This window comes from Calonectris borealis, chromosome 13 (genome assembly GCF_964195595.1).
Source record: "Calonectris borealis chromosome 13, bCalBor7.hap1.2, whole genome shotgun sequence".
In the NCBI taxonomy this organism is placed as follows: Eukaryota; Metazoa; Chordata; class Aves; order Procellariiformes; family Procellariidae; genus Calonectris; species Calonectris borealis.
In genome coordinates, this window is record NC_134324.1 from 10,303,577 (window position 1) to 10,447,755 (window position 144,179).

A 144,179-nucleotide genomic window follows, 5' to 3' on the forward strand; every position below is an offset into this window, starting at 1 on the left:
GTAGAGAAAGGTAAGGGACTGACTACAGTCCTGATGTGAGGTCTCAGTATAGATGTGCACCTGAAAGGAATTTCTCAGAAGACACTTTGCTATTAATTATACAGAGTAAAAATTCATCTTTCCTGGCAGCTCAACTCATTTACATCCCATTTCAGCATTTCAGTGTCCATGATTTATGTGGGATCAGGGCTCCAGATGGAACAGAGTTTTATCTCTTCTCCCTCCATGGCAAACATCACTGCACAACGAACAGAGAAAACTTTTTTGTCTTTTTTACTTCAGTTATAAGAAGAGATTGAAAGATATAGTTCTGCTACAATTAGCAGAAAAAATGTACATCTACCATTCCTAAATTTTGAGAAAAGTTTACAAGACTGCTGTCGCTTTCTGCTCTGCTGAATTGCTAAAAGTATTAGTATACCCAATGTTAACAACCTGTTTCCACCAGGTTACAGCTGCTATGCAATGTAAAGGATTCTACAAATGTTTTACTCTATAGGATAAAAAAAACACACTCCACTTTCCTCAAAGATGAAGAGGTTTATTTTCTTCATAATGTGCTGAGTTTTACACCGTTATTTTTTTTATTCTCAAAGAACCTGCATTTTCTGTAGCTGGTTTTAATGTTCAAGTGAAAAAAGCGTTATGAAGGAACATTTTTGCCTTCAAGCTGGGACAATTACCAGCATCTGGTGGCACTCATCCAGGTACTTATGGATTGTGAAGCTTTGCAAACTTTTCTTCAGTCATGAGTTTCTTTGCATAATCTTGGTCTGGCAATCCTGTAACTTCCTGCACTCCTCATTTCAAACCTCTCCTTGACTGGCAAGCAAGGGAGTAAAGATTGCACAGGAGCGCAGGAATGCAAAGTAAGAAACTGCGCTGACGTCCTTTCCATGCAATGAAGCAAGACACAAGAACCTGCACTTATGCACCTGGCAGGGAACACCAGGACACGTCACAGCAGCAGCGACTACTGAAAAAAGGGGATTGAGCAGCCCCTGGAAAGTCAACATGTAATCTGTGATGGATAGCAAATACTGACCCGTAGAAGAATAGCCATGAGAAATGCTCCGGTTTATAGTGAAAATCTGGTTGTGATGGCTGTACAATGTTCAGTTTCTTATCGCCAAAGGCTCATCCTCTCTCTGTTTTTTACAAACAGTTGTAAAAGCTGAAGGAGAGAACCAGATTTTCTGTCTGTCATGGGAAAGTCTCCAGGACTGTTCCATGCAGCACTGAGTATATGAAACTGCTTTTAGGACCATGTAAAGAGGCTGTACAGATTTATTGCTGAGTCCTGATAGCCAGTAAGAAGTGAAAAATAGTAGCAAGCCCCGGAATTTATAGAACGGCTACTTCAAAAGGGGATGTATTCGTTTGCGTATTCAGATACATGCTTTGCAGCCATACCTCCCACACCAGCTTAAGTAGGTTGATGGTGTTGCGAAAGAAACATTTTCCCATCAAAGACTAAAAGACAATTGGTGATACCAATTCAATCCGAAATTGACTGTTTCCTAAGGCTTTTCAGGGTTTACTGGCTCACTTGACAACGAATATGCTGATAAAGTGGGTGTGGATGGTGGAGAGGAAACTGAACCCTAGAGAAGAGTTCAATCTGCCACTCTGCCATACAGATTTACTGCTGTGCTGCTGGCTGTTTATATAAAGATCGAGGTCCGGTCCTTCCTTATCTGCCTAAATCAAGGCCAGATAACATCTCCACTAGTTTCAATATTTCAAGCACAATATTTAATGACATGGACACCTGTTTTAGGCCTTTCACTTAGAAAGATAAAGGTTGCAAACACAAGAATACAATCACCACGTGACACTCTGAACAAGGTCGGGGTTTCACAGGCATGCTAAGGTCACAAATGATAAAACAGACTCCAAATGGCTAACTTGCTAGCTAACTTTGCTCCAAAAATAGTATGGATATTTACCAACTTGGCACTTGGATCTTCTTCTCTACCGAAAGAAGGTATCAAGCATTCTTATTACAGGGTCAGAAAAAAGCAGTAAACATTTCTATAAAGATTTGTTAGAATGGATGATCTGGAAGGGTTTGTCCTAGTCAGCTTCTTTAATACGAAGGGTCACTGTGGTGTCAGAAGACACAAAGCAGGAGTTTCGAGAAGGGCAGATCTGGGTCGTGCAATCCAATATGCTATGGACAGTAGTGACGTTCCCCTCTCAAAATGTTCAAACCTCAATTTAACCAGTTAAGGTTTTCCCCCTGCTACTCCAGATAGAGCATTGTTCCACAATCTGACACCTCTGAAGATCAAAAGTACTTTTTTTAACAACTGTACTTGTGCTTAATTAGCTTTCTTTTCCTCCTTTGCTGCTGTCCCCCCCTTCCCCTTCTTTCCTCCTGTCTTTCCTTTTGCCCTTTGTCTATTGACACCTATCATATCTCCTCGGTATTTCTAAGGTAAATAAACCAAATGCCTTTAGGCACATCTCAGTTCCTCTGGTCATTCTGACATCCCTTCTCTGCACCCCTTCCAGTCTGGATTAAGCTTCTTTGAACATGGGTAGCCACAGGCAGGGACAAAGAGCAGGGAGGACAAGGATGCAACCTTTGAAGACAATCTAAGCATCATGTTTACATGAGGGCCCAAACAGAGGAGGCACATTCTCCAGCCATTTGAAAAGCTGTTGATTCTGGCAGGGTGATAAAGCAGAACCAGTAAGTCTAAAGTTTTTATCACTTTAATACATTTATTTATTAAGGTGTTTCTTTGGTTAATGTTTGAAGGTAGTTTCCCACTGAAGACAAAACAAACTAAACCATATTTGCAGAAGATTAGACCATATTAGTCTGTTTTATAATGAGAAAAGTGTCTGGGAGGAAAGTCACTGGAGGTGGGACACATGTCTGTTAAATAGCAAATTCATCAGAACTGATTTTCCAAAGAACTAAATAGTCTCAAATTCAGCAAAAATCTTGAGCATTTAAAAAAAAAAGTGGGAAAATGTTGGAACATAATTTTTTAACTTTTCAAAACATTTTTAAAATTTTGTTGCAATGGCCATTTTTTTCTTTCAGTGTAACCTGAGCATTTGCATTAGTTCTGCCACAGAACTGAGAAATACACTATTTAGAATCATAGAACAACTCAGGCTGGTACCTCTAGTACAGCCTCCTGCCTATGAGGTGTACGGGCTTTTGCTTTTTTCATATGAAATGAAATAAACCTCTGCAGTTGGAATATTGTTATGCCACTGAAGAGGATGGAGATCTAGGCTGAAGCAAGGACTCAGGTCTTGCTTTATCTGGCCCTTCTGTTGAAACTGTTTTTTCCTTTAAAAGCTAGCCAAGAGAAATAGCTTATCCTCCTCTCAGACTGAACAGAGGCAGTTAGAGGTGTCCTGTTTTAATACTGTTACCACAAACATTTCTGCTGAAAGTCCTGAGATGTACTTTAATGAACACCAGTAGTAATACAAGGGAGACTCCTGAAAAAGAGAAATGCAGAAAAATTCTCAGCGCTTAAAAAATCAACACCAAAGCAAAAGCCTGCTGGAGATGAGAGAAAGAAACAGCAGTGAAATAGAACAACTAAAAACTTGTAACACCCTAAAATAATTTAAAGTTATGGAAAAAATTTAAAACAAAGCTTGGACAGCCACAGAGAAACAATTAAACAGGAAAAGGCAGATAAAAGGTACTAATGTTTCTGAAGCCTGGAAATGCAGTTTGGATGTAGTATGGCACTTCACAGGCTCAGCAGGTAGAAAGCAGCACATAGGTCATCTCCTCAGGCCTGTGAAACACAAATTCTTGCTAGACTTAATGCCAGGAAAATAGAAGATACTTTTCTTCTGGGAAAAAAACCAAACCCAATAAAGAACCCAAACATTTTCCCCCCTCAATTCTTCTGCTGAGATGGCATTTGAGATGACACAGGAAACTGAAGACTTGACAGGAGCCATTGAAACAAGAAATGACAGCAACTATTAGCTCCAGAGTCACTGCTGTCTATCCCATGACAATATGGTGGGTCCATCACATACACAAATGTTGTCCTGACACTATGAAACCTTACAATAATGAAATAATAAAGCTCTGTGATGTCATCTAAACCTTGCAGTTGTCCCTCTGCAACTATCTCTCTGCGAGTCAACCTGCTGTATCTATTCTCATTGGATTTAAATATATTTCAAAAGCTCTTTTGTGAGATCACAATATTGAATTTCTCACCTTTATTGAAATCTGCCACGCTCTGAGGTTTTTCACCACACTTATTTTGTATCATGAATGAAGGAGAATTTGCAGATGTAGTAGATAAGGTGTGTTTGTGTGTGTTGGCTATTTCCTTTTCTCTCTTCAACCAATTCTTTGTGCATCTGCTCCTGTTTCTTCCAGTTTGGACTGACTGATATGTAACCCAGACACCATTTAACCAACATACACAAAACCTAAGCCACATGCAATCACAACAGAAATTCCAATTTCACAGCAGGATGATGAGAAAGAGACAAAGTTCAAGCTTAACTGTGGAAGAAGGATAACAAGTGTAACTTGTTTGTTTAACTAACACTATCTCCATTCTCCACCCCTCTAATGAGATGCTAAGCTTAGCTTGTGTACATGCAAAGCTGAGATGAGCATGAGCCTTGGTGCCTGTGTCAGTCACATTGGTCAAAGACACTCAGATGACCTCCAAGCCATGTCTATAAATACCTACTTCTTCCTCTTCCAGAAGCTCCACGACAACTATTTTCTATAGAAGGCTTACTCGTGTTTACAATTGCTGAAGAAACCAAGCTGTGTTAACAGTACTGAAACCCATCGGGCTGGTTTTCCTGATAATGGGACAAGTCCTCCTCCTCCTTGGCCAAGTTTTCAAACCTCAGCAATGATCTGGACCTTCTTTCTTGGGCATCAGACTTGCAACACCTTGTGAGGGAGTGTGCTAAGTGTGCCCTCTGCCAAGGAGGCACCTGCACACGGGCAAGCCTTCAGTGTTGGGAACGATGGCTCTTTGCTCTAGCAAAGGGCTTTTTCAGAGGTAGTTGAGAATAAGGCTGTTTATTCAATAGCAACGTTCTGGTATTGGAACAAAGTCCCACGTACGCAGTTTGGCTGTGTCTATGAACAAAAGTCAGCATCTGGATAAAATGCCAGTACAGCCTAAAAACCATGTGGAGCAATCCACAGCAAAACACCTTTTTCTATATATTTTATTCTTCCTGTCCCCCTTCAGCTCTTTTTATGACAAAACAGTTGGATACAATCAGAGGTAATCTCACTCAGTGAAGAAAACCTTTCTAAATAAACTTTTCCCTCTCTCTTTTTAGAGGAAAGGTAGAAGTTGGGTAGCAATGGACTGAGAGTTGGCCTAAGTTGGCAGTCAAAGGTGTATATAGCTTTTGTAAGAGAATGTGATTATTTAATTCTTGCATTTGTTCAAAATGAGAAAGTATCTTCAATTTCTTTCTCTTAGTATTTTATTTTCTCCTATTAAATCCTATTCCTTAATTTCTGTTTTAAAAAAACTCAAATAATTTAATATTTCTGTGCCTACTATGCTTTCTGTGGATTAGACTATTTAGATCGGGAAGGAAATGTCAGACTTGTTCTAATTCTTTGTTAAATTACACCATCATCTGTCAGGTGCGATGCCTAACAGATATAACAGCCATTCATTTTTTTATTTGCAGCTACATTTAGATCAGAATATTTCTGTATGAGCAAAGAGAGCAGTAGGCCAGGTGGGGAATCAGATTCCAAAAGGCTACATAAAATTCCTTTTGTTTCCCAAATGGGACACAGTAGGTCCCCATGGAAGCTGCCAGAGAGTAGTTTAGGTTACATTTAATTATATATATTTTCACAGAACCTACTAAATGGACCTTATGAAGCTTTGCTAATTGCTTGAAAGATTGCAGTTACCTCCTGCCAAGCTAAGCCAAATCTTTCAGGTTGCAAATTGGGAGGCTAATGTCTTTTCCTTGTTTTTCCAAATAATTGTATTCCTGACTCTGTCAGCAAGTCCTGAAGACAGGGAAACTTAAAAGCCTCCTCCCCTGCAAGTCCATGCTGAGCTAAATGAATCATAGATTCATAGAATATCTCAAGTTGGAAAGGACTCCTAAGGATCATCGAGTCCAACTCCCTGCTCCTCGCAGGACTACCTGAAGTTAAACTATATGACTAAGAGCGTCGTCCAGACACTCCTTGAACTCTGACAGGCTTGGTGCCGTGACCACTTCCCTGGGGACCCTGTTGCAGTGACCGACCACCCTCTCAGTGAAGAACCTTTTCCTCATGTCCAATCTGAACTTCGCCTGATGCAGCTTCATTCCGTTTCCTTGTGTCCTATCGCTGGTCACCAGGGAGAGGAGATCAGCAGCTCTCCCTCCACTGCCCCCCTTGAGGAAGTTGTAGACTGCGATGAGGTCCCCCCCCCAGCCTTCTCTTCTCCAAGCTGAACAAACCAAGTGACCTCAGACACTCCTCCTAAGTCTTGCCCTCGAGGCCTTTCACCATCTTGGTCGCCCTCCTCTGGACACACTCTAATAGTTTGATGTCCTTCTTATAGTGAGGCACCCAAAACTGCACACAGTACTCGAAGTGGGGCCGCACCAGTGCAGTGTAGAGTGGGACAATCACCTCCCTCGACTGGCTGGCTAAGCTGTGCTTCATGCACCCCAGGATACCGTTGGCCCTTTTGGCAGCCAGGGCACACTGTTGACTCATATTCAACTTGCCATCAACCCAAACCCCCAGATCTCTTTCCGCAGGGCTGCTCTCCAGCCTCTCGTCCCCCAATTTGTGTGTATAACCAGGATTGCCCTGTCCCAAGTGGAGAATCCGGCTCTTGCTCTTGTTAAATTTCATACGGTTGGTGATTGCTCAGCTCTCCAGTCTATCCAGATCTTTCTGTAAGGCCTCTCTACCCTCAGGGGAGTCCACAGCTCCTCCTAGTTTAGTATCATCAGCAAACTTATTTAATGTACATTTGATTCCTGCGTCCAGATGATTTATAGAAACATTAAAGAGCACTGGCCCTAAAATTGAGCACTGGTGACTGGCCACCAGCCTGATGTAACCCCATTTACTATAACCCTTTGAGCCTGACCCGTCAGCCAGTTGCTCACCCAACATATTATGGACTTGTCTAGTGATGTGCTGGACAGTTTATCCAGAAGGATACTGTGAGAGACAGTATCAAAGATTGTGATCCTCCAAAGCTGTGGTTTTATTTGGGCATATCAGGCCTTAACACTGCTTCCAGCTTCGTGCTGTCAGGCAGGAGGAGATGGCAGGAGAATGGTGGCATCCAGCATCCCAAATGCACTCCCTGTCCTTGCTTGGCCATGCCTCTCCTCTGAAACTTAGTAGAGCCTCCTGTGCTCCTGTCCGCCCTCCAGCTATGGCTATCGCCTCCACACACACTGCAGTTCTCAGGAGTTCAAATACTCAGAAAATGAAGGGACTGGGCAGCAGGGATGCCTAGTTAGAAATGTGGATTGGACTATGCCACCAGCTCTACTTGTTCGCACTCACCGACCCAGGTAACAAGAGAGACCCCCCATAGCAAGGCGTTAAATGCATGCAGCACACCTCCTGCTGTGTCCTCACTTTGCTTTTCCCTGCTCACAATTTCCAGAACCGCATATCATGCTGCGAAGCCATGGCAGGTGGAAATGGAGGAGGTTTTAATACCTGTCACGGCGCTGTGTAAATAGGCAACTCCCAGATACTATCAATTGTTTGGCTCTGTTTTTATTTTCTGGCTGGTTTGTTTCAAAGGTGTGAGGTTTATTTTTTAAACTTTCCTTAAAGTCACTTGGCCTGGCATTAAGGAAGGTAATTTATTTACATGGAAGTGGCTGGAGTTTAGACACAAAGATAACCCAAGATACCCTTCTCTGTTTTACCCAAAAGGAGTTTACTCAAAGCCTTTGTCAAACTCTCCCCTCCCATAGACTTGTGGGCAGCAAGACGGCATAAATGGATTAGCGTGTAGTTCCACCTGCAGCAGCCACAGAGTAAAGGCCAACCAGTGAAAAGTTCAAGAAAGTAGGCAACATCTTTCTTTTGTGAGAAAAGAAAGGTCTGGGGATCAGGTCAACAGAGCCTTGTGAAACACACACGCACAGCAAGGGGCTGGCCCAGCCTTTGAAGGAAAAAGCTGAAAACAAGATTCAGTCTGACCCTGCAATGAGAGGAAATACGCAAGCTCGGTAAGGAGGAATGTGCTGTATCGCTAACCGCAAGTTTTTATCGTACATCTCTTGCCGTAAAAGCACAAGGGATTCAGGAGGGTTGGCTCTGTCCCCACCCTTGGCACAAGAGGCAGCTCTTGGCACTTCAGTTCTCTGCCTGTTTAAGCCTCTGCTTAGCTCTGGGTGACAGAGGCTGTGAAGAGGGCTGTACTCTACCGGGTTGTACCATTTTGTACTGTTGGTGACCTTGGACAGGTAAAGAATTTCCAAGTCTCTTTTCCTAAGGCAAAAGTATTGGACATCTGTTTAAAAAAAAAACAGTGAAAAACTTTAGCTTTGAATTAAAATTCCTTAATTTTTTTTAAGCTAAAAATCCTCATTACAGCAAACAGACAAAAGAAATCAAAAGCAGTGGCAATGTTAGTTCAACTGACAGTGAAAATTTTTTTCAGGTCTCCTGTGTGGAAAACAGAAAAATTAAATTCTCCATTGAATTTTGAGATTATGTTTTCCACCAGAAAACATCTTTGGCTATCTTGGATGCTGTCTGAGCAAGCCCATATCAACTATTCTTGTTTATTGGTCACTTCCGATGCTAAATAATTTCATGTTTCCTTCTAATGATGATGAAGTTAAAAAAACTACAACACCAAGCTTGCCTTTATTAGGCTTGGACTGATAACATCCTGTGGCAAGCTGGTATGAGCATCTGCTTCTAATTTGTAGCATGTCTTAAGTTATAGCTTCATCTGTCATATTCATTAATACTTCCACTACTCCAAAAGTATTAAGCTAGTGTAGTTAGTCTGTGTCTTGCTTGATCTAACTTTTTTTTTTCCTTAGCTGGCTTTCCATATAATTATATTTTCTAATGTCCAACAGATTTTTTTTGGTGCTCAGTTTCAGTTGTTTTTTATTAATGACATTTTCAAAATCATAAAATCATCATAGCCCCTTGTTCAAAGGCAGTATCCTGTTCTAATGGTGCATCTTTCTGCAACCAAAGGTACTCGGCAGGTGAAGAACAGTGTCATAACAACAATTACTGCAGAATGCCGTTATTTCATCCCGTTCAGAGACATAACCTCACCAGAGCTAGGCTGTAGTTGTAGTAACAAAGGTGAAAGTATATACGTCTCTCTCAGCTCATTCTGTGTGCATTTAGCACTTCAGTACAAACTTGCTTTGTACACTAACTTTCCACCAGCCTAGAAAACCCTGTGCGTTTATGGAAGCCACTCACACAGAGAGTAGGATACTCTTTTGACTTAAATAATGTGGGACTCACCTAGTGCTCGGGTCTGTCTTTCTTGCAACTTCCTTTTCTTCAGATAAGAGGAAGCTCCTGTGATTAACACAAGAATTATGTCCTACAGCTGCAAAGAAATCTCTCCTTGCGCTCCCTCCAGCAGCCTCCTTTTCCCACCCAGCACTGCCTTAAAGACCTGCAATGTTCCTCGTAAATGCCAGCAGCAGTGTTCAACCATTCTTCACTTTCATTTTGGTCTCTCCTTCTCTTACTGCCCGTGCTATGGCCACATCTGGCCCTAGGATTTACCACAATTAAAATCTGTTTCTTTTTGTAAGTAACTGGCCTACAATATTAGCTTAATTACTGCTGCTAGAGAAAGGCTGCATATTGAAAAATAACATGTTGAAAATCATACTGAACACAAAAGATCTTGGAAGTCACATGCTTTGGAATACAGACACCACTGAAGCTACCATTTTTCATTTACAGTCTGCCTTGAACTTGGACACCTTGGCAGTGGGTGCACAGAAGCTGGACTGGACAGCAGCTGCTGCCTGAGAGTGCTGAGAAGTTGGCATCTGGTAGAGAAAATTTAATATCTGGCACAAAACACTCCATTATCTTGGCCACGGAGCAGTCATTCCTTTCCCTGCAGATCCCTTTGTTTGCATAGATAAAAGCTTTCCATGCATGTATTTCTGCAGTGCCTACAACACTGATCTAAAAAACCCAATCATATCATGGTGACAACCAGAGTGTGTGAGCAGGTAGCGAAATGCTGTTCACATGAAACGGAGCACACAGCCACTGCTAGGATCCCTGGAAGGAAAAGGGACAGCAAGGTCATGATTAACTGAGGAGCAAGAACCTTTGAAGTATGAATCATCATCTTCCAAAGTATCCAAATCGGAACAATGCTAGTACCAGACATACACACTGAGATAAGAGATACAAGCCACACTTCCTTGCCGGAGCAACGCAAGACTCATTTATTACACTTTCATATGCAACAAACGTATAATACCTGGGGAAAAGTACACACAGGACCCTCTCCTGCAGTAGCTCCCTCCCTGTGACATCCTTCCCTCAGAAGCCTCCCCATGCTGTTCTTCATATATGCTATCCCCTACCCGTGTCTTTGTCACTAATTCATGCAGGTTACTTATATTTAGATAACTCCAGCTATAATGAAGCATGGGTAGGATTTCACCATTTTATTTTATTGCTATTTGATTGGTATGGTAATGGTGGTCAAAGAGACTCAGCCCATGTGCCAGATGTACTGAGGTCCTGGTCTCCAAGGGCTTGCTGGGCACGCTGATTAAAGGCAGACAGATGCTGAGAAACAGACCCACACAGGAAAACTGATTTGAGGAAGAGCAGACATTCAGTCAGAGGGGTGGTTCAGCTGGGAGAGGGGAAATAAAATCCGGGGGAAGGAGATACTTAGTATTGTAAAGCACTTTAACAAAGGAAGGTACTGTACAACTGCTAAAGTGCCTTACTCCCAGGTCCTGCTGGTTCTTAAACTAGCCAATAAAAGATAGTTTCCACTCAAAAAAAAAAGGTATCCTGAACTTCTCAGAAGAAAGCTTACTCTCACAAGAACTGCAGCCCATTATTATCTAAGGATGTAAGGACTTTGAAAGGACGTGAATGTTTTGGGGTGCTTATTGCCTATTTTTTAGAAAATGCTGATGCATATATTATGCACATCTATTCCTGCATTCTCTGACACTTCTGCAGTGACACTGCAGTTGATGAAACAAAAGGCATTCTTCTAAGGAAGAAAAATACCTTTGTGTTTGTGCTGCTAAAGAAATATGGACAGCAGGAGCAGATTCACCACAGAAATACAAAGAGGCTGCAGGACCATCTGGCAGTGTTCAGAGTCAGCTCATGTGGGAGCGGCACCCATTCTCGTACTGTCTCTCATCACCATCACTGTGGCATTCAGGTCAAGGTTGGTATGCATCTCGATCTTGTCTTACTAAATGTAGCAACATAAGTTACAGGAGTTTAATTGTTTGCTCTTTTAGTTCCATTTCTGCTTCTGACATTGATTTTTGTTTGTACTGTATGTACATATAGGAGGGAAAGCATTATATGAACTTAAATGAAACCAGTGCAATACAATCAAAGATAGCTTGTTTGAAGTACCATAAAAATCAAATGAGATAAAGGACAGACACACACTGTTGAGAGTAGAATATGTAAACAAAAAGAAATGTTTTGTATAAGCTGCTACAGCATTCTTAATCAGGAAGTTTTTATTGCCGTCAAGCTTAGTTAGCCATTAAGTTCACTGTTAATTATAACCCTCCCAAATTTTATTCCATAGGATTCTCAGGATATAGGCTTTCTGACTGGGACAATCTCTGACAGCAACACCATCGAAATAAACCTCTGAAGTAGAAGACCCTGACCATATCGTGAGGTACATGGAGGTCAGCCCCATTAGCCCAGTACGACTCACTATGGACCGGGAATCTAGCAGCACAAGCAACTTAATGGGTAAAGGCTCCAACTGCTCCTAGTAACTTCAATTTTAATATCTTGTTCTGATGCAAAGATACTGCTTCATATTATTTGTAAATCTTATTATTTGTAAGACAGATGAAAATTCTTAAGATTTAGTAAAAATTTAAAATTATATTTCACTTTTGCTGAGGGTACAGGGAGCTAAACTAGGAAATGGGACCGGGCATTCACATTACACAATGAACAATTCATTCAAGCAATCATTTACAATCTGTGAAAACTCATATATTGTGCAAAACACTAATGAAAAACCCTTCTTTCCTGTGATGCAATGTCCATGCTTCTGCCTAGGTCTTACATGTATATAGATCTTTTGGTTGCTGATTACAGTGAAGTCTGCTCTCAGACTGAAGTGTACTTTGCCACTCAGTACTTGCTCTTCATGTAAAGACAGTGTGATGATTTGTGAGTATGTTGTGAAGACATTTTGTAGTCATTATTAATACAGCAGTATTTCTGTACTTTGAACATCTTCTGAAAGGCTATCTGTATAGTTTTCTGAGTTAAATAATGTGTAAAAAAATAAATCCATCAGTGTTCCAAAGTTTACCGAGTACAGAATTTATGACTGCTTATGTACAAGGTTCCCTTTTGATCTTGAAAGCACTCCAATAAATGACCAAGATTCATTAGGATGGCTGTCAGAACTGTAAAGAAATTTAAGCTTTGGATTCAAAAGCTGTTCTTGAGACTGCACCTAGAGGAAAGACTATAAGTTCCCTTATTCTCTGAAGGGCTGAAATGTTATAGGAAGGCCAGTTTATCTGAACAGTAACTAGGAAACAAGGTCAAGTTCAGAACTAGAGCCACCAGACAAATTCAGAACCAGAGCTTTGAACTGCAACCCAGAGCTTGGGGCTGGGTTTCAATCTGTCTTGGGTAAAATACCATGTCCTTCCATAGAATATGTTGATTAGATTAGAAATCTGGTAGGGAATCATATTTTATCAAGAATAATCTGTGAAGCCGTGTGTCCTGGTTCCAGCTGGGACAGGGTTAACTTTCTTCCCAGTAGCTTGGGGGGTGTGCTGTGTTTTGGGTTCGGTGTGAAAGGAGCGTTGATGGCCCATTGATGCTTTGGCTGTTGCTGGGTGATGCTTGCACCGGGAGGGGGGAGCACAGCCGGGGTGGTGGACCCACCTGGCCAATGGGGTATTCTATACCATGTGACATCATGCTCAGTATAAAAACCGGGGGGGAGGGGGGGGGGGGGGCTCGCCCCCCGTTCGTGACACGCGGTCGGCGGTCTGTGAGCGGTTGTGTTGTGCATTGCTTGTTTTGTGTATTCTGTTATTGTTGTTGTTCTCATTGTTATTATTACTGTTCTACTTAGTTTTATTTCAATTATTAAACTGTTTTTATCTCAACCCGGGAGCTTTCCTACTTGTGCCCTCCCGATTCTCTCCCCCATCCCACCGCGGGGGGGATGATCGAGCGGCTGCGTGGGGTTTATTTTTGCTGGCTGGGGTTAAACCACGACACCATGTACACAGTTGTGGGCAGAAAGCAACTTAAAACAAAACTGATAATCACTACTGACTGTTTAAAGTGCTGCATTGACTGAAGAAATTGTTACTGAACCGGTAAGGGGAATTTAGTTTGGCTTTTGGCAAGAAAATACTTCTAAAGGTCACAGATAATCACAGAATGAATGCCAAAGTCAGGGAGAGAGCAAGGTGAGGGTTTCCAGGAAAGAAATGGGGAAAAGACTAGAAATAACTGTCAGGTCAGAACAATTTGTTCTCTTGAGAACTGGAATTCCCCAGTGTAGTAATAACCCGACCTGATTCAGTGGAAATGACTTAAAGGCCAGGGAATGGCAAACAAGAGCACACACCAGAAAGCTGCAAACAGAACTGGCACTGCAGGATCACGATTTCATCACCTCCAGGAAAAGACAGTCTGAGTGTTCCCACTGGGAATACCAAAACAGTCACTCTTGCCTTACAGGTGCATGACTGGATCCAAGGCAATTGCAGAGGACAAGTGCTGTAGAGAAACCAAACATCTGCCCTTCCCCTAAGGGGCACGGACAGCTCTCAGTAACGCCATGCCCATGGTAGTTTCAAGGGTGAATTCAGAAACTACTCTAAAAATAACTGGCAGTTGCCAAACTAAATCCTCCGAACTAGATGTTCTACTTGCTTCATAATTTTATGTTTGTATTTACCACATTGCTTTGAAAAGCTGTGGCACTTCTCATTAAAAGATGCCCCTAATTCTGTGTTCCTACAAAAATTATTTGCCTTAGAGACTTAGGAATGATGGAAAAAGCCCATCAGTTTCATTCTTGCAATTGCTGTTAGAACTGGCTGGAAATTTACCCACAGAACAATTCTCCAAAGGAGCAGTAACTTGGTAGGGTTTGGCAGCATTGATTTTGTACCTGTTCTCTACAGAAATATTTTGTTTCAACTTAAATGAATTCAATTTTAATGTTCCCTTCAGTCCAATAGAATTAAAAATCTTGGGCTTGACATTGCTGCAATGATAAAGTCATGAGCCTTGATCTAGTAAAAAATTTATTTTAATCAGGTTGTTTTGACCCTTTAGAAGTAAAATCTTTCAGGAAAATTTTATTATAGTAAAATAAAAAAATTCAGCTTTTCATAATCTTCTCATAATATCTTCATCAATGCCATAGACAGTGGGATCGAGTGCACCCTCAGCAAGTTTGCAGATGACACCCAGCTGAGTGGTGCGGTTGACACGCCTGAGGGACGGGATGCCATCCAGAGGGACCTGGACAAGCTCGAGAAGTGGGCCTGTGTGAACCTCATGAGGTTCAACAAGGCCAAGTGCAGGGTCCTGCACCTGGGTTGGGGGCAACCCCTGGTATTAATACAGGCTGGGGGATGAAGGGAGGGAGAGCAGCCCTGCCGAGAAGGACTTGGGGGTACTGGTAGACGAAAAGCTGGACATGAGCCGGCCATGTGCGCTCGCAGCCCAGAAGGCCAACCGTATCCTGGGCTGCATCACAAGCAACGTGGCCAGCAGGTCGAGGGAGGGGATTCTGCCCCTCTACTCCACTCTGGTGAGGCCCCCCCTGCAGTCCTGCGTCCAGCTCTGGAGCCCTCAGCACCAGATACACATGGACCTGCTGGAACGGGTCCAGAGGAGGCCACAAAAATGATCAGGGGTATGGAACGCCTCTCCTATGAAGAAAGACTGAGAGAGTTGGGGTTGTTCAGCCTGGAGAAGAGAAGGCTTCGGGGAGACCTTACTGCAGCCTTTCAGTACTTAAAGGGGGCTTATAAGAAAGATGGGGACAAACTTTTTAGCAGGGCCTGTTGGGACAGGACAAGGGGGAATGGTTTAAACTAAAAGAAGGTAGATTTAGACTAGGTATAAGGAAGAAATTTTTTACAATGAGGGTGGTGAAACACTGGCACAGGTTGCCCAGAGAGGTGGTAGATGCCCCATCCCTGGGAACATTCAAGGTCAGGTTGGACGGGGCTCTGAGCAACCTGATCTAGTTGAAGATGTCCCTGCTCATGGCAGGTGGGTTGGACTAGATGACCTTTAAAGGTCCCTTCCAACCCAAACTATTCTATGATACTATAATGATACCAAAGAAAAGAATTCTCAGGATTTCTAGACAGACAAATTTTCCTTTTTTATTACATTGTAAAAGCAGGTGAGATAAATGGAATTACTGGCAGCATTTCACTTTCTCATGGCTTACAGTACATTCTTACAAATTTTAAAGCAGAGGCCATATGGCTTGCCAGACATAACAGGGAACTTGAAACTGCAAACATCCATCCTGAGTCTGTCACAGACTCACTGCTGACCAGTTTCCATGTTCTTTCTCACCCACAGCTGTCAGGGAGCATGTGGGAGGCTGGGATATGCCTGGAATGCAGACACACGGCTTGAGAGGGCAATTTCAACTTTCTGTTTCCTCCTATATAAAACTGGGATAACTACTAAGCTACGTATCTAACCTAAGATTATCTTTGCGTAGCATTTTGTAGTGTAGAGCAACCCAAGACCTTGCACCTATTTCATTTATCAGCAGGACTAGTACAGTATTAAAGATTATGTGTGGTTATTCCAAAAAGCTCTATATATAGGGGGTGTGTTCCTCAGTCCTGATAGCTGATGTGCCTCAACACAGGCAGAGCCCAGAGCCCTTGCTACATCCCTTCCAGAATCTAAGTGCAGTGAGGAAACAGACAGATGTTCTCCATTGTACAACCAAAAGCCACATCTCCTTAACCTCCCTCGTCCCCTCACCCACCAGCCAATCTGCCTTGGAATTTGTAATTTCAGGCCCAGACTGGGAGCAGATACCCAGTCAGCTGTGGGATGCTGGCACACGTTTGCAGAACACTGTCTGAAGGCAAAGCTTGACCAGCTGCCAGCTTGCTCCCTGATGCCTGCTTGAGGATCACACTGGGGGTAAAAATATCAAGACCATGTACAAGGGGAATGTCCACGGACTCTGCAGCCCTGCAAGACAACAAAGCTGAACTTCTGGCAGCCTCTCAGAAGCTGATAGCAGACCCAGACTAGATTGGGGATGATTACTAGCAACAGAAGATACTGTTTAATCTTTCATTAAATTATCATGATACCAGCAGGTGACATGCTATTAAGTCTTAGGACAGTGTAGGCTCTAAGGGCTATATTTGGGTGTGGGAGAGGGGTGTTTTTCTCTCTCCTAAAACTCATGTACACATTCCTCAGCTACAGTGACCTCACTGAAAGGGTGGATGAAGGGGAGGAGGACTTCACCTCAAGATAAAGGTGTTTCTGCTGAAGCAGAAAGTAAAGGTGAGACTGAGAATTCCAGGGCCCCTATCCCACCATATTCGCCCCCTCTCAGGACTCCCCTCTGGCCCTGCCCTTCAGGAAAGTTAATACCCCACAGCCTGCCTCCACCAGACTGGAGCCCACCCACACAGGGTGTCATGTCATGTCATGTCTTACAACTGTGGTAGTTTGGCACGGCATGCACTGAGAGTGCCAAGGCAAAGTAACCTTCCCACTGTAATGCAACAGTGAGAAGAATGCGGACAACTTTCCTCCTACGTAGGAAAGTTCTTCCCTTAAAGCCTGGTCCCCTTAGACTGCTCAACAAATAAGCATCCTTGGGACCTTCGACTCACGCATAGCTGTAGTTGGGAAGAAGTGTTCCCACTCATCTGGGGCTGGTCTAGGGATCACATCCAGTCTGATCAGAATGGGCTCTACTTTCCCAGCACCAGGGCTGGTGAGCGCAGTTCTCCTTAACTGGTGTTGGAGACCTCCCAGCTGAGCACAGCGCAGCAGCCAAGCGTGGACCGCAGAATGTCATCCCCTCCAAACTGCTCCGAGCAGATCTCACCACCGAACAGCCTGAGGCAGATGTCGGATTTGCAGTCCCTTGCCCTGTGGTTACTCTGTGCTCCAGCTGGACCTTTCCAAGGTAGTTATGCTCCAGAGGAGGAACAAAACTGTTGCTCAATAGGGAGAGTTTTGTGTTTGTATGGGACAAAGCTTCCAAGAAATTGGCACAAAAACAGGAACCTGTTCGCTGCCAGATCAAAACCAAACACTGGCCAGTCCCTCTCCCTCCCTCCATCCAAAGGTAAATACAACAGCAGCCTTTTTTTTTTTCCCCCAGGGTGCTCCTAGCCACAGTTTCCCTCCCATCAAAAAACCAAGTTACAGTAAAACCTCTGACTTGCTGCCTGGTGGGAGAAAGAAAAGGAAGCACTGTCACTGACTGTGTTGGATGGTGTCCCAAAGTACATTACTGAGAATTAGAGAAATACCTGTTTAGAGGACTAAGGCCTACCGCAAAATGTTTAGAGGATTACACCGAAGCAACACTTGACCAGTTCTTCAGGAAGTACATCACAGATTTTTCATGGCATAATTTTGGGGGGTAGTTTTTCTGTGCAGTCTGTGCAGGGACCCAGAAGAATATTCACAGTTACACCTACACAAATAATTGCTTTTTATGACTCACACAAGAAGTTTAGAAGTCTGTGAAAAAAAGAGCTGACCCTTAGAAAGCTTTAGATCAAAAATCTTGGACAAACACCAACTAGGTTTCCTACATCAGGCAGTGATAAAAAAAAAAAACACACAGAAAGACAATTAGGAGGAACTAAAGAAAGATCCTCTGGGGAGGTGTCTTCTCCAGTATAGAGCCTGGGACAAATTCACATGCAGGCATAATTACTGGATGGTTGATTTAGGATTTTCCTTGGATTTATCTCAGTGCAGTATTTTAAAGAAATGTATTTGCTAAAAAGTAAGAAAATTCCCATTGAAGTCTTTTGGAGTGGATCCTCTTCCCTGGGGAAGCTCTGTTATAAGCCCTCTTTGTACATGTTGGAAGAGGGAGAAAGAGGGTTTGATGCTGGAGGTCGAAGGTGCCTTGACAGCCCACCCACACCCTTTCTTCTAAAAGAAGACTTACTGGCTTTACTGGTATTACTAAGCACTCCCAACAGCAAGAAACTTCAGTTTCTGAAGCTGAAATGAAGGAAGGAGCTGAAGGAAAGAAAGAAGACGTACCTTCCCACTTTGTGCATCAAGTAGCAAACTCCGACAGCCGAAGGAGGTGATGTGTTTGTTTATTTAATGGAGTACAAAGCAAGATTCCTGTATTAAGTTCTGTAACTGTTACATATGCCAGGAGCATCCCGGCACTATTCTGGTCATTTGTGTAATGGGATTTGAGGGAAGGAAGAGGGCAAGGTTAACAAATTCGGAAGAAACTCAATGTAAACAACCAACTCTTGGGTCTGACCATATGCAAATTGCTGCATTAAAAAATAAAATCACTCAGCAAAATGTGCTTTTATCAGAAGGAAAACAAAAATAAAGCCTAACCAGTTCTCCTGAAACCAAGGAAAGTCAGGAGAAGGAAAGTAACCATGGCACAGGAGACAAAAGGCAAGTAAAATCAGACACAAAATCTCACTTCAGCTCTGAGGAATGCAGTGCTAAAGCTCTGTAAGAGCTGTGAGCCAGATAGGAAGATACGTGAGCAGAGATGGTCAGAGATTTGCAAAACAGAAAAGGTAAGCTTAAAAAAAGAAAAGTAGAACCGACGAGATCATTACCAACAAGGATGACTGACTCCAGCCCTACTGAGGGCAAGGTCGGTCAGGTTCAGCTCTGAAACGCTGACCTGACAGCATTTAAAAGATGGCTTCAGTAGGCTTGCACAAAAGCAAGAGGGGAAAAGGGACAGCAAAGTGCAGCTTTGGGTGCTTCTCTCTTTCATCAGAAGTTATTGCAGTGAACGAGACTGCATCAGATTTCTCAATACTAGCTTTAGTTTTTGTTGGAAATGGCAAAAAATCTGGTAGTATCTTGTTAAAAAGAACCTTACAGAAGAATGTTCCCTCTTGGCTGAAACGTGGCATTTTTGTCTTGAGTGTGTTCATTCTGTATGCAATTTTTATCTGTATTATTTCTTCAGGTTTGGAAAGTTAAGACATTAATACCACCAGGGAATTTTGAAGCTTATCAGAAAAGCTCTGGAGCATTCCTTCAGTTCTTATATCTTTAGGGTTTATGAACATTTCCTCAATTGCACAAGACAGAAAACATTGGATGACTCTGCAGGCAGAAGTTAACACTCTGAAAGGAAAGAGAGCTGCTGATAAATCTACCAGGTGGTATTTATTTAGTCAAGTAACCATTTTGCTTCAGATAGAAGAGGGAACAGCTTTTGTTAAAGGTATTACAGAAATATGCAGCAAATTTGCTGCTTGTGACTGTACGTATTGAAAAGAAGACTCCACTATTTAGTTGCAGCCCAGAAGTTCACCAGAGGAGGGACTGCTCATTGCAATGAACACTGTCAAATACATCATTTGTAGACTCTAATTATAGTGCACTATTCCTGGACTGTGTTTTGGAAAGAGACATGAAGATACAGTCTGCTGCTGCCTTCAAAGTTAACAAACCACCAACAAAATTTCCTACCAGGTACATCAGCACCAGCAAAGAATGCCGTATTTACCTGACATATTTTCTGAGAGTTTTTGATGACCTCCATGCAGTGAGTGTTTTCCTTCTCCTTCTCAGCGTAACTGGTTTGTAAATAATACTGATATCAATGGCTCATGGGTGGAGGCACTAGTCTGTAGATGTAAAAGGATCAGCATTAGTGCCTGTGATACCTTCTGACTTAAGAGCATGTGAGTTTGCATGTGTACACCTTGGCACATGCACATTTGTTTTCCGCATGTTAAAATCATATTCAATCACATACGTCATGGTTTTGCAATCTGTTGGAAAACACAGCTCAGTGGTTTGCAGTCTCTTGTCCATGATCCCTGCACACCAGTGGACTACTTCTAAGAGTCTACAAAGAACAATTATAAAACAACAACCTGCTAGTATTCTCCTGGACTTGCACTTTCATAGGACTTTTTTTTTAGGATTCAATATACCCGAAGAGGTAGAAAACCACTGATTAAGTTCAATCACAAAGCCTGGCTGAAGCAAGATTTAATTCACTAGGCTCCTGTGCAGGAGATAAGAGTAGACAATTATTATAAACATCCCTCCTGTCTTAAAATCATGGAATTTCAGATATTAGACAGGGATAGAGAAAAACCTAAGCTCACACTAGCTTATGTGAACTGTCCTGTTCATGAACAGAGGACATATCTAACAGCACACCTGGGATAGACTTGATATGAGCCAAATAACTGGGAGGCATTAAAGCCAGGCACTGAGGACTTCTGTTCCTGTGAAGTTATAACTTAGATTACAGCAAATAGAAAACAAACTGCTTTGCTCTGAAGTTAATTTAATACCCACATAGGTGCTAGACGGAGTTAGAGCTTCTACTGAAATATGTAAAAGGGCTGGAATTGCCACATGAAACTGCAACAAGCATTTTCCAAACATATTAAATATTTCATTTAGGTATAAAGTAATATTCATATCTGTGGAGTTTGTCACATTGAGTCCTCTAAATGTGTTTTTTTCTCTGAAGTTATGCAACTTTTAAAAAATTATTATTTTTGCTATTCCCATCTCATCTGGAAAACAATTATGCCTGCAGCAAAATGCCTCCAACACAGAACAAAGCTGATTTCATCAATGTGTAATCTTAGATGGAATTTTACCTTGTCTTCTGTTTTACCCTTTACTTCTATGTAGAATTTTTTTGAGAAGTCATGTACACCACAACTCTATTCTTATTATAGTTACGTAAAAAATAAAACTGACCTTACTGGAATTCCATGCCACTGGAGACCATAATATGGGCAACATACGATGACTTGTGAAGTCCTGTGCTAGCATTCCCTGTGCTTGCAGACACTACTAAAATAAAGTCCTGATGTGCATAGTGAATATTTGTAGGGAGGAAGTATTTTCATGATACTGCTTGAATACAATAAAATGGGCACAAGTGCACAGAGGCATTAATTTTGGGCACCTCCGTTTCTGGGTGCTTCAAGGAAGATACTTAGCATCTAATTTGAGAAGGTTCCAGCTGCCAGTGACTAACAACAGAAACTAAGCACCAAAATATGATGAATCTAAAATTTAAGAACTTTCATTGTTTCAACTATCTTTTTGGACAACACCATGTTCGTGGAAAGGAACACGGAAAAGTGTTTTTTATTCTCCCAGTGAAATTGTTTCATGTTATATAGACAGACTCATTCCAGATGGATACAGGCATTTCCCTACAGCGGTTGTATGTATCCAGATTACCCTGCACTCTCTATACAGTAGATTCCCTTTGAAAGCAAGGGTGTCACTGGAAGCCTGGCTGAACACCTAAAACATGCAAGACCAATATGTAGCAGAGATGCTTGATACATGCCTTGGGGAGCTATTTGCATAATCTACTTTAGTCATCCAAGTGAGATTAAGCACAACCAGCTAGGAGCCCAGTTTCCTTGGGCAGACAATGCATGAAAAGCTAAGTATCTCCAGAGGACAACCAAGGGACGTTAGATCAAAAACCCATAAGTTTAGACCCTCCTCCAAACATACCAATAGCTCTAAGCTCCCTTAAAAGTCAATGCAGAAAGAGGAGCGATGCCAGCAGGCAATTCAGACATATAAGACATGAAACAAACTGCTGGGGTGTCTTTTTCACCACTGAATATAAAGGAAGCCAGAGGTCCTGCAGTGCCGGTGGTATCTCTGCTCACAGATGAGAGCAGCCCACAGGGATTTTCTGTAGTGCCCTACCAGCTGGTCTGGCACCACCAGTTACCTTTCATGAACATTCGTTTAATTACCCTTCACCTCTCACTCAGTTTTGATAGTATTCTGCGGGGTAGTGGGGTTTTCACAAGTATGTCAGTGTAGTTACCAACAGAGTGGAACTGGTCGTCTTCTGAGTGCTACACTGAACTCTCAGTAACTTAAAGACTGCCAAATCTCACTCTTTTTTATGATAAGCAGTAGATCCACCTGTAAAATAGATGTGCTGAACTTTTTAAAGTATGGCCGATTGCAATCTGATTTTCAATGTCTAACTCACTCTCTTTATTTTTTTAAAAAAAACACAAATAGTAGTATTATTACACTGAAGTTATGTTTTCATACCTTCCAAGCAGACAGTTTTCTGCAGCAGCCTATAATTCAGCACTAGGTGGCCTCTTTCTTCTTTCAGAGAAGGTCTGATATGTGATTATATCACCTAAAGACTTAACCAAAAGTAAAAAAATCGTTAAGCAAATCTACAGATCTTTGTTCACTAGGGTTTTAAGATGGATATTGCAAAACAGCTCATTGTTTCCTAACTGGAATGCATTCACTGTAACTCAGAATACAGAACTGAATATCTGTAACTTGGCTTGCAGCCTGAGCCTTGAACAATGTTTTATCCAAACAGCAACCTCCAAGGAGGTACACATAGTATTTTATTCCTGGGAAAAAAAAACCCACAGTGTCCCTTCATCCAACTCATAGATGCAAGAGTGTACAGAAGGGAAGAGGATGTGAAGACAGAATAGTTACTCTACTCTACTCTGCTTAGGTTTTCCCAGGTGAGATCCAAAAAAGCAATCAGAGCTTCACCTCCCCCTTTGAACGAAGCTCATGCACTCCAGTAGCGTGTCCTCTTGCTGCCAAGTGGGCTGCAAAAGCAGAAAACTGTGATGAATCATGAAGCATTTAAGAGACTTTCATGGATGGTGAAAAATCTAATGGGATTGAGGTTTCTAACACAGAGACCAGCATATAATAGTTTAATTGGAGCAGTTAGCTTTCTTGAAGAAGCTAATGAGGAAATGAGGCATTGCCTTCAGCAAGAGAGCACTCTGGCAAAATGGCTTCAGGACAGGGGTTCTTAATTTGCCTTTCAGTATTTCCCAACCACAGAAAGCACAATCACTTTATTGCAAAATCACTGGGCTTCTGCAGCATAAGCTTTGTGCTAAACAAATGCCTGCAAGCACGTTCAGCCTTTAGAGCGGTATGTGCTGTTATGTGAGATCACATGAGGAAATAAAGCATGTTTTGCCATGGTGTGGCTGAACAGCAACTTCCTCCATCAGTAGAAATGGGATGAATTTGTTTACAGAGCAGGTGAATGCTTCATGCCAGGCAGAGAACGAAGACTGGAGGCTGCAGAGCCACTAAATGAAGAGCCAGCACAAGGGCGATCTACGACAGGCTGCTTCTCTGGGGAGTCATATCACCCCCGTGAAGAGGAAAGTGGCTAGTGACTTCTTTTGGTCACCTCATGAAAGAGAACACATAGTTCTCCCTTCGCCCTGCTGTCCTCTGACTTAGCTCCACTGCTTCTTTGGAGCATTTTTCTTCTTGAACCAGTGACAGGGCGGGTTTAAGGTCCCAATGAAGCTGAAGACAGATTTCCTCTATGTGCTATCATTAAATATTGGGTCTGTAAAGAGCTTGGAGACACAAAGGGAGCAAGGGCAAAGGAAATGCTCTGTACGACAGCTGTAGATGTTAACTGCCAGCGTTACGCTACTTTATTATGAGCTGTTCAGGGAGGATGTTAAATGTAATTTATTGTTATATTTTCAGCTCGTCTAACATGCAGTAATGTTATGACAAAAATTATAGGACAGGCACAGGTGGCAACATGAACACAGCAAAGATTTATGACAGGATCCATAGCAGGAGGGAGCTCTGGGAGCAACCTCTCAATTCTTCATGTGTCTCCAACCGCGTCTATCTTGATTCACTGGGCCACGTGTTACCGGTGTCCCAACACACCAGAACAAGTCCTCAGAGCTGTCACCTGCTCTGCGACCCAAGGAAAACCTGTGAACATTCCTCAGTAATTATTCAGAGGCTTTCAACAGACCCTCATGCTGAATCCACCCTGTTCATTCCACATGAACCTCTGACATTTTTTCAAATGGCAGATTTTTTGTTTCGATGGTATGCCTTAACCCACGTGCTGTCTTAGCAATCAACAACGATGTAATTTCCCGCCCCGCTTGGGAATGGATAAAATCTGCTGCTGCCTTCAGCGTGAAGTCTGCTCTGGGTACTCTTGCAGCTGAATTAGCTACAGGGTAGCCCGACATTAAGAATTTTCCTATCTGTTTTCATTACTGCTTTGTGTTTCCAGTTCATGCTAGAGAGAATTACCTGCAAAGTATCAAATCTCAGCAGAAAAGTAGCTAGTAGCTAGAAAAGCGGCTAGTTGTCTTGTAGTTCAGATCCATGCTGAACTCAGAGCTGAAGGAATAAACATTCCTGACTCTTCTGGGTAATTTCTTTTTTGGATGTTCCAGTGGATGAAAGAAGGATCTCTTTGCATTCCTGCAGGGGATGAAGATGAAAATAAAATCAGATGAAAGACTGCCGGATCCCAGGCTGAGAGCCAGTGGTGTCCACAGGGCTCTCCCCAGCTAATATAGCACATTTAGTATCGTACTCTAAAGTCTTTTTTCCTAGACTTGTCCTTGAAAACAACTCCCTTGGGTTGTATTATTTCCCTAATAAAAGCCCACATGTTCCGAACTGCAGCAGTCTATTACCACAGATTTGAAAGAAAAACAAGTCTTTTTACTATTAAACATGTTGATTACATTACAAAGTCTATCTGGGTCTGAAAGTACATTCTTAAATAGAACTTTGTCAAACATATTTACTGCATACGGAATTGCACATGGAGGAATCCTCTTCCAAAGAAACACAAGCACTTTGAAGAACAAATTCTGCACACCATACTCATCTAAAAGGAGACAGTTAATACAGTAAAACAAGGGCATCCAGCACTTTATGATAAAAAGGGATTCATGATGCTTTAAAACCCTGGAGTTCACAACAGTAGAGATTTGTATAGAGAGCCAAATTGCGCTGTCCTTACTTTAGAAGCAGCCTTGCTGCGGTCAGTGAAGGTGTTTGCAGGGTAAGATGTTAGCGGCATGAGGGTCACAAGATCTATTTCATTATGTGTAAAACTCCTTAAAGCACTTACCAGAGCAAGTCAAACAGTAGAGTAATGCTGCTCAGCATCTGCAAAGAAAACCTACCATGTTCCCCTGCAAGTGAAGACCCTAAATAGTTGCATGCCACATAAACATCATCTCATCAAAGATTTTGGGAAGCAACAGATTTTAAGACTACAGATGAAGTGCTTCATTTTCTCCAGAGACAGTGGTAGTTGCTACATTTTTTCTACTCTGTCATGACACAGCTGTGTGCCTAGAACATGCTGTATTCATAATTTTCACTTTCCTGTCATTGCGAAAGAGCTGCATGTTTGGATGCTGTTCTAACGCTTAATGCAGATGTTTTGCTGTGCTTTTTGAAGGAGGCTGTGCGTTGGGTATGGCACTGCACCCCAGCTAGCGGGGCATCCCGGAGTGCCTGGGGCAGGGATGGTCATGGCTGATGGCTCCTCACTGCCCAGCCTCAGGGCTCACACGCCAGCTGCCCACATGCCATCTTGCAACAAAGCACAAAGGTGCAGGTTTAGGGCACAGGCAAGTTATTTCAGAGTTCAGCCCCATGCGTCCAGCACAGCAAACGCATTTACATGCATTTACTTCCTCCACAATGAATGAACTGCATTATGTGTGGGCAGATGGCTTCAGAGCACAACCTCAGAGGCATGCCTAGGGAATGCAGAAGACACTGTTAAACCAAAGTTTAAACAGCAATAATAATGTGCTGCTTCTGCTTCCTCATGGATATATTATATGAATGTGACATCTTTCCACTTCATTGCATTAAGTCTCTGCAAGCTCTCCCACTCATCATTCAACAGCAATTGTATCTTATATACCCAATAAATCTCTGTCTAAATGCATTTAATGGTTACACCATTTTCCTTCCTGCTAGAAAGGTTTCTTACATTTGTCACAAGATAAGTCTGATTTCTAGAGACAGCCTCGTCCTCTGTTTCATTTCAGCTGCCTGTCATGTTGACTTGACAGCTGTGTTGGATAAGTTGCGTTTGCAGTGTTGCAGCTCATTGGGTTGGGTATTGTCGATTTTCTTATTTGTTGTAAAAACAATAAAATATTTGAATTTACAACTCTTAAAGCCAAAGCTCACACTGGATCCTGGCTTCCCATAACTGCTGGTCTTACAGGGATTGAGCAGAGCTTCACAAACTTGTTTGCTTAAACTGAAGAGCTACCAGTTGTCAGTGGAGGAGAGGGGGTAAGTTCAGATGTATCTCACGGCAGGAAAATTAATGTCATGACCCTCATCCACTTCCATATTACTCTGTTTTGTCCCTGTTAAATGTTTTGGGGATTAAGAGAGTTCTATCTGGAGCTTATAGTGTCAAATTCAGATTCTATCTCAGCTGAAGAGGAAGTGAAAAGTAAACATTTAAAGAGGCAATGAGAGAGGCTGGCTTGCTCCCTGTCCCAGGGCTCTCCACTCCAAGACCAAGGTCCAGAAACATTTTAGCCAGATCTGTGCAATCGCCTGCTGGCTTCTTGCCCCACATCACTCCCAGTGGCAGACAGACAGCAAAGCCAAAAAAGCTGGTTTTGGAAGCTGAAGGAGTTACACCACCATCTATGGTCTTTGGCAGATGTAAGGGCTGACATTTGCAGCGGGCAGGATTACAGCTTGGGCACCGAGAGGGAAGGAGGGAAGTAGGGATGGATGGATGGATGGATGGATGGATGGATGGATGGATGGATGGATGGATGGGTGTCTTATGGGTTATCAAGTACAGGAGTGCTGTGGGGAGGTGCCTCTGAACTTCCCTTGCAGAAGAGGCGCAAGCCCCCTGGTTCCCACCCTTACTGCCCACGCTAGCGTGTGTGCCCCCATTGAAACATGGGCCCAGCACCCACAGCCCTGCTTCCCAGTGGCAGCAAAGCTGAGGGCACCACAATACTGCAAAGTGGTGATTACAGATGTGGGAATGCCAGTGTGGGAGAAGGTCTGCAAACATTCATAATGCAAACACATTAGGTGAGGTGAATGCACGCAGGCTTGCTGCTGGCAGCTGGGTATCCCAAGGGCTAGGCATTGCTTCCCTTTAAACACATGCAACGCACCCACCCCCCCATTGTTTTCCATAAATGAGTCTCAATTTTTACTCAGGTTTTTATTTCTTTCCTCTTTTGATTCTAATAAAACCTAGCAAACGGGGGAGCATTGGCTCTCAGCCAGGTACCTCACTGGATGCTCTGCCAAACAGCAAAGCTATGGGCTGACCACTGTACCCAGACCAGAGGATACGTGATGCTGAAGACAGCAGCCCTGGGTTCCTTCTGTAGACAGGTATCTGGTGAGACAAAGCCACAGGTTACTAACAAACCCTTCCCGGCAGAGCCCATGGGCCAGAGCAACAAGGCCCTCTCTGTGGCACCCAGCTGGATCCCGCAGCAGGCAGACGTGAGGAAGGCACATCCCAGGACCTTGCTGAACGGAGCAGCCCTTCCCAACATCAGCAGTCATTTTCCTCCAACGGAAGGAGATTTGAGACGAGAGCAGCAAGTCTGCCAGCATGGAGGAAAGGCTGCCAGACCACCTCAATCCACACGCTTCAGGTTTCCTGCATTCCTACCAGGACCACTCAAATAAAGTATCCAAAAGTCTTCATTTTCATGGGGAAATGTGAGCAGTTCACTCGCTCCATGGTATCCCCTCGCCCTTCAGCCAGGACAAGGGGATGCATTGTGAAAGCCAGCCAAGTTGTGGCAGTCGGCTGCAGGGTGGCAAGATGATATTCCTGCCCAAAATCTGGCCTGAGGAACGGGACAAGTGTGCTGAGTGAGTGCCAGCACAGGCCCAGGCTGTGTTGACTTCTCGGAGAGAACATGCTGTACCAAACATTTCTTATAGTATATCTTGCATAAACAAAGAATTTAGCTCACCACCCAGCACTAGCCCATGCTAATAAATGCCAGTGACTTTCTCTGCTTCATATACTGAAGTTCAGCTCAGGGACACACACAGGATGCTCAGTTTGGACTGGGACTCTTTCTGCAATTCATTTAAGCTGAGAGTAATCAACCACAGCTAGAAAAGGAAGCCGCAAACAGGATTTGCCGTGCAAATATGACAGAGACTGACCAACCCTTGTAGGAAACCATCCCTTCCATCCTTCTTTGGGGAAAGACCACTCACAGGCCCAGAAGTGCCCCAGGACATTCCCCTCACCAAAGAAACCCTGCTGCCACTCTCAGCTTTGACTCCAAACCCATCAGCATTTCCACCTGGTAGATCACAAAGCAACCCCTTCCACGGCGGGCTTTCCTCTCCACTGACGTGGACTGCACCATGGCAGGGCAGAGCGGGTGCAGCCCCAGCCAAAATCCAGCTGTTGCTCATAAATTCATCTCACCGTAATTGCAAAGTGAGCAAGACACTGAGCAACCACACACACTCCCAATGTCCCTGCCAAAATTGCGTGAATCGCTCTAGGGCACAATCTCAGGGCAGGCACCCCGGGCTGTGGGATGGCAAGGCTGGCCTGAGCGGGGCTCCCAGGCTTGCACGCTCTGCCAAAGGGCTGCAGGGCTCCTGCCTTGGCCAGGCTCTCTGCATTTTCTAGGAGCGGCTAAGGGAACACAAGGCTTGCAAAAGACCAGGGTGGGAGGGGGAATTGGAGTCTGACAGAGAAAGGCTGTAGCACTGCACAACCATTAGAATTGTTTGCAAATATCAGCAAAATGTTCTCTTGAAAGGAAAAAAGTAGCTTCTAAATTTGCAAGGAAAAAAACCTACTTAAATTTTTGTCTGCATTCTTTTGTGGAAAATCCTGAAAAAATAAACACAACACACTGAAACTGTGAAAAAACCCACATTTTCCATTAAAAATCCCATGAGAAACTTGAGCATGATGGAAGAAATTCATAGAGCTCAACATTATTCAATTTGCTCTAAAAAGTAAAGCAAAATCCTTGATACAGCATCTCCCCCACTTCCATCTCAGGTTCCTCTCCAGACAGAGCTTTTTGGATGTTTTTTTAACCACGCTACTCAAATTCATGACCTATTGAGGTACAAGACAGATCTGGCAAACAGAAATGTCACACTGCCGAGCTCATGGGGTCACTTGGTTTATCACTCTTGCAGAATATGACCTTCAGGGTAGACTTCCTCTTGAAATTGCATTTTGAAAGAAGGAATTTTCCTCCCCTCTCAGTTTTGCCTCTCATTTAATGCTCTTTTTTTTGTTTCCTTGTTTCTAGGAGAGTGCAGCTGCCTCAGCCCCAGCAAGCGGTCATTAATCCCTGCCCTCCAGCTGCAGCAGTGGGAGATGCTGCTTTGCTGCTCTCTCCTCAGGAAAGCTTTGTCCTCATTTTCTATAGCCTCTCACAGGTGTAAATGCAACTGAAGCTGGATTTCAGACTCCTGTAGTATTTCCCTATCTGCATAGGTCTGCGTATCAGGCAGAAGGCATGATACTTGTTAAAAACTCTTCTTTTTGAGCAGGTCCAAACTGACGTGTAGAAAACATGCAGTCTGTGCTTATGCTCAGGATGGGAACAGCTGAAGCACAGGGACCACTGGGGTCAGATGGTGTAGTTCAGCTTTTGTTTTGAGACTACTAAGTTGCAAATTAATGGCACAGTTGTGTTCATTACTGACCTGTATTGCAGCAAAGGTAAAAAGCCTCCACAATCTCCTATTACTCCTCTGAGCCTGCCACTTTGAACACCTGGTAATTTTCTTAGTATGATGATTTCTTTTGCTGTGGCATGACTGCATTGTTGTGCTCATTGCTAAGCAATTAACAGTTTGTCCTTCCAGAAATATCTGACGCCCCAGACACTATTAGCTCCTCGGAACATTTTCAACAAAAACATTCCAGGGGAGACGCATTAGCAGCTCTTCCATTTTCTGGGACAAGCATCTCTCCAGCTACATACCCCACTACAGAACACCAGACCAGGACAGGGAGAAGAGGTTATTTGTGGTCAAGTCCCTGTTTTGCCAAGTTCTGCATAAACTTTTCATCTCGCATCACTCTGAAACTGGCACATTTCTTGCATAATTCCATTTTCACAGGCACCAGTGAAGAAACTTACCCCCACCCTAACAGTGAAGGATGGCTCCTGCACCAGGTTCCCAGGGTTTCCAGGCACCAGGCAGTGTTGGGACCTCCCAGGAGGCCAGAGTCCTGGTTACCCAGCCAGCAGGTTTAATTTCTGACCCATGGACCCAAAACTGTTAATGCAAGCCTCAAGAGTAACTTGTCAGAGAGAACTCCCTGAAGCTGACAATCTTTTGGTCACCCTGGGTCACCCAGCCTGGGGACAATGTGCTGGCAAATGAGCAAGGTGCTAACAGATCCCTCTTTTAGATTGAGCCTATCAAACATGATCCTTTCTGAAGGGTCCAAAAGGACCAGTATCTCTCCAGCAAAAGAAAATTTCAAATAATCATCAAAAGCGACCTCAAAGTAGAATCAATATTTGCCAAATACATTTTTTCTCCTTTTTCTTTTATTTACAAATGAGTAAACTCCCATACTGAGATGTGCGTAAGTCTTAGGAGTCACACGATGGTTTTGCTTCTGGGTGTCAAGACAGAGTCACTTAGACTTTCTGTACACAGTACCCCAAAATTACAGTAGTAATCGACATTTAAAATGCAAAAAGTCTCGACAATCAGCAAGTCTTTTCCCCAAAGGCTGCTGGACAGTGCATGGGACTCAGCATGCCCACGTAGCAGTGGGACGCAGCGTGTTCGGTTCCAGGGGAATTACTGTCAAAAGTGGCCACGCTGAATCAAAGCAAAGGACCATCTGGCCTGCGAACCTGTTACCTGCTATGAGAAAGGTATAAAACATGCATGTGGTTGTACTTTCCCCCAAGAATACTCTCCTGCCTCCAGCAGTTTGCAGAACCGTGTCTCCACCTGTTCTCAGGATCCCAGGCCTAAGTAAGCGGGAGGTATATTGGATGCATTTTACATATGACATCTCTAGCCGTATATTTAAAAAAAAAAAAAAATATAAAATAGACATCAAAATGTTTTCTTACAGGTAGGTACAGGAGTATCTGCACTGCTTTATTTACACATTCTCTAGGGAGAATCTCTTTTAGAAAATCAGGGTATAATACTCAGCACCTACACAACTGTAGCTATCATTGTAGCAATGGTCCTTTGGTATATTTTGTCTTTTTGTGTTACACTAACATTCTCCTGATCTCAGCCACACACAAACTGATACTTAAAATGCCATCGTTATATTTATTTGCCAGAATCTTCCCTCTATGTAAAACTTGAGTGCTCATTGCGGAAAGGAAGGAAGAATAAATCCCCATGTGTGAGAAAAACAGATTCTCCTTCAAACAGCTGGTGAATGAATGGGCACAAAATGAAGGGAACAGGAGAGAGGAGTGTCACCACTGCAGGGACAGCCAGCTGCACTGACATTGCCCCACATCATGCCCCAGTGCTTACAGCAAGGACTCAGGCCCCTCTTCCCTGCCCACGGCAGTCTCAGCATCTCTGAAGCAGCTCCCTTTCCTCAAAGAAGAGCTCTCTTGATGGCTGTTGAACTGATAAACTCTTCTCTTAAACAAGCGATGGAGCTTCTCCTGGAACTGGTTCCCAATAAAGCAGTACAGCAAAGGGTTGATACAGCTGTTGGCGAATGCCATGCAGATGCCGAACGGCAGCGCTGTGTCGATGATCCCTGTCACATCACAGTTGTTAATGATGTTCATATGAGCCAAGGCATCCAAAAATGTTAAAATGTGGAATGGGAGCCAGCAAATTAAGAAGGCCACAACAACAGCAGCCACCAGCTTTAGGACTTTGTCCCTCTTCTGCTTGTTTTTCCCAAACTCCTGTGCTTTGAGCAAGTGCCTCCTGATCCAGATGTAGCACGTGGTGATCACTGTCAAGGGGATGAAGAAGCCGAGTGCATTTTTCAGGAAGGCTGTTGCCACAGACCATTTTGCATAATTCTCATGAGGAAAGGCCATAATGCAAGCATTGACCCCCAAGCTTTCAATGTAGTGAGTGTCACGGAAATAAAAAGTTGGGAGGGAGGACAAACAGGCAAGGCCCCACACAACCAATGCTATAAAATAAGCTTGTTGTGGAGTTCTTCTTTGAGAGCGAATAGGATGGACAATAGCGTGGTACCGATCCATGCTCATGCATGTAATGAAAAATATACTTGCAAACATGTTCAAGCACAGGACGGAACTGGAGATTTTGCACATGAGAGACCCAAAGAGCCAGTTGTACCCCTGCGCATAGTAGGTAGCCCAGAAGGGAAGGGTGGCGAGGCACAGCAAATCCGCCACGGCGAGGTTGAAAATGTAGATATTAGCAACTGTTCTGGGGCCACTGTGACGACAAAGCACCACAACCACCACGCTGTTGCCCACCAACCCCAAAACAAAAACCACAGAGAAGAGTGCTGGAATTAGTGAAAACTGATAATCTGAAGAGGTAAGCGGGCAGGGAGGGGGCGAGCGCAATGCAGCCGATGAGTTTGTCAGTGTTGTATAGAGGACTTGGAGAGTTTCTCTGGTGGTGATGACCAGGGAGTAGTTGCTCTGCATGTTGGTGCTGGTGGAAAGGGAGGTTCTGCAGGAAATTCATGTGCTAGTAGCACTTTTCTATCACATCGCTCACCTGCAGATCAGAAACCATGTGTTAGACATGCACTCTGCAGCTGTCTTAGCTCTGGAATCACACAGTCACAATAAAATAAAAACCATTTAAAATTATGTCAGTAAGCTGAGTGCTGAAATACCAGGCAACCCTGCTGCACTCCTTTCCTCCATCCTACTGACAGGACACAATTAGCCCTAGGGAGGTCACCGCACTTTTTAATTAGCCTGGCAGAGAAGTGAGCAGCTGGGTTTTATCTGTGATTACAGATGGTGCTTTCTGTGGCCAGAGGAGCAGAAAGATTATTGACTCAGGAGCTGGAGATACTTGGGGAACTTCTGCGACCAAAGGCAGCACTGAAACTCCTCATGATCTTTTTCTTGGCTTTCTCATACTATTTCCAGCACTCTGTGCAATTAAAATAATGTAGAAAGGCAGCACTCGCCAGCAGGGATCAGATACTTCACACCTGAGTGTCTCCTGGGACTTCACAGATGTGAAAACAGCCTTTTAACAAGGCTATTAGGAAAGTAAGCTTTGATTTTTTTTTTAACTCACAGGAGTGGATGCAGAGACACTGAAAGGTCTTTGCAAAATGTCATTTACTGTCAGAGTCCTTCTCAAAGCAAATCTGCATCTCCTGCCCTCATGACAGCTTTTAATCAGAAGAGTAAAAGAAATATTTTCAATGTAGATAAAAGCAACAGACAGTCAAGTACTCAGTCCTTGCAGGCGTTAGATTTAGCAGTAGTATTTGCCATTCATTTAGAAAGATCAGGACTGGGTTTCAGTAGGGGAAAAAGTAGCTACAAAACAGCTAAAATAGGAGAGTTAATTGACAGGTCTGTCTTTGTTCCAGTTCAACAGCTCGTGTCTGCACTCTAAGCAGGGCATTTTTCAAACTTTAAGACTTCATGGTCAATAAAGAAGATCTCATACTCAAATATTTTATTTTACATAATAGAAAGAGACAATTCCTTTTTAATTAAGTTCTTATGGAACCAGTCAGGCATTTAAGAATTCTCAAGGGGCCCTAAAAACAACAGAAATTTTGACCAAGACAAGACAACAGGGTTGGGTAATGATGTCTCATTTAACAGAAGGCAACTGATAATTTCAAACATATTTTTCTGTATTAGCATTTTATTGTACCATAGCTTACCATTTGCTCAATGCAAAATATGCAATATGCTACTTTGAATACACTGACAAAAATTTTATCTCAATCATATTGTCTCAGCAATGAAAATTCAATAGAATATTAATGCACATTTCTGCAGAGTGCTGGTATTTAAAGTCCCAAATACTGGATCACAAGTCCACGTTCTGTAATCAAATAGGTCTTAAACCAGAGGAAAGTTTTTTGTTTGGGGATGACAAAGATTCAGGAGAGGATCTGGAGCCCCATTTCTCCCTTAACTCTTATGTCCTGAACCCCTCACTTTAACCTACAGAAGCTGAAATCTCAGAACTAGTCATAAAGCGTTACATATCTAACTTACTCCTAATAGAGGGACCGCACCATAATTAATTTTAGTGACATTACTGAGAACAAGGTTCCATTGACAAACACACTCCCCCCTCTGCACACGAACAACTGGTGGCTTAGAATCTGCTTCTAAACTAGTCATTCCTACTGTTACTTAAGAGACAATGAGGCATTTTATCACGAATTGAATCAAATCAATGGAAATTATGTTCTAACAGCAGATAGAAAACATACCTCTCAAACCTCACATTCGTCTGGATGTAGCCTTAGCGGTACGTGCTCCTTTTTTCTGTTTTCCTTCTAGCGAGTATCACCACCAGCAATCTGCTCTCTCATATCTTCCGTTTTCCCACTGAGAGACTTTAACCTACATAACTCAAGAACTGAAATATGAATGCCTGCCAGCTTCTTTTCCTTTGGAAGCAAAAGGAGTTTGAGAACCCCCCTTTCCAAGGCCACGTGAGCACATGCAGTAAATCAGGAGAGAGGAACAAGACAACCGAAAAAAAAAAGAAAGCAAGCAAGCAAGAAAAAGGCAATTCACACAAATATCTCTGCGGGTTTCTACTGCAGCTCTTGGGCCAGGAGGATACACCCACATGCAACCCCCTTTTGCCCCCCAGGTGTACATCAAACACATGCAAGCCTCCATGCAAGGATTCATGCATCTCTGGGGGCAGGGGGATCCCCATCCCCTCTATGGAGTCGCAGCGTTTGCTAACACATTTGAGAGTGGAATAGGCTGTTAGCCCTGGCAGAGCTGACCATAATGTGAACACACAGAGACAGAATGCATACACACCAGCATTGCCTGCGTAAGTGAGCTGATTCTCCCAATTAGTAGGATGGGAAAGCCACTGCGCAAGTCCTTGCAAAGTCATGCACACTGCTCGAACCAAGGAGGGCAGCAGGACAAATCCACGTGGCAGAGAGCAGACTTGGTTCTGAGACTGCACTGGCGTAGCACACGACCCAAGCAAGCAGATTGGCAAGGCTGCGTGCTCGTGGTGACTTCCTATTCACACAAAACTGAGTTTTTACATCTGCTTCTTCCTCGCCTCACACGTTCTGCCTGGCCCCAGCCTCCTCTCTCTGGGAGGAACTCCAGGGGGGCTGCTGGAGGATAAGCACTGGGGCAAAGTAAGCATCCATAAGCCTTAAACATTTTGCTCTGATGATACCCTGAGTGCAATCTCCTCTGCAGGAGCAGCCCATCTACTGGGGACACGTGTGCTGTGCTGCCCAGGCAAGGCTGCATGTGCCAGATGGAAAGCAACCACAAGTCCCTGCCAGTGACATGTCCCTTTGCCCCAGCAAGGCGCTGCTGGCTGGCTGTCCATCACCAGCCGGCGCTGGACCCAAGCTCATCGCATTCTTTGAACACCGGCGCAGCCTTGCAGCAAGGGGTATCCAACCGTGGCGGCTCGGGGGAACACCGGTGCCTGCCCTTGCTCTGGGACTGTGCAGCACACCAGAGGCAACAGGCATCACAGGCTCTGTAACCAGCCCTGCTTAAACCACGGTGACTCAGAAGAGAGATGAAACAGGGAAAATAACCTTTTACCAGCATCTTCAGAGGAACCAAGGGCTAAGCAGGCTGTGGAGAACAAACTCACCCTTCTGCCCAGCTGTGTCTTTGACCCAGAAAGAGCAGCAGAGAATGCTGGAAAAGCTCATTAGCAAAAGCATAGACATCCCCTGGAGGAGGGCACTACTTCTCAAGGCAGGGAGAGGAGCCCTTGGCAGCTTTTGGCTTTATCTGCCTCATATTAATAGTCCAGCTCTTGGCATTTTCTGTGCAAAAGGAGACTGGGTTATTTAAAGAAGGGGAATCCCACGCAGCATTTCTATTTATCACAGAGCAGTTGATTTACTGCTTCACGGACACAACCACAAAGCAGTCAGTGGTCAGGACTGTCAGGCTGCAAGTACACACAGTGCCTGTGCTTGGGACAAACACTGGAAGGGAAAAGAAAGCTGAAATAGCTCAGTGAAATGACATGCTGAGAGCAGATAAAACAGAGACAGACCCAAACATCACAGGTATTTTGAGGGAGGGTAATACCAAACCACTGCACAGGATGGGAGACCTCATCTGTCCCAAAGGCTCAAGCCTGTGTGTCACAGCCAGAGTTAGACAACATACATGTCAGCACATCCTTGTTGTCTTGAGATGTATACGAACCTCCCCAATGCACACACTAACCCATTCCATAAGTGTTTAGTTTGATTTTGGGGCATCCCTTCCTCTTCCTTTTCCCACTCATTCCTCCCCACCCTCATTTCAGATTGTCATGGAAAAGGTAGAGGAAGAGGGGAGACATGCTGGAACCACTGAAATTTGCATTACTCAACAACAAATAAAGAAAATTTGTAAAGGAAACATTAACATCCATAATAGCTTGGAGGCTGAAAAAGTCGACTTAACCAAAAATCTTTAAGATGAAGATTTGCACTCAGTTCCCACATATGACAACCACTACCAGGAGACTTCTTGTTTTGTTCAAGAGGCATTAAACAGACGATGCATCTTCTATAGACACAATGCAACAACTCTGTCCTTTCTTCAAACCAAACATCTGCCAAGCAGGTCAGTGGGAGCACATGGGATGTGCAAGTGCAGAGGTCACGTGTCCTACTGTAAAGAAGAAGAAACACACCTTTTGCCACCAGTCCTCCCTGTACGTACCCTGCCTCGGGTCCAGAGGACTGCTGGCTCTCAGGTGAGTGACCTGAGATGTCAGCACTCACTCTGACCCATATTCATTCAATTTTTTACTAACAGTATGTGACAGGAGACCCTCAGCCAGGAATTCTTGCTGCTAGTTGCTTTGCACACAAATGACTGGTGAAAGATCTTGCTCCATCCTTCACCAAACATCCAGCATCAGCGTGCTTTGTAAGCAGGGAAAAAAGTCAAATGCATGAGAATGTTTATTTTGCAAAGATAACAAACACAAATTGTTTAGATTTAAATATAACGTTTTCCTTTCCAGATGCACTTTTGATCCTCACAGATACTGACTGTGTCTATTCTGTTCTACCTCCAAAATTGTTTGAAACTTTGTGCTGGGTTCATAACTCTTAGTAGATGAGAGATGGGCCTGATGCACCTGGTGCAATGGGGGTCATACCTCGGGCTGCCCTTTGCCAAATCCTGCTCCCATTCTTTCCCCTGCCAGTGCTCAAAGCATCCGATTCCTTCTCTGATCCCAAGTCCTCACTCCAAAGCTCCATTTAGCCAATGTACAAACCCCCTCCCTCTTCTATTTCCCCCACTATTTCTTTCTTCCTCCCACTATTTCTGAGCATTGCCTGTACACGAATGGCTGTGAAATAGAAGGTACACCCGACACGGACGCCTAAGCTGTCCATGCACAAGCCAACCTTGTGCCATGCAGTGCTGCAGCTGAGCTAATGGCCCCTGAGCTTGCAGGACATGTTTGTCCAGCTTCCACAGCCAGGCTGGTAAATCCAGCACACGGATCTGCTGCGTCAGAGCCCAGCACACAGCTCAGCACAGGAGCAGAGTCTTCGGCCTTTTTGCTGTCCGTCTGGCTGCAAAGTTACAAAAGCTGGGAGTTTTCACCACAAGATGACCTGTTTGATGTTAAATGAAGAGGAGTTAGTTCTTCCTGGAGCATGTATTTGGGGAAGGATTTTATGCATATCTTTTATACAAAAAAAAAAAAAAAAATCACAATTCAAGAGAAGCAAGAAATTTTGCTGCACGTTCACATGCAGCACTCAGGTTTATCTTTCTATCTTCAAGCCCATGCACCAAAAGAGGTCACTAGAAGTATTTTAAAAAAAACCCAAACCAAGCCAAACTAAAACCAAAAAAACCACCCCCACAAAACCACCCCCACACAATTCAAATACAACTTCTGATCAATTGTGCAAAGTAAAAAAAAAAGGATCCATGCACCCCAAGTCCTAGGTCTTGGTTTTTTGCAGGAAAGTGCTGCTGTCAGGGATGGAATATTCCGAACAGGCAGTGTATCCAACTGCACCAGCAGACTGTCAGAGCCAGTTCTTGAGGTTAAACCTTGCCAGCCTGCCGAATCCTCAAAGCAATGTGGGATCCAGATGCAGACTGTATTCATAAGCTAAATTTGTTCCTTCTGGGGAAAGCAAGAGGGGAAAAAAACAAACCCTCTCATAAATGTGCTCCCCAGGATGCATAATCCAACGTAGATCAGTATGGCTCTGACCCCTTTGGTGCTGATTTACAGCAGGATGCCCTGACTCCCTGGTTCTGGGGCTGGCAGCAGGAGCTGGGGACCCAGCACCCACACACTGCCGGGGGAGTGATGATTTCCATCATGCCAGATTGTGCATTTGCATCATGCTAAACTGCAGGCATTTTGCACGCACGCACTAAAACCATCCCGCCTGCAGCTGGGTTCCCCCAGCACTCCATAAACTTTTATATGCATTCCTCCTTCCCGTATTTGTTTGTTTAAGGGTTTCTTTAGGGATTGATTGCTTAGTATTGCAAGTAAGATTGGAGTACCTACCTCGTCCTTCCCCAGCCCCAGAGCACTCCTGCAGTGAAGGCTGCTTTCTTGCCTCCTGTTTGGGGCCTTCGGGAGGAGAGCAGTTGTGAGCAGCGGCCAGTTGAAAATTGATGGCCGAGGCAGTGAGTCCTGCGCTCACCCAGGAGAGTGGGTTCTTGCCTTGGCACGCTGGATCTTAAGGCTGTCTCACGTACCTCTGAAGCATGGTCAGTTCTGACAGAGGGTGTCTGCAAATCCAGTGTTTTGGCCAGGAGGGAGAACTACTAGCATTTTTAAAGGGAAGACCTTGGTCAGTGTCTCACTTTCCCTCCTGGAGCCACGATTTCACATGGAAGAACTGAGCAAGCCTGGGGAAAGCCCTGCTTTTCTACTTCGCAGCAGCACAGCAGTGAACACAAGGACCGTCCAGCCAGAACCCATCAGAGTATGGTCTCAGAGAGCTCTGGTCCCATCATCTGCTGGAAGAAGTCAGTTTTTGAAGCAGTTCAGTGTCTAGTGTGAGAGAGACAAGTTTGGAGGTAAGAGAGATGCCCTTTCCACCTCCAGCATGCAGAAAACTTTTCCAAAGCATTTCTTTTATGAGATGTTTGTGTCCAGCCAATAGCACTGCCAAGACTGAGATTATCCTCCATGACATTGTTTGTTCAAATAATTGGCCATAAGCATTTTACAAGTTACTAAAAGTAGTAAAGAAAACAAGCACATAAGTGACTTGGAAAACATGCTGCACCCGTTGGTATTAAAGGTAGCGGGTGCACATGCGCCCTGGCACCGCTGCCTGCTCTCGGGGGAAGTACCGCAGCACTTGGCCAGAGCTCCGTTCCCGAGTGCTGCAGAGCTTCAAGCCATGGCCCCAGGTAAAGATAAACCACCAGGCAGAGGTTGCCCACAACGGGCATAGAGCCTAAATCCCGCTGATGCCGCTATGGCCAAAGCACAGCATTTCAGCAATTGAGACCTGCTCAGCCAGATTGCAACAGGAACCCACATTCAGCTTTCATAAAGAACAATTTTCCATCACAGGTAATTTTCCTCCTGCTCACTTCTCCCAGACTAGTTGCTGTGATGAGCAGCAGAAGTCAAGACATTGATGCTCACAGCTTGTGGGAGAGAGCTTCCTCCTGTTTAACTTCTACTTTATTAGTATTAATATATCTGTATATCATCTGGCATTTAAAGGATGTGGAAGCATACTTCACATTTCTTTTTAGGGTCTCAAAGTGATTTTTTAGGAAGAGCTAGGATTCTGGCCAGTTTTATAGAGCTACAGAGTACCCAGGGGTCTCTTTCCAGACATCCTTTAAAAATAAAAATCTTCCTCCCTTTGCTGTTTTGAACTATACTCACCGCAAGCATCATTTCCCACTTTTTAAGTGTTTTTGTCAGGAATTTCTCTTATGTACCAAAAATGCTAAGATACACATGAAAGAGAGTTCCCCAGCTAGATAAAGTTTTGGGGAAGTCAGAATATTCTTGACACTTGAGTATTCCTACTTATTTAATCCTTCTTTTAATCAACAAAGCTATTAAGTGATTCTACTCATCCCACCTTTGCCCACCAGAAGGTTTAAAGAAAGCAAACCTTGCTCCTTTAACTCATTAGACCAGCAAGACCATCCCAAAGTAGATGTTTGGACTGCTTGTATCAAACCTTGATCCTGTAAAGAGAATACAGCTCCTTAAAATCTACAGTTTCAGGCAAGGCTCTTGACATCAGCTACAAACAATTTCTGAAGTGGGTGTGCTGGGCTATAAATCCCAAATGTCAGATAAATCAGTGACTGAAGAAAAGACAAAACACAATCATGGTCATGCAATGGGTGGGATAAATTTTAACAGAAGACCTGCAGTGGTTCAGCCTTTCCATTAAAGCTGGAAGGATGAGCCACCTCAGCCAAAACACATGATGCACTCCAGAAAACCCTCCTAACAGATGGAGTGAGACAACCAAAATCCCTGCATGCGGAGCACAAAGAGCTCAGCCTGGAAAAGACAGCCCAAGAGCTGAATGCTCGTAATTGAATGGACCACAGTGGGAAAGTATTTGTTAAGAAAGTAGCTAGAGAGAAAAATCACGTGGTTGTTCTTCTCAAGGACCATGTCTTTACCTTGTCTCTGCATCATGCAATGTATTAGCGATGCTGGCTACTGCTGACGGCAGCGATGATGCTCAGGAAGCTGAAGCTGGACAAGCAATGCTGAGCACTGCTTGCAAAGGAGCAGCACACACGGGATATACCTGCGGTCATTGTCTTGGATCAACACTCAGCCCTCAGCGAAGGTTTAGCTCTCCACGGTGTTGAGCAATGGCACACCGCTGCGTTGCTTCCACCTCAAGGGCAGCTGCAACCAGAGCTGCCATCAGTAAGCGTGGCCCAGGCAGCAGCCACAGCCGGAATCCTGGTGCGGCAGCTGCCTCCCCCCATGCATCGTGGAATTGTTACAGGGAGCAGCTGGAATTGCCAAACCCATGACAAGGTGTAAAAATCTGGTCATTTTTATACTTACAGGCTTCCTTGGGCCTACAGGCTCTGAAGCAAGAAGACATTCTGCAGCGGTGTGGTCCTGTTTCACCACTATGTTTTAGTCCAGTTAAGCAACATCTGGCAGTGATGAGCTCTAAGAGCTGCATGCTTTTGGTCTCTGAATATTTCCAATATGAAATCAAGGAGAATTAGAGCACTGGGCTTAAATAAGGGCTAGAACATGGCAACACTGCTGGAATTACAACCAGAAATAAAGCACTGTGTAGAATAAAAAGGACACCAGCACAAGCAACCCATCTTCTTCAGCCTGAGCTACAAAACTTCAGCTAGAGGCGAGACCATTCCTAGCAGACACGGAACAGCTCACTCATCCTGCACAGAGACCAGCAGAAACGTGTCTCCTTCACAGGGATGCACAGGCAAAGTCATAGAGCAAGTGATATTCATAGCTGTGCTGCAGCAGGAGGTAAGAGAAGCCGTGGAGATCCCAGCAGCGGGACACCCCTCCAAAGTGATATCCTCAAAGGAGCAGTCCCAGCTGAGCCAGAAATACAGGAAACAAAGATCGACCCACCAAAACCTTCAGCATGGCCCCAAATGTGAGCAGCTGGATGGGGCGAGCAGTTGGATGGGGCGAGCAGCTGGATGGGGCGAGCAGCTGGATGGGGCGAGCACGTTTGCACCTTCCTCCGGGGCTCCCAGGACAAGCCCCTCAGCAAGGTGCCGTCACCGCTGCTCTCAGGTTGAAAACCAGCTTTTGGCCCACTGCAGCAAAGCCTGTCTAACTAAATAAATGATGTTGTTTACAGCTGGAAGATGGTCTCCATTACACAACGCGGCCATCCCAGGCAAGCTTCCAGGGAGAAGCTGTTCTTTGGGGGGTTGTTGCTTGAAAAAATGAAGAAAAAAACAGAACTAGCTGAAGCCAACACAGCAATTTAACAGCACAGGAAGCTTAATCTGCTTCTGCCGAGAAAACGATGGATCTGCAAATTTGTCCAATTCACACTTACCGTTGGTCATATCATGTATTTGGGGTTTTAGCCACTGTCTGGGCAGAGCTGGCAGAGCAAGGGAGAGGAAGGAAACCCAAATCTGTAAAACATGAAGAAGAAAAAAAGCTGAGACAGACCAAGAAATTAAGAGCAGGGAAATGCATCTGAAGGGAGGGGGCTGAGAGAAGCTGTTTCAAACACATCAAAAACATAAGAACTCCAGCAGAGAGAAGTGAGGGGGAAAACAAAAATTAAAAGAGTGAGAAAAAACAAGAGCAGCAATGGTGTCACTGGTTGCCCTGCTGGCACATCAGCTGCAAGGCCTGGGTCTAGCCCTCTTGGCATTGGAAGCAAAACAAATCAGTCTGCAGATTGCTGATCCCTGGCTGCCGGGTGCATCAATCAGCCCCCGATTGCACTTTTCCTTTGCATTCTGGATATAGGATGAAAACCAGGGAGGGGCCCAAGGACCTGGGCTTTTAGTGACCCAAGCCCAGCTCCAGTTGCTCTTCAGACCTGCTGGAGACAGGCAGTGCCCTGGGAAGGGCAGCGTGCCCTTGGGGTGCTCTGTGTTTCGCCCACGGGGATTATCTTTTACCACTCATAGATGGCTCGGGGCTTATCCCGAGAAGCTCACCAGGACACAGCACTCCCCTGCACGTTCCCGGCTGGCAGGGAGCGTGAGGCTTGCACAGCTCCTGACAGTCTCCCGTTTTGCTGCAGAGGAGTCACAGCCATCGACAGGGCTGTGCCCAGGGCTCAGTCGCAGCTCTGCTTTCCTTGGCATCCCAATCATGGCCTGAACCCGGGGCATCTGCCACATGTGCAGCCACACCAGGGTGACAGCTCCCCATCTCACATCCGCATGGCAGAGCTGCTCTCAGCTGCCTTTGCTCAAGCCCTAACTGGAGAAAAGTACAAAAATCCTCCCCCAAAACAGTTTTTTTGAGCAAACTGCCAAGCAGATCCTGAGAATGGTGACCAATCCAGGAGCAGGAGCCTCTCCCACACAGATCCCAAGGGAAGTCTGTTACCTGCTGCTGTTTGCAGAGGACAGGAGGTGGGAAAAACCACTGTCAAAGCATGATGCTCAGCTGAGAAATCTCCCTGCCTCTCAGTAATGCTCTTTACAGCAGGACGGCACTTAATCGGCTTGTATCTGCCTAAAGACTTGATCCCCATTGGTCTGCAGCAGGAAGAACCAGCTAATTTATTTTCACTGTGCAGTAAAAGCACAGCCCAACCGACCCTGCAATGCTCACGGTTCACCTACCCAAAAGGTACATGCTCTTTTTCTTGCCTCCTTCTCTACTACCCTTCAGGTATTAGATGCAGCAGCTGACTTGTGGCTGGTCATGTTCTTTCTTGTTATATTTATTTTTACTTGTGCAGCAAAGGCTGGACTGAGTCTGAATATCTCCGATTCGTGCGCAAGCATGTGCAAATGTGCACCTGAAGACATTATCCACTGTAACGGACTGAGAGCCCTCCCTGGAGAAATAGCAGCATCTAGCGTCTCTCTAAACCTCTCCAACAATTATTTGTGGATTCTCACCACCAACACCTTCAGAAACCTGACTTTCCTCCACAGCCTCTGGCTAGATGGAAACAATCTGACTTTCCTGTCCCCAGGGACCTTCCACGCTCTCAGCAAGCTGCGAGAGCTGCACCTCAGCAGGAACTCACGCCTCACCTACCTGCACGCAAACACTTTCAGAGGACTATTAAGTCTCATCAGCCTGGATTTGTCCCACTACAATATCTTCGAAACCCACCTACTTCTATTTTCACACCTGCCTTCTTTAGAAAGACTTGATTTAGCCTCTAATAACAGGCGGTATGTCCCACAAGCCTTTAGGAACCTCTCCAGCCTCCCAAGGCTATCCCTGGAGGGCAGCCACACAGAAGCCATTGGCAGAGATTCCCTGAAGGACCTGGAAACCCTGTACGATCTGAATCTCAGGAAGAATCGGATATGGATCATTCAAAATAGCGCTTTTACAAAGCTTCTCAGATTGGGCATGTTAAATTTAGGACACAGCTTCATTGCTGATTTGCCTAATCAGTTTTTTGACGGGTTGATCCAGCTCAAGACCATACACCTTGAAGCCAACAGAATCACTGCTGTCGACTGCACCTTCAGACATCCGCTGAACTTGAGAAACTTGTACCTGAACAACCACCAGATCTCCCTGATCTCAGACTCTGCTTTCTCGTACTTAAACAAGCTGCACTTCCTTCACCTGCGCAAGAACAACCTCAGCTCCCTCCCCATCCGCTTGTTTGCTGAACTGCCAAAACTGAAGTCCGTGTTTTTATCCCACAACCCCTGGAAACGCGACTGCAAGATGCTTTAGTTCTGGCGGTGGACCGCAACGCGCAGGGGAGAGATCAAAGGGCTGCACTGTGCCCTCCTGGGTCCTTACAGCATGACAGCACTCGATGTCCCCCATCCAGGGGACCTGATGGCCTACACGGTGCCACCTGGCAAGCAAAGACAAGTGCAGTGTGGCCAGTACCAGCATGGTTCCCGGGCCCCCCACTCTCCCCAGCAAGGTCATCCTGTTGGCACTTGTCTGCCACGCATGGTATTTTGCAAGGGTATGGGACAGCTCCGTGGCCACAGTTTGACAATGTTTAAATTATAAAGTGGAGGCCACTTATTTATTTTCTGGCTCTTTGTTTGTGAACAATGGTTTTCATTACAGGTGGGTTTTATATAGAAATAGCGGGATTTTATTACATAGGAATAAATGTTTTCATTCATGGGCAATGCTCAAATCTGAAATGCTAATATCAAAATTCAAGGTAAATGTTCACGTGCAGAAGAGAAGCTCACATTAGCAAGTTCAGGACTGGGGCTTTGTGCTGGGAGACGCGGGGCCAGGAAGCGTGGCCCCACTGCAGCCTCTGTCCCCCCCGTTTCCCGGCTGACCACAGCCACGTGTGACCTCTCAGGGAAGGGCTGCCTTCCTGCGCTCAGCCCGCACTGGGGAGTACTGCTGAAGTAGGAATAAATTGCACGTGTTCCAGCACATCTGGTATCCCTAGAAAAGGCTCAGTCCACCAGCATCTCTGTGAACGTGCTGTAGCTTCCCACAGCTGGCACACGAGGTGCTTTGCTGTTAGAATATAAGACAGTGTTGGAGGAGTGGGTGAAAATGTCACCGAGTAAAACATTTTATCACTCAGCTGCTCCTCACAGTATTGAGCCGCAGCTAACACGGCTCTGCATTTACCCCTGCAAAGAGGTCATTTGTCTCAGGGATGGTCTGTACAAGTTGTGTCTCCCTGCATTTTGTCAACGAGCTCTGGCATGGCATCACACCAGTGCCATACACCCAAGCCGCCCCCCTCCAGCTGCTGGGAGACGCTGACAGGTCATCATGATGCCTCCATCACAGCAGTATTCATCTTTCTTTCCTCCTTCACACATATTAGCCTTCTACATCCTCCCAAAGGGAATTTTCCATTTCTGCGGGTATATTAAAACCAGCCCAAATCCCGCTGTGGACTATGTGATGCTCCACTAGAAAGCTCTTGCTCCATCCATGTGCTGCATCAGAGCCGCGAGCAGCCACATGGCCAGGGATGAACTTCATCTACAGTAGAAGAGCCAAGGTTAAACTACACCCCTTTCTCTTCAGTGGTTAAACACTGATCACCGTCTCATCTCCATCCTCACCTTCCTCCTGCACCTCACTCACCATCCCCTGCACAGCCGCTCCAAACATCCCACTCAGTTCTGTTAAATTGGCAAATAAGCACCCTGTGGTGGCACAGCAATGCAGAGCAGTCGTGCAAGCTTCAGCAGCACAGGTTCAAAGGCACAGCCTTCCTCAAGCTGGTACAGAATCATAGAATAGTTTGGGTTGGAAGGGACCTTTAAAGGTCTTCTAGTCCAACCCACTTGCCATGAGCAGGGACATCTTCAACTAGATCAGGTTGCTCAGAGCCCCATCCAACCTGACCTTGAATGTTTCCAGGGATGGGGCATCTACCACCTTTCTGGGCAACCTGTGCCAGTGTTTCACCACCCTCATTGTAAAAAATTTCTTCCTTTTACCTTGTCTAGATTAGATTGGACATTAGGAGAAATTTCTTTACTGAAAGAGTGGTCAGGCCTTGGAAGAGGCTGCCCAGGGAAGTGGTGGAGTCACCATCCCTGGAGGTATTTAAAAGACATGTAGATGAGGCCCTTAGGGACATGGTTTAGTGGGCATGGTGTGTTAGGTTGACGGTTGGACTCGATGATCTTAGAGGTCTTTTCCAACCTGTATGATTCTATGATTCTATGATTCTAAATCTACCTTCTTTTAGTTTAAACCCATTCCCCCTTGTCCTGTCCCAACAGGCCCTGCTAAAAAGTTTGTCCCCATCTTTCTTATAAGCCCCCTTTAAGTACTGAAAGGCTGCAGTAAGGTCTCCCCGAAGCCTTCTCTTCTCCAGGCTGAACAACCCCAATTCTCTCAGTCTTTCTTCATAGGAGAGGCGTTCCATCCCCCTGATCATTTTTGTGGCCTCCTCTGGACCCGCTCCAACAGGTCCATGCCTGTCTGGTGCTGAGGGCTCCAGAGCTGGATGCAGGACTGCAGGGGGGGGCCTCACCAGAGTGGAGTAGAGGGGCAGAATCACCTCCCTCGACCTGCTGGCCACACTGCTTGTGATGCAGCCCAGGATACGGTTGGCCTTCTGGGCTGCGAGCGCACATGGCCGGCTCATGTCCAGCTTTTCATCCACCAGTATCTCCAAGTCCTTCTCGGCAGGGCTGCTCTCCATCCCTTCATCCCCCAGCCTGATACCAGGGGTTGCCCCGACCCAGGTGCAGGACCCTGCACTTGGCCTTGTTGAACCTCATGAGGTTCACACAGGCCCACTTCTCAAGCTTGTCCAGGTCCCTCTGGATGGCATCCCATCCCTCAGGTGTGTCAACCGCACCACTCAGCTGGGTGTCATCTGCAAACTTGCTGAGGGTGCACTCGATCCCACTGTCTATAGCATTGATGAAGATATTAAACAGTAGTGGTCCCGATACGGACCTCTGAGGGACACCGCTTGTCACCGATCTCCATATGGACATTGAGCTGCTGACCACTACTCTCTGGATGCGACCATCCAATCCACCGGACAGTCCATCCATCAAATCCATATCTCTCCAATTTAGAGAGAATAATGTTGCGAGGGACTATGTCAAAGGCCTTACAGAAGTCCAGATAGACGACACCCGTAGCTTTTCCCTTGTCCACTGATGTAGTCACATGCAGAAATATTAAGTATTTTTGGATGCTTTTTCCTTTGCAAGATTACTGACTTGCAACATGTTCCTGGCCAGATAGCACACCTTGCTGGGCTAAACACCTGCCTGGCACAGAGCCCCTTGCAGGGGGAAACTTCTCAGCTCTGCAGGAAGCACTTCCCCATGCCATGTCACAGAAGCAGCCCCACAACCTCCAGAACCAGCAGCACCATTTGCCAGTGCTCAACCAAGGTGTCTGGTGCTCACAATAACGTCAACGGCAAACCCCGTCCTTCAGGCACCAGGCACAATCAATGCTGGCTATTTGCACTTGGCAGATCTGGATTTCCTGCAGAGATTAAATTGCGCCACAGGTAGAGTGAGTAAGTCTGCCCACAGAGACTTGTCCTGCAGAATTAGCGTGGTCTTCGCTTGGCTTTGGCTGCTGGTGCACAGAAGGCGCGATCTGCACAAACAGCATTTGTGCCTCACAACATCTTTGGTTTCCACATTTGAGGGACTTCAGGAATTTAGTCATTTCTAAAGCCACAGTGAGCACAGCCCCCACCGACCACGGCTGTCTCCCTTGCTCTGACCCTGCCATCGGGCACACGGGCTGGTGGCAGCACAGCCAGGTCTAAGGAACATTGTTCTTTACAGCTCTTTGGCTTTTTCTCCAAGATGCTTTCAGTGATTATTTCTCACCTGACTTCTAAAAGCAACACCTAGGTAACATTGCAGAGAGACGACCAAATTTTCACTGTATAAACACCTGCCACAAGACATACCCAATGTTTCACAGAAGGAAGCAACAGAACATGTGGCAGACACACCACATTTGTCCCTGTCCTTAGATGAATTATCCCAAGCTAATAAGAGGTAAGAGAGAAATAAACCTTTGCTTAGTGCTGAAAACACACAAGCCAGCACATTTTGACAAGGGAAACCTGCCGTGGAGTGCAGAGTAAGACCAACCTTTGCTGTTACACCAGTGAAGGGACAAACTGGGGCTGCACAACAAAACCTCACATGCTGCGTCTTCCTGGTTATCAGATTTGTGATTAGATTTGTGCAAAGTATTCAATGGTCAATACATTTTTGCTCTGCATTTTGTTTGTGCTGTTTCACCATTTTGTTTGTGCATTCGGCATCATCCTCACTTTTCTCAGCTTCAAGTACTTTGGGAGGTAGTGGAAAAAAATCTCTAGCTTGTTTCTTGCTTTTGCATTCCCCTCTGCTATCGATCTGCAATAGAAAAAGGCAGAAGTAAAAAATAAGCAAGCAAAATCCACCTCAGCAGTTTTTTAAAGTCCCTACAAAATTAGATTTTTTCCATTGAAAAATATAAATTGGTGAAAAGTTTATATGAAGGAGCGCCTTGTCTCCTCTGGATGCTTGCAGAAAATATTCCTTCCACTTTTACACTACCATCTCGTTAAACACTGAACAGGAGTGCAACTACATTGCTGCTTCTGCGCTACGATGAAGCAGCGATAGAAATACTTAACAAGCTGAATGCAGCACGCTCGGGAAGAACATGTGGCTAAGTTTTGTATCCACAAAAAATGAAACTTGCGAGGAATACAAGAAAAACTTCCATCAAAAAACACAGGCCCTAAAGGTGCAGTCTGGGCTTGGAAAGACATTTGAAGGAGATCCCTGAGATTAAGGACAACACACACTCACAAAGGCAGCAGCAAACTCGACTGTTTAAAAAAAAAAAAAATTTCAGCATGAACAAAGCTGACACTGCTAAAAAATCTTGGAAACAAAAGCATGTAATTGAATAAACAAACCCAAGTAACTGAATAAGTAAAAACAAATAATTGAATATGAAAGAGCAAAAAGACTTGTAGGAACAAAGAAATGTGCTAAAGCTTACATCTCTGGCTCCTGTCGGAAACTTTTAGGAGTGTTTGACAAAACAGAAAATATTTTGAAAGCTTGCTTGCCAGGGGCTTTCTTTTGAGAAAGCACTGGGATTTATCCTGCCTGCCCTGCATGGACCTTCACTGTGAGATCTCTGCTTTGCTTTGACCCAAAACTTTTCTTTGAGTCAGCCCATTTCTTAAATACATCCAGCACAAGGAGATGCTTTCCCATTCAGTTACTATCAGAGTATCCATTTTTCCCCCTTTAACCTGGTACCAGGAGGCAAAAGAGGCAAGAAAGGACAGATGCACGTGGTCACTTCCAAAGTCTAAGAATTTTGACCTTAAATTACACCATACTCCAGCCAGTGCTGTAAATCACTAGACCACTGTTTCAGTGGGATGGATGTGAATCTACTTACAGTATATCACTCCATCTTCAGTGAAAACATATGCGATTTCCTGTGGGAAGCTTTGTTTACATATTTTCTTGTGAAAAAATTATACCAGTGGAAAGTTCCCAGCTGGCTGTATGTGAGGCTTCGTGCAATAAACCACTGAGAGGATTTGCTGGCACTCCCGGTGCTCTCTGAGGGCCCCCAGTCAGTGCCATCGCAATCCATGCCCTGACCCCTGCAGCAGGCAGGACTCCTGCATGTCTCCTCTCAGGTGCACCAGCCCCTCTCCAGCTCCCTGCCAAATTCCTCCCTTTCACCTGCCCTGTTTTCACCTCCTACACATAGAAAAATTAAGCTGCTATCACTCAACTAGTCCTCATATAGACTTTCATCTCTGAAGCCCACGTGAAGCCTAACGGTAGAGAAGAAGCTGCTGCTTCAAATAAACGTGTTCCTCCTTTGCTTTTTAATGGAGCGTTCCCTGCTGTGCTGCCAGCAGCACCAACCTCTCAATACGCTTTGACGGACCAGCACCTAACAGCAGATTTGCATCTGGCCATTAAAATGAGGAAAGATGGCATGTGGCATTGCAGCCCAGAAGCACCAGCTGCAGGAGGGGCACAGGAAGATTTCTGACCAGAGGAATGGGGGTGAGAAGGAGACGGCATCTCACTCCGACCACCATTTTCAAACCAAGCAAGGAAAATAGGTAAAGAGACAATCTTTCAAGCACTAAACCCAAAAGTTTCTCCAAGAAACTGCATCTCCACACTCTCCTGTCCCAAACTTGCGATTCCCAAAGCATCACGGCCCTCCATGCTTTCAGGCGTCCTCCACGCTGCAAACTGCCCCCGCGCTCTCCTGGCTCCCCGAGCAGGTCACCCCACACCCCGGTACGCGCGGGGGCACGGCCCGGCCCGCCGCGGGGGCACCGCTCCCTGGCAGGGAGCGCTCGCCCCGCGGGCGCAGCTGCCTGTAGTAGCGAGCGCTCGCCCCTGGATGGCTCCCCAGCCCCAGGCTGAGCTCTGTCGCTCCTGTGTTGGAGCCACATTCCCTGCCTGGCACTGCCCCGCGCATCTGGCCGTGAAGAAAAGCTCTCGTGGGGTGGGAGCTTCTACTGCACGATCTGTGTGTCCGCAGTGCATCACCTGCGCCACCGGGGACTCATGCAGTGCGCACGGACACCCACGTCACCCCACCACACTGGCAAGGCAGAGCCTTGCGCGTCCCAAATAATCTTGCTAATATGATTACACTTAATTACCTGAAAAACCCAAAGAGGGGAACGAATGGAAGCCATGGATTCTTACTATGGGCTCCAGATGATCTATGTAACACCTGCTTCAACAGAAGTCACTTTCCAGCAGGATCTGCTTCTGCAGCAATCTCTCATGGAGGACAAGGTCACAGTAAGAGGGGCTTGGATTTTGGGGGTTTTTTTCCTCCTTGCTTTAAAAAGAAAAGTGAGGACACAACCATGTACATGGTTCAGGAGCACTGACAACATAGCATCGGAACAGAACTCCTTCGCAACAGCACCTTCACACCATTGGATGGTTTGGAGCACGGGATGGGGAATGACATACTTGGTAGTTGGGTTCCCACACTCCTCCAAGCATTTGGCTTATGGGAGTTTTGAAATGGCTTAAGCCCACAGCTGTGCCACCTTGTTTGCCCAGGATGATGCCTAAAAAGGAGGCTGGGCACCAACCTGTAATCTGGGTTAACCCACAAACTCATCCCCATTCCATCAGCAGACAAGCTGCAACATGCCTCTTGCACAAAACACACCTACCTGTTTTCACCACTGAAAAAAAAAAAAATCATTCCAGACAGGTCAGAAGGGGGACAACCCGGACCAAGTTTACACAGTTGAGGTCACAGAAGTTTGTTTACATGACACCAGTCTCACACAAATTGTTCTTGATTTTTATCAAAGCCACTGGTGGTTCTGGAGATTTCTGCGCCGTCAGGCCACTGTTTTGGCAAAGCTCGCTGGACACCCAGGCTCTCACATGTGGGTTGCACAAGTGAAGGAATTGGTGCGTTGGGATGACCACATTCCTCCAGCACCCACAGCCCTGTTCCAGCCTTGCTGGACACAGCGAATAGGCAAATCCCCCGCAACAGCCAGTGGCTGCTGGGCATCCCCTCTCCCACCACAGCACTCTGAGACCCAAATCATGCCAGACTTGTGTCAGCTGCCACTATGCCCCCAGAGACCCGTGGTTTCTGGAAACAAACCTGGATAGCACGTCCCTGACACAGGAAACAATTTTTCTTCCTCCTTCTGGGTTTTGCCCTAACAGGGCTCTTCTCCTACACCCACAGACATCCTCTTTGGGCACACAGCAAGAATTCAAGAGAAAGGTTTTATAGAAGCTACCATGAAGGCAAAGCCTCACTAAAACACAGGTTGAGAATAACTCCAGTGCCCATTTTAAAAAACAAGAGCTCCTCAAGCACACCTTGATTCTAGGGTATCCTACAGATCAATGGACCTGGCGCAAAACAAAAAGATCAACCAAAGCAAAGCTAAAAGCAACTGAGGACAGGCTGCCATGCTGAGTCAGTGTAAACAAGGAGAGAAGCATGTATTTAAATGTTTTTATTTCAACTAATGCTTTGCCACCATATTACATCACTTTGAATAGCTCGGAATAGCAATATGATCTCAAAATATAGCAAACAGCTTGCCAAAGCAAGATAATATTAAATCCTATGGATACAGCATCTTCCTTCTTTGGCGACAACGCTTCCTTTTATCTGTAAAAATAGTTTTATGTTTCAGCACATTTGCTGTTCAGTTTATTGAACCCTGCTGCTTACAACATTTGCCTCTTCCCTGCACAAAACCTCCCCACAATGTAGTATGGTTTTATATCCAACAGCATTTTAAATAAAAAAGTTATAGTTTTCATGCAGATTTTTGTAAAAATTATTTTCTAGGTGCACAGAACTGAACCAAGATGCATACAAAAATGCATTCACTTCCATTCTCAGGTGTAACCGTGCCATCAGCAACATATCTTATGTTACTGTGAGAGGTCCAAGGATGGTGGTATTCTCATATATAGTATAACTTTAAAAAAAAAAAAAAACAACAAAATAACAAAAAAAAACCCTTTTTATAAGCAGCAAGAGAAAAAACTGCCATGCTTTATTTGTAAAGTAATCAAAATAGTTAGATGTATAAAAAAGCACCATGTACAGAGAATACCAGAGGAAGATCCATCTTCCTAATTACACATTTCTTATTTAGCATTGCGAGCTGGCCTGCAGGTCCCAACTTGTACTGTAGCTTTATTTGCAACGTTAAGGAAGTGGTCAAACCTAGAATACGCTTGGACCATATGATAGAAAGTAAACTGGATTGCAGACAGAAATTAGATTTGTTTCCATTACAAGTCATACCAACCACCTTATAGCCCTCGGGGTAAAAAAACCATGCACCAAGTATCTGAGAAATAATGCGGTGAAAAACAGCTCCAGAGCACTATTGAAAGATGCGGGTCTGTTATGAATGCATTTCTGTGAGCTCTTGATAAGTTCAACTTTCCTTTGGGAAAAGAGCACGTCTGTTGGTTAAAACTCCTCTCCCTGAGAATTTTTATAAGTGTTTGTCTTGCAAAGCAAAACAAAGTCCTTTGAACTTCAACAGTTCCTAGGCCAACAGCATTTCAACGTGGTCACAGCTGATCTGCTACTCATGCACCCAGGGTGGCAGGTTGGGTTTTTGTCGCGTTTTGTTTTTTTTTCTTTATATGGATCAATCCTTTTATACTCGCTTCATTCCTCTGCCCATCAAGCAGGCAAACACGGTCATAACCATCTTCGGTTTCACCTCCACAAGATCTTCTGGAAGAGCATAAACTCGGGCACCAATTCTTCTTGCCATGGACACAGCATACCTATTCACCATGGAAAGATGAGTGGGTCAGCACTGAGACTACTACCAATAAATCACAAGTCGGGTCCTGCCCTATCCAACACAATTTCACCTATTTTCCTCTTTATCAAGATTCAAGATGTGCAACAGTGCAACAACACCGCATCTGTTTGTTTTATAAATGTTTTTTTGATCTTTTGCTGTATTCCTTTTCCACAGTAGAGGAAAGTGTCTTTAATGCAAAAATTGATCTTTGAACATCAAGTCCACTTTACCAACAGTTAAAAAAATTGTAATTCATATTTGCTAGGGCTAATAGATAGCATGTGTAACCAAGGATTAATCAGCTAACATTTACATTTCCCCTTCTGTTTGCTCTTTAGGAACAATCAAGCGAGACTATTATCTGCAAGAAACTTTGCTGTCGTTCTGCCACTGCAGAACAGTCACAGAACACACATTTAAAAGGCATGTTTTAATAGGCATACTTTAAACTTGACAACTTACGATGATTCAGCGAGACATGAGACATACAAGGGTTCAATTTCAAAACCCTGAGCACTTCATATGCCTGAACAAACAGGTGAGAAGCAGAGTATTCTGAAACTGTGGTAAAAACACTTGCAGCTTAAGGCCAGCGCATAGAACACGCACGCTTTCAATGCAAAACAACTTTTGAGATAGCAAACTTACTTAGCATTATTTTGTTTGTCATCTTCCGATAAATGACCAGTCTTTACAAGGTCATAGTTGATACAACCAGGCTGTATAGCATCAATTAAATCCACAACTGCCAAGCTTGTGCTGATAGTCTTGTCCTAGAGAATACAGGGACAGACAAGTAAAGACGAATGTCTAATCCTTAAAGCACACTCCTCACCTCAATTCAGCTTCTCTGCAACGTGCAACAAAACAAGCTTTAAACAAGCCATTTCAAAGCAGCAGTGTTAGTGATTATTCCCAGCTGGACCACAGGGAAAACCAAACTGCTGCTTCTCCTTTGGCAATAGTACAAGATCATTACACCGATTTACTGCAAGTGCTCTGAAAATACAAAGCAATGACCAACATGCAGGCAGCAGGTCTGCCCCGCTGAACAGACCCCAAGGGACAACGCTCACCTACACATGCTTGCCCACTCTAGTCCCTATGCTTGCCAGCACCTCAGCCCCCACCTGACCATCCTCCCCTCCTCTGCCACCCCATCAGCTCTCTTGCCCCACTGCTATTCCACACCGTGGACAGTCCTAAAAAGTCTCCTCTCTGCTAGCTTGAAGACTGAACCCTGTCCTGTTTAAACCCCTTTCTAACATGCCCCTGCTGTTCCTCCAGCCAAGGAAATACTTTTTGGGCACCCCTCTCCTTTTGGATGCAAGAGGGGAACCTGCACCTTGAAGTTCTGGATAGAGGTGGACTTGCCAGCTTCTTTCAGGGTCTGGTTTACCCAGCTGACTATAATGTCATCGTTAGCTTTCTGACCGTCACCCAGGTCCTCGAGGACATTCAGCGTGTACCTGAGAAGAGGCAGAGAGAACAAGATTAGGCACAGAACCTGGACAAAGCCTGGTGAGCGTGTGGCCAGGATGCAATGTGAGCTCATGGCAGCTTGGAAAGTCTTCATGTAGTCTCAGCTCTGCTTTTTTTTTTTTTTTTTTTAAAAAAAAAAAAAAGAAAACCCCTTTAGCAAAAAGGAAGAATCATCTATCTTATCTGAAGTGTGATTTCTGTTAAAGCATTTAGTCTTTCTAGTCTTTCAAGTCTTTTAATATGAGATCACAAAATTGCCTGGGCTCAGGACACTTGTTAAACTGTTTCACTATTGATCATTTGCTCCATAGGGTTAACACATTACCTAAAAGGTGTGGATCAACTCATGAGTTAGTATTCTGACCTCTAATGCCAAATAAGGAGCTACCATGCAGCTATTTTGCGGATAATATTATATATTTGCATTATCTTAGAATTCTTCAGAAATAATTAAGAAAAAGGACGATCAGCTTTATCTGTTATTAAGTTTCTCCTTCCCCCTGTTCCAATGCAGAAGAGGGTTATAAAGCACCCCTGGAATGTTTCTCTCTCAATTTCCAATTAAAAATTAGAACATAAAAGCTGTGTAAGTGTTCCTGCTTAGGGTTTCTGCATGTGAACCAGACTTGAGCAGGCAAGAGAGGTGATCCTGGTCAGCAGGATGTTCACAGATCCACCAGCAGGTTCTCCAGCAGTCTCTGCTCCAGCCTCCCATGTGCAGCAGGATCAGCTCTGCCAGAGTTTTGTCCAGCTGTGTCTCAGAAATCTCCCCAAGGACAGAGGTTTCTCAGTCTTTCTGGGTGACCTGCTCCAGTGCTCTTGTAGCAAAAAACTTCCCAAACTCTGTACTCCATTCACAAGTTTTACATGTTTGAGACGGGTCCTACCTTCTCATCAACTGCCACACTAAGGCTAGTGTCAGTGTTGGGTTTCCATCATTCAGATCCTGTCCTCCAATGCCAACCAGGGAGAATTTAGCTGGATGTTTTCCCAAGTCTACAGCGTAGTTACAGTTTTCTAGCTACACAGGAAAAAAGAAAATGACTCACAAATACACTGACTTGACTGGAAGCCTCAAATAGGAATTTTTAGTGCCCATGGCTTCTTTTAAAGTCTTTTGAAATGCTTACCTTTTTCATATTTGCTCCCAGCTTAGGGTACGGAGGCTTGTTAACCTTATTCCAGTCAACAGGAACTTTGATCTTTTCATATAATTGTAGTATTACCAGTGCGTCTTGGAGATCGCTAAAGTGGAAAACATTGATTAAGCCTAATGTTTCAAGATTTAAATGTACTCCAACTTTGTCACATCATGACTAATTACTACTCTTTACAGGTTGTTGCAATTTCAACAACCCTAAAAAGAAAAAAAGTCAAAACATTTTGTAGTTTTCAGAGCAGGAGAAATGCTCCGTATTAACATCTGCCAGCTGCTGAGCTAAAGCAGGTTTTAGCATGGTAATCAGCAACAGATCCAGGGAAGAATTTTGCTACATAAAATCCAAAGGTAGCCACCTCTCTCCACTGACTACAGGGACTCAGAGTATCTTGCCTCCTAACTATGATGTCTCAGTTAAGCCCTAAAATTAGGTGACAGGGAATTTAGTTTCAGTTGCTCTAATGCAGTTGCTCAAACAGACCTAAATGTATTGGGATCTCAGGGTACCAATTTACACAAGATGGGGAAAATAAACAAACTGCCTTCAGCCCTTAAAACCAGTTGCTGGTATGCCAAGTGCTGGCTCAGAAATCCCTAAGCTACGGACTGCAGGGACGGTACAAGTGAGCATCTCCCACTCCTTACCATCACCCTTTCTCAAGCTCTTTGCTCAGCACTGTGGGCAACAGGACAGTGGTGTGGGCACATCTCTAGTCTAATCTAGCCGGGTCTCTCCCAAGAGCCTAATGCTTACCCGTAGAGGTGATTTACATGGGGGTTCACACCAAGGGAGTTCATCCAGTTGCGGAAGGTCCGTTCCTCACGCGTCTCTCCTAGATGAGAGAAAACAGGTTCATGCAACTTCCGCGAGCTCAAAGCTGTGCAGGGTTTTCCACCTTGCAAGGCAGGGAGCTTTGAGCAGCATAACTCATTGATTAGGTTTTCAAGCAGAAAAATGGTATTTTTTTTACTATATTTTTTCAAAGGAAGAGGGTTGCCCTGATATCTAGTTTTGGATATCAGTTTGATTTCTCCAGGCCTCAGAAGAGCACGCCTTTTGCACTTTCTGCAAGTAGCAGGAAGGTCTTTCACATGGATGTTAGCTAACTGCTGTCTAGGAGCCAGGCAGCCAAAGCCCCTAATCCCAGTTCTGCCAACAATTAGTGCTCCCGTGAACGCCTCGCTGCATTACTGAGGTGCTCCTGCCCATCGCAGGAAATGGCAAAACCAACTTCCCAGCCCTGGCATGGGGACTGACAGGCTGCTGGCAGTGCTCCTACAGGTTCAGGCTCCACATCAGGATCAGAGCAGCTGAACAGGCTATCAAGTACCCTTCTCATCTGCCCCAAATGAGTAAACGACTGCAGCACTGAAGCCTCAAATCATAGGTGTTACTTCAATGGAGATACCTCTGCGGGGCACATCCTCTCGTGACACAAGTGTTTACTTTAGATATTTCCCTCCTGCTAATTTTGTGACTGATACGGCCATCACCTTCCAGTAGGGTCCAGTCGATGTCCTGGTTTTCAGGCTTGGTAAGTGCTGGGTACTTGTTGAACAGGTTGGCAACAAAGGCCAGGTTCAGTTTGGGATTGCCACTGACCACATCAGCCGGCGTGACGAACTGCCGGCAGCCAAGCCGATCTGCCTGCTGAAGCATGTACTCTGCTCTCCGCAAGTCATCCTTTTCCTGCCGGGGATGCAACGGACAAGAGCTGTCGTGGAAAAGATTGGGCTACAAAGCAGATGGGAAGCTCCTGACTGCTACCTGGGGCAATGTCACAACTCCACCCGCCTTCGTTAGGCATCAGTCGCTAATCAAACAAAGGGATGAAGCATGTACGCTAATCCCTGCTGCTATGGATGTAATTGTCCCGGTTTGTCTTGGTATTTTTCCTAGCGTGGTGCTTTCCAAGTTTATGCGCTTTCCAACTTTTATGCCTTTTGAACTTGGCCATTCAAAAGCAGAAGTCAGCATGCTCCCAAATGGAGCAAAACCACAAACGATTTCGCAATCATATATGTTAATTGGCAGGTGGCCATCAGGCCTGCAACAACCACTCATTTAGTACACACCCGAGGTGCACACATGCCCACTGACACTTTACATGCTCTAGAAATTAAGATACCAGGATACCTAGATGTCATGGGGCAATTATGGGGTACAGGTAGTTTGCGATTAGCATGAGGACACAACAGTCTGAATACTTACATTGAAACCTGACATGTTAATATCAATCTGAGGTTCTCCCTCTTTCTGCCCTTTAGGTGCAATTTGATTGAGGAGGTGGAAATAAGCTCTGGAATCCTGAAATGTATGAAAAACAAAATTCAGGTCTCCCGCACAGCAGTGAATACACCATAACAGTTCATTTCAGGCTCATCTTTCACAAGTCACTGTGAATAATTGGCTTATGTACCTTTACTGAATTACCAAAATCTGTAAGCTTAAAAGAGAGCATGATGGTGGAAATCCAGGCAGCAGAAAAGGAAACAGAAAGGGAAAAAGTTAGAAATATTTAAGATTAAAATTATGGGGTTTAACTGTTTGAAAGCTGCCTTTGCTGCAAGCTCTGGTGTCACAGCCTCCTCTCCAATGGCTGGAGGAGGTAGTGACCCCGTGCTGCTCACTCTCATGGCCCCCACAGCCAGATGCCCCAAGGCAGCCCTAACCTCTAAACAAGGCAGCCATTCCTACTGCTACAGCAACGATGAAAATGGCTCAGCAAAGACAAAGTCCAGGCAAAAAGCTGATTATAAGAAGTCTGAATGTTTTCTCCTGTGCCTGCCCATTAGCTAGAATAGCTTAAAGGAGAGAGGCCAGGGATGGTCACAAACTAGGAGGAGCAAATAGCTGCAGTAATTATTTATCAACTACAAGTCCTTTTAGTCCTCAGCACTAAGAAGGACCTCAGCATACCCTGGCAGCCTATGGGTTGCACCAGACAAGCCAACAGCTATCAGCAAAGCCGTAAGTAATTTTGAAGTTGGAAATAAGAGTGACCATGTGTGTATGCATGCATGCACACACACAGGGGAGCTCTGGGCTCCCCATGCACCTCAATTATCAATTTTTTTTTTCCACCTCAACAGTCCTTTAACCTGGAATCCACTTCAGTCCTCTTTCTCCTCCTCGAAATTGCTGGCCATGTGAATAGAAACCTGCTGAGACCAGTGTCCAAAAAACCCCACACTGACCAGGAGTCACCACCCTCCATTTCTCACTAACGCTGAGAGAAAAGAGCCACCCCCTCACATCTCAAAAATAGCTGTAAGACTCCCCGCTCCCATTTCTACTCAACCCAGTGTAGAGAATAAGGGGTCTTGTTTCCCTTCCTCTCTCCAGTCCACAACGTTTTGAATGAAATGCCATCACCTGCCAAGAGTGTGTGGAAGTCATGCTCTCCAGGGATGCAGTTAAGCATTTCACCCTGAGTGAGCTGCATGCCCCTGAAAAATTATTTCCATCAAAAAAGATGGATTAGGAACACTTGAAAACACATGAGTAATACAGCTTCCTACTCGATTAAAACATGCAACAGCTTTGCAGCAGATCCCACTAGCGCTGGAGGAAACACTCAGACAGTTCAACACTGGGCTCAACCTCATGGCAAGCGAGAACAGAAATATACCATGCATAAAACCCCTGTTAAGCCCGCTCCGTGTATTAAGGTTAAGAAAGGTCCTGTCTGCGGATGAAGGGACTCATTTACACATGCAAACACGGCCCTGGCTGGCTCCCAGCCTTGTCCCAGGCACGTGCAGGCCAGGAGAGCTCTTGGTACCTTGATATCTGAACTGAAGTTATTGATTTTGTGCCAGCCTGCGTTTTCCAAGTGGAAGTTGGCCCATCTTAGGAGCAGCTCTTCTGGGGATAGTTTCATAAGGTCCTCCAGATTTTCACCATCACGAAGTAAGGCAGCCAGTGCTAGAAGAAAAATGCTTGTGAGGGGAAGGAAGGTGTTTTCAAGAGGCAAACCTGCATGCCAGAATTAGAGCTGCAGCAACATTTCAGGGGGAAAAGGGGGGACAATACCAACTACCGATTAAGTCAAAATAATCTGGGTATTAGTGGAGTTTTCCTGAGATGGTTGTTACACAGAGAAGAGCATGAATGATCTAGAAAACTCTGTGTAAAAAATATTTTCTTGTATAACAAAATTCTCTGGATTTTACATGCAGTCTTTTAAGCTGAAGACAGTAAGCTAAATGTAAATGTACCTCTATCTCAATGAAAAAGTGCTTCCAAGCGTGCACTGTTAAAAAAACCCAGAGAAGCCAAGATAAGCACCCTTTCAGCTGGCCGGTGCCTCCCTTGCCATGAATATTCAATCTAAGCCAAACAGTGTTACTTCACAATTGCGAAGTTTAAATAAGAGACACTGAAGCCACTCCATCCACCTGGGTGCTCTGATAGCCCATGCAGGAATAACAGAGCTCTTGGAAAGATTTGAAAAGTTTAAGTTTTGGAGGCTGTTGTGCAGGACCAAGAGAGCACAGGGGGGAGAGCTGCAGCACCGCTCTCCCACCACCAAGGATGAAGCAAAAGCTCAGCTGCACCACTGACAGTAGCAAGGAAGATTTTAGGAGAACCAAGTCATTGCAAACACATTCCCAAAGAGCTAAAAGCCTCTTTTTTTTTTTTTTTTTTTTAAGGAAGATATGCAGTTGTCTATAATCCTAAAAGGATGCAAGCAGCTTTTGCCACCTCCCAACACCGTTACGTACCTATGGCTGAAGCACACCAGGAGAGCCTGCCCAGCCCAAGGCATCACAAAGCAACGCGCTCATTTGCACTGCAAGGCTTGAGCCAGGATGCACCTTGACTTACAGACTTGCGTTCAGCCAGTTCTCCAAGGCTGACACACGTTACCAGAATGGCACAGCTGCCTGAACCTGCTCCACAGCTATAAACAGGCTGGCGAGCACTCAGCTTGGCACATGCCCTGATGAAGCTGAAGGTAAGTACCCGCTTTCAGCAGAGAGGAGGGGAGGGAAGAGGCAGTGACAGGGCTGGAGGTGACAGCACGAGCAATGCAGTGTTCATGCTTTAGAAGTTATCACTTATAGTTTCATTTACCTTCATTTCTGCTGAGCTCGATGTCGGCGAACAAGCCAATCTTAATGATCTGCCAGAGAAGCCCAAGGACCAGGTGCGGTTTCCCTTCTCTCAAGTCCTCTGCACCAATATTGACAACATGACACCCGATGGCAGATGCAGAATTCAATGCCAGGTTCAGGTTCTCCTGCGAACAGCACAGCCAAGTGAGACACAGCCAGGGAGATGCTGCTTTGCCTTTCATCCAGCGCCAGCACAGCGGAGATTTCCCCCTCGTCCTTGCTCCAACAGCAGCAGCTTGGAAGAAACGCTCCCGACCGCTCTCCGGCTGAAGTTTTAACAGAGCTGTGGTGGCAGCAGGCTGAATCAATAAGAACTGAACTAGCCACCAGGGTTTAATTTCAGCCTCTGGTATTTAGTTTCAGCCTCTGAGTTAGTTGCATCTAGTGGCAACAATGAGAATAAGGCTAGAGAAGTGTTAAGTTATATGCACACGCACGCACAGGCATCCTTGCAAAAACAAGCTGTTGTACTATGAAATGATTCATAGACAGCCAACGCCAATAACCATATTGTTTTAAAAAGACAGCACTGTATATAATCACTGCAGCAATATCAGGTACGCACAGCATTTCAGCCTTTTTACCCATTTTGTCATTAAGTCACCGTTTTTGTCTTTTGAACTGTACCCACAGCACTGTCAATCATGCACAGTACAAAACTGCCTTTAATAATTAAATGCAAGTTCCAAAACTCACTCCTTTCCAGAGTTCCACAATAATGCCTCGAGCCACCATGCTGTTTCCATTAATACTATCTGAATATGAATTTCAGCAAAAATACAGAAATGTATTATACCTGAATTATGAATGGTGTGAGTTTCTTCTTGTTAATTGCTCTTTCATCAATCGTGTCCGGAACAGAAAGATTGATCATTTTGCTGGTAGGAGGAAAAACAATAATATTTGAACAACATTTAGTATTTAATCTCAACAAAACTCAATGCACTGTTACAATACTCACCACAGTACATTTCCTTTTGCCTGTTTGGTTTTTGTGTTGTTTTGGTTTTTTGTTTTTTTTTTTTTTTTTTAAATCAAGGCTGTGTAAATCAGAAGTTAATATTTACATTATCAAGAATGTATTTGTAACTAATAGCTAAGCCTGAAACCTTAAACATGTTACTGGCCACTACTGATCTCAGCTGCTGGAGCAAAAAGAGCACATGAATTATTCACAGCACAGTCACTGGACTAGTGAAGACTCATTGCTCTGTTGACATCCACTGCAGATTCTAGTAAGACAACGCACTTCCTCCTATTGTAAAGGTGTACTACTGCTGACAAGAAAAAACTGCCCCAAAAAAAGCGCAAACACTTTGAGAGCTCAGTGGGGAGCACGTGAGTGCAACAAATTTTTAGTCAACAGAAAACATGGCAGGTTTTTACTTTATATTATGAACTACTTCCTACTCAGTTCAGTCTTCGCCTGAAGATCTGAATTACTTGAAACTGGGGAAATAAAAAAAAAATAAAAATCACAAACTAAGAAATGAAAGGCAACGTGCAGCCCACTAAACATCTTTTGCATATTGATACAGAGTTACTGAAATTCCAGGCTGATACAGTTCTCCACTATATTAATTCACTTACATTTAAAAAACAAACCAAAACCACAAAACCAAAAGAAACCCCATACATAGAAGGCGGCTGGTGATTAGCAGCCCTAGGTGCCTTCTGTTTTCAGCATGCAGCAAAATAACTTTACTTAGTGCAGCTATTATCAAAAGCATCAAGAGGATTCCCAGAAAATCCACTTTTGGGTTAATTCATAAGGTCGCTAACATTCCCACAGAGTTTACCGTCTGTCTAAACATCCAAGAAAATGGGCTATTTAACATATCTGCCCTCCCCCAAGCTACCTAGCATCAGGCTGAGTTTGCACCAGGACAATTTCTGCTCCTGCAAGGCACCTTCTACCCTTCAGCAAGCTCAGTCTTAAGCCCAAACAAAAACACTAGACAAAAATACCAGCTCGTGAAGTTGGTATCAAAGCTGAAACATCACGCAATGACAATGAAAGCCTGGGTGACTGAGTCCCTTTTTATACGTGCAAAACATTATGCACACACACTAGTCACAAAAACAGCCTAGAACAGAATGAAAATTCCCCCAACTACAGTTTTGGGAAGTTATTTTGGTGGGGTGGGTTTTTTTTGTTTGGTTGGTTTGGTGTTTTTTTTTTTTTTTTTTTAAATTCAGGAGCCATCATGACTTACCATAGCACAATCCCATCTCCCACAGCTTTGAACAGGTCATCTGTATTTGGGTTCATTGGAATAACGTGCCTACAGTCAGGATCATTTTCCAGGGCTTTGTTTATCCAGTTTACAAAGGCATATTTTTCTTCCTCTAAGATAACCAATTGTAAATTTAATACAGGCTTTTTCATAACATAGCAAAGATTTTCCCAAAAGAATCAGTGTACAACAGCCCAGAGAAATAAAAGCCCTATTATCATTACCGCACTATTTTATTAGTCACACAAAGTTAAAAGAAATATGACTTTCACTTCCAATTACCAGAATATTCCTGTTATTTACTCGTTACTCAACACCTTTATTATATTCAAGTGTGACACAAGGACTTCATCAGCAAGCAGTTAACAAAACAAATAAGCACACATTTAATTTACACACTGCTAATCTTGCATTACCCTCTAATTTTGTCCTGCTCTCACCTTGACGTGAGATCATTCAGCTATTGGAGAACAAAAGCACAGCACATGGCAGAGCTGTAGAAATCTACTATTTTTGGCATATGGCCTCCACTCACCCGAGAGAGGAGCTGAAAGGCAGAGCGATACCTGAGTAGGAGTGCTGCGTCCCCTCGCTGGAGAGCTCCGAGGTCCCCCCGATCGCACAGATTCCTTCCTTCCTGTTAATTGCTTTTCTGAATGTTTTAGCAATATCGCTGCTTTTCACCTCTTGGAAAATCTACAATTTAAAGTGCTCTGTTAGACAAGAAAAACTTGTCTTCATAAAATGAAAGGACCACAGAAGCAGCTATTTCTTCCCGGCTTTAAAGCAAACTTGTAGTAAAATCAGCAGATGTGAGGGCCCAGCAAGGGTGTAGTGGTATTAAATTTAACTTGGATAGTGGGCAGAGAGTTGTCCCACTCTCTCAAACACATATTGCAAGTGCCCATTGAAACAGAAGCATTAGGCATGAAGTACCTTGCATACATTTACCTTTTCAAGTAAATTTCAAGAGACCACAAGAAAAAAAAACGTGAAACTTTTGCAGTCATGCAGCAGTTTCCGCAGGACCAAACTTGAGAAAACTGTTGTGCAATTTTAACCTTTCTGTGTAAAGCCAGATGCTGGTGTGACTGTGACTTTAGCTCACACAAAAGACTTTGTCCACAACCCAAGAAACAATTATCTTTAAGTGTATAACAGTCAAATCTGCAATAACGTGTAACAAGCACTCCAGGTAAGGATTCCCCCTCTCCCAACAGCAGGTTTGGGCTAACTGACAAAACCCTCACATTTGAGGGCAGAAGAGATGCTTCAGTGCAGAAAGATTACACCTGCCATTTGTGCAGGTTGTATGTTACTATTAGTGGTCCCAAGGTCCTACAGAACTAAGCAACTATTGGAAAACAATACATTCAATGGCTTGAAAGCCTACTGTAACTCCCTCAAAACTTAACCAAATCAGTTTCAGCCATGCTGAAAACACAAGTGAAACACACGCAGGTTCTCTAAACACTACCCAGAAAAAGGCAATGAAACCGCACTGTAAAGCGGAACAACAAAGTGCTGCTGTTAAAAAGAAAGGAGGGTTGTTGACACCTCTGGCTGCAGAGATGTCACCACAGGGCCAGTCTGCTGGCTGTCACGCCTTACCTTCCCCGTCCCTTAAATACAGGGAGGGTGGCAAGGCAAGGCGATGATGCAGTGCAGTTAAACCATCTCCTGATGGCACGCAGAGGTTTTGCTCACCCCAATGATCAGATAGAGCTGAGTGAGGACTCAAGAGCCCAAAAGTTTTGGGTTTTCTGGTTGGTTGGCTTAAACATAAGGATTTTGATACAGATTTATTTATTTCAAAATTTGCTGGACTAATTTGCATACCTTCTTTGAAAATACGTGCTTTAATGCTAGGTACCACTAAGTCACTTGGCCCCAACCTCAAGACAGTTCATGTCATCCTTTGTACCATAAACCCCCACAAAAGTGCTCAGAGTTAGAAAACAGCAATAGTTCCGTTTGTAAAAATCCTATAACTAACCATTCTTCTACTGTATAGCTTAGTTGCCTGTCACTCATTTCACATTTACTCAATTATCGGTACCACTCAAACGCGACAGAAAAGATTTATTTCTTCCTTCCTAGTGCAAAGTAGAGTTACGGACCAGCTCAAACCAACAGCTGAAACATGCACCCAGCATGCAAGTGTTCACAAACTGCAAACAAACTCCAACTTACTAGTTGACTCCGAACTCAAAAGTTCAGAGGGTCTGAAAACAATTAAGGAACAGAAGGTGAAGATAAATTAAGAAATAGCAAGAAAAATGGTTGACACGAAAACAGCTCCTTCAAGGTACTGCACATACTTTTGTTATGTATGATGATGTCAGTTATCAGAGTATAAAAAGGATGAAGGGATGGATATCGAACCAGTATCTTAGAAGAAGTGTTGTCCTTCTTGTAAAAAAAATTCTGACCTATTTCTACAGAAAAAGGCTGAAGGTTAGACTCATCCTCCAGCTTCTCCGACCTCCTTACTCCTGTTCTTCCCTTTTAAGGCAACAAATGGATCTGAATTTTCCTAGATCAGTATCTAGGACTAATCTCCAAGTGTGTCTTGAAATGCCCTCTCAAATCTTTAGCAAATACTTGTAATCCCATCAAATTGAGAAAGGAAATTATACTGCTTCACTGGGAAAACAAGCATTCATCTATGTGCCTGGAAAAACTGAGTAGCTTCCAGTCAATACTGCAAGTTTGGAGAACTGGAAGTCTTTTTTCCAGTTGTCACCTCATGTGGAAATGGTCTTTCGGCCTCCAACGAAGTTTCCATAAAGGAAAAGCATGTGGATTCTTTTTGGTTTTTGTTTAAAAACCAACATCCTCTCCAAATCTAAAGGCTGGCAGCGACAGCACAAAAGACTGGTCATATGCGGAGATCTGTACAAAGAACTGATTTTCACATGGCAAGTCCTCAAAAGTGATCAGTTTGTAGAAAGAAAACTACGATTAGGGTAAGTGGCTAAGAAGCCACCTTCCTTCTCCCTTCTACCCCCTTCCTTAGCTTTGTCTAAAAGGGGTCCCCCAGGCTGCTGGAAATTCAGAAATATCACTTACATAGACAAACTCTTCAAAACTAATCTTGCCATCTTTATTCTTGTCGCTGTCGATCATGAGCTTCTGGATGATCTCTCTCACTTTGTACCCGGGGAGAGGCAGGTTGGCTTCCTTGAAGAGCTCGTGCAACTCATAGTCACAGATGAACCCATTGCTGTTGAGGTCTGAGGAAGAGAAAGGGCAAGAGAAGGTTTTAGAAATGTGCCAGTACCCCGACAAGACCAGTCCCAGACAGCGGGGCAGAAACACAGCCCCCATGCTCAAAAATGCTTTACGGAGCAACCTGCGCACTAGGGATGCCTACAAGACATGGAGGTAAGGAGGAATCTCCTAGCGTGGCCCTGTTTTGGGGCCACATTGCGCAGAGCATTCATCTTTGCTGAAAGCAAGATCTGTGCAGGACACGGACACACAGCAGGATGCCCACACCAAAAATACCAAGCCCAAGTAGTATACTATTCAATTGACACCACCAAGAATACACCAGGAATCAAAGGCACGCAGTAAATACACACAGCGCATCCTCAGAGAGGGTCCCAGCGCAAGCCATGAGATCTCTCCGGCTTTGGGCAACGGCAGCTTCGAAGCAGGGCTGACCAGGATGGCTCTCAGCACACATGACCAAGCCTGGTGTAAAAGTTTCACAACAGAGCATCTGCATTTTCTTAAACGATCGCCAGAGCATTTCTTTTTACATCTAACTGCAGCTGGCTTTGAGTATTAAAAATAGACAGTAATGAAACACAGCACTTCTTACTGTCTGAACTGAAAACACTAAGTCAGCTCTGCATTTACGTTTTTTTTATCATGTTGATAATGTTGTTATTCATTTACCGCTGACAGAAAATTGCAGCCAGACACTTCAATGCTGCCCAAGAATGCTCTGCAAGGACATTTGCTTTGACAGTCAACCGCCAAGCCACACAAGCACTGCATGCTTGTTATCGCCTACTAGACATGGGAAGAAAGAATCTGGTGTGAATCTGGAGCTTTTCACATCCACAAATCCCAAGCCCTTTGGGGACATCATCACATCTATTGACTGCACAGGGCAAATCCAGCAGCCCTAACCTTTCTTCAGGCAAGTGAGGTTTTGCTACCACCATGGACAGGCACAGATTGAGTGCCTCCTTCCAGCAACAGTGTGGTTCACAGCACGGCTGGTACACAGGCTTCGGCAGAGTCAGGTCCACGAGCAGCCAGGGCATTTGAAGCAGTCGGACAGCCCAGATTCACATCCCAAGACATAAGCATGATCCTCCAGCATGTTGGGAGAGACAGGGATTCAGGGCATGTTGTGCTGTTACCAGCTCAGTAGTGATGTTAAAAATTCCAGTGCTGTAGGCAAGTGGTACAGACAGCCCAGGGAAGCTAATTCAGTGCCTGAGCTGCCATCTCCTCCCCAGGGCTGGGGCGTGGGGAGATACCAGCCCTGGATTACTGCAGCTGTTGGGGAATACCTGGATGGGCTGAGGAGGTGAAGCTTTGCAGCCTCCTATGATCGTCATTCAACCACAGGCTCTGCAAAGTCAACACAGCCTGTACTGAAGACATCAGCCAAGCCCTTTAAGGCAAAACAGGAGCAGTCTCTGCATTTAAGCAGCTGCGTTACCTTACTCCTCGCCTCCAGAGCTGCTGGCTCTGGGATGGTGCACTGCTGAGTGCAGCTCACCACCACCAGCTGCCAAAACCAGACCATGCTGCAAGGCACCCAGCCCCACTCGGCTTCGCCCAGCCACTGTTCTGCCCATACCCCCACAGCAGGATTTTTCTGCTATTTATACAGCAGCAGCCTCTCCCTAAGGCCATAGAGTTAAATTCCACTCAAGCAACAGCTTCTGCTGCCCAAACACCCTTGCAGACTGCAGGCTGCTGCTGGCTCCGCAATGGAAGAGCTGCACCAGCCCCAGTATTTAGTTTTGTTCAAGAGGGAATCCCACATCACAGCCACTGGGGTCCGTATTTATGCTTAAAGGGAGATATTTTCAAGAATAAAAGAAAACAATCAGGAAAGCTCTAAAGTCCATTTCTTTTAGCAAATTTTGAAAGTCAATTTACTTTTAATGAGGTGTCAGTGGTGGTTTTAGGTTTTATTTCACAGCGATGTTCCAGCAAGCAGCATGTCCTCACTACCACTCCAACCCTCCTCATTTTCCAGATCCATAAAAACAATTTTAAAATCCCATGTAAGTTAGCAAGAAAGTGAAATTCAAATGCTTAGTGGCAAACATCCAAAGTAACACAGAGCAAATCTGTACTCCCTCCTACACCCCAGTCCCTAGGTCTCAAACTAAAGAAGAACATCAATTCCAGTGGGTTAATAAATACATTAAATACTTTATGAAATGTCAGTGTTTACAACAATGCTGATGAAATAAAGTGGTTTGGGCCAATGATTAATGATAACAACAGGCTGCTGTCTGACCTTCAATTTTAGAATTTTATTCCAAAAAAATATAAGCTTACAAAGGCAAGCTTTATTAAACAGTCCAGCCTGAGATGTCATCAGCAAGCTATTTCCCCTCTAGATAAATCACAGCTTCTTCTGTTACAATTTTCTTATTACTAAATCTAACTCCACAATATGCATCTTTTCCCTGCCTCACAGCCAGTGAAGAATATCAGACAAGAAGGGATTTGCTAATCTCCAGGGCCTATGGACCTGAAACAAAACTTTGCTTTCACCCTTAGCATGCCTACAATCAACACCCATTGCTTTAGCCAGTGGTTGACTGAATCGACCACAATCCTTTGCCATGCTGCCAAATTGAGCAGGTAAATCCAGAAACACCTCTTCATCACTTCTTCCAATCAATTCACCACCTAAAAACCTAAGTTTTACATCTACCCAAATGTTAGTAGGCAAAGGACAGAGAAAAATAAGACTTCAAAATACATATTGTGATAGGATCACGGGTGTGATTTGGATTTGGTAAAGGTTTTCCTCTTGACATGTTTAGCTTAAGCATTCAGAAGTGTTTCTGAACGAGGCTTGCACGTGCCCCGTCTGAGCCTATTCAGAAGTGAAAGGGAAAAACACAATATACGGTATTTCATGAGGCAGAAGGTTGTTGGGTGAGACAGCAGGGAACCAAGCTCTAAAGTCCCCATCTCTAATACGCTGGAGAGATGCACAGGTAAAAGGATGCTTAAACCTGTTTAGAGCTCAGTTCTACATATGAAGCCCTGCATGTCTTTTAAGGGTACAATCTAGTTCAAGGAATTAATCCACAGCCTTGGATTTATATTGGTTTGCTTGCAGAACAGAAACCATAACTTAAAAACACTGATTGAAATGCAGATTGAGGAGTTAGCTATTGTCTGGCCCATCCACACTTGCTCAGCAGACCTCAATCTCAGCCTGAAAGCATCAAACCTAGCAGCAGGGCAGATATCAGGAATTACTGCAGTCTGGGTCAACATCTGCCCATTTTGAGGGTTTCGTTCACCCCTGCAAAGCAGCATCTTCCCAGTCCTCCGGGTGTGCCTAGTTCAAAGAAGACTTACCTCTGCTCAGTGAAAAAAAAATTTAAAATTAGCAGCTCTACAGCATGAAGAGTCATCTGAAACGCACTCCTATGTCAGCGCATGTGAGTCAGGAACATGGTACCACGAAAGATGCTGCCCATCAGGAGGGGCTGCACACCAGTGGCGCTCAGCATTGGGCTCAGACAGACAGCACGTAATCAAGTATGAAGGACACACACTGTTGAGTAATGCATCTTAACTCACTCAAACCCCTTGGGTCTCAGGACCTAAGTTCTTCCAACTCTTAACGACATACCAAACACCCACCTGTAAGAGTCACTCTTTCATAGTATCCTGGGAAAAAATTAATCACAGATTTACTTCATAAATTAAAAGGGCATCTATGTCCCAGACACTTTGGAAGTGGGATTTACGAGCAGGACAGGTCAGTTGGTTCAACTGCAAGACCCCACACCAAGTTACTGGTTTTGCAGTAAAGATGCTCTCATTTCAAGTTTTAGCTTCTTGGCCACAGAAGGGCAGATTTAAGTGTTAAAGCCTGGTGGATGTGCTAGCCCGTCGTTTTGGCTTGGTACCAGAGTCGAGTAACCTTAACTAGTGATTGACTATGTGGTGGAATAGGGACCCATTCTTCCCTTAACATGTGAAAAAGCCTTTAGCCCCTGTAAACATGACAAATAGGCCTGAGACCCCTATCCCACAGGGCAGCTGCTTCCCTTCCCGCTGTCTCTGTTCCCCCTCTGGCATCACAGTCAAACGTCCAGAGTAGCAGCATTAAAAAAAAAATAGTCACCATTGCAGCACCAGCAAGTTCCATAATTATTTCCAGCATTACTGCAGGCCCACCATATGGTGCCTTGCTGGATGTCCTGCAACAGGGCCAGACTTCAGATGGAAGGTGGTCTAAAATCCCTCTTTAACAAAATCTGAAGTGGAATTCAACAGCTGAAGAGGCTGTCAAAATAGAAGCTATCCCAAATGAAATCCTTCGGCGTACAGCCCAGAGTTACTAATGGAAGAAAGCAAAATTGTTTTAACAGACAAGCTACAGCCTGGATTCATTATAATCTGCCTGATGGAAAGGAAACTACAGCACATCTGAAGTTTCCTATTTCTACTGAAAGATGCATGCACGCCAGCGTACTAAACCTGCGAAAGGTCACTGCAGTGATGTATGGCACCATCTTCTGCCCATATGCAGGTGGTGCAGCAAAGCTGCAATAAACAAAACCCAAAAGCTGCTTCAAGCTCTGGCTCAGCTTCCTCCAGACAAGTACTTAAAATAGCTTAAATAACAGGATGCAAGAGGGGAAAGTAAGCCACACGTTTCCTTTTAAGGATATACGCTCAGCAGGACATACTCTAGCAGGATCAGAGATCCCTATTTGCCTTAAGCTAACATTTCAGAGCATTGTTTTACCACCTTGCAGCAGCGAACAAATTGTTCAGCTGGGTTACGATTTTTAAGTACTTCGTGTTTCCAAAAAAGATGCTTATCTCTGCTATCAGAAGCAGGGAGAAGGAAGACAAATAAACAGAGCAAATTTGCAGATTTTGTTCTGCCATGCCTCCCCTGTGAAGTGCCACTGTTCGGCCAAAAACATATATACATACACCTGTTCTACAGAAGAAATTCAGAGATCATCTGAGATTTGGAGCAACCTGCTCTTCTCCCACTAACCTGTGGGTCATTCAAAGCCTAGAAAGTTCTTATGCCCCACTTAATTACTTTTTTCAGATGTTAAAATGCTTTTTTCCCCACTGCTGTTTACCACTTGGATCACTTACAATACAAATACGTGGTTGTAGGATGCTGGGAGCTGCTTGTTTGAGCTGTAGCTGACTTTAGGGCTAACCTTAAACCACAGTTTCTCACCCATGGACTGCTTCTAGTAAGCAGCAGGTAGTCTGTGGGACTCTTGCCTTTTGCTGGCTGTCAGAGAACAGCACACCAGCTGCATGGGAGAGAGGGGATACCGTCAAGTGGCATGGAAGGCAAGTGGTGACAGAGTACGTAGTAACACACCTCACTGCCTTCCAGCATCACCAGATCTCTTGATCCGGTCCAGCTGCATACAGAAAAGCTGGTGAAACACACACCTTTAAAGTCCCATCAACCTACACATCCAGAGCAGCAACTTGCCCCATGCAAGAATTAAAGCAGGTCTCCAGGAAGCCCAGGCAGCTGCGCATTGGAGCGGGGCACATATTGGTGAGCAGAAACCACCCCGTGAGACGCTTCCTCCTCCCCACATCTTTTTGACATCCTAGAAGCCAACCAGCTAAGCTTTGCTATAACCATGCTTCTCAGTTGCATTCCAAGCCTTCCAGGTAGCTGGGAGATGAAAGGAAGGCTTCGTTCTAAAGAGCAGCCCTAGTCCAACTTTTCTTCACATTCACTAGAGATGGCATTAGAAGTTCCCAGTGAAAGTCAGTCACCCAATTAGTGATCAGTTCTATATCCCAGGGCAAATATGGCTCCTTTAAGCAAGAATAAAAGGAATGAGAGCATTAAAGACACTCCTGAGAGCTGTGTCTCACAGCAATGCTTGCGGGCTGCATCATGCCTAAAGCACACAAAACAGAAGGCAGCTGAAAATTCAGACTAGCAGATCCCATCTCTTGTGGGTATGTCCAGGCTAATCATCGCATTTCTCAATAATACCTAAGTTTTGACCCTGCTTTTATAATTTAAAACCAAACAGGGACCCACCTCCTGAGCAGGGTGAGCTGGTTTTCTAAAACAACTTGGGTTTCTCCGTGTTTCCAGTGCAAAAGCAGCCAGCCAACCTAAACTAGATAATTCCCCCCCCCACTAATGAGAAAAAGCCACCACATTCCAGCCAGGTTAATCATTTCAAGTTTATCCAAGGACAGAACGGGCTACCTGCATCCCAGCCTTATTAAGGTTTGCACAGAAACACGTTAGGCAGCAAGAAGCATGACGATCTCCCTCTGCAGCAGCTCACTTCCACCTACTGGAAAAGTCTCAGGAAGAACGACACAGGAGAGGGAACTGCCCAAAATGCAATTTGCTTCAAGTCCCAACAGGGAATACTGCTCCGTGAGAAGCAGTTGTCTTTGAAATTCATATTTCTCTCTGCAAATTTACAGCAAGTGAGAGTTTTAAGAGCCACCCTGGTCTAGAGGGCAGTTTACCCGATACAGATGCAAGGCAATTACCAATTCGTATTTATAACCAGTGCTCAAGCGATGCTGATGTCCAGTTAGGAAAACGAAATACTGGCTCTGATCACTTGTGCAACTCGTTCCCGCCAGTGCCAGCCCCGGGTGTGGTTCCCAGCTGCGTGTGCTGACCTCAGTCCACACTGCTGCGGTCCAGCTCCCATCCCGCCCCTCCCTCGCGTTTCTCTGATCCTCCAGTAAGCTGTATCAGGAAACTAAACCAGCAGAAAACAATTTTCTCCGTGATGTCAGTTTTCTGCCCGTTTCAGCTTCCCGAAGCAGCCTGCCAGAGGCTTCTGCAATGCCAGCACAGGGGGAAAGCTGGAAGACAGGCGGAGCAGCTTGGGCTGTGCAACCCCTCGAGCAGTGCAGGCTCTTAGGGAGGCAAGAACCAGAGAAGAAATAGAGCCACCAGAGGGCAATGCACATGCACTGCAGCCGCAAAGCATTTTATTATCACCACAAGTTGCTCCATAATGGCCAGGTAAACAGACACTAATTAGGTTTTGCCTACAAGCTCACTAAACGCAGTGCCTCAAATGCACCTGCACAAACCAGAAACATAGCACCTACATTTACCATCTGCACAGCTCAGCCAATCTGCCAAAACCAACATTATCAGAACCAAGCACTGTGCAAGTCTTGAAGTGCTGCCTGGGACAAAGTAATGCAATACCTGTTTGGGTATTTCTGCCATCAGGAGCCAACAATGCCCACCCTGGAGCAACATGGTAAGGCTGTCCCTGCCAGTGCTCACCGACAGCCAGACTGCCCATGTCCCTTCCTTTGTGCTCCTTGGCTAGAAGTGACAAGCCAGAAGCAACAAGACTGCCAAGGGACTCCTTGGCATGGAGAAGATCACAAGAGCAGCAGACTGCCCACGTCCTGCTGGCACCACTGCTCATGGGGTGGGATAAATCCATTTCAAATGTACAGCAGAGAGGAGCAAGGTGCCCTCCTCACTATGACTTACCAACTTTGGCAAAGGCCTCCTTGAGTTCCTCCAGCTCATCTTTGGAGATTTGCGTGGTGTTGGCCATCTCATGAATTTAGGGAGTACCTGAAGAGAGAAAAAGGACACTGTGTGAAACCAGGCTGCAGTCAAATACTGCTCTTCAAAACTGCATGCATAGCAACAACCACTATCAAGGTCACTACAGTTCTTGAAGCCACGTTTATCTTTCCACTAAGAAAACAGATGTGTGAAACTCAGAAGAAAGGAAATACACTCCTTAACAAGTCAAAAAATCCCATTAGCCTTGTTAATATTTAGCTCTGTGTATTTATTTTATGGGCTATGCTGTTCTGCACACATTAAGGCACCTGCTACCCGTGTGTTCTGTAGGTCAGAAGAGCTCACATTTCCACGGATTTTCCACAACTTTGAGCAAAATCTGAATCCAGAGTTAAAATATTAATGCAAGAGATACTGAACGCTCTGCTTGCCTGTCTGTCCCCCGAGAGCACACAGCTACCAAACCCAAATAATAAAGATTCTGAACAGTACCTGAAAAAGGTCATTTTGCACAAAGTAGTATACCTGATATTGTTTGCAAAAAGGAAATAGTCTGCTTTTCTACAAGAAAACTGTTTGAATAAACACCTGCCTATTTCCTCAGAGTCAGTCTTTTAATAAACCATGTAAGCAACAGGCTGTTTGCACTGCCACTGACCCCCTCCACCCTCCTGAGCAGGGAGGCACAGCAGGAACACCACAAGCAAGCGCGGAACAGCAGGCATCAGCCATGCTCAAACCCCGAGTATGCAGAAACTCCACTTTGATCAGATCTGCTTGGTGTTTAAGAAACAGAGGGGATGAAGCCTGCAGTTCCTACACCCATCTGTTATAATCCTCCTTTCCAAGCACTGATTAGGTGTCCCCCGGCCAGCCTCGACAGGAGTTATCACCATGAGGATGGGAAAAGGCCAGTAACCTGCCCATGTCCCCTTCCCACAACATTTGTGACAGCAGCATCAGATGCCCTGTTGGCACTTTGGCCAACATGACCAAGAGAGATCAGCGATTGATGGAACAATGCAAACAGGGCAATCCCTATGCATGAACAAAAAGGTAGGCACTGATAAGCACATTCTAGCACACATGCTAGCTCTAGCTCAGGGTCTTTAAAAATGGGGATCTGGGCAGGCTCAGTGCAACTTCAAATGAGACTTGCATCCCAAGATTTTCCAGCTCCCACTTTGTTAGCTACAATGGTTGTAAGTTGAGAAATAAAAGGTTCCTCCTCTGCCTATGGGAACAGACACAGCTGCCTCCTCCTCTGTAAGCAAAAGAATGAGGGGTGAATTCAGGTTTACAGACTGTCAGAAGGCAGGATCCTGAACGGGCTGGCTCGCTGCTCGAACGACAAGAGGCTCAGTTTCACAAATGCCTGTGCTCTGATTAGCAAGCCTCTTTTGTCTGAGGCTCCCAGCTGCCTTCACAAGCACTTGTTAGCTTAAGAACACAAGAACAGTAGCAGTAAATATTCATTTTCTGTAACACTTCACTCAGTCTGGAAAGAACGAAGTCGTTAGAGATGAGAGCGATGGGCAGGTGTGGCAGCCTGGGAAAGCAGCTCAGACAGGTGCTAGGAGCAGAGAAAGTCAACAAGAAGTTGCATCACTGCAGAGACATGAAGGAAAGCACATCAGACCCCATCTCCCAGCATCTGTAGAGCTGCCAGTGGACACGACAAGATGTTTAACAGTCAGTAAAAGCCACCAACAGCAAGACAGCCAACTTCATCATTGGGCTCGTACTGCAAGAATGGGGCAGGGGGAGGAATTGCAGCAAAGCTGCATCAGACTGACAGAGGGGGAGAAAAAAAGCACCATAGCAAATTTTTTATACTGTTTCACAGATTACAAGTTAAGCTACTTGACCAAGGAAATGCTACCATGCAGGTCCTTGCAAGATGCAGGAATGCTGTGTGCAGCGCTGCCCGTCTTGCTGGATGCCCAGTCTGCCTGTCTGGGACCTACCCCCGTTCCTGCAGTAGCCCCTTCCCTGCAGCACTCCCACGGGTGCCCCAGCAGCCCGAGCCTCAGTGCCACCAAAACCTGGCTGGTATTTCCAGCGGATAAAGGAGTTGCTCAGCAAGAAAGTCAGCTCTGAGCAAGTTTGGTGCATGCTATGGGAGGTGGATTTCACAATTGGCAGAAACGCTTGGGGAACACTATTGGGAACGGAGACAGTTTTGGCTACGCAGGCAGGCAGATGGCATGAGCTGCCCGGCAGGAGAGGCCGAGCTACAAGGCTAAAAATTCAGCCAACCCTCCTTCTCAAGTTCTGCCTTCTTCCTAATCCTCATTTACACCAATTCATTTTCAGTCCATGAGGATTTCCCTAAAAACGGGATTTCCAAAAGCATCATTATCTAGCCACTTCATTGGAATGTAATTTGCTGCTGACTATCTCTAACATCTTTAACACCAAAACAAGTAGCAAACACCACCATAAGCCGAGAGCTTTTAAAAAAGCTGCTCTGTTTGACTTTATCAGGGAAATATCACACTCTGATATGCCCTGCAGTTGTTTGTGTGCGTCTTCACTTAAAATTTTCCCTTCCAGCCCCTATGCTGTTCAGCTCAGTCAGTAAGTTAACCTCTCAGTTTTCATATCGCTTCTTCCTTCTCTGTTTCTCTGTTTGAGAGGAGAGAGCGGGAATTTGAACCAATAGAGAAAAAGCAGACACCTGACCTTGTTATAGCTGTCTGGGAAGGGGAAAGTATGTTATGATATCACAAAACAGTATATGAAAAGGTTAGTGGGCCACAAAGTTACAAGTTGACAGGGACTGCTAAGCTCCCAAAGCAATTTTACGGAGGCTTTTTGCAATGGAGAGGTATTACACCAGCACTGGCACACTGGGCTGGGGGGTAGGGGAGCTTTTCAGTTTTTTGTTGTGCTAGGTTTTTTTGTTTGTTTGTTTTTAATAGCTGAGTCTAGAGCATTCAGAATCATGTTTTTCATTCAGTTGCATTTTTAAACAAGAGGCTTTGTCTTCACAGACATAAAAAGCCCTTTTATCACACTGGCATAGGGATCACACATCAGCTGCCTCACTCGAAGCCCTGTGGGGACGCAGCACCACGCTGCTCACGCCTCACCACGTCACATTCACTCCTACTGCGAGCAAAGTGTCTGCCAGGGCATGCAATGACAGCCAGAGACAAACTCACGTTTAAAAAGGGAGGAAGAGAGAAGGAGGGGAAAAGATGAGACAGAAGTGAGCTAGTGACCCCACACCCGTTTTACACCCTGGTGACAGATAGTCCATCAGTCAATGCACACATAAACACAGTGTATAAGGAAGCAATTCCTGCTCCAGATCCCTTTTGCTCCTGCCTTCATCCCTCATCCCACAGAAAAAAAGCAAAGGCAGCTCGGTAACACACGGATGCACAAAAGCAGCTTCACAGAAGAGAGTGGCTGGCAGACGGTGCAGCCCGTTTCTCTTATCTGAAGACTTTGCTTTGTGCTGCAGATCAGAGCTGCTTTAAGTGCATCTCAGGTTTTTGAGTATCAACTCCCTTCCCAGAGAGGGGCTCTATAAAGTTTCTGTGCAAACAAGTTTTATAGCTTCTAAACACACTGCAGTCACTGAATCGAGGTTAGTTTATTTGCTTTCCAGACAGGACTGCAATATGGGCAGGTCAAATAAAGCTGCCCCAGCCCATGTGTTTTAACAGCTGTAGGCCACCTGGAGACACGCCATTGCAGCGGGGACTGTCACCAGAGGGATGCCTCCGCTGCGGCGCTCAGCACTTCCAGCACGAGTGCCAGAAGCTAACCAGGACATTTGGGTGGATTAACTGCTCAGACAGCAACTTAAAAACACTCAAGCCCAGAGAAAAAGTCCCCAAGACTCTTCCCCAAGGAGGGAAGCCCTGGAAGCGGCATCCTGCACGGAGGATCAATGGAAAAAGGGGGGGGGGGGAGAAGGGGGGAGGGGAAAGGAGCATTCAGGCATTTGTACATCTCCTTGAAAGCTGGAAGATTAATTCAATTTTGAATGCACATGGCAACCAAATATTTCCCGACAGCCACTTGAACACTTCCAACAGAAACAGAGCTGGAATTTGCTGCTGATCCAAATGGAAGAATTTGCTTTCTGAGCAGCTCTGCGTCAGTTTGAAAACTGAGCCGCTCCGTCCCTCCCAGACCCGCCCTGTTTTAATATCTCTACAACTGACTGATTAACAGCATCAATTTGTTTACTCAAACAGGCAAACGCAGAGACACATTAAAGTGTCAACAAAAAGGTATTAATATGTCCTTTTTCCATCCGATTAAAAAAAAAGAGCAAGCTAGGCCTAGTCTGGAGCAGTGACTCACCCCGTACGTATTCCCCTTTTCAGAGGAACCTGTGGTTTTGCTGCTTTTTCATGACAAAGGCTCCAGACATGAGAAGGCAAGTCAGTCAGCATTAGCTAATTAAAAATACTTCAAAACCCGCATGTCTCTGACCACTAACCCAGCACATATCAGTCTTGCTTTAGGAATAACGAGCCGGACAACCAGGCACACTGTCCCACCGCAACCCACGGCAAGTGCCAGAGCCCCCGGGCTTGCAGCAAATGGCACTGACGCAGCCGCCTCGCTAATTTGGAGGGAATCCTGGTGATTCAGCTGACGTAGGATCCGGCTCCCAGGCTTCCTGTGGCTCACCCCATCCTCCTCTTCCTCCCTGTTTTGCAGGTAGGGCTGAGTCCTGCCAAGAGCCGCATCAGAGAACGGGGTGGCTGTCCGCACTCCCCTGCTTCCCTTGCCCCATTCACCCCCCCCCCGGGCTCTTTTTGCAGGATGGGTGAATCTTGGTCACCCCAAAGTTCCCCCTGGCTCCTTTTGCAAGATGCGTGAATCTTGGTCACACAAAGTCCTTTCTAGTCCTCTGCTGCAAGGGCCTCTCCCCCACTGCCGCGCAGACCCCCTCCACGGGGGGTGCCCATTCTGAGATGGCTGTGCAAGCTCTGAAGCTGCTGGGCCAGCCCAGGGCAGCCACTCTGCTCAGGGCAAAGCAGTGAGGGAAGAGAGTCACTGGTGAGGGCTGAAAGCCTGAGTTTTCTTTGCATCCCTTCCCAGGTGATTGGGATGCTGCAGAGGATGCTGCAGGGATCTCCTGACACTGCAGGAACCCTCCTGCACAGGCACCGGCCAGCCCTAGGCTCATGCTGCATTTGGAAACGCTTGCAGGCAAGAGAGGGCACACATATGCCCCCCACCCCATCCTCAGGCACACCCAGCAGCTCTGCTGGCTCCTTTTTCTGGTCCAGTCCAAGCAAAGCCTTTGGGGTTTTACAGACATCTTCAAACCTGACAGCAACAGGAGGAAGTGAAAGCTTGCGGTGCACAGGCTTCGTCTGATGAGTCTTCCAAGATAAATACTTACCACGCTTTGGGGGGAGACAGGGAAGTTTGGGGATTGATGGCCTGTAAATGAAAACCTATCATGCACTCCATCCTCTCCTGCTCATAATCAGTTTGTGTGTTTCAAACAATGTTTTGTTCACCAAATTCCTCCAAGACAGCACCCACTCCTTACATGTGGTTATTAACAGACACCAGGCTGCTGGAAGCACATAAACTTCTATTTGGCAATTACCTTCCAGTCACAAGTCAGAGGCACAGGCTGAAACCAGACCTTCACCACGCTTTCGTCTTTCCACATGGCAATAGGTGTCATCTTGATAAGAGCAGTGATTAGGAGATGCTACCCCATCTGCAGAGACTGCACCGCTGCGGTGTCTAACACCTTGCCAACAGCGTGACGCTGCTACAAACCACTGTCCCCCAGAAATGACTTTGCTGCTACTTCTTGCATGAATGCGGTACTCATGCACACAAAACATGGAGGTGTTCCTGTCGACTCAGTTAGCCATTTCCCCTGCCTCGGGAGGAAAGGGGCACGCAAAGCTTTGAGCAGGTATTTCTTTTCAGTGCCAGACTTGGCCGAGTAGCTGCATCTCTCATCTTCCCTTCAACCCAGCTTTCCCAGCCCCACGGACATCGGGCTTAACACCAATGAAACTACAGCTCTGCTCTCAAAGTCTGCAATGCTTTAACTATTGAACAGCACTGGGCTGTAATGCCTGCAAAGCAAAAATGCCTCCAAACCCAGCTTTATTTCATTATTAATCCAGCACTCCTCATCCACGCACAGCACCAAACAACTCACCTCAACAGGCCAGGACCAACTACACACAAATTCAATTTTAACACTGAATTTCTTTAAGCTTGTGTTGCTGTTTGAATTGACTACCTCCCACCTCCCAATTCTCCAGCTTCCTCAAGCTACTACCTTTACACACAGTACATCCAGTACACACAAAGTACACACTTTGACTTGTCCATGCTGGTTGTGTAGCCCACCAGCTGTTATACAGCCACTTGCTGCATCGCAGGGAAAGGACACGGGACCACAGACAGCAATTCCCACTGCACAGGACCTTATGGCTCACTTCTTCCCAATCCCATACAGAGATTACCTCCAGCTGCTGTTTTTGAAGCATATCTACATCAGCAAAAGTCCCGTTAGTGGGTTTTGCTTTATATTCTTTCAAATCCCTGAAACTGTCATGCTGGGAGGGACAGGCTCCCTGCTACGCTGATTTTCACCTGGAAGCAGACTGTGAGACTTTGCTCCTGTTGTTACACAACCCACCGCTGCTGCGGGGGAAAAAAATCTGTCAAATCCATCAGCAGGAGAGACATATGCTGGAGTTAGTCACTGCACTTGGCTTGCCAGTGGCTCTCTCCGGATTTGGAGGCATCTCTTTGTGGGGTATCCACCTCTGGACACGCACTTTCCTCCATCAGGTCCAGGTTAAAAACCCAATTTCTCCTAGCTAGACCCGGGTAGAACGATGCCAGAGATTCTTCTGAGCAACATTTGGGTAGATGCCCAGCAGGGATCTGGGCTGCACAGAGGCAGGGTCACTCCAACGGTATGGGAACAACCACAGCAAATGTTTTCCTATGCCTTCTGCTTAAACTTTAACCGCTGCCCCAACATCCATGGACAGCCTGGACAACCTGATCTGTCACTTTTTGCATGCTGGTCAAAGTGTTTTCTCTCCCTTCAAGACAGAACCAGATTCACTAGCTTCGATCATCTTAAATCCTTATTAAAAACAACCGTTGACCCATCAGCCAATTCACATGCTTCTGACTCCACTGCACAGCCAAGTAGGCTTTTTGAGGTGCAGCCAGGCCTGGATAATGGTCAGCATGCTCAGCACCCTGACCCAGAACCAAGCTGTAGCCGGTACCCACAGAAAACCCAAAATCAGCATCAAACCCGCTCACAGCATCAAATAGGAATCAACCCCTTGCTAAAAGCCCAGGAAAGCCATGTCCTTCAGGGCAGCATCCAGAATACTGGAAGCTGGGGATATGACACAGAAATCTGTAGGGATGTGAGTACACAAATCCCTCTGTCTCGCAGATACAGAAAACAGAAAGATAGCAAGCAGCTGAAGATGCTCGGCCATGTGATATCCAATTGCCCAAAGGCTGGAGGGGAGCAGAAGTCAGAGTAACACAAATGCCTCCACTCCAGCTGCACATGGGAGGGAAAAAAAGCTTCCCCAGTCCTCAGTCCAGTCCCCCCCAACACATCCCCATCCAGCCCTGAAGGACTATGAGCCAGAGCTGCCTCACATTAAGGGGTGACCTACAATCCTGGAGTAAAGTAGATGGATGCTTGCTTGCTCTCATGACCCAGCATTTAATACGAGGAGGCTGAACCGACAGAAACATAAAACCGGTTTGGGACTCAAACGCAAGGGAGAAGCACAGAAAGCTTTCTGCAGACCTGCACTCTTCTCTGAAGGCTCCTGACAGGGAAGACCAGGGCCAAGTGGATTGGATGAACGGTCAAAGCAGGGGCAATGCTGACTTTCAAGGAGGAGAGCAGGAGCGCAGCTGCCTGTTGGACCTTGCAGCTGCACTCGCACACACCCATCACACTGCAGACCCACAGCTATGACGTACCGACTGCCTCACTGCTCCAACTCTATTACATGTGTCTACAGAGTACTTCTAATCTGCAGGGCACAGTAGAAACCAGATAAAATACTGCTCGAGGCACCAATGAATCAGTCCTTAAAAGCCTCTTTGCCAAATACTTTTCCTAAACGTTGCATTTTAGCACACCTCTGGTTTTAGCAGAGCAACTACTCCAGGATTAGAGCACATTTGAGATCATAACCTGCTAGATTGGTTTAACTCACTTCTGAATTTCAATAGTTTGTCCACATCAGTAGAAACAGAACAGCAATATTCCCCATTAACTAATTAGTACAACATGAAACAGGTGATCCTTTTAAGACCTCTCAGGAAAGCAAGAGCTGAACACTCATCCTGCCTGGAACTTACAAAAGCAAATAACATTCAGACATAATTTAAACCTAAGTGCAAGAAGGTAAAAGAGAGGAGGGGTGAGGGTCAGATGTCAGCTAATGGACTGAGACTCAGAAGGCTTAATTTAAATTCCTGGCTCAGGCACAGAACAATCGTGCTAGCCTCTCAGGAAATTCTTATGCTGATAGTAATTCTTATTCTTGAATAGTCCCCCAAATAAAGAGCAGCATTAAACACTTCCTTCTGCTTATTCTGTATCTTAACCATAAATGACTTCAAGAAAGGACCCACCTCTTACTGCCTGTCACAAAACTTGGCATAAGGCATCCCTCATTTTATGACAGGACTCTCAGAGAGATGGTTGGAAAGCCAACGGGTTCCCCGCCTGCATAAGCAAGGAGGGATGAGGATCACAAGGCTGAATCAGTACTAATTTCCTTCCCCAGAAGCGATTGGGACCTGCTTGCTGAGACCTGCAGATTACCCTCAACATGTTTTAAGCATGTGTGTCTCGATTTCCCCATATTCAGCCCAAAAGGAGTCCAGTTCCTTATGAGGGTGACCTGTGCCCTAGCCCCCAGTAGCTGGATAAAGCCCTTCAAAGGCTGAAGGGAGTCGAGGCCACGCAGCCCAGACCCATCTCCACCCGCCGAGCACATCCAGCCTCCGCTCTCAGGTAGCCCCTTGGCTTGGCAGGTAAAGTGACTGATATTCAACACGCCATGATAAAGCAAGAAGCGTTACCCAGTCTGTTAAACTTCACTCCCGCCCAGGCGGGGGAATCAACCCGATCCCTAAATTAAGTCACAGTACAGTCACTGCTTATTCAATGCCAGCAAACAAGCTCCTGCAAGCCAAACACCCAGCGTGATGGTGCTAATCCCCGGCGAGCTGGACAATAGGGAGTTTCAGCAATTAATTTTGGGAGGGTGGGTTTCGTGCAACCTTTAAAAAGGTACAGCTGCGGTCGAGCAATTTTGAAGACTGTTTTATCAGTTTGAAAATAAACAGAGCTGTCCTGAAATGGCACAGCCAGGGCTGAAATCCCAGCACCCTGGCGACTGCTGCCCAGATGATAAACATTTAGAGAAGTGTGTTAATGAATGTTTTTGTAAATAAGAAACAAAACACTAGAAACTACAAACCATATTCTAAGCATTAGAATTATGTTTCAAAAGTCTCTTAAAAAACAGGAATTTCAGTAACTGCTCTATACTAGAAGGAGCTACTGATAAAAGTAGCTCCATCCTTCCCCTGCTGCCTGTAATCTTGTTAGAAAGCACTTGGGGAAAAAAGGAAAGACATCAAAATAATTTGATTCAGCCCAAGAAAGCAACACTAGACTGCAATAAATCAGTGTCACTGCATAGCTACCCTAGTGGCTTTTGGAAGTAGAAAAAACCCTGTAAATTCAGCACTTATTTTCTCTAGAGAAGATGGCATAGATCCTATCTACCCTTAACAAAAGCAGAAACATTAATCTCAAAGATTAATGTGAAACAGCTAGAAGAGCAGGAGAGCTGCTGTCTTTGCCTCCCAGGGGGCTGCCATGAGAGTGAAATCATGTTGACTCTGACAGCAGGGTGTTCCCCACACTTCTCTATAATTTAACTTACTACGGGGAGGAGCAATAGGGAGCAAAAGGTAGCAGTCGCCAGTCCAGGATCAGGCAAGCTCTACTCTGTGACTCTTGGATTTTGGACAAGCATTAGGGTGCATTTTGCAGAGATTATTAATCAGCAGGTTTCAAGGCCAGGCAGGATCTCTCCAAGATGCATCCAGCACTTCTGGAGCCCAGCACTAACTTCTCATTGGGTCCCTTCAAGCTGCTTTGCCTCCTCCTCTTCCTCCCTCTGTTTAGCAGCTCAGCCAGTGCCCAATAACCATTACATCTGTCCTAGGGGTAAAGAGATGTGTGCACTGTAAACGGCACACAACCTCATCATTACTCCGAATTTCAGGAGGGTGTGAGAGTCCTCCAGCTGTGGAAATCACTCTTTACAGCCAGATGTTTTGCAGAATAAATGCAAGGTAAGAGTAAAATATAACTAAGCAAAACCTCAGAGCAACACATTCAGTATAAACAAAATCAGGACATGAAGAAGCTAACTAGATGTGTTTTACAGGTTTTCAGACATGTTAAATCTAAGTTTTTCAGCACAAAAAATTCAGCATTTCAGTCCAATACTTAAAAGTACTTGGTATACAAGTGTTTTAGCCAGTAGCAACTGCTAAAGCATTGAGAGGGTCTATGTCTGCTTCCAGCATCAAGCATAGCCAGCCTTCACCAGAAAACATGGCAAGCAAGATAAACTCCTCAGTTTGGAAAAAAACTCCTGCCAGACTGCGATGCCACATGCCATTCCTACCAGAACAGCAAAGCAGCACTCAAGAGCCCAGCCTCTCCAGGCAAAAGACCCCAAAAAGTTAGGTAGCCACCACAGACAGCAGCCTACAGCCATTTTCCAAAAGTACTAGGAGCTCCTCACACTTTCTGCAAGGCAAACGTTTAAATATTTAACACTTCTAACATGCAAGTTTAAGCAGTTCTGCTTTTTAAAAGCCTGCTGCAGACTGAGATGGGGAAAGACGTGCCCCAGACTGAGATTTCTGGGAAGGCACACCCTCAGTCCTCACTTGAAGAATTAAATACTCGGTGATGCAAAGTCAGTCGCAGCACTTGCTGCTGCTCTGTTTGCATGTGCTGCTCAGTCAGGTGCACAGATAAATTCCAATTTAAAACGCATTAAAACCTGAAATTAATCTTTTCGTTCTGCCTAGAGCTATCTTCCCTTATCTATTACAGCATTAGGAATCGCTAGACATTTTGCAGAGAAAATAAAAGCAAAACAAGTCCTCGCGGGGCAATCTCTGGCATGTGCTTGCATCCACGCAGCCAGCCAGGACCTGAGCAGCAGCCAGCAGCGCGAGCGGCACCCTAACGTCAGCCGGCAGCAGCAGACACCCTTACCTTTCCTCCTCTCTCGGGGACGGCAACCCGCTCCTCGCCCGGCCCGAGCACTGAAGCGTCTCCCACGCCCACAGCACGATCTGGACAGCCAGCATTCCTCCCACCATCCCCGCCCAGCAAATGGGAGGTCGCTTCCCGAGAGCCACAGAAGGGATGCGGTCGTGTCGCAAAAAGATGCATTAGAAAGGCTAAGGGGCAGGCGGCTCGAAGAATCACACACATACGGAGCAGGGATGGGGGGATCCTTCCCCAACGACTAGCTTTTGTTCTTCTATTGCTTGGCACTTGGGAACAGGAGGCAGTAATTTAAAGCTTTTAGGTAAGCAAACTATTTTTTTTTAATTTAAAAAAGAAACAAAAAACCCCAAACAAACAAAAAAAGCTCTTTTACCTTTAATGTTTTAAATTAAATGCATTTGGCATTGCTAGCTCTTGGCTTGTCCAGCCAAACAGTGACATGGAGCTTGTATTTTGTTTTATGTACTTATTTTATGGATGTCTTTAAAACCACCAGAAGCTCACGAACTGAGCAATGAGGATCCAGACCTATTCAGCCTCAGTCCGCACTGAAGGAAGATGCTGCCTGCTATTTCACCCCACAGTCAGCCCCCCCCCCAAAAAAAGTGGTCTGAATGGGTGGTAAATAGAGAGTTCAGAGCTGGTCCATATTGTAGTATATTGCGTTACCTCAACAATTAATCCCTGTCTGCTCTAGAGGAAACATAGACAGACATCTGCTACCAACCAGGAAAACACAAGCAACAGAAACATTATGTACTATGTTGTTGCTGATGCAATGCACAGAAGCAGAATCAATCACCAAAAGGTTAAGTGGGACTTCCAAACTATAATCACTTTTCAGAAATTTCTATTCCTGTTAAGTCCATAATGTTTGAGCCCTCCCATAGCTAAAAGGAAAGGATGTTACTTACTAATAAACACAATACTTGAATTAGTGAAGAATTTGAAGAACCCATGACCATTCTAAAAATTAAAAATACTTCACTAATAGGGTCATAGGTTTCTTTGTTTCTTTTTAAAAATGGCATCAGCCAGGAAAGTGAGTCATCGCCTGGTCTCATTTCTTGGGTATCACCTGAAAATTTAGCTTCCAGCTGTAAGGTTTCAAAAGAGGTATAAACCAAACCAAAACAAAAAAAACCCAACCCCAAACCCACAACCTGCCAGCTTCCTCAGGATGGTAAATATAATGGCAACCAAAATAGAGGTTTTTATGCCCAGAAATGCAGCTGCAACTTAAAAGGAAAGAAGCTGGCTTGAAAAACACTTTTGCACTCCACCGAGATCAAGTTGCTGGCGCATCAGTGATTAGGGGAGAGCAACTTTTACTCTGCTCTGACTTGCATCAGCAACCGGCTTCAGCATCACATCATCCCCTGGGTGCAAGGATCCCCTGGCTGCTCTGATCCAAACCAGTGACTGCTTCCAGCCCGCAAAGTCTTGGGGCAAACATGCAACAAAATTGAAGAAACTTATTTCAGGAAGTTTAGTCCCTCCATTTTTCACTCTATGTGGGAGCACATCGCACAGTATAAATTCATCCCGTAAGGTTTAGGAAGTGCAGAGGCTTTGGGGCTTAGCAGGTCCTGGGGAGAGCGTGCCAAAGCCCAGCTCCCAAACTAGGGACTACTTCTATCAACGGCAGAGACATTACAGGAGCAATGTCTGCTTTTGGGAGGGAAAAGAAAAACCTCCTTTCCATGCCTCTGGCACCTGTGTTGCTGGGATAGAAAAGCAGCACCTGCAGGTGGCAGATTCCCGCTGCAGAGGCAGACACCTAAAAGCCACCAGCCCACTGGTCTTCAAACCTCCACTTACTCATTTTTCTTTTTCCAGGTAAGTGTAATGCATCCTACAGGGCTAACAGCTATTACCATTCCCTCTGCCAGGAAGGGAAAGGGCATTGTTACCCACTGTCATCAGTCAGCACAGATCCTCAGTGGCTCCACCGTGAGGAGAAGTTTAACTGATGCACACACAGTGCATGCAAAATACCTATCTTCCACAGTTGCAAAGGATCAGCGACAGCCAGTTTTTCCACAGCTTTAAGAGCACTCTGCTCTCCGAATACTCCACATCCAGTCCTGTCGGTCCAACCTGCAATTACACTCAAACCGAAAATAGCACTTCGGCAGTGCCAGCACCACTCATCTCCACGTCATGCCCCGAGACTCGCCGCGCCGGGGTGTGGTGATGGCAGGCAGCGGATGCGCAGCTCCCCGGGCACTCCCAGCCCACTTCCTTGAGCACAGCTGGTCACACACTGCTCCCCACGCTCTTCCAAAATAGGAGGTTTTACCATCAAGCCAGTATACCAGTGTATTTTCCTCTTCCTCCCTCTTTAAGAAAGCCTTTTAGGGAAGCACAAGATGCCCAAGGTGCTCAGAAGTTACTCTGCTCCGGTGACATGTCCACTCCCCTGTATGGAGCATCAGGTCCGAGGTTTACACACAAGGAGGACTTGCAACACTGACAGAATCCTTCCAGCACACCATTGCACAAGGACACGTCTCCTTCCCAGCTCCAGCTGCCAAGTTTCGCTGAGAGGCCGCTCCAGAGGTTACTCAACAACAGCTGTGGGAGTGGCAGCCGCTGCCTTCCAGGTGACGAGGGAGCAGAGAGGGTAAATCCAGGAGTCGCCTTGTCCCTCTCCTCTCACCACTAGCCCTCAAGAATATACCCTCCGGCAAAGCTCTAGAGGAGGAAGGGAGCACATCCAATGTGCTGGCCTTTGGATAGAGTGGGCTGTGCAGCCCCACTGCTCTCCCCAGTGAGTCCCACCGCCCAGGAGAGGACAGCCACCTGCTCCTGGGCACCAGGCTTTCCTGCCCACTCCAGAAGTAGTCTTTTCCACCCCTAGTTAGCAAGGCCAAGAGATGCCATGCTAATATTGGGAGCCGTACAAGACAAGTAATGAAACTCATGGAGATGCACAAGTCCCTGGGCATGTTACACCAGCTTCAGTGATTTTTGGGAAGGGTTTTGCCAGCAGGCACCTCTAGCTCCTGCCTAAAAAAGCTGTTTGCTGGGATATAGCCAGCTCCACTGTCATCCAGCCAAGGGGGTGTAGGGCATGCTGGCCCCCTCCAGCATCCCCATGCTAGAGAAACCCGCACGGCCAGAGGGCTGGGCCACACCAGCCCCAGGAGATCCCAGAGCCAGTAGAGCATCAGTGGACCTCAGTGGTCCTCCAGAAGCAGCAAAGGTGGCACAATCTCCTGTCTCTGCCTGGCCCTGCATATCAAGCATTTTCAGGAGCATCCCCCTTCCTTCAAAAAAAAGAAGAGAGAGGGGGCAGGGCCAAAAGCGTAACTAGCTAGAAGAAAAAACAGGTAACCTAAATAGTCTACTCCATCAGAAAGAAAACACCACACTTTATGAGCCAGGGCTTTAGAGAGCAAAGCTGAGTGGCCAGCCACCATCCCATTTTGGACTGGGATCAGTGACCATTTACTATATACCAGACGCTCCCCTCCTCCAGTTCTGTCCACGTACTCTTTTAAAGATAAGGATTTTAATGAAATTATGCACAGACGGATAGAAGCACTCTCCCCTGCGCTTTTTAATACAAATTGAGATGTCATGCGCTTCTTGCCTTCACCTTCAGTTGCAACCAACTGCAGAGTACATTCCATCAATGTAAACAGCTATGGAAGGATCTGATAACTGAGGAGCAAGCATTTGACCTTAACTCCTTAATTTATCAGTCTTTTTAAAGAAAAAAACATCCGTCTTTGCTAGATTCCCCCCTGAAAGTTTCCTGAGCTGCTCTTTCAGCGAGCCTGTCACCAGGAAGAAAGCAAGACATTAGTCAGGCTCATGCTTACTTAATAAAAAACTTGCATATGCAGTAGGGACTGAAGGTTAGTCTTTATTTTAAAAATGCTTGCAAACTAGAGTACAATTTTGCAGTGCAAAACAGATCTGAGGACTTGCCCGATTTACCCTGTGTTCCAACAGTGCTCAGCTTAGTAATTAACTGACTAGTTATTCACAGTTTAGAGCAGGGAGCCATGCAGTCACCAAAGAAGTCAGCAAGTATGCCCAGAACAGCGTGCAAAGGATATCTCATGTCTCGCTATTTCATAAGGAAATCGGAGGCTCCACTGATGTCAGCTCCAGGAAATGAGCCACAGGCAGAAGATGCCGGAAGCAGGCTTTATATTTAGTACTGAGTCACCCACTTTATTAAATTTGAAATCACAAAAGGTGGGTGTGGAGTGGGAATACGTGGAAAAAAAAAAATGAACAAGTTATTCCCTTGAGATCACGGGCAATGGGGACTCTAGGGTTGGGTGGGTTTTTTTGTAAAGGGAGAGAGAAACTAAAGATGACCTGGAACCCTTTCTGCGCTTTCACTGGAAACGCAGTTGCCAGATCTGCTGCAATTCCCAGGGCAGAAGCCAGCGCCAAAAATGCTGCAGGGCTTTGCAGTACCATTGGGGTTTGCTCCAGTCAGTCCCGCAGGCAGGTCTCGGGCCTGAGCAGGGCACCACCAGTTCTGAGGCACTTTCCCATCCTTTCTGCTATGGCTTCTTTGGGCCAAAACAATGCTGCTAGAAGGAACTTGGAGCTGAGAGTATTTTTAAGCCGGGTTTGCAGCTCCACCTAACCCACCATGACATGCACCTTGCAGCTATCACGCCCCAAAGAAAACACTTTTTCTTTGGGCGATTACAACAGCATGAGGTGAAGGCTGATGAAGACCGAAGCATGCAGAGGAGCTGACCTGGTCACCCAGTAAAACTGCACCTGAGTAGGGCAGACATCACTGCAAGCTGCCATCCAAAGGCCACTCTGTCCCTCTCCTCCTCCTCCTCAGCATTTCAGTCCCCGCATCCCAGCTTGCTGTGAGGTCAAATGGACATCAGCACAGGGAAGGAGAGGCAGAGCAGAGAGGGACCACCCTTGCATGGCACCCCAGTTAGACCAGCTCGGCCACACCACAGACCAGGCTACTGGAGAAAGGGTGGCATTAGGTGAAACAATCAAAATGAGGTATGAACAAGAGGTTCATATTTTCATAGAAGTCCATCATAAGCCTTTTCACTTTCTGTCAATGATAAACACTCTGCAGCCTGAGCAGCAGCAACAGCTTTGCAAAGTTTTCAGCTACTTGAGCCAGACTTTCCCCCTGAGAAGACTCACTTTCCAAATACTAAAACACAAATACTGTTACCAAAGCCAAGCACTGTACCTCATTTTGATTTAAAAAGTCAGAAGCAAACAAGAGCTACTCTAATGCCAAGCACCACCAGTGATTTGTCTACAGAAGCAGCCTATTAGACTGCTAATAAAATTGGTGTAATCTTCGAAATAAGATTACAACAGCAAAAAGGATGTGGCTCGAAAAATAAACCTGCGGACTGTAGCAAGACTGGCAATTATGCAGAACCAGAGGTCAGGGACTGCTTAATATCTTCCACCTATACACAAGAAGAGGTTATACCACTGCAGTCACAGCCTGTTCCGACCAGCAAATAGACATTTAGCCAACTGTTGACCACTGTCCAGACCAGTCTGCTGCAAACTGCTTCTGGCTAGAGGGAGGCTGTGGGAGACTGCCACTGGGTGGCTCTTCAGTCCCACACAACTCATCTGCAGGTGACCTCCCACTATCAGAAAGGTTTCAGTGGTGGGGAATCAAGGCAAAGCTGGCACAGTCACAGACCAACCTGGACAGCAGCCCATACGCCCAGCCCAGACTAAGACGATCTTCAAGGAGTCACTGGTATCTCATCTGGATGTCCTGCCAGATGCTGGAGGTAGAAGATTTTGGCATGTGGCTCATCATGTTCTGTAAGTGGGCCTACAAATTCAGCTGTGTTGAACTAGTCCAGAATTTCATCTCAAGGGACCCTGAAGCTTTTCCTGGTATTTAGCTCGTGCCTGCGTTTGTTAGCTTCCCCCCTAACCGCTCCTTTTGTCTCAGACCAACATACAATCTTCTGTAGGATGGACCTGCTGGAGAAGCTAACTTCAGGGGCTCCCACAACTATTGCACTCTTTTCAGATGTGTAGAAAGGTGAGGTAGAGCTGGATTACCACTCCCACATACACTGCAAGTTGTCACCCATAGCCTTCAGGTCCCTAGAGTGCAATCTTCACCATACAGCTCATTACACTGTTAATTAGTAAGCTGTCTCACATTTTCCGGCCCATAAAAAACAGCTACTAATAGCAGACTGATCTCTCTGCTGTGAAGCCAGTCTTTGCTTTGACTGCAGTTTTCTTATACTCTCAAGTCTGTTGCTGCTGCTGAGTTTAATGCTTTATGAATTAGTATAAAAAAAAAAAAAAACCATCTACAGATCCTACATAAAGCCAAGACTAAGCAAGGCATACTATTTGATAGAAGGCACAAAGCAACTTTGCAGCTCAGGTAGGAGAGGAAGATCTATAGCTAGGAGCAATAACACCACAAGGTACAACATGGATTACACCAAAAAGGTCCACATGCTGATCAAGAATATTAGCTACGAGTGTTACACGTGAAAGGGCAATGCACTAAAAGAAAGTGCAATACCTTGCTATATGCCAAGTTGGTATCAACCCAATGCACAAAGCCTTAATCGCTAAAGTGAATTATTGACCGGTACTGGTTGTAAAGGCTCTTGCATAACAGGGGGTTTCAAGGCCATTAGTACAGGGCAGAATCTTACTCCATTTCATGGCTTTCCAAGATCTCTTTATATAGAACTTCAGAAGACAGGGAGCAAAGGGACCAACTAAACCAACCCTACAAAACCCAGAAAAAGGGTATATACCCTTAGAGAAGGGTGAGGCGGGGAGGGAGGCATAAAAGGTCTTGCCATTAGCGATGGGTCTAACTAAAGTATGCTGGGCGCTGCCATAACCATCCGTCCAGGAGACCTGCGGTACTTTCCAGGAGCTTCTTAGCTGGGCAGAAGCAATGCAAGTTTTTAACAAGAAGTCTGACTATGCTGCCTTTGCTTGAGCATTTGGTTTATATAAAACAGTGGCAAGAGCCCAGCTTGAAATTAGATCAACAAGAATGTTACAAAGGGGTGGGCAACAGAAGGGCAGGGGCAGGATTGGACTGGAACCTCCCATCCATGTCCCCAAGGAAAGCTTAGTCCCGACCTCAGCCAAACAGTGCAGAAAGGAACAGGCTAAAGTTTAGGTCAGACATTAAGGCCACTTATTCAAAATATTTTCAGTAGGCCCAGTTTCCCCTCTCTCCTTAAGGAAAAGTGAATTCTACCTAAGTGAGGATTCAGAAACTTGCTTATTACTTCCAGGAGCACTGAGAAACATGAACACATTTGTAAATATATTTCCATTTGTTCTCTATTGACCTCCTTCAAAGTGTTGCTATCTCAGAAACAGTTCTTAAAAGCAGGGACCAACCTTCTCCCTGCTTGTCTGCACAATACCAATCATAACTTTACATACACCAGGATAACTTTACATATACTTACAAACACCCTATGTACTCCCTAAAATAAAGTCCTCGCAATCCATTCTTGGAGGCAAAACATTTTGTGCAGGATTCAGGAAGCAAAAAATAATGCAATATTGCTTTGGAACTCCCTTTATTGCTGTGACCAGCTGGAGACAAGCACCTTGTTCTATGCTGGGTCAAGGAAATGTTTAACTATAAGATTTATAGTAGAATATATATATGTATATACCACTGCAGCTGCTCAGCAGTTATAGCAGAAGGCAAACACTGTTTTAACCCAAGGAAAACAGCAACAGGCTGGAGTATCAGCCTGCTCATTAGCGTCCTGCTGCAGAGGGTCCAAGGCAGGAGAGCATCCAAGCCTGTCCCTGGGACGAGACTCAGCATCTTGGAATCTCAAAACCACAGCCCTGCTCCAAACCCAAACAACGCTTCACAGACCCTTCCTGGCTGATTAGCAGGAAGGAGCACAAGATTGTGATGGCAGCGTAAACAAGGACCTGGGATTTATGATCTTTCAGACGTTGTTTAGCAAGCGACCCAGCTGAAGCACTGCTTCACAAAATATGAATGCCAATTACAGGGATGGGTAGCTTGAATTCAAGTTTCCACTTGGTTAGCGCTGTTCTGGACACGCTGAGAACTTTGGTGCTCACCCAGCAGTTTTGCGTGCTGGGAGGGGCTGCACTGAGCTCTCCCAGAAAAACGGGGACAGCGACTGTGAAAACACATGAAAACGCATCCACCATCCCCGTCCTTCCCAACAGGGCAGAGTCAAAGGCAGCGAGTTCAGTCCTACTGTTTGTGAAAGTACAGCAAGACACTCTTCTACCTTGTAGCATTGGAGAGGCAGTGGGAGAAGCAGATCAGCAATCCTCCTGCCCTGTTATTTTGAGCACAGCCCATCAAGCAGAAGTCCTGGTGCCGTGGACTTCTGCGGCCAGGACTGGGACAGTACCACATACGCTAGCAACATCGCTGGGGCAAAGACCAACACAAACATTAAAAAAACCCAAAAGCTGATCAAATTTAGGAAGACACACGCACATTGCTACGAATATGGTAACCCAAAGTGCTCCAGTCTCCAGTTCCCGTTGGAAGCTAATGGGTACATCAGACATGGGATGCTCTCGTGAAGCAGACACACTCATCTCCATTCCATGTTGACACAAGCTGCATCACTCATAGCCACTATTTCTGGCACTAAAAATGCAGTGCAGAAGCAGGATCACACCTCGCTCGCCCAGTCAGCTCCTGTGATGCCAAGCTGCAAAGACACTTTGAGGGAAAGAGCATATAGAAACGCAGGAGTTTAGCTATAGTTTTCAGATTCCAACACAACAGGCAGGGAAGAACATGTAAATGGCACACAGGTGACCGTGCAACCTTGTTTCAGTAACAACCCACTGCACATCACCTTCCATCTAATCCTAACAAGCTACTGTTATCCAAGGTCTTCAACCTGTGTTTTAAACATCTTGTGCATTCAGCTCTGGAGAGCCCTAATTTAATCCCTAACATATTGGCAAAAAAATCAGTCCCATATATATAAATTGAGTGCAGAATCACATGCCTTCCTATTTTCCTTCTAGTATCAAAATACTTTTCATCTGTCAATCTTCAGGGAAAAAAAGCGAGGGAGAACAAAGGGGATTTTTCTTAAGCTTCATTTCCCACCACCTCAATGAGACACAACAATTTCAGTAGGAATCCAAGAGGATGTCCCTAGAGCTCTGCAATTAATTCTTTCTTTTTTTTTTTCTTTTTCCCTAGCAAGACAATCTCCCTGTCATCTGGAGCCAAGGCAACAGAAGCAGTTCTAGCAAACAAAACTCTGGCAGGAACTGCACTAACCAGGTCAGGGGCAGGATTACCTACTGCACGCCAGAGATGAGCCCTCTTCAGCTACTGCACCAGCGGCCACTGACACCTCCTGCAAAACACAGCATCTCCCCAAACCACAGCCTCGTTCAGCACCTGATATTGGAAACACCGATACAGGACAGCAGTTCTTCTGGTGTTATTCAGCCTGTCTCATCTCCCAGCGTATCAGATTTTCTTCCTTATGCTTTTTCCCAAATGGGTGTTTTGCAGGTTTTTCCTTGTCCTGACCTGACTCTGCAGCGGGCAACAGTTCAATTGCCTTGTTTAAGTTCCTGTATTTATACAATTTTAAAAAGCAGCCTAGCTAGCATTTTTTTTTTTTCAAGAAAAATTTGGTTTACTCGAGCAAAAAAATGTTTGTAGTAAAGACATAACTGCAGGAGTCAGTTTTTCCACTTTAAGAATTTCAGATATGAACAAATAGCCCCTTGACTCGCAGCTGAAGTAAAAACAGGCAACTGCATTAGACAAAGGCTGAAGGCTCTACTCCTAGGCTTTGGGAGAAACAAAATCCTTCTAGTGTCCTTCTACAGCCAGTTTCATGACTGTTTACAAAGGTTTTACAAGAGACACAATATTTCACCTTTTTAAGGTTTTTTTACAGTCTAGTCCAGAATAGAAGAACCAGAAACAGAACAGGCCAAGGCAGAGTCTACAAAAATTGAAGAGAAAAAGGCATTTCAGAGAGACACTTGATCAACAAGGTCACATAAACCATTCCAGGCCCACAGAGCATGCTAGTCATAAACAGTTGTGAAACAGGCAATGGGCAGAGTCTCCCTGCCCTCTTCACATCGCATTCCCCTGCTCATTTATTCCCACTCCATCCCTAAACAACGGTAGAGGCTTATAGCTAAGCTGGAGGCTTCAATTGCTAGGCAGCACCACCTGCTTCCACATCCCGGATGAGCCGCATGCTGCCTTCCCCCATGGAGCCGGCAGGAGCCTGCGAGGAGCTGGCATTTGCTACCACCCTGTAAAACAACTTGCTGCCTCACACAGGCATGGCCAAGGACAGTGGAAAACAAATTAAACAACACAAGAAGTCAACAGTTGAGGTTCACGAGGCAGAGAACAGATGCCCAGAGCAAGGAGACACTCGACTCTTCCCTTCTGGTATCCCATGGCCAACCACTCAGACTTGCCTGAGAAGTCTTGGTTTTGAGGCTTGGCTTTTCCAATAGGCAGTGGGGTAATGAGATCACCACACCAGATACTGGTCAACCTCTTGCCCTTAATGTTTTTTTCTGTTTTATAAGAAGAGGGAGGAGTGTGCAGCTCAGGTCTGGACAGACGGGACTGAGCTGGAGGCTGCAGGGCAGGAGCAGTCTCCTGGCCCACATACTTCTCCCCGCAGCACTTGAGCTGGGACATACTTAAACTGGCAGCCGAACACTTAGTGCAGCCCCAAAATGTTGCTGTTCTTTTTGCCAGGCATCAAAACACTGGTCAACATGAAGGCAAGAAGATAAAAGGCTGTGTTTTAGGCCAGGATTGCTATCTCCCCTTGAATGCATGGCCTTCAGCCATCGGAGCAGCACACATGCCCTTTCTCACCCAACTCCCTGCCAAGCTCACACGACCAGGTAGCAGAGCAGTTATAGGAAGCACTTGCCTTCATTTTCAGCTGGCCAGAGCTCTGTCCTTCCTTCCTAGAGCTAGTGACCTGCGAGTCTGCTGGACCTTGCTCCATGAAAGCACCTCCCCATCCAGGAACTCCTTCCATCCCCAAACACTCCTCCCAGAAAGCGAAGCCTCAGGGTCCTCCTGCCACCCATAAGACACCTTGCTATCGCTCTAAGAAGTTACCGTCATGGGTATTGAAGCATAAAAACTTCTGCCAGTATTTTCTTAACAACTGCCTAAGCCAAGATAGGCATTTAAGGAATCAAAAAAGGCCTTGACTGCTTCCTGCCCCTGAAGCTCAGTGATACGGCATCCATGCATCTCTTCATCCCATCCAGCCAACTCTCTCCACTAACAACAATGGACCAGGGGCTCTTTCCAGGCTGCTGGACTACGGAGCCTGTGGTCTACACTTTTCAACTCTTTCAGGTCCTGCAAAAAGCATGGCTAAAACTTTACTCAATATCTACGATAACTACATGGCTGGCAGCCAGACACTTGGCTGTACACCTCCCTGACATCAGTCACCTTAGCACTTTTGGATGAATTAGCAACAAACAGATTTTCTGAGGTATTTTACAGCTGAAGGGCTTCCCATGGCTGCCAGTGCCCCAGAAACCAAGATGTGAATGTGTTGTGTACAGTTTTCAGCCTACTAAAAAGAAAGGCTATTTTTAATCCAAGCCTACGTAGGGTGGAGCTCAGTCTCCAACCAGGCCAAAAAGCCACTATAATCCACAAGACCAATGTCTGGCAACCTTTGCTTGCAGGCTGATGTCTGTTCTATTTTGGGGATGGGAGGAATTTAGAATAAAAAGATATATAAATTAAAAACAAAGGAGGCTATGAAAAGTGAATAGAGGGAAGGGCCAGACTTATCCTGTGTATTTTGGTCTAAAGAACAGGGCTCTAAAAGAACACAAATCAGAATTACTTTATTTTCCAGTTCCTGCAGCAGTTTATAAAGTATCATTTATAACACGGGCTGAGAAAAGTACAGCCCCAGTATATTTTGTACAGGAGGAAGAGCCAACCTGTGGCTTCCTGCGCAGCAGTGAGACCCTTGGAAGAACAAGGCAGGAAAATGGTCACCAGCCATGGACCTACCACCAGGATCCTATGAAAGAAGGTTTCCTATCTCAGATACCAATACAACAGCTGTTGGGACACCTTGTTCTTTTGTGATGTTGGGACTGCAAAAAAGGCAAAGCAGAGCCACCAAAGTGACCTGAGATCGGAAAATAAGAGAAGTTTCGCTTATTTAGGGTTTATGGCCAACAGGCAACCAACTCACTAAAAGCAGAAGTGTTTTGTATGCTCTCAGCACCTAAATGAGCTCAAGATCACACAGACTTCCTACATAAACATACCACTAGCTTTTATTTGTTACAGGCACTGTCTCAACTTGGCATTCAAGTCAACTCAACACAGCCATTTACTTTGCCATATTAACCCGACCTTCCTTGCAGTATACAGGTCATTGGTCTAAAAGAGGGTACACACAGCTTCTCTCACTGTCTTTAGATGCCCCTTTAACATTCATCCATCAACTGTGAAACACTCACATAGGCATCAGCATCTCTAGAGCTCCTTCTTTACCTGACCAGGGCTGGATTATTAACCCCACTACAGAAGTCTGCAATTACTTGTCTTGGCAGAATGCAAAAGGCCAGAACAGAAGAGACAGTACACTGGGCCAAGTGGAGGACCAACAACAATGAACCTCAAGCGCTGCTATCATTTCGGTCATGGACTTCTTAGGAAAAAAGCCAACACCTAAGCAACACTGTGAAGTTCAACCCAGATTTTATAAGCATAGCAGCAAGACTGGATGCTGAATGCCTCTTAACACTAGATAATATGTTCATGGCCAACACCACTTCTTCCTTCCTTGTTCCACCTGTAAGTGACAGTACTAACTACCTGCTCTTTCACTTCCATCACTAAGGGCAGTATGTGATGGGGAAACAGTGAATGACACAAACTCTATTTTCAGCTTTAAAAAGAAAAAGCAAAAAAGCTTACTTCAAAATATCAGAAATTAGGCCTCCTGCAGAGACACTACACCTTATCTTCTCTTGAAGATCACAGTAACAGTCTCTCTTCCCAGCTATGCAGTGGGGACTCCCAGCAGCATCTGTGAGCTGTCACTCTTTTTACAGGAACAAAAAACCTACTGAAGAGGCAGGGAAAACAGCTGTAAGCATTTCAGAGAAGGAAATGAGACAAGGAGACTGGTTAGAAGCATATGGCCCATATGGATTGACATGAGCAATCAGCAGCAGCCCTAACCAGAGCTTCCCATTTCAGACAGTTGTCCTGCTTCCCACATCCTCAGATGCATGTCAAACCAATAATTATTTTATTTCTTCCATACTGATTCCCAAATGTCAGTAGTGCACAGGCCGCCGCGCCCTGCAGGGACAGTCTGCATGTTGCAGGAGGAGACAATTCGCTCCCAGGAATGTGCACATCGCCCCGCAGCACAGGGCGTTGGAGAGCACGGACTAGCCGGAGCAGGGGGACAAAAGGAAGGGGACCTAAGGCAGGCAGCCCACCTGCCAGGGATGCTGCATTTCCACAGGCAGTGGTCACCCTCATGGCTCACGGCTGCTGAAAGGTAGAGGTAAACTAACAGGAATCAACCAGCAAAACAAGCAAAAGAGAAAGAATGGCTCTTGAAGGCTCTGTCTCTGCTGATAGCAACTCTCCTGGGGACACGGAAGCTACCTCTTCATCATCACGCCACTCACAAAGCCAGTGACAAAACTAGCTTTGAGTAGCCCAGGCGTTAACCCACAAAACCCAGACGTGAAACACTAGCTGTTAGAGGAGCACACATGATATAATCCTACCAAGTGGGCCAGACAGGACTTGCTTGTCATTCTTGGCATTTTTAATCTATTACCAAAAAAGCCAACAGATCACAGATTCCCAGGAGACCAGCAGATGCCACAGCAACCAAGCGCACTGGCCATGCACAGCACTGGCCACCACAGCTCAGCACCCTGTCCAGGAGGTCCACACCCCTCTGATGGGAACAGACCTGCTGGGAGAGAGTAGACGGGGCCAAGCAGGCAGTCCTGCTGCCAGGGCAGCGGCCTGTAGCAGCACGGACGTCAGATGTGCCCACCGCAGGGAAGAGCTCAATTACCTCCAATGCCACCACCTCTGGATCAAATAGCGTGGTATTAGCAGAAGGCAGATGGGCATGTCCTCTCCTCCCACCCCACTTCCAGCCCTTCTGTCTTTCAGCTCCATCGATTCATCACATTTTCTTGCTCAGCCGGTACGAGAAGACGGGTTGCTCTTATGTGGCTAGCAGATGCCATAGGGTACATCAACACCTTATCACACAGGGTCACACCAAATACCTGAAATCTCAAATGAAGTACCTGCTGCCCAGGGTTGGGCTCTGCAGCCACAAACATTCATGAGTCCCATCTTTTGGCTATAATCAAATCATCTCTTCAATCATCAATTAAAAGGGTGGGCATCCATCACCCTCCACAGGCAGCACGTAGTCAGTGCTGCAGCACACCCACCCCGGGAGGTGTGCTGGTGCGATGTGCCAAGGGAGACTGGGTGGGCTGGGGGTTGCAGCACAGCGAGACAGGGCAGGAGGATTTCTGACAGCTGGGATTCCCTGTCCCCGAGCTGATGGCACAGTCTGGCAATGCCACCCAGCCAGGCTCATGCCGCTTGCTGGTAAAGCAGAGGAAATCTACACCTAACCTAGCCCTTCGCTCGGGAAAGGGATCTGCACAAACCAGGAGACTTGTCACAGGTCACGTTGCAGTGCTCCAAGTGAATCTCACAGCACAGAATGTGATGGAGAGGCATTATCGAAGTCTCCACTTCAGAAAAACCTAGAGGCAGGAAGAACATCCAAGGCAGGAAACACTAGTGAGGACAGACAGGACAAGCCTGACCCATCACCTACAACTTCAGCATTGAAGAGCACAAAGTAGGCAGCTGCTAAGACTGAAGCTGTACTAAATGCTGCTGCATCTAAGCACCATCTGCCCCATACCCACTCCCAGCACAGACCGTGCTGGAATACCTACTTTTAATTCCCTGCCATCCAATAAATCCAAGAGAGACAGTACACCCATATGAACACCCAAACCCGAGTGTGCGGAGCAGGGGACACAACAGTAGCTCATTCATGGCCAGCAGTCACACGGCTGAAAGCGATTACAGCCGCCCAGTCATTGTCAGCTGATCTGCCACTGCTCAGAGGACCTCCAGGATGGCCGGTTAGCATCATTTCTCCCAGCCACACCACCCAGAGCCCAGATGTTAGATCATCACCCAGCTGCCTTCAATCATGAGATCACACCTCTCACCCTTCCCACCTACTCATCTATCAGCAGTAAGAGTAGCAGGTACCTCCAGGCTGGAAAAGGGCTTTAATGGTGCAAGCAGGGAAAGCTGATTCTGTGTTAGAGCCTGAGCGACTCTCTGGGATGGTCAGAGGGGAAAACAGTCCTTCCATGCACCCCCCCACCAGCAGCACTGCAGGCAGAGCTCAGCCAAGACCTACTCACCACAAACACAGCCACTGCTGCTTGTGCAATAATCCAATTCCCAAAGTGCCAACAAGAATGTATGTGCAAAGATGTCAACAGATGCCTATCGAAGGGTTTGGGGACCAGAGATAGGAAAGAGCAAGATGATATTGTGACAGTCATTAGAATAACCCAACAAATACTGATTTAATACCACCTTGCATCACCCTTATTAAAAGAGTTGGTCTCAGTTTTGCGACATACTTGAAATGAAAAGATATTCAGGAATGTTTTGCTCTGCATATGCATTAAGGTTATTTGGTAAACTTTTTAAATTCAGTATTTAACTCTACCTTTCACACAGATCTGGTGGTAGTAGTTTCTGGATTCATGTTTGGCTTTTTTGATGTAATTAGCAACTTTAATTACTCCATGAGCTCAGTGTCCAAAAAGATACACAGAATAATTAATACACAACAGTACTTAGTTCAAAAAGTGCTGAGTATGCAAAGGTCAGTAATTAGTTAATAAATAGTAACACATCATGTTATGGCTATTCCCAATATGACAAGGAACTTCTCCGTAGTAACTAATAAGTTAAAAATTAATATCTGTTATTGCACCATGCAGGTTGATAGCTTGTCAGTCACATGTTTAAACAGCTGGCACTGACAGATGAGAATCTGCTTTTCGATGCTGAATTACTGCTCTAACATACACGGAGGCAAAGGTAATATTCAAAGCCTGAACAAAGCACCAACTTAAACCATGTTTCCTTCGCTGTTTATTGCTATTCTGTGGCACACAGATAAAAAACAAGTTGTACCCACATAAATTTCACCTGCCCAACTCTGCAAACTGCACAGCAACACTGTAGCACTTGACACCTCTGTCCTTCCTTCTCCACATGTGCTTTCTCTCATCTTCACCAGAAGCGTCACCATGTCCCTGCACAGGGTTAACCTGCCTCCCAACATGGCACGTCAAGAGCCACCCTCGAACACCATTGTTGACCACCACTAGAGAGCTGGGACCGGGACTGTGCGTTGCAGGGCACTGCCGGATCTGTACGAAACCCCTGCTGGAATAACGCAAACAGGCCAGACGCTGCTTTACCATCACTGCCGCTGCCACAGGCAGTTCACATGCAAGAAAATCAAGCTAACAGGCCTTTCTAAAGAGGGACAAATTTCCCCAGAGGATTCTGGTCCACAGCACACAGCATTTTAAGAAGGAAAGAGATGTAAAACATTGTAACTTAAAAAAAAATATCTGGAAAATTTGCTATAAAGCAGAACTCACTTGGTCTTTGGTTTTGCTGAAAACACAGCCTCTTTGTGTTTCACCACCTATCATTTAATGCTATGTAAAATAGGTTACCAAGAACACAGATAGGGTGTACTTGGGCAACGTCACCAAATAAACTACTACCACCTGAATTATCACCACCAGGACAGCCTCAAGTGCTAAATGAAGCTCTCATAAGTCATCAAGTGTACTTACTACTGATCACTACCATCTACTTCGATAAGGAAGTGGATTAAAATATCTATATAGAAAGATGATGAGCACACCCTCCCTAAACTCACTGCCAATCATGTAAAAAGAAAAGCACTTCTCTCCTCCCAGTGCATTACACCATACGCATTGGCAAAAACGCAGCTCCTGCACTGATGCTCCAAGAAGCAGAGCACTTGCAGTTTTACTACACCAAAAACAGTACTTCCAACATGAAGTTTACCTATAAAGCTATTCACAAGGCACTTGGATCACTTAGATCATTGGCAGCTGCTTAAGCAAAATTACTGAATTACTGTCCCTAACAACCTTTTCAATCAATCATTGAGTAGCACTCTCATTTGCTTCCTTCAAGTCAGAACTGTTGTATTTCCACTTCTCCAAAGTTAAGTTGCTGCACTAGAGAGCCAAGTAAACACAGGAAAGAGTTACTAGAAGATCCCGCATGAGTGGATTCAGCAGCAAACCCATTTGACAAGGCTGCAATTCCTTCACTCACCGTCTTAATCTCACAACAATTGAAACCCAGGGCAGAGAAGTCAGTAAGGGAGCCCCAGGGGAAGGAGTTCCTCTGCATTTATCCCAAATCCGAGCATCCATCAGCTGAATACCTAATGAAGTCGTCAGTCCCCAGAGCCCTCCCCACTGTGAAGCTAATCTAGCCAAAACTAGTAAATAGGTTTCTGGAGTTTTGGGCATTCTTTAATCTGGGGAGATGTTTGCCTACTTTATAGGAGGGGAAACTTGGTCAAATTAGCTTTGATAAGAGAACAAAAACCCTGGTTAAGTACAATTCTTTATATCTAGCATTGAATAACTGAGTTTAATAATCACATTATGATCTCTTAACCCAGACAAAGAATGAGTAATTCATCTTTCACAAGCAGAGAATTCCTTCAAGGGAGCTTGGTTACAACCAAGCAACATCCTCAAATTGTTAAACTTTTGGCAAGATTAACAGGCTGTGATAACAGCAGTGTTTCAAAAAGATTTCTCTTAGCAAATTATTATTTATTTAAATTATTATTATTATTAAACACACTTCTTTTTTTTTAAGAGTTATTCAGATGCAAACCAGCAGATCTGGAATTTAAGTTCTCTGCGTGCCCACACCCCCCAGAAGGCCATCAAACACCCCCAGGGCAGAAATCAGCTGCAGAATATTGCACCCAGGGGACTCGCGTTGTATCCACTAATCCCCTCCAAAACACTGCTCTCCACTGACAAACTACCAGCAGCTCCTCTTTGCACAAGATTTCTTTTCAAAACAGATTGAATTTCTATACATCATTATGCACAGCACTAACATATGTTGATCTCTGTAACTATTCCCTCTTTATATCCAGGTTCCAGCTGTTGTCTTTAAAGTTACTCTAAGCAAGTCTCCCAGCATTAAGGAGTTTTTCTTCTCAGGTTACCAGGCTCATGGAGAAGTCACAAGTGTTACTGGTTGAACAATGGCTTCAAGTTCTCATGCAAAAGCCATTTATCTGAGATATCTATTATCTTTTATAGACTCTTCTACAGACTGACCAAAAACAGGAAGCCCAGCTCTCATGTGCACATGCATTCCACTGGGATTGTGTAACAGCAATAACAACCTCGAGGCTGATTCAATGGCATTTGCTCACAGCTATACTAACAGCTCTCCTGAAAAGAAATAAGTGAGTTCAAGTGATGCCCTGCTTGAAGGTACGGATGCTATTACAGCAGCCTGTCCCAAGGAAGCATTAACTGGAGGTCAGATTCCCATCCACATGTCTCACCGCTATTTCTACTTAGATAAAAACTTACAACTGCAGAACTGCAGAAACTTACAACTGCCTGCAGAGTTTGTTACCTCTGTGAGCAACAGGACTTGATGCTATCCATTAGAATACTTACAGGCAGTGCCAGGGTGTCCCAGCCTTTCCTATGCAAAGGAAAGTCTAAAGCTTCACCTCCTGAAAAATTGCTCTTGCCCTTCCCTTTGCAGGCTCCCAACAAGAAGCCATTGTTCGGGGAGCAGGGTGACACTTCCTCTCCCAGTCCAAATTAGAGATGTATAAAAATAAACCCACACAGCTGTCCCACTAATTCATTTTATTTCACCCCGCTTCAATTAGATAAGAAGTCAGCTCCAATTTCTTCACTTTTTCTGCTTTTGGGAATACTACCCCGCACAAAAGATAAAAGTTAAATGCAAACCGAATCCCCTTTTCAGTACTGCTCTGCGGGAACCCCCAGCGGGAAGCAGCACCTCCCCTCCCCTGCAGCCGGGCTCTGCTTCTAGCAACTCGCACAAAGCCTGAAGTTTTGCAGGAGTCGGGGCTTTCGCTGCGCGCCCCTCTCCATCCCAGCGGCGGAGCTCACGGCACGGCCGCACCGAACCCGCTAACAGCGGCCACGGGGCAGTGCATCTCCCGCGCCGGGCCCGCTCCGGCTCAGCCCAGTGGTGAAGTTTTCCAGGGGAATGAATCAGACAAGTGCCTTTTCATCGCCGCGGGGAGGCTGGAAGGGGCGGCAGGAGCGCGCCCAGGGGACACGTACTCCGCGTCCCGGCGGGCACCGATGCGCGCTGGGCTCCGCGCCCGCCCCGGCTCGGCACGGAGCTCCGCGCCCGCTCCCCCGCTCCGCGCCCGTCTCGCCGCCCCATTGTCCCGGGACCCCGGGCGGCGGCGCGGGGACACGCCTGGCCGGGAGCGGGGCCGGGCGGCAGCGAGGGCCGGGCCGGGCCCCGCGGAGCCGCTGGGGCCGGCCGGCGCCTCCCGCCCCGCCGCCGCCGCCGGGATGGTCCGCCCGGGCCGGCGCACCTCTGGGCGGCGGGGCGAGCGCTGGCAACTTTCCCCAAGTTGGAGCCGCGCTGGAAGAGCTGCCGGGAGCACTCACCGCCCGTGCGCCGTGCAGAGCCGAGCCCTCCTGCCGCGCCGAGCCGTGCCTCAGCCCCGCTGCCCGCGCTCGGCGCGCCCCAGCCCCGCCGCCCCGGTCGGATTGGGCCGTGAGCCTGCACATCACGGCGTCCCGGCGCGGCGATTAGGCGGACGCGGAGTCACTCAGGGCGGGGAGGAGCTGCGGCCCCAGCCAGGGCGCGCCCCCGTCCCCGCCGTCGCCGGGCTGCTCTGCCCTGCCTTCCCCTGCCTTGCCCTGCCTGCATCCCTCGTGTCCTGCATGTATCCTACCTCCTGCCCTGCGTGCATCCCACCTCCCGTGCATGCATTCCTCCTGTCCTGCAAGCATCCCTCATTCTTCCACAGTATGCAACTCTCCTCCAAGCAGGCATCCCTTTTTCCCTACAAGCATCCCTGCCTCCTCCTGTGCTTGCACCCCTCCTCCCACGCAGGACTGCATCCTTTCTCCCATGCACGGGCAGCTCTGGCTCCCTCAGCCCTGCCACACAGACAGAGGAGCTCTGGGCTCTTGCAATCTTCTCTTGTCTCCTCAGGAGCAACCCCGCTGGGTGGTGCTGAGGATGCCCAGGGGAAGCTGGTGCTGGTGGGCACTGGGCGAGGGGCTCTCCACACAGAGGAGCCAGGGGCTGACCCAGAGCCTGGCTCCCCCAGGAGCATGTGGGGTGCAGGTGCCTGGGCCCTTGCACCCTGTACTCTGTGCTCCTTGGCAGGGAGCGTTGCCATGGCCTTTCCCCACCGAGCCTCCGGCTGTCCGATTTGGGATAGGTGGCCTCATAACTGTCCTAATTTCTACATTTGCCACACAGACCTTCACTCCGAAAATTGCTAGAAGGGCTCAGGAAACCAAGGGCCTTAGGGACGCTTTTGTGTAGAAGTGGTGGAGAACAGAAGTTAATTCAAAAGAGGCCTTGAACTGAGAAAGAAAAAGCAAAAACCTGCCCCAGGAAGAAGGATGTGAAAGGAGAGAAGGAGCCAGGGGACCAGAGCTGCATCGTGGAGCTGGGCCAGAAAAGGGGGAAGCCGTTTCCCCAAATGAGGGACCTCACACTCCCCAGCGGCCCGAAACTGCCATCTCCACCTGGTCCAGGAGAAAACATCAGGTATTAATATCTTCTAGGAGAAAAGCAGATATATTTTCAGACACACAAGACCCTTTTCAGCTCAGAAAGGTGAGCCATTCCTGTGCCTGGAGGTGAGAACAGCACAAAGTAATAAATTCAGACATAAAACAGGAACATTAATGCAAGGTGCTAGCTGTTGTATAAAGTAATAGCACATGTCCCATTTTTTTGTGTTTAACTATTTTCCACCACTGTCAGAAAAATTAAACTTGCAGAAAGGCGACAGTTACCTAACAAACTATTAATACACAAGGTGCACACCAACATTAGATCATTCTCTCTCTTCTCTTTAAAAATTAAATAAATGTAGGGCATATTTGACTGCATATAGAACTCCCCAGTAAAATCCATTGTAATGAATATTTATTTCTCTATGTTGCCAATGTTACAGGTGCACATTTCTGGATCTGAATTACATAGCCACACATTATGAGTCTTTATATGAATTATTTACAGAAAGACTGTCAGTCTGATCATTACAGAATAAAACAAAACACATTTCATTGTCAAAACTGTCAGGAAAAATTATTTTGCAGTTAATTTTCCAAAGCTACAAAATGACGAGTTCTCACAGAGTGGTCGCACATGATGGAAGCGACACGGTTCACAGTGGGAGTTTCCTCATCACATCAGCAGGAGCAGCGTCCTGAGAAGAATCAGACTCTTCCCTTCGTCCTTTTGTTCTTTTTATACAGTTGGATTTCTCATTGGATGTCAGAACTCTTATATTCGTCAGTTTATTAGACTAGCTCTCAGGAGACAGGAGTAGTAATTGTATACTGATTTAAAGGATTAGTTCAATTTTACGCTCTGTGGTGGTAGTCCTGTGTTCAGATTAGGCCAACGCTTCACATTGCATTACAAACACAACAGAACTGTGAATATTTCTGATTCTGATTGCAAATTTTAGCAAAAAGATATACTTTAGATTATTTTTTCTCAGATTTTGTTAGCATGCCAACATAAAAGAACTAGAGACATGAAATCATCTTTGTAGGTCTTGACTATTCAGAAAATGCAGATTACACGTTTCCGTGCCCTGCTTTTGTCCAAACCAGTAGTATGAAACAGGCAACTCTTTGTTCTCCAAATGAGGGAGCAAAGTATTAAACATATTGAACATTTACCAGTTGCGTCTTTATTAGGATTTCCCCATGTCTTCATGCACAAAGAAAGTTAAGCTATAGTAGACAAATCCATTAATTCAGCTACAACCACTGCTTAGTATCCTGATATAGTCACCAAGCTCAATTTAAGATTTTTATTGCGTACTCAATGTAACTACTACTATATTCTGAATGAGATGTGAAATTGTGGATATTCATTTACACATAACTAGCAAATGCCTTCTTTGCAAAAACACACAACTGCACGTTCTTAGGTGATTATTTATGATTAAAAACATTCATTAACAGAGATACTAGCTTCCCTTTCTCATGAAAAATAAACATAAAGCTCAGCAATTACTGCTTTGTGAAACAGTGAACAAACTTTTTCAAGAGCACCTGACAGCACGCAGTTGAATTCTTATTTCACTGCATCCACAGGTGATGTAGCTGGGGGAGGAAAGGTGAAATTTTGGCAAAGGTCACAGGGGAAAACCAGTGCCCTTATAAAAAGTCCCATGGAGATTTTAAACACAGACTGAAGCACAGGGTGGATCTGGAATATCAGTGTTGGCCAGTGTTTGAAATTATGTTTGGGACATTTTTAAAGCCCTTTCAAAAAGAATGCTCTTAAGAAAATGACAAAGAAAGAGCACTGTTTACACAGAGGGACTTTCCGCATAATGACGTGCATGAACAGAGAGGTTAGGGCCGGACAGGCAATAGGTATTTCCAACCTGATTTACGCCATGGGTAGTTTTATTTAATATGACTTTTAAATAAAGTTGCAGTGAAATATTTTTGTAGAAAATATGCACTTATAAGATGCTGACTTCACAAACTACTAGCATATAGAAACTTAGGAGGAAGGAAATAGGCCATATTTTTTGAAGATGAGTTTAAACAGTGCTTCGTTAATTCTTTTCTTCAGCAGAGTATGGTGAATTTAACAGCTATCAGAAAATGCCCTGGCTAGAGCCACAATGGAAGGACTGCCTGTTGGATTTTTGTATTGAACATTTTTAACTGTAAGGATATGAATTTTCTTAAATGCAGTTTATTGTAATAGTCATCACCAGACAGAAGAAGGGCTGACCCTGCCTTCAGTACGCCTTTGCCACTGACTCCAGTGGAAGCTGGACCGGCCGTTAACAGACTTTGCCATTGCCAGATTAATGTTAGTGTGACTCTGTGCCTACAGAAGTAAAATGAATTTTAATTATGTCTGTTTAAATATAAGCTTCTTATCTGGCAGCTTAGCGATACATCTCCTGTACTGCTTTTCCATTGTATAAAAGTTACATCTTTGCTCTTGGCTGAGTTATTGAATAATATGTGGGTTTAGCATATAATTATGGTCACTTACCTGTGAGAATGTCTTACTGAGGCAATGCTCAGATGAAATAAAGTTAGAGGGGGACTATGAGGATAAATAACGCTTGTCTTCTCAGTGGCAAATCTAACTCATTTCTGATTGAGAGCTGCTGCCAACATCACTAACAAGAAAAAAGCCCATTGTCTGTTAAAGAGGAGGTGGTGTCTTTTGGAAAGGGTACGCAAGAAACAATATGGTCCTAAGAGATGCTGTGAAACATTGTACGGCGTGCATCTTTGCAAGGTATGCCTGATATCCCCTGTATAAGCTAGCTGCTTTTAAGATCAAGATCATCATAGACCATAAGTGAGGGGTGGTGACCATCAGGAAGAAGGGGAGGAAGCCTGATAGTGTAATTAAAAACTTGTGTCTCTGATGCGCAGTATGCCAAAGAGACAGAGAAACTGCAAAACCTACTGGGGGAGTGGTAAGCATACGGGTTCAGAAGTGGCCTTTAAAGAAATGGGCTTTAAAGGAGTTGGTGTAAAGTTCTTCCATTAGAATTAGGGCATCTGTTCTCAACTAGACTTTTGTTTTGTTTTCTGTAAATACTTCCCCCCAACATTAACAGAATCTAAAAACCAGGATATCAACGTCAAAAACACTTGTCATCAATCAAGAAAAACAACTGAGTGGTGCTATGAATACATTAATAACCTGGAACTATTTTTTTTCCATTGCAAGGAAATCTGCATAATATTTTGAACTACAGCAAACTGAATTTATCTCCTGCTAGACACATTTACTCAAAGAATTCTGGGCACTTCTTTACTTAAAAACAACTTTTGGGAAATAAATATCAGTAAGGTTGGCCCATGCAAGGAATCCATATTCAAAGTCTAAAGAAGTCAGTGAGACTCCTCACGTGAACGTAGATTACTCACCAAAGTTATCACCCTGCCAGGCTGTAGGCAAGCTGCCTGCCAGCTGCCTTCCCTCTCACTGTCCTCACTGCCAGATAACAGATCACGTTGTGGGACTCTGGACCGTGTTGTGAAACCACCAGTGCCTCCTGTTTATTCTGCTGTAATGCAAGCTCGTGCTTCGGCAAAGGGGTTGCCCAGGGTTTCGTGCTGCCTCTATTCTGCAGTATAGTTTTATTTGTTTGAAATTGTGCTCTTTCCTGTCAAGGGGAGTTTTTCAGTGATTGCCCATGCAGCATAAGGAGAGCTCTGCACTCCCAACCCAGCAGTGGCAAGCCAGAGTTATTCACGTTATGTCTTTGTACAACTCTTAACTACAGGTTTTTTATGGACCAGGCTTCCAGAGGACCCATTGACCTTCGAAGCATGCAGGAGAGTGGTGACTTGACACTTTATTTGTAGTTCATATCAACAGGGTGAACTTCCCTCCTTCATTGTTGTGGACCAAAAAAAAAAAAAGCAGCATGGCAATGAGAAGGTGCTTTTGTCTCTTCTCTTTACTTAATTTATCAACCTATCAAGACCAGACTCTCAAAAGCTACTGAATCCACACTCCCTTTCTCCTAGCTAAGGTACGAACAACTACCTCCAAAGAAAATCATGTTTCCAGAGATCACGAGATGCAGAAGGTCAGACATAGGTAGTTTCAGGCAGAAGAATCAAGCAGAGTTAGCTGCAAACTGTGGAAAATACAGTCACTGCCCATGCAGCTGACAGTCGGTCATTTTGGTCATTAATCTAGGTTGACAATTTGGCGTGCAGTAACCTGGTTATTACTGCGGCTTGAAGTTCTGCGTGCAGCTTCTTATTATTAAATCCTGGCAATTCGCTCAGAGCTGGACAACGTCACCCTGGAATGAGCTTTTAGGAAGGGGTTTGAAGGGGGAAAAGCCTGGTGGTTTGGCAAGCTAGGACCGGGCTGATATTTCATGCAGTTGGTTCTGCATTGGGACGAGACTGGAGGCAGGAAACAAAAAAGCTGCTGATGCAGGCAATTCTGCATGGTATAGAGAGCTTGGGATGGATGAACTGGAAAGTGCACAGGGCCTCCAAGGAGGACTCTTGTCTGCACAGCATTGGCCTTCATGCCCATCAGGCTTGTGCGTGATGGCCTTGCTTTCCTCTTTCTCTCCACTCTGCCTTCCTTTGGCTCAATTCAAGTTAAAACGAGCTACACAGAGACGGTACGGCAGCTAATGAATAATATTCATCCGCTACAGGATGAGAGCAGGAGGCTGTGCTCGATAACTGAGGAAGCGTTCTTGCTGCTCAAGGACACTATTTCTAGTGTTCCTAATATTTCCCCATTTGCTAGTAACTAATTTGGACTTTTTTGTCTTTCTAGTCCAGAATATATTTGTGAATATTTTGTTCTCATTTTCTCTGAACTTTCTTCTCTCTTTTCTTATTTTTTTGCCCCTCTACCTTTTGCCTCCTCCTCCATTTTACTCATGCTGGCACAACATTCCCCCAGCTCCTACAAAACTCAGCCATCCCACAGCATCCAAAATCCACGGTGAGCGGAAGCAGAGCAGGGCTGTCTACATTCCTGCAAGCCCAGGGCTTGGGAGATGGCGTGGATATGTGCCAGTGCTAATAAATAGGGAACTATTAGTGACTGTGTAAAGCAGGAAAATTGCAGAACAAGATAAGACTCACAGAATTCCCATAAGCTGATTTTGGATAAGAATATTTACCAAGGGGAAAAAATAGGTTATCCTTAAATGCATATCTCTCTATCAAGCCATATGCGTGTTTGCGCAGGCGCTACGCCCTGTATAAAAGGCAGCAGGATCATGTGTTGAAGTATATCTGTGACACACGCTCAGCTCCTTTGCACCCTGCCCAGTACAGAAGTTGCTTTGCAGTTTTGCAGCCAGGCTATGGTTGGGGGTGACTGTTCCCAGCTCTGAGGTCAGGCTGCACCACGCCTGCCAAACTAAACGCCCTGTGTAGCTCCAGTTGGGCCCAGCATGCACGAAATCCAATGCAGTGGCCGGGACAAACTGAGTGGAGCAGTTTCTCTGACATTTCTAGTAACTGCAAGGCTTTATTGCCTCCTCCTGGGTCCTGCAGAGCAGAGATCAGGCCAGGCGCCCTGATCTTACAGGCTTACATTGCAGCAACGCAGATCTGCAGGTCTGAGGAAGCTGCTTCACCCTCCTGGGCTGAATTGCATCTCCAGGTAGCTGAGTGCTGCTGGGGTAGGGCTGATCCTGCTGCATCAAAACAGAGAGGCTCTGGTGGGTGCCAGCATCCCCAGCGCAGGTGGGGTGCATCGACTGGTGTTTGCACAGCAGCCAACATTTACATATCAGTGCTTTGCATTCCCTAAGCTTTACTGCTATGGTCACAGCAGGAAAGAGAGAACTGGCTGAAAATAATGTGACTTTTGTGGTAACTGATGTGCGGGACGGGGCAGAGAGCAGAGAAACTGCTTGTGATGGATGAGAAGAACATGAGGAACTGCAGAGACAGGGCAAACAAAAATCAGTCTAGAGTTATTCAGGTTCAGGTCATCCTGCTGTGGGGCATGGGACAGACTAGCTACCCTCTCCAAGACCCTTCCAGCCTTACCTCCTCCTATTGCAGCTCCTGTTTGTTGCAGGAAAGAACATCTTACTGCCAGTCATGCTGGGATTTCTCTCCTTTCCCATCTGTGCAGGATCCCAAGCAGCACGCAGGGTGCAGCTACAGTGCACAGAGCAGCTGCAGGATGTAGGTGCAATGGGGTTAGCCTCATCCCCAGCCCCATAAATGGTGCTCAGCTCCATCCCCCCTGGCACAGGAGCGTGGATCAGTCCACTGGGCAGCAGCATGCGGAGTGCTGGATCCAGCTATCCAGCTATCCAGCAATGCTTTCTCCTTCCTGACCCCACCACTGTACTCCCTGTGCTTAGTTCTTGCTGTTCTAGTTTTTGCTGATCTAGACGTGTTAAAATTAATTTTTCTCTTGGTGGCTGACTCTAGGCAAGGTTATTAGGTAGCTGGGTCATTGCAGTATGTGACTGTCAGCTGCTGAAATCATTTGCATTGGGCTGTGGGTTGGTAACCCACTAAAGACCTCATTTGGAATGAAGACTAATCAGCATCAAAACTCCTGCAAGCTTCATTTTAAAAACAAGGAATATTTTCTTCAAAAAGAACAAGAAAACTGCATTTCCGAATTGTAAAACGATTGGCCTTCACATGGCAAGAGCCCAGCTCATTTCCCCTCCGGTCTGCATTTTGGAATCATTACCACACTTATTTCCAGTAGTGCAGAAAGTCTTTTCCATATGCCTCCTCTTCAGCCAGTACTCTGTAGCTAATGTTTAATGTTCCCTAGGCAGGAGGAGATGAGGACAAACCAACAGCTCTACTGTGATGACAACCACCTTAGAAAACGTAAAACCTTTCTCTAAAAGCAGTCACCAGGTCTGAGAGCAAGCCCAGTCCTGCAGACAAGCACTTCAACAACGCCTCCGAGGAGGGTGCACCCTTGGGACAGTCTGTGAGAGGAGTTCATAGAAAGCTCCTGTGTCACAAAAAAAACTCTTCGGCCAGAGCAGGATTGTACTTTGTCCTGGGTGAGGGGAGAGTGCTCAGCAATGAAGAGGCTGCATAAATTTAAAAATTCATTTGGACAGGCAGTTCTTTATGAATCCATAACAAAACATATTTTTCACGGATATTCACTTTCACTGACATTGAAGAGCATTTGTGCCAATTAAGATGGGCGAGCAGAAACCTCGTCTTCTGCACTGTCATAACTTCCATCACAGCAACTTTTAACTGGACGCTGTCCTGGCATTTCACATTCCAGCCTGACAGCAGTCTGCAGGTTTTGACCAACATGCTCTATAAAAAAAGTCATTTACTGGAAAAGGACAGTAAACAGCTCATAAAAAGTGTTTCTCAGCACCAGCTCCAGAAAGGAATTCCTCCCAGAAGCCCATCTCGCTCTCTTTGTTAGAGCTGATAGGGACGTGCGGGATGGAAGGGTATTCATAGCTGCAACGTGGCTTAAAAACAGAAGAAAATAATACTCTTGTGGGAAAAAAAAAGGTTCTCTAGTGGGCTAGGCACAGGCAGAATTAGAAAACAGGCTGTGTTGTCCTCAGCCAAGGGCACTCCATGTCCTCCTGCTTCTGCAGCAGGCACTGAAGGTCTTTTAAGGATGGCAGATCATACCAGTGAGGGGTCCTCAGCTCCCACATGTGGAGGATACCTGAAATAACCCTGGCCAAATGACCTATACAGAAAGGGCAAACTGGTTCTCAGAAGGGCACTGTGGGCCCCTGCTCCCAGCCTCGCTAAGCCAAGGATATTACCCAAAGCCTCTGCCCCAGGTGTTTTATCACTCCAAGGTTTAAAGGCTGGGTCTCTGCACCTCTTTTGTGTCCCTGCCCCAGCAGCCACTCGAATGGAAGAGCCCAAAGCTGCATTGCTTTAGAGATCCAGCTTTTTTGACACGGAAATGTCCAAGACATTTCCAAGGGCGACATTTGCAGGAGAGGTGGCCATGTGCTCACCAGCGTGCAGCCCAGCTGCCTGCCTCCAGGCACCGGAGCTGGCTCGGGCGGGTGGTGTCTGCGGTTACAGCTCTCTCTTCAGCATCTCCTGTGCTCCAGATGGAGACAAAACACAGTGTTATAAGAGCTACCAGCACCAAATGCCCCAGATGGAGTAAAAAGCTCCTCTGAGGGACAGAGTAACACATATCTGGCCCACAGAGACCTCACCTCATGTTTAAACTTGACAGTGTGAAGAGTTTTGATCTCTTCCTACACTTTCTGTTGCTGTTTTAGCATTATCTGTCCTCACTTTTCATATTTTTGGTCTTTCTATCCAGACCAACTTCAACTGGTGTGAAAGTCGTGAATAAAAGGCACTTCTTCTAGAAGTAGGGCGAGCAACATTTGGCCTTAGGTTAGGTCATCCGTGACATGCCCCAAATATTTTTACAATTGAATTAGTTTTGTGTTGACACATTTATCTCGTAAGAAATTTGAGAATGAAGCACTGCCAAAGGCATTAACACATAAAAACATTTTTCAGCCACTAAATATCCCCTCCTGATCTGCGAAAAGAGACTTTTCCAATCATTATATGCTTATGGTCCATCAAATTGGTACTGGAAGAAAATCTGAGGTAGCTTTCTCTGTCACATAGCTGCTAAGTAGCTAATACTTGCTTTATCTTTTGAAACACACTTTCTGCAGTGGTCATGACTACAATATTGTCTGATGGATTTGTCAGGCCAGCTAGCCATGTAGGCAGCTTGGAAAATCTGGCCTTGTATACAGTTGCTTTTAAAGGCCTGTGTTCACTGCGGGTTTCATTTCTTTATTAATGCAATTATTTAAAGATATATTGAAAAAACTGTTTTACAAAGAGTTGGAAATCACACAGTGTGAAAGGTCCTGATGAGCTCCCTGGCGAGGTTGGCTCCCCACCGTCCCACTGATCCAGACGTGCTCTGCCAATGGGGACATGATACCCAACGCCGGCAGATGTATCCCTGCTCTCCTTCCCCGGGCTCACAGCTACACCTTCCAGATTTCTTTTTTCACCACTGAGGCCCCATGCTGAAGGTGGCTGCTGTGAGTCCAGAGGTCCTGCTCATACTTACTGACTTGCTGCAAAAAGGGATGCTGACTCCTCTGAGCTGAGGTGTTGCGGTGGGTTGACCCTGGCTGGATGCCAGGTGCCCACCAAAGCCGCTCTATCACTCCTCAACTGGACAGCGGAGAGAAAATATAATGAAAGGCTCGTGGGTTGAGATAATAGCAAGGAGAGATCATTCAGCAATTACTGTCATGGGCAAAACACTCAACTTGGGGAAATTATTTTAATTGATTACCAATCAAATCAGAGTAGGGTAATGAGAAATACAAACTAAATCTTAAAACACCTTCCCCCCACCCCTCCCTTCTTGCCAGGCTCAACTTCACTCCCAAATTCTCTACCTCCTCCCCTTGAGTGGCACGGGGGAACAGGAATGGGGGTTGTGGTCAGTTCATCACACGTTGTCTCTGCCGCTCCTTCCTCCTCGGGGGGAGGAATCCTCACACTCTTCCCCTGCTCCAGCGTGGGGTCTCTCCCATGGGAGACAGTCCTCCATGAACCTCTCCAATGTGAGTCCCTCCCACGGGCTCCTGTTCTTCATGAACTGCTCCATCGTGGGTCAATTCCACGGGGTGCAGTCCTTTGGGAACAGGCTGCTCCAGCGTGGGTCCCCGACGGGGTCACAAGTCCTGCCAGCAAACCTGCTCCAGCCTGGGCTCCTCTCTCCACAGGTCCTGCCAGGAGCCTACTCCAGCGCAGGCTCTCCACAGGGTCACAGCCTCCTTTGGGTGCACCCCCCTGCTCTGGTGTGGGGTCCTCCAGGGGCTGCAGGTGGATATCTGCTCCACCGTGGACCTCCGTGGGCTGCAGGGGGACAGCCTGCTTCACCATGGTCTTCACCACGGGCTGCAGGGGAATCTCTGCTCCGGTGCCTGGAGCACCTCCTCCCCTCCTTCTTCACTGACCTGGGAGCCTGCAGAGCTGTTTCTCTCACATATTTTCACTCCCCTCTCTCCATTGCTATTGTTCTGCAGCAATTTTTTTCCCCTTCTTAACTGCGTTATCCCAGAGGCACTACCACCATTGCTGATGGGCTCAGCCTTGACCAGCAGCGGGTCCATACTGAAGCCAACTGGCATTGGCTCTATTGGACATAGGGGAAGCTTCCAGCAGCTTCTCACAGAAGCCACCCCTGTAGCCCCCCACTACCAAAACCTTGCCACACAAACCCAATACAGGTGTAGAGTTGTGGTTCTGTTTCACAGCCCCAGGGGTCCTGGTTCACGCTTCTGCACTGCCCTGCTATTGCCTCTGGGCTCCTACTTAACCACAAACAGCATCAGACCAGCCCTTCTCATAAAAGCTGGATGTAAGCTGTAGGGTGGGTAGTAAACTTCCCCCAAAAGGTCAGCTCTGGTGGTGAGTGACAGAAAGTGTGTGGAGTCAGGTCAAACTCCGCAAATCGCCCCTAAACCCTGGGCAATACAAATTCTAACAACAGATTCAAGTGCAACATTTTAAAGCAACGTCACTTGACACTTCATTTTGAATGTGAGGTTAAACGTTTAAAGGAGGCTTCAAGTGTTGAAAGCATTCAAGTCAACACAAAATGAAGCATTTATTTTCACTCCAGCTATAACTGATCCTTTTCCTGCTCTGTTTCACCAGCTAAACCCTTATCTAACTTCCCCACTGGGGACCAGCCTCACAGATCTGGGAGCTGGAAGATGCGCTGTGTGTAACACATACCAAATAAACCCTTTGCCCTGCAATGCAAATAAGCCTGTAATGATTTTACATCCCCAGCTGGGAGGAAGGTTTTTCCACATACATCCATCTTTCTGGTGCATGCACAGCTCCTCAGGTTTAAATCTCAGCTTGAGATCCTGCCATCTTCTTCTCATTATGGTAATAATCTCCGAGTGAGCAAAACAGGATTCTTAAAGCTTCCCCTATCAAGTCCCACCCTAGCTAATGCCACCTAGCTGCTGAATCCTTCAGGCCTGTGAGTTGGATATTCCCCTTAGCACAGCCCAACTTTTTTTGTTAACGCTTGCAATATTTTGCACAATTTTTAAAATTTTCAACCCTCCTCCACAGTGCCACCTCCTTGAATACACCACTCTGTGTGTCTATCTGCCACCTTTCACTCTTTATTTGGAGTATTTAGATGCTTTGGGATAAAGATGATCGTGTTTAGTGCCCATGAGCCATCTAGCGCAGTGGGGTGCTGGTCCACAGATGGGATTTTTCAGAGCCGTGATTATGGAGGCAGTAGTGATATCACCAAGGGATACAGGAGGGTGACGGGCTGGGAAAGGCCATAGGAATGCAAACCATGTTTTCTACAGACAAGCCCTTGGGTGATGCATATGCTGTGATCCAAATGACCTTTAATGACAGCTTTACCTTCTGGACACAGATTCACCAGGGGCTAACAGTCCCTCTGTCCCAAACTGCCCTCAGCATCACGTGCAGCCTTGTCTTATCGGTGTGGCAGCTGCCTTCACCCTGGGACGGATGACTCAGTTCCCAAGCAAGCCCTCCTCCCCGGTCGGGAGCTGCCGTGAAGCCGTCAAGAGAAAAACTTTGATCTTTATCAGCATGAAAATAAAGACTTCTTGGAGGCCACCCTTCCTCATGCTCCCAGCTGCTCCAGCCAAGTAGAGCTGCAGCCATCACCGATAGCGCTGAGCATGCCAAGGGAGCACTAACACATGGTGGAGGGGATTAGGAAGACACAACTGCTAAAACAACAGCCTGTGCAGGTCAAGCCCTGGGTGCAGGCAGAGCCCTGGGTGCAGGCAGCTGCCTGCAGTGTGGGCAGCCAGGGCAGCTTATGGAATCACCTGTTGCATGGGGGGGCAGCTCCTGTCGGCACTCTTGCACACCCATGTGTGTGCAAAACTGATTTTCAGCCTCATTACTATTATTAAAACCCTAATTCATTCGGTGGCACACATGCAAGAGCGTAGTATTTCCTCACTTGCTGTATGAACAGCTGGGGACGGTCCGCACTCCTGCTTGCACCGGCATCTGCTTTCTCTTCCCTTTTCCTTGTAAAATGCTCAGTGTGGAAGAAAACAGGCAGAGGGGGAAGTGACACATGGTCGGTCCATGGGCTGTTTTAGCAGGACAGTTGGGACCAGGGAGCTGCAGTTGTCTCTAAGGGACAACAAATGCAGATCTACCCAACAGGGTCCCGGCTCTCAGTAGATCATCCCCAAGTTCTCCATTACTGCTTCTCTGGCCTTGACTATGAAGTAGTTGATACGAGCTGCTCCCTGCTTCCTCCTGCAGCCTGCTGCGAGTTCACAAGCTGCTGGGCAAACACTCATTGTTTGAATTTTATTGTCTGTGCTATCTCTTTCCTAGCAGCGCAGTTATCTGCAGCACGTATAATATGCCAGCTTTCCCGTAAAGCTGCCCATGTTTATGGTTTTGTCAATGCGGACTCTCTCCTATGACATTTCTGTACCCTAAGCAGGCGTTGGCAGAAGGATCAGGGACAGCAATATTCCATTCTGGGGGATCAGGAAGGAGAATTAGACAAGCCACCGATGCAGACATTGAAAATTCCACACATCAAGCTGCTGATCTGGGTAAAGTGGCTGTCCCTGATGAGTTGGAGACAGGCTTTAAGTGTGTGATAAATACCCATCCTAAAGTGAACAGTGTTGGGAATCTGTGTGAAATGAAGTGCAGAAAGCAAAGGAACCACAAACCAAGGAATCTTATTGTGCCACGATGCATCTCCAAAATGCTTTGCCAAGCTCAAAGTCCTCTGAATCCTCATGTCTTGCAAAGCAAGGATGCTTTCAGCAGTAACAGTTGACCTGCAACGTGGCAAGGGACGGCCACCCGTGCAGCAGGGCACTGTCGGTGTGGCAAGGCAGCCACCCGCTCGGCTGGGGGTGACAGCTGGAGCTGCTCCCGTGCTGCCCCTCCATGGGGGAGGATGGGGATGGGGCCGCTTCCTCTGCTGCCCACCCAGTCAGATTGACAGCAGAGGTTGCTCTGACAGAGCGGATGAATAGATGATATAAAACTCACAACGAAAGAGGACTGTGTCCCCATCTGCCACTGCAGTACTCCCAAGAAAGGTATGAAGGGTAATGCGGGTCCATGGCCTTGGCTCTGCCCAAAGTGAGATGTGCAAGAGGACCTGTTGAGGTCAGATTGGCCCTTTCACAAATAAAAAAATCCACCAAGGGAAAGTGGATCCTTCCTTTCTCATAAGAGAAACCTTGTTGCTGGCACTCAAGGGCACAACAGGTTTCTGCAGCTCCATGAGCCTGCTCTGCCGCAGCCCTTGCCCCAAGGGCTCAGAGTGGCTGCTTCCGCCGCCGCAGTACTGAACATGCCTTTTCTGGGGTGGCAGAGAAGAAAATGTGCTGGAAAGCAGAGGTGAAGGCTTCACATTCGAAGAGCTCAAGGCAAATGAGAACGCTGGGGGGAGAAACATGAAACGTACTACAAGGTGCACCTACTGCACTGGTGTTACAGCTACCCTCGAGCAGGCACAGGAGCAGGAGTGTTTGTCAGCTCAGAGGTCAAAACAAACCAAAAAGAAAACAGGTCTGGGTTAACAAGACAGGGAGGAGAAAAATATTTAATCTTGAGCAATCAAAAGCACTTAGTTCAACCTGAACATTGCCGTGTTTCCTAACCCTATATTTCACTCCCCTTATACTTAAGGTCACTTGTAATGGAAAAAATGCATTTTAAAAACTTCCATTGGAAATTCAAATAGTTACAGAGGTCATAAGATGAAACAAAGGGGAAAATAGAAGATGTTGAAACAAACATGTTTTTCAGCTGTATCTGTTGTCAAAATCATGAGTAATTTCAGTTCTCCCCAAATGCCTCTGTGCATTCATTTTGTGAAGGGGAGATGTGTGAACTACTCATGGGCAGCAGCTCAGGGGCTATCCAGCAGAAGAGAAAATCATTAAAGAGTTTAAGGAGAAGGAGCATCTCAAGCCTGTACCTGTGCCCTGGTGCACACGTGATGAAACAGGTTCCTGACTGCACTGAACTGATTGATTGCATATTTGTTATGAACATACATCACCCGACTGCAAATAGCAGTGGGTGCCATACTTCATCAGCCCTGGCATCTTGCCCATACCCAATAAGTCCCCCTGGATTAGTTTTTTGACTAGCCAGGGCTGGAGGCAGTGACAAGAAAATGGAACCTCCTTGCCATGGAGCAAGACAGACTCAACAGCTCAGAGGCTGTTGGTACCAGGGGGAGTCAAGAGTGCTGCCAAGCGGGGGAGCCTGGGGTTTTTGGCTTCTATGCTTTTTAGGGCAGGATGGTGCCAGACACACCTTTTGGGGCCAAATCCCCTTCTGAGTGTTTATGTGGGACTTGTCCCTTAGCACTGGCAAAGTCAGGGGCGGCTCAGCTCGAGGGCAGCAGTGCATCAAGGGGGCGAAGGGTGCAACCTTTCCTTCCCGCCTCCCTGCCAGGACACCTCCCAGCCTGCGGACTTTGTAGCAGTGTTTTGCAGGTTCCCTGCACGGCAGCATTTGGACCTCAGTGTACGGTACTTTGCCCCCTGTTCTGAAACGGGATATAACTTTTCCAACAGCTAAAGCATGAAGCAGCAACTGATTTAAGGGGGACCTTTGGTTACGAGGAGTTTTGGAGAGCAGCTTTTCAATTCACAAGTTGATTACCCAGAATATGGATGAGAAGAGCAAGCATGGCCGTGCAGAGGGGCTGCTCTGCTGGGCTCCAGCATGGCAGATGCTGGCACAACATGCTTTTTCTGTTTCCCTTCCCAGAGGCATCGCCCCTGCCAGCCGTGCATCCCAAGGATCCTGGTGCCCGGTGGGGAGCATTCAGGAAAGATCCTGTCCCACCCTGAGACAGCAGCAGTGACGGTGGCTCACTTCTTGGGGTTAGCATCTACCCTCACAGCAAAGCTTCAGATGCATTAGAAAAGTGGTGTCAGCATTAGCAAAAAGAGTGTCCCTCAGCTACTGTGACAGTCTCAAGTCTGGACTTTACCTTGGACTGTATCCACTGCAGAACAAAGGAAGTCAAGCCCTTAAAAAAACCTTTGTAACGGCTTTTTATATCAGAGGTATTTTGATCCTGATAAGATTTTAAGTTATCATATGCTAAATGCCAGAAGTTCTTTGAAACATTATCTTTCAGCTTCAGCAACACCAATCAGTAGGAGGACAAACTCCTGCCCATGGTACCGAAGTGGCAGAGAGGAGAAATCACCCGCAGCAGTGTCTGTCTCTTCCCCCTGTCTGCCACAGTGATCCTGGGAGCACAACGGGCTGGCTCCCCCGCAGTGGGGAGCTCCCACACTCCTGTACTGCTGCTGGAGAACCGGCCCCCAAAATCCATTACATGCACAAACCTGGGACACAACCCAAGCGCTGCTATCCAGTTTCCTCTTGTGCAGTTTGAGAAGCTTTTCCTGTCATGTCCTCTCCTTAGCTCTATAGAAGGCACTATGCGGTGACCATGGCTCCTATCATAAACAAGGTGTCTGATCCCCAAAATAGCATGCATGTATCACCTAAATAAGAATCATAGAACCATAGAATCATATAATCATTAAGGTTGGAAAAGATCTCTAAGATAATCTAGTCCAACTGTCAACCCAACACTACCATGCCCACTAAACCATGTCTCTAAGCATCACATCTAAACGTCTTTTAAATACTTCCAGGGATGGTGACTCAACCACTTCCCTGAGCAGCCTGTTCCAAGGCCTGACCACTCTTTCAGTAAAGAAATGTCCTAATGTCCCATCTAAACCTCCCTTGGCACAACTTGAGGCCATTTCCTCTCGTCCTATCGCTGTTACTTGGGAGAAGAGACCAACACCCACCTCGCTACAACCTCCTTTCAGGTAGTTGTAGAGCGCGATGAGGTCTCCCCTCAGTCTCCTCTTCTCCAGGCTAAACAGTCCCAGTTCCCTCAGCCGTTCCTCACAAGACTTGTTCTCCAGGCCCTTCACCAGCTTCGTTGCCCTCCTCTGGACACGCTCCAGCACCTCCATGTCCTTCTTGTAGTGAGGGGCCCAAAACTGAACACAGGATTCGAGGTGCGGCCTCACCAGTGCCGAGTACAGGGGCACGATCACCTCCCTGCTCCTGCTGGCCACACTGTTTCTGATACACGCCAGGATGCCATTGGCCTTCTTGGCCACCTGGGCACACTGCCGGCTCATGTTCAGCCGGCTGTCAACCAGCACCCCCAGGTCCTTTTCCTCTGGGCACTTTCCAGCCACTCTTCCCCAAGCCTGTAGCGTTGCCTGGGGTTGTTGTGGCCGAAGTGCAGGACCCGGCACTTGGCCTTGTTGGACCTCATCCAGTTGGCCTCGGCCCATCGATCCAGCCTGTCCAGGTCCCTCTGCAGAGCCTTCCTACCCTCGAGCAGATCAACGCTCCCGCCCAACTTGGTGTCATCTGCAAACTTACTGAGGGAGCACTCGATCCCCTCGTCCAGATCATTGATGAAGATATTGAACAGGACCGGCCCCAGTACTGAGCCCTGGGGAACACCGCTCGTGACCGGCCGCCAACTGGATTTAACTCCGTTGACCACAACTCTCTGGGCCCGGCCGTCCAGCCAGTTTTTTACCCAGCGAAGAGTGTACCTGTCTAAGCCGTGAGCCGCCAGCTTCTCTAGGAGAATGCTGTGGGAAACAGTGTCAAAGGCTTTACTGAAGTCCAGGTAGACCACATCCACAGCCTTTCCCTCATCCACGAGGCGGGTCACCTGGTCATAGAAGGAGATCAAGTTGGTCAAGCAGGACCTGCCTTCCATGAACCCGTGCTGGCTGGGCCTGATCCCCTGGTTGTCCCATGGCTGCACTTTGTGCTGTTTAAGGTGGATCTTCCTGATATTGGAGGTTGGCTTTTGGGCCAGAAACACAGGTGAGCAATGCCCTGCCTAGCACCCAGCACCAAAGCAGATGAGCTCCTTGCAGTCTTTACCATGTTACACTCCTGACACTGCCAGACAGTAGATGAAGTCACCGTGTTCAAGGGGTTTGTAGGCTGATGCTGTGAGGCTGTTTGGACATGGGCCACAGTACCAAGAACCTGTACGGTCCCTACTCAGAGTATCTCCAGCAGCCAGCATCATCCCTGCAGCACAGCAGGGGCCACCCTGGGCTGGGGGATGAGAGCCGGTGAGCGCTGCCTTCTCCTCTGTGACCCTGCAGGGTCTCCCACAGCACTACAGAGGAAGCTGGTGGTCAAGCAGGACTTCTTGGCCTGATGTTCTGCAGAAACGCCACACAACTTTCAGGCTGCTGAGGCTGAAGGTATCACAACAGTCATGATGCTCTCTCCCTTTTTCTTTCTTTTGTTTACACTGTACTTACTGTTTCCATTTAAATAATAACCCCCGTTACCCAGCATAGCCAGAAAAATCAAACACGTGTGTCTGAGAAGCGAAGGCCTGATTCCTCCGTAGGATTTTGGATGTCAGTGGCCGTAAATCAGCGGCGTTTTCCTAAAATGAACTGTCAGAATGAGGACCGGGCGGCAGCCTGTTTCAGCTGCGTCTGTGATTCCTTTGTTATGATTCACCTTCCACAAATATCCAAATAAACAAGTTTGCTGGCAGGAATATTCTGATGAGAGGCAAAAAGCTGCAAAAAAGTCACTGAACTCTCACTCTGAACGGAGAAATCTCCTCCTGACAATTTGATCGTTGAAGATGCCCTGGCTGGTGCCCGCGACCCTCTGTGCCGGAGGCAGGTACCCGCACCGTGCGCTTGGCACAGTGCACGGTCACACCAGGAATATTCACAGCGCTCTTTTGGCACGTCTCAAGGAAATGCATATTTTTCCACTGCGCTGTCTTTTTGAATCCTTACATAGAAAAAAGTATCATTAAATGCTGTTCCAATATTCTCCTTGTTTTTGCTGATCCTGGTATCTGGAAGCAGATGATGTTGTTACCAGGACTTCACCACTGCAACAAGGATTTCTCCCTTATCAGAGACTTCCACAGCCTCTTTTATTTCTTGATAGATTCTATGTTCCTAAAAAAGGTGGCAAATTTCCCAACTATAGTGTCCAATGTATCAGTAGATCTAGTGATTTCAGTAGATCGATGGATATCTAGTATTGCTTTTACTTATGTGGACAAAATCCTTAGAATTTTTGTGCATATTATATAAATCAAAATTATTATTTTTATGCATATTGAACATGTCTCTGCCTGCTGTCATGTTTTTAAGAATCAAATAATGATCGTCTGATCTGGTGAAGAACCATTTTTGGAGGAGAGAGAAGTAAACCACAAAAAATATTCACTAATATATATGGTTATAATATATATGGTTATAATATATGTATTTCCCTCTCTGTTCCAAGAAAGAAAGAAATGAACCAAACCCTTCACTTAGCTCATGTCTGTAACTGGCCACATATAGTTTTTGGCTTTGGTGTCCACAGTATCAGCAAGGCAAGGCACAGAGTCCCTCCCCAGGATTTCAGCGCATGCAGCAGGGCCAGGCTTATAGTGTGACAGTAATGAAGCGTAATGTGGCCTCTTTACCCAGAGTGAAGCCACCACGGCGGTGTCTGCAAAAATTTAGTACAGTTGCATGAGACAGCAGCTTGCAAAATATTTGAGATGATGAAATATATCCAGAAGACAACTGCTTTGGACAGGCTGACAAATGAGCCTGTTATCCTCTGTCCTTCAGCAGATCTCGTGCCATATATTAACTCCTGTCAGAAACGGCTCAGGGCTGATCCCCTGGGTGCAATGCTCTAATTTTTTTGGGTTACGCATATGGGTCATGTAGAAGTCCAAGGCCTGGAGCACGCACAGCCTGAGGCGTGCAGCTCGCCGCACCACAGCGGTCTGCCAGCTCTGCAGCCATCTACAGCCATTGCACAGGAAAAGTGGGTCCATGGAGGGGCGAAAAGACAGCAGAGGGATAACTCTCTCCCAAATTCAGAGCTATAGATTGCCTCTTTTTTCCCTCTTAAGAAAGAATTCACTAAGCACTTCTGGGCTTGGGCTGTTTGTATGTTTGCATTAATACATGGTTAAGTTGCTACTTAATAGGTATTCCAGAAAAAGAAAAGAAACTACAGGCCAAGGTATTTTTAAATGTACTTAGCTGTCTGAATCCTTTCACTAAAAGGCTAAGCTCAAAACTAAAACTATTCCTTCTCATTTTCTCCAGACAGTGCACACTTTCAGGATACAGAAATAGCCCAGCATCCTTTTTCAATACTTTATGAGTTGTCAATTGATGCTCACTGTGTTCTGTGTTTAGAAATCATCCAGAGCAGCAGGACGTGTGTACCAGGCCCAAGAAGTCTGTTTATATTTCATACACATGGTTATTTAGACCAGCTGTGCTTGTGAGATTTCTTCGTATTACTGCTATTGTGCAAAGAGACACTGAAATACTGTATTTCAGAAGGCTGCTAAATGGCAATGTTTGAAGTCTTGACTGCGGAGCAAAGCCTCTCTAATTCAGATTTCTGGAGCTTTTCCTGGAGCCGTGTGGATATTTCGGGAAGTCATTCAAAGGAGCAATTTTTGGGAAGGGAGATGGTTCACAGGAGGATCTTTTCCTCCCAAACCAGTCCAGGTGTGGAGTACTTCTGAAGAAAAAGCAGTGTGTTATTTGACTTGTGTGCTGACTATTTTTGTACTATTTCATAAGATATGTGCCCCGAGGACTGCCATGAGAAGCTGATGCATTCGGGGAAGGGGATCGCAGGAGCACACATGCATGCCTGGTCCCACCCAGCAGGGAAACCCAGCGTCCTTCCCTGCTGACAAATGGCACAAGGAGATAATGTGCAGAAATAACGACCATGAAAGAAGCTGGGGCAGAGGCAGGAGCAGATAAACATGCAGAGACACTGGACAACACCATCCTTTCTCTAACAGAAGAGAAGTTTGCATGGAAACGTGCTATTCCCTGCTGTTCACCTCCCTATGATTTATATGATGTCTGCTATGCAAAAGGGCAGAAATGTCCAATGAAAATATTACAACAGCCATCATAGACTAATGCAGAAATAATTATTAATTGGTTGTGGATCTGCTGTTGAGGCATGCAGCTCCATGCAGCCCAGGCTGTGGAGCTCAGCTGTGCTGCTGGCTGCCCTGAAGGACAAATCCTTCTCTGGCTGCAGCTCCCCAGCCACGAGCCGTGCCTGCTGCTGTGAGGAGCAAAGGAATTTGTCTCTTCCAAAGCTCTTGAAAATAGAAACTCATCTTCCACAGTGATTCAAAATATTCCAGGAAACTTATTTTTTCATACATAATTATTCTTTGTGCTTTTTTAAAAAAATTGAGTAAAATGGTCAGCATTTTTCAAAAATCAGAAATGTAATTGCAAAGGATGTTAAAAATGTCAGTCTATTTTCTCTAAATCTTCAGATTTGCTCCAACATTACCATGTTCATTTGGCCAGACATTAAAAGATTTTGATAAAAATCCAGAATTTCTCTAATCCTGCATATCTAGTGAATTTTGTCTGTTTAAACAGCAAATAATTTTTTTTTCTTGTTCTTTGTTGGGCAAGCGAGGGATGAGCTCAGAGCCTTATCGTGCCCCTGTATCCTGTCTGCTACAAGCAGCAAGCTGCAGATGACCTGCTAAAGTGGGAGCAGAGGGAGCAGGCATATGCGAGGGAGTCAGAACTGCCCTGTGAATGCTGTCGCTATATAAGCTGTTGCCTAAGAGCAGCTCTGCCTGCTGCATTCCTAAGACATATAAACGGAGGAGGAATGGGGCATTTCCATGCAGGTATGGCCAGGCATCTCCCTAGGTTGCTCCTTCGGTGTGTAGGAGATGTGGTAATGTCTGGGTGTAGCCCGGTGCAGAAAGCAGCCGTCTGGACCGGAGGAAAGATGCTCCCCAGGGCATTGCCTTTCACATCCAGCACTCTGCAGCAGCCAGCGCTGTTGCAAATAATAACCTCCAGGCAGGCAGGAACTTTCCAAGTGAGGCAGAGTTTGCCTGGAAATGCCCATTGGGTGCGATAGGAAGCACGTGGTGACAGCCCCCGGCCCGAGAATGCAGGCTCAGGGTCCAGGTGTGGAGCCATGCTTGGGGATGGAGTCATCACAGCCCTCCTGGGACTCGCTTTGAAAAACCTTTTAAACCCTAAAGGCAAATAGGATCCTTATTTTCATGCCTCTGTGAAAGTATGGCAGGAGGTGAGCTCCCCTTCCTTGCCAAATATGTATATTTAGGACACCAAACCCCATTCAGTCTGGGGTGGGAGCACAAGCCAAGCTGTTCATGAAGCGATGCCCTGTGTCATTTGTGACGTGTTACGATTACGAGTTACTAAACTAAGCTCACCTGAGTAACTAAACTAAGATCGACTGAATAACGGTTACCCACGGGCCCTTCCTTCCCCCGTTCCCTGAACAGCCATTTCCCCTTCGCCCTGTAGATCCACCTTCCGCAGCCCAGAGGCGTTCAAGGTGAGGAAGAAGAGACCATCCCTGTCCCAGTCCCGCCGCGTATCTCGGCGCACGCCGTCACTGCTGCTCCCCCCTTCCCTTCAGGGCAGATCTGCTGATGTAAGAGCTCCCCGCAGGCAGCGCAGGCAGCGCAGGCAGCGCAGGCAGCTGCCGGGGCCGCGCCGGCAGCGCAGCACTGCTTCTGTTGCTCCTCAGCTGCCTTCACGGGCTGACCTACCCCGTGCTGTGTGCCGTCTCATGCCCGTTCTTTCTCCTCTTGCATTGCAGTACAGAAAAATCTGCGGATTAATGTTCCCCCAGCAGAGTTGTTTTCTTTTCTGAACACTTTTTGGGCAGGAGTAGATGGGGTGCGTGTGAGAAAGAGACAGCGAGACAGGCTGATGTTATGGAAAGGCAGTGCTCTAACCAGGAGGGGCAAAGGAAAACTTATTTTGTTGGTTTTGGATTAGTTCACCCAGAGTTTCTCTTTGTTTTTCTGCCAGGGCTGCTCTTAAATGTCTGACTGTACACTTTTCAGTGGTTATTGAAAGATCATTGCTTCCCACAGCTCAACATTTTTTCCACCCGGCTCGTAAGCACTCAAGTGCCAGGCAGCTCCGACAAACTGTGCTCTGCCGCGCTGCAGCCCGTGTGCCCGGCCCCCGGGGAGGGGGCCAGCGAGAAGCAGGGCATCTCTGCAAAAAGCATCCTTTTCAGACTTGATCGGCTACAAAGCTGGGAAAGTTCAGAGGAGAAATCAGGAACAGCATTAGGTGCTAACGGTCCTGAACAGGCGGCTGGGTGTGAGGGAGCTGCTTCCAGCTGGGAAATTGCCGTGGGGTTAATTGAAGGAAATAGCAGAGCAGAGGTGGTGTCGGGAACAGGGGAACACCGCGTACTTGTCCTGCAGGCAGTCCTGGCACGTGGCTGTGACGGGCTTACCCGTGGGACATCAGCCCACGCCACTGCAGTGAGCCGGTGCCGTCCTGCTCCCCCCGCTGACATGCAGCTGGGGGGAAGCGCTGGATGTCGGGGCGCTGGATGTCGGGGCGCTGTGCTGTCCCCGTCAATTCCTGGTGCAAATCGGCCTTTTTGCAGCAGCCTTGTCCTCAGGCTTAGGTTAGGCAGGTGGCTCAGGCCGGCAGCTTCTCCTGAACTGCAAGTTTGGGGCAATAAGTTGGATGCTCTGGGAAGAGTCTGCTTCTCTGGGCTGTTTCAAAGGCAAATAAGGACATGATATTTTGCAGACCTGGAGGGAATATGCTGTCCTGCCATAGCTTTCTTCCTTAGCCAATATAATAGATGCTGAATGCTCTCTTCTTTGCTGTCACCCTCACAGGTCCCTTAATTTTAATGGTGACAGAGAAAGCAGAGGCCAAGCAACGAGGATGCAGATACGTAAATCCTGACTGAGAACCAGTGCACCATAACAAGGTTTGAAATCTTACTCCAGATCACCTTGATCCCCATCTGTCTGCAGGGAGCACCAGCGGTGCGGAAAGGCAGCTGGGAAAATGGGATGCTATGGGTGGAGGGAGCTGAACAACCGAGTCCTCTGGGCTGGGTACCATGCCCTGTGCGGCAAGGTCAGGGATGGCCCCAAATGGGGCTGGTGAGACACTGACTCTTGCGAGGCATGAGCCAGGATCTGCTGCCCATCTCCTGGAGGCAGTTAAATTGACAGCCTCGTGTAGCACGCAAAGCTGATGTCCCTTTCCTTGCCTCTGACTGCGATTCTGTTTCAAAAGTGGTTTGTTATTTCTGGCTCTCACAACAGCAACCTGTGTTCAGTCACCAAATGAACTGGCCTCCTTTTGTTTGCTCTTAAGTGCTTTCAATCCCTGTGCCCTGCAAGGAAAAAGACTGGCTCCCGTAAGAAAAGAAATACGTACGGTAAATTCAGAAGCATTTTAGGCATCCCGGCAGTGCACTAAGATGTTTAAGATGCATTTGAGGAAAGCTGCCCGTGTTGAACAGTTTCACCACACTCTGTTTAATGCAATTTCTGTCTCCTTCCTTTGAATAACGTAATAACCACCATTAGTCTTGGTCTCTGGTGTGTGAATAACAAACAGCAGCGATGGTCAGAGGCCGGCTCTGGTGAGGAGGCACGGTGCTTCCACTCTCATCTCCTCAGGAGAGGAAGTCAGCAAACACTGCCAGCCCTCATAAAATAAAGAATTAATACACCCCGCTGTGCACACAGTGCATTACTCATTGGACAGACATATATGCATCCTCTGCCCAAAACAGTCAGTATTACCACCCAGCTGAGATCGTGTGTGCTGAAACGCATCATTAGCTGTGAGAGGGGCTGCAGCATTCGGCAATGGGGCAGCAAGAAACACAGCAAAGGAGTTTCTGCCCTGGGGAAGGCGAACAAAATTGCTCCAGGTATCAGGATGAGAACTGGAGGAGAAGAGGTCTTTTCCCAAGCTATATTTTGTTCTAGTGCCCCCTGGAGCAAGGATCATCTAGGAACAATTAAGACATCCATATGGTTAGGTGGCCCATGGAGTATATAGGTAACAGTGAACTGCAGTGGTGGGTTACAGGAGACTGGAGCACGAAGTGGAGAGTATTAAAGCAAGCACCTGGGGCTGTGGCAGAGCAGCCAAGAGAAGAAAGAGGCATTAATAAACATTTTTTTCCAGTTGCAAAGCAGAGTTTGAAAACAGTCATGGAGGAATTTAAAATGTTTTAATAACAACCTCTTGTCTTATCAAGGGGATTTCCCCAGTAGATCTCAAACACTTTACCAACAAGGTTAATACCCTTGTGCCCAAAGAACAGATAAGACGACTGAGGCTCAGCTAGGGAAAAACACCTAGCCATCAGCTACAGGAGCTCTGCCTGAACTCCTATCCCACACCAAGGTCTGCCCCGTATCACTCCCCATAGCAGAGGTGTGTGTAGCAAAATCATCCTTTTCAACACATATGATCCAAAGTGTGATGAAAATAGCAGCATTCCTTAGTTACATAGTCCTAATATTCCCTGCAGCTCGCCACCTCCCTCAGCACCATGAGCCATCACAGTGGAAGCACGTTGTCACAAGGAAGGTGACAGCACATTGAATACACAAAGATTATTCTTTGCATCTTTTGAGACTGAGATGTAACACGCACACAGAAATGTCCCTTCTGACTTATCTGAAATGTCCCTTGAATTATCTGATTATCCTAAATATTACAGCTCAAGTGAAAGTTGAAAAGAGGGAAAAGAAAAGCCTGGAAGCTTTTCTGTAAAACTGTCAGCTTTCCACAATGCTTTCTTCGCAGGCCAGGCATGCTGTCCTGCAGATTCCCAGCCAGTTTCGCTAATATTCATTTCCAAGTGGAGGCAGCACCTTGACCAGCTCGGGGTCGAAAACGCGCAGCATCCCTGATGCTAACGACAGCCTTGGCTGATTCAGCTGGTGGGCAGCATGCTGCGTCCAGCTGATAATGTCACGCAGGGCAGTAAGAAACCTGTTGTGATAATTCCATCCTCTTAATCACCAGCTGCTCCTAAATTTCTCTGGAGCATGTTTGAAATCAGTTAGTGTTTGCATAATCCTGCTGCTGGGCTGAAACTTGACAGCTGCAGAGAGGGCAGGTCTCACCAGTTGCTGGCGTGCACAGCCACCGTGTTCACTGGTCACCCTTAGCCTCAGCGGCTTTGGGGGGGGAGATGCTGCTCAGTCCCTCATGCGGCGTGAGCCAGCCCCACCGAAGCCTGCGGGCAACATCTCAGTGGAAATGTGCAATAACAGAAATGATATATTTGTGCACACTCCAGAATTCCAAGGAAGGAACGTTATGAGACAATGCCCTGTCTTTTTTTTCTGGAGTTTCCTGCCAGAGTGCAAAACTCTTAGGCTTTCAAAGGGTCTAAACTTTCTTGGGTATTAATGCAGGGGAGAGAGGGAAGGCAGCAAAGTGCCCTACTTCTTGCTTTCATTTTCAACTTGGCTTGACAACGCATTGCTGCCGCTAGCGCATCTCCTTTCCCATTCTCTTTTATTAGCAAATGCACTTTGACTGGTTGAATTATTCATTGCAAACAATTTACCAGGCCACATAAGGCCAGCTTTTCTCTGCCTGTGAGTTATCCACAAATGAACATGTACTTTTTTATTGATCTATTTGTTGTCGGTAAGTGTTCAGTAAAAAGCCTGTGCATACTTGAGATGGTGAGTTGTTTGTGAGCTGCTTGGACTGCCCTGTCTCTGGGTAAGAGGCTTCTGCGAGAGAAGAGAAAGGAGCAGCCAGGCATGGAGCGAACGTGGAGCGGTCTGACCTTATACTGGAAGACATCTAATAACCATCGTCCCTTCTGTCTCACAAGTGCCCTGATTTGTCAGAGCAGCAGCCACCATGAACATTAATGTTAGCAAAGCCCTGTGCACGTGAATGTTTGCACAAATCGGACAAGACAAGTTGACGCACTTAGTTGAACATATCATCTCAAGTGAGCATTTTGCAGCATTAGGTCAGGCCAATTGCTCATACACCATCAATTTATGCTGTAGGAGAGATTTGAGTTGAATGAAAATACCAAACTTCCTAGACTAATTGTGCAATATTCATAGTAGTTCTGTGTAGCCAGAACTACCACAAGTTTAGACAATCTTAATCTGCTACCAAATCAACTGGATTTTCAGCAAGTGTCACACTTTTCTAGCAGCTCACCCATCTACTATAACATTTTTTATTTTTAAGGTGAGATTCAGTGCTGGTTGTGCAAAATTTAACCATGTCATTGGGTCTGGAGGCTCTTTGTAGTATGAAAGTACAAGTATTCATCTCCTGTAAAAGAGCAAAACTTTGCTTGAGGCAATGAAGCAGCACCAGTTTACACCAGGCAAACATTTCCAGTATATACCACAACATCATCCAGCTATTTCTTTTATGGAGATGTCAGAAGTCTTGGTTGCTGGAATACAGTGTACTGTAAAGAGCATTTCTCACCAAGGAGGGTGCCGTGCTCCAGCAGATAAAGACAATACAGCCTGCAGTGGCTGCTAGATCCATCTGTATCACTGGAAACAACTAGAGACCATCAAGGATAGTCTAAGAACAAACTGTGTTATGCTGTTGGAAAAAAAAGATGCATTATGAGAAGCACTCTTTGCAATACAAACTTTCTATCTTGGTTTGGCTTAATGTAATGAAAGTGTTCCAGTTTTTCCTATTCTTACCACATTTTTGTAACCACACGGTTTGTCACCTTGCAGAAAGACTTTAAAATCTTTGCACACTTTCCTCCTTCCATAGCAAAAAAAGTTTAGGGCAGAGAGAGAGGAGGAGCTACAAGGGATTGCTCACCATTGCCTGCATGCACTACAGACAGGCTTGCTAATTGCCTTCCTAATTCTGCTATGCTGCTGTAAATCCTTCTGGACGTTACATTTTATTCACAAATTCAGGGTCAGGCTTGAGCATTAAGCTTTCATGGGCATATCTCATCTTGACATCTGCAAGTGGGGAAAAAATCATTGCTGTGTGACTCCGTTCTGCAGCAAGATAAATGTGAGCTTTGAATTTACAGTCGCTCACAGCTCTGCCCGCAGCTGCATGCTCCCAGTTTCCTGCCTCCACACCGACTTTGTCTGAAGAAAAATCTCCTCTTCTCATTTACTGCATGAACGAGCCTGATGAGGGTTGAAATTGGGCTGCCGAATGCCTGAAGTTCCATCTCCATGACCTCAAGAGTGCAAAGGAAGAAATGTTACCATACTGGAATTTATCCTAAAACCAAACTGAAGTATCCTCAAAAATGGAGAATTACTACAGAAAAACTGTAGGGAAGGTACCATACTACCGCTGCAAGTAATTTCTATGAATTTTTGCTAAAAAGTAAAATGAAATGAGATTTAAAAGAGATGGAAGATCAGTATTAACTAATCCTGCAGATGCCAGTATAGTCATCTTCTGAGTAATGAGCTGAAAAGCTTTAAAATATGCTTTCAAGTAGCTTTTTTTTTTTGTCTCGGGAGCCCTTTTCCTGAAAACTTACAAACCTTTTGACTAGTTTCACTTTCCCTCAAGAACATGGACTGTTGGAAATGACCAACTGTCTCCTCTCCAGTTTACCTTCTCCATCTGCCTGTACTACGCAGCAATGCAAAAAAGCAATACAAGGAGGCTAACAAAGTACTCAATCAACATTTCTAGTTCCTGAAATCCAGGAATGAAATAACAGAGGACATTGAGTCATCGGCCCCATCCAGCTTGGGGCACTCACTCCCTGCCCATTGCTATCAGTCCCAGTGGGCTGGGAGTGGAGCAGCTGAGCTTACCCCATCACTGATGTTTCATGGCTGCCTGACCAGCTCCCTCACATGCGTAATTGAGAACAGGTTATTAGTAAAGCAGGCAAATAACAGAGGAGCTGACAAACACTCGAGGCAGGTGATTTGTTAGACCTGGGTAAATTTCATTGTTCCAAAATATCTCCTTGGGTAATGGGACAAAAAAAAAGTCACATTGTTCGCCACTGGTGCCTTGCTCTGGTTTGAGGGCATGGTGCTTTCCAGCCACCCTCGCAAGATGTGGCGGCTGCTGTCTAGACTGCTGCAAACCCAGACCTTGTGCTGGCACGGTTTGAAACCTCATTGTCAGCCTCAGGTCCTGCTTTAAAATGCTTTTCCCCTTTTTCAGTGGAAACTCCTTAGAAAACAAAATGGCTCCCTGCTAGGCATACAAGTGGCTCAGATCATGCTCAGACAGCTTTTCTCGCACAAATTAATTCATAGTAACTGGAACTTGAGATCCATGCAGGATCGTCACTTGTGCATATACGAAGCAGAAGTTTGCTCTACAAAGCTGAGGAAGGGGGAGAAACAGGCAAACAAAATTCAGCACCTCCCATTCTGATGTAAATATATTCCAGGATGCTCAATGCTTGGAAGACGTTCAAGGGAGAGCCACAAAAATTACTTGCAATCTAGAAACATACCTTCAGCATGAGAGCATGGAGCTGAGCAGTCTATTTATCCAGGGGAAGAAAGGAGGGTGACTCGATCACAGTCTGCCTACCTGAGGATGCATTTTCAAGAACAAGCATTTTTAAAATTGACCTAAAATGGGAGAAGTGAAATTAAGATGCAAATAGCTAGTAATGAAGCTAGGTAATCATTAATTCAGAAAGAAGTTAAATTTTTCCATCACATTAATAGCAACAGAAAGAGCGGCTGCTGGCCTTTTACAAAATATTCTATGGCACAATCAGCAGGGACATGCTGGATGCAGGAGCTGCTCAGTGAGGATGTACAGCTCACAGTAATGTCTTCCAAGGGATGTCACCCTGTAGCCTTTCCTTTTGCTTGGAATATATCCATGTGTAGCGTTCCCAGGTGTGAGTGATGCCATCTGTCTGGCTCAGGGAATTCTCGTCCATTCAGCATCCTCCTTTTAATAGCAATAAAACTTGCATAATTTATTATTATTATTAACATTAATGAGACTTCTCTTCACATGCCTCAGAGAGCAAGGGAGAACTCCTGGGCTGATCTGGATTCTGCAGCTCTGATGACAGATTTTTCTCTAAATACTGTGAGCAAGGACTTCTCAGGAGCCAGGCCATCACAGACAGGTTGATGGTATGAGCCTGTGCAGGTACCACCTAGGTAAAATGTGCCAAGTCTGAAAGTAGGAACAACTCATTGTGTTCATCAGAACATCCCAGAACTTTTGGAGTGACTCTGGATCCCATTTGGGGTTGAAGCAAGTCATACAAGACTAGAGAGAGTGTTTATTCCAGCAACCTTTCCAAGATGGTTGTGTCAGCTGAATTTTTCTTCAAATTCACATTTCCTAGGACCTGGAGCCCAAAAACTGTGTGATAGTGACACAGCAATGCTGGGATGAAATGATACAAGCAGGAGAAAAATTGCTCACATCCTATTGCAAAATGATGCAGCATTTCTAGTAATGTTGAACTGTGCTTTTGCTATACAGCTCTGAGCTTCTCTTCCAACCCACATTCTCTGGAAAATCTCTCTGCTAAAACATACTAGTTTGTGGTGACATTCTTTGCTGGGTCTGCTCTGTCTTGACAAAGATACAGCACAGGCCGGGAATTAATTGGCTGAGATGAACACTTGGTAGCTATCTCAGATCTTGCCAGTACAGTTCTTTGTTGAATCCAGCTCTTCAAAACTGGGGTTTATATTGACTTCATGCAGTAGCTATGAGACCTTCTGAAGAAGCATGTGGGATGATGGTGCTACAGAGAAAACAAGACAGCAATCTGCCTTCTGGCTGGTCATGGAGCCAGCTCAGGCCTCGACGTGGCATTTGTGGGACCAGGAGGAGGTGGCCAGGGTACGCAGTCTCACTTTAGCCTGGCACCCACAGAAGGGCACAGGAGTCCATGGAGCATCTGGGCTGGGATGTGGCACAGGGAGCTCTCGGTGGCTTATCCCTCCTCCTCACTTGGGGATATCCACAAGCAGAGCTGTCGGGTCAGTGCCAGGCAGCGCTAGCCATGATCCCATCTGCTCCTCTCGCTGGTCTGGATGCGGCTTAGGGTATATTCAGCTGTGTGTCACAGCCATGGGCATCCCTGAGACCACCGCCCTGAGCCTCAGGCTCAGCAAGACCTTCCTGTCACTGCTCTTCCTCCACAGCATCAGCTTTTCCTCTAGGACTTGCCATTGCAGGTGATGCTGATGTGGTGGTTCAGGCTCCAAGCGCCAGGCATGGCGCTGGCCTCTCTGCAAGCCAGCTTGTTTCCACTGCTCGGATTGATCCCTGAGATGCTTCCCAGAGCACTGAGGGACTGTTCCTGCAAAAATGCAGAAATGTATTAACACTTACGGTCTTGGTATGTGCGATGGCAAAGGCGTAAAGACAGTATGACTGTTACGCTTTACACAGACTTATACTAACCAAATTATAACAGTTAAGACAGAACTAGCTGGACACTGGACTAAAGTGCCTCCACTGTGAAAAAGAAGGTTCAGATATAAAACTTATATTTGAGTTTTAAAATATGAAATAAAGTTCTTAGTTTGCAGTTTGTTGCTACACGATTTGGTTCTTTTTTGTTCTTTTTAAAAAGGAAAAAGGAGTCTAAGATGCAAATAACATTTCCTGATATGGAAAGCAGAAAATACTCCTAACACATTTTCCAAGGTCAGCTCAGAAGAGGAAGCTGCTTCCAGACTATAGCTACAAAAATTAACAAGCCAAAAGTTAGAATTCTCTTCTATAGTTAGTCTGTTTACAAAAAAAGACTGAGCATCTTGGTCCTCTCTTCACCCTAGAAACATCCTGTCTGACCTCAGTGGGAGATTCTGGGTATTTGGTACTCTTAAAACTTGAGCAAGTGTCTAAATATGGACTCAGGAGCCAACATTTGAATCTGTTATGTAAAAACCCCTCGAAGTCTGTCATTTCAAGCAATGAGACAGCAGAATAGTAATCTATAGTTTCCATGTCTTCACATAAATGAAGTCTGAATCTATTCTCCCTCCTCTTTGTTTACTGTGCAAACTGCTTCCCCACAAAAAGAAATGAGCTGCTCAATCCAAATGTCACTTTATTTAAAGCAGCGGGTAAGGAGCTTACCCTGGGAGGTGGAGAGCACACTGCAGTGCTCACTGACCTCCCAACAGGCTCCTAAACAAACAGAAGCCAAAGTGCTGATCGCGGCAATGCAGCCACGAAATGATTCAGTAGCAAGCTATGTACGTTCAAGGATCAGCAGCCAGGCAAAGCACCATAATGAGTTTTAACTTGCGTTTGCTGAGGGCTAAGAGCACACACAGTTACTTGCTGTAACTCAGCAGATCTGCAGTGTCTCAAGAAGCTGCGAGATGTGTCCAAGTATCCACATTTGCAATGGATGAATAAAGAATATGTGCCCATAAACATCTGCAGCTTCCCAAATGGGAGTCCACCTTACTCAGGATAGGTCAAACGCACCGGTTATCTTCCCATTGTTGCCTAGAGCAGTTCTAAGGACAGGCTCCAAACCAGCTCAGCTGTTTCTCCATAGTCCTTGTCTGCAGAGATGCCCATGATGGCACCCAGCAGCTGCTCTGGAGGAAGAAGGGGCAGGTATCTGCTCTGTGGCTGGGCCTGGCATGTTGTCCACCTGCAAATCAGAGCATTATCCCATCTGTTTCCTGGGTGACAGTGTCAGGCAGAATCAACAGTGCTCAGAGGGTCTCTGTGGATCTTCCACTTACAACAAGGAAGAGACATTAAGAGGCAGGACAACACATGAGGCAAGGATGCATTAAAAATAACCAGAAAATACAAAAGCAGAAGTGTGATTTCTTTGTGTATTTTTGCTGTCCTGTGATCATCCTGAAATAGCATGTGTGATTCAGCAGCAAGCCCAAAGCCACAGTCACTCTCCTGACACCTCCCTACCAACCTGCTCACAGCAGCCACAAGACCCCGCTGCTCAAAGGCTGTTGTTCAACTGTCCTGGCTCTGAGTTTAAACAATCCTGGGCTGTACTTGCTGTAATGAGTATGATCAAGACTAAGCACATGGGACATAAATAATCTAAAGGCAAGTTATACTCACAGCCTAATCCAGTTACAGCTTTAATTTGCACATTTCCTCTTTGAAAGCAGCTCTTTTATCTTCTATATAGAGCTGAACCTCTCCCAGATGCCATTTGCAAGCCAAGAGAGGTGCTTTGCATCGGAGCCAAGGCAACACAGAGACCTGCAGAAGCATTTCTGACCTACCCACCATGCTCTCCATGTGAAGTGCAGGACAGAGTCCTTCCATCAGCTCTGTTCATCAGCAGTTCTTCAGCCTCCCTCAGCTTTCCAGTTAGCTCTGGGTCCAGATGGGAGAAAAATTCCAGAGCTTAACAACAACCCTTAGCTGGGCTTCCCGCTCAGTTACTTATTGCAACCAGCTACAGCACAAAGCAGTTGTTGTTACACACAGAGCTGGTTGTTACTAAAGCAGTACTCGTGGCTCTCCGTTTATAAAACTTGCTCCTTGTTTGCATCCCTGGCACCTCATAAAGCAGAACAGGCTACCAGCTACTCTCCTTTTCTAGTTCCTCCCCCAATTCTCTGCTCCTTTCCAGGTCAGTGGAGTGGCTGTAGGTGTGCTTGTGCGGCTCTCTTGGGGCAGAGCAGCAGCATGCCGTGGAGCAGAGCTGCAGTTTTCTATCTCTGTGCAGCAGCAAAGAGGTAAGTGCATAGAGATGGCTTGTGATCCACTCTGAATCTGGGCTAAAAAAATCCCGCTTGTTAAAAAGCATCAGGAAAAGTACTGTAGCACAGCTCTGTGTTGTCTGGTCATCCCAGGAAGAAGATGTGGGTGTTTCCAGTTTCTGTGGAGAGCTCTGTTATCATGTTATTGCCTCCTTTGATGTTATTTGTTATGCTCCTGTAGAAACTGGTGTCATCCTAGCAATCACAGGCACCCAGCCCCTGTGAGGACGTGCTGTTGGGGCTGTGATAGCCTGGGCACATACTCTTGGGCTTTTGTCTCTGTTTACAGATCTTTGGCTGTACTTGTTAAACAGCAAAGTATCACAGAAGCGTACTACTGAAGAGACCTTGTAGATGAGGTCTGCCAGCTGCAGACAATGACAGAGGGAGAGCACAACATATAGCCTGCTTTTATGAAAAGATTTATTATTTACCATTCCAGCATTTCCTGCAGTTTTGGGATGTTATGGCTGAAAGGTTTCATTAACAACTCTTTCATGAGACTGTTCTGTTCTCTAAGAAATCTCATATGTATAAAAACAAATAAAACATGAGGAATATCTGCTGGAGACTTGGCTTGGCCTTTGAAACACCTAGAACTAATTCCAGAGCAAAGCTGTGTTTGTATAATCTTAACTGGTTGTACTGCTCTGAGAGCCCAGGTGCCAGCCGAGCTGGCTCTGCCTTTGCAGCTCTGCCCTTACCCCGCTCCTGCCCATGCGACAAAGTCTACCTGCCACCACCTTCCCACCCATGGGAGGAAGCCTGACCTCATGTGCTCCTAAGCAAGGCTTTTCCCATGGCAATCAGGGCTTTAATCCCCAAGTGAAGCTATTTTCATGTATTTGGTGGGGTGACACAAGCTCACAGCAATGTGTAGGGGTGTTATCCAGGACTACAGGGTCAGGCTTGTCAGCAGCAAAGTGAGGAGAAATGCCAGCGCTGGTTGGTGACTCCTTTAGAGCTGCAGACAGAGGGCTGGGAATTGCTACAAAAGGCAATTCGGACATCCTGGGTCCTGCTGCTCCATCTGTGTGGCCTCTGAGGCACAGCTTACTGGAGAGGAAAGTGTCTTCTCAGAGCTCCTCTGTTCAGCAAAAGCATATATTGAGCAGTGCTTTACAGCTAATGATGATCTTTCCTGGTGGCAGAATTAAAAATTACCATTACCCATGGAAAAGAGATCTTTACCAACTAAGGAGAAGCTTATATTTTCCTGTGCAGATAAATGGAAGGATTTCATATTCACAAGTGGAAAAAAAAGCAAAACAAAAACCTGGAGGTGGCAGTTTTCTCAAAGAACCATAAGCCCGGCTTAGCAAGGAAGTTCAGCAAAAAAATTTGAATCTCAAACTCCTATGCTAAGATGATGTTTAGCAAGTCTATTGTTTAGAATAATTACTTTAGCTTCCTTTTTGAAAGCAAATGCCAGCCAAGACTAGGGAAAAGGGTTTTGTAAGAAATGTAACAGGATAATTCCGTCATGGCCTCCGAGCAAAACATGTTTGTGTTTACTCAATAGAAGCAAGTCATTTTCTGGATCAATATTTGGACTAGATCCAATTACTCACTGTTTAGCCAAGAAATGGGACAAATCCACTAAGAATTGTTATTTATTTTGAAATTGGTTTATAAATCAGTTCTTATAGATCAGCTTCAACTGGCCCTGATTCAGCTTAACATTTAGCCTCTGAGCTATTTTATTTGTTCTCCTGAATTCCTTAAACCCATTTAGTTCCAGCTCTTTGCTTCCAAGGCCGGACCTCGGAAGGTGTACCTTTCTCCACTGGGTAACTGTGAGTGCTGCTGGATGGCAGATGCAGGTCTTGGAGGAGAAGGAGGTCAGTAAACTCAAGACACTAGCAGTGGTACGTGTTGCTGTGAAACACACTGATTTCTCTGAGGAAAATATTCTAAGCGACTCGATTCTGATCATTAAAGACCCTCAAACTATTATATCAGCGAATTCATGAGGACGTTGGCATACTTCTCTGGTTAGGAGTGTTTGCCACGGGAGATTAACCCTTTCCTACTCAGCTTCTGTAGAATACATCAGCTAAAAATTATTCTGTAGTTTGCAGCAGCAGAAAAATGGTAAGTGTAGTTAATACTACATCTAAAACCATACATTTAATAGAGGTGCACATGGCATGGCCAAAATCTTCAAGAGGCTGTACATAGATGGAGCTGCCTCCCTGGAGGAACTGCTGGTCTGGAATTAAAGCAATGGTATTTACTTGGTCTTGCCCAGAAGTGAGTGGCACGGGGGAAGGGAGCACACTGTCTAATCCCAAGTGATTTGTTGCCTGGGTTTGATGTGAAGTCGTCCTTAATAAGCTTGTTCAGGACATGGACTTCAGAAAGAACGTACTGTCTGGAGAACTATACTGAGTCTGCTTTATTCTGTGTTGATCACGAGGCAGAGCAGCAAGCCCAAATGGCTCTGCCTCCTGAAACCTCAAACATGATGATCCACGTGTGTTGGGAAACCAGAGCTTTGCATGGTGGTAAGAGACTGTGCTGCAGTTTGCACAGAGATACTGGCAGAGTTAGGAAAGTTAGAGTTTCTCTCCCACAGGAATTTGACATTTCCACCTTTCCAGTCTTTCTGTTTAGGGCAAGACTTACTGGCTTTAAACAAAGCTTCCACACTAATGATGCATTTAATATTGTCCATCTCCGCTCAAGCAGTTTCCTTATCATTCATGCCATGTTACCTTCTTTCAAGCCTAACTATTCATGTAACTGCAGACTGTGGGACTCTGAGGGTGACTCTGAGCACCACCTGATCAATTAGATGTCATCTTCCTTGTGGCAAAGGACCAAGCTCTGCGTAGTGGTTCCCACACCATAAGCTGTAGCTCCATGGATCCCAGATGCCATTTGCAAGCCAGGAGAGGTGCTTTGCAGCAGAGTCAAGGCAACACAGAGCCCTGCAGCTTGTGCATTATTTTCTGCCCCAGGTGCTACAGGGACTGAAACCACTTCTGGCAGACCTGGCTGCTACCCAACTTCCTTCCATTGATTAGATGAAACAAATAAACTCATGCAACTGCTGTAACCAGGTATCTAAAAGCAAACAGGGCTGCCAAGCAATTAGTGTCCAAACCATGCCTAATTAGTCCCTTGGGTACATCTTATTACAGAACAAAGCAGAAGATGTCTTTGTCTGGGTATTATATTGGGAGTGTGCGATTCTGATCTGATTTGGGCTGGTGCAAGGCAGGAGGAGGAGGGCTGTTAGATGATCATTTCCAGGACATGTCTGGGGAGAGACCGTCTCATGCTCTCACTGCTGTGATGACAGTTCTGGCTCATGCAGGCAGTTCGTGCTGCCAGGGGAGGGCAGGAGAAGGACTCTCAGTTTGCAAGTGGTGCAATATAGAGAGCAATCTAGAGAGTTTTTATTCTGGATTAGCTGTAAAAGATAAGATGCAGATATAAAGGCAGTTTTGTGTAGACTGTTAGACACACACTGTAGATCTTAAAGACTTTGATACACAGTAAATTTTACAATATAAGTACTGCAAAACACTTACATGTTGGTTTGCGGGATAGTCATGAGAAATAAATGGTCTGCTTCTAATAAATAACGTAAGAAGTTTCTTAGCTAAAATCAGCCAGACATTCAAAGCTGACCAAATGTTACCATTAAATTCTAGATGCAAAAATAGACAGAATCTGAATGGGGACTGAAATCCTGCTCAGTAACTGTTGGTAAATCCCAGCAAACCACACTTCTGTGTTGAAAGGAAAACACAGGCATGCATCGGTTGGCTTTGGCAGAGCAGAAACAAATTCGCTTTCTCAAATCTGCTGACATGTTTATCGGGATAACATGAATGAATGCACTGCACTTGCCAATACAGCACACAGTGGCAGCAGAAGATAGAAAATGATCTGAAAAGAGATGACAAACTATTTGGCTGCATACATGAGGCTGTTACTTGCCCTTCCTGCACACTTAATTGCACTTCTGAGGAAGATGCGACCTAGCAGCAAAGCTGGCTGCTGACTGTGGCTCTGGGAAAAGAGTGGTAGGGGAAGTCTGGGGGAGAGACTGGTCACCCAAGCCCTGCAGCACCTAGTGTACCCCTCCTGCTGTCCCCATGGCCCTGGACCTCTGCAGAAGCAAAGAGGGTCTTTGACCTTAACGGGTATTTATTTTTTAAAAGCCTGAAAAGTCTTTTCATCCCTTTTGCTTTAATTCTTATGTAGAGTTTGGGCTCTGTGTTGCCTGGGTGGAACAGAGAACATGCAACAAAAGGGACAGGAGCTAATGATGAAAAATACCCTTTGCTTTCAGCTTTCTGCCTCTGTGTTTGTTGGAAAATAACAGATTTTCTTGGCAAATATCAAGAGAATATTTGTGACTGAGCTTGCTCTAATGGACATGAACTGTGCTGTGCCTCTTAGGCCTGTTGCACTTTCAGATGATTTCACCACTTTACAATTCAGCTCTTAAGATAACATTTAACACACACTTGTTAAACCATTCAGCGCAAAGGCGGCATAAAGTCCGGGGAAGGGTAGCATTGTGCACAATCTGTTTCTAGATGGTCTCCCTATTACAAAAAAATGCAAGTGAACAACACAAAGGGCTGAGGTGTTGTAACTTTTTAGGGTAGGGAGTAGAAATTTATTGACAGTGCTAATGCGATTTAG

The 144,179-nt window shown here is 45.8% G+C and overlaps 2 protein-coding genes and 1 pseudogene across 5 annotated transcripts; 1 reads left to right on the plus strand and 2 right to left on the minus strand.

Moving 5' to 3' along the window:
* Positions 1-30,854: 30,854 nt before the first annotated feature.
* On the minus strand, positions 30,855-32,892 carry AGTR2 (angiotensin II receptor type 2). The gene has a single exon (XM_075161805.1). It carries the CDS (start codon positions 32,890-32,892, stop codon positions 31,774-31,776), a length of 1,119 nt encoding a protein of 372 aa, XP_075017906.1. The 3' UTR covers positions 30,855-31,773.
* A 10,897-nt stretch (positions 32,893-43,789) lies between these two features.
* Positions 43,790-45,065, plus strand: LOC142087910 (leucine-rich repeat transmembrane protein FLRT3-like; annotated as a pseudogene).
* Positions 45,066-52,532: 7,467 nt separating this feature from the next.
* PLS3 (plastin 3) lies at positions 52,533-105,897 on the minus strand. 4 transcript variants are annotated; one of them, XM_075162100.1, is made up of 17 exons: positions 105,809-105,848; positions 98,937-99,087; positions 74,593-74,679; positions 66,945-67,108; positions 64,439-64,568; positions 63,852-63,984; positions 62,432-62,513; positions 61,595-61,760; positions 60,300-60,442; positions 58,727-58,822; positions 58,009-58,204; positions 57,269-57,347; positions 56,486-56,600; positions 56,243-56,376; positions 55,219-55,342; positions 54,522-54,646; positions 52,533-53,850 (listed from the first exon to the last, which is right to left on the minus strand). In XM_075162100.1, exons 3-17 carry the CDS (start codon positions 74,657-74,659, stop codon positions 53,718-53,720), a joined length of 1,887 nt encoding a protein of 628 aa, XP_075018201.1. In that variant the 5' UTR covers positions 74,660-74,679; positions 98,937-99,087; positions 105,809-105,848; the 3' UTR covers positions 52,533-53,717. The 4 variants fall into 4 exon arrangements, with proteins under 4 accessions (XP_075018201.1, XP_075018199.1, XP_075018200.1 ...); XM_075162098.1 differs by lacking the exon at positions 98,937-99,087 and having other exon boundaries at positions 105,809-105,897; XM_075162099.1 differs by lacking the exons at positions 98,937-99,087; positions 105,809-105,848 and adding an exon at positions 87,971-88,058.
* Positions 105,898-144,179: the final 38,282 nt, after the last annotated feature.

Bases quoted from the DNA above. Each gene is read 5' to 3' on its own strand.
- AGTR2 (XM_075161805.1), bottom strand. From the start codon at position 32,892: ATGCAGAGCAACTACTCCCTGGTCATCACCACCAGAGAAACTCTCCAA.
- PLS3 (XM_075162098.1), bottom strand. From the start codon at position 74,659: ATGGCCAACACCACGCAAATCTCCAAAGATGAGCTGGAGGAACTCAAG. The intron at 58,823-60,299 runs GTACCAAGAGCT...CATACATTTCAG, and splicing joins ACTTCAGTTCAGATATCAAG to GATTCCAGAGCTTATTTCCA. The intron at 53,851-54,521 runs GTAAGTTTGCTA...CATGGTGAATAG, and splicing joins GACAAACAAAATAATGCTAA to GTATGCTGTGTCCATGGCAA.